Below are 144,179 nucleotides of genomic sequence, written 5' to 3' on the forward strand. Positions count from 1 at the left end.
ACTAGATCTATACAGAAAATAAAGAAAAGTACTGTTTAAAAATAAACATTGTCCGAGGAAAGTCAGAACACACTAAGATTATTTTTTTGTCATTTTCTCAAAAACTTTATTGGTACTATTCCTGCTACAAATTAAGTTTATATGGTATCCCTCATCATACTACTATTTAAGTAACCCAAGAAATTGAAATTATTGGCTATATTTTTCCAGTGGTCTGTACAGTTTTAAGCCTTGTGTTAGCTAGTATTATGTCAATTAGAAACAAGTCAAAATTATCTGAAAGGAGGGACAATTGATTGATGAGAGGGGCACACCCATTTTAGGTGGTGTCACACAGGGCTAATGGTTCTGGGTTTTACAGAAAAACAGGTTGAGCAAGCAGGCCAGTCAGCAGCACCCTTCCATAGCCTCTGCATAACCTTCTGTATCTGCCTTTAGGTTTCTGCCCTTTTGATTGAGTTCCTGTCCTGTTTTCCTTCAATAGTGGATCAAAATATGGAATCATAAACCAAATAATACCTTTCCTCCCAACATGCTTTTGGTCCTGATGTTTTATCACAGCAATAGAAACCCTAACTATAACAAGATGTTTGTGAAATATTTATGAATATTGTTATTTTTTAAACCTTGTTTTATATATTTTAAGTCTTAAATCAAGTCTATCCAATTTATTTTTTGTTTTCAAGATGATGTAACATGCATTTATATTATGTTTATTTTTATTCCTTCTAGCTTGCTCATGAGAAAAGAATACAAAACATTGATTATTACATTATCTATAATTCATATCATCTTTATCAGAAAGGCAAAATATGTGTGACAAATGTCAAGCTAAGTTGAAGTTGAGTTGTTCCCACTCTGCAATATTGGTGTTTATTATATAAATACATACATACAGGAAAAACATGGGTAAACAGATGAACTTAACACAACTAGTGCAATTATTTATGAAATAGAATTTATTTTATTTTTATCATTGTATTATTTCAATGCTGTAATGTGGCACTCTGAAGCATAACTTCTAGTATAAATTTCCAGTCAGTTATTTATATATATATATATATATATATATATATATATATATATATATATACACACTGTTACATTGAAACATTTAAATTCAAGCTTGTAAAAATGTCGAAGTTTGCAAAAATTAAACCATGGAGCAGTTCAAACATTTGAAAGAAGTCTTAAAGTTTCCAGAAAACAAGACTATCCTCTTTCACACATATTTCTATTGGAATTAACCTTTATATTTTTATTAACTAGATTATCGGGGGAACCAAGAAAATACAGCTTTATTTTGTGTTTTTGTTCATAGAGCATGCATTTAAAAATTTGGAGGAAAATATTAGCCACTTTATGTCCATCTTCAAACACTCCTGCTATGCCTATATCCCGTCCTGCTTTTGTCTTGCTGTGCTGTAGACTGAAACTATTTTCTCAGAATGACAATTTCATCATCATAACCTTCTATTCAATAATATTCTACCAATGGTCTGTAAGGGAGCATATCTAAATACTTTTAAAAATTATTGATATTATAAATGATGAGTTCAAATAGAAGAGTATACACATAACCTCTCAAATCTTTTACCAACATTAGATAAAATTACTCAATAAATTAATTTATTCTTTTAAATGAGTTGACTAAGTCATTGCTTACTGCAACCCTCACTAATTAATTAAAACAGGTTACTCCCTAAGTCCTTATTGCTACAGAATGATTTATTTATATGTGAATGGATATGAACGTTTATAAATGCTTAATCCATCCTAAGGGCATGGGATATCCTTGTTTCATTTTAGGAAATCCTATAAAGTGGGCAGTGCAGATCATTTATACATATTTAAACTTCAAGAAGCTTTATTTCTCACAATATCTAAAATAATTTTTCTTTCAAGACCTTTGATACTTAATATATTTAAAAGGCAAAATTGGCTAGCAGGGCTCTTTGATTGGTTCATAAAAATATGAAAATTATGAAATTAAATGTTAAATTAATAATAATAACACTGTTAAACAAAAAATATCTTTCAATATCCTCAAAGGCTTTTATCTGAAGAGAAGATTACAGTAATTTGTTAGTTTCTAAATAAAATAATGTTAAAAAATGAATTGTGAATCTTACTCTTGTAAGTACTTTATATTCCAAATTGATGGGCAGCTTTTCTGTCTTACAGGTGATATGCTGGGATGAATTCTGTAAGCATCTTGTCATGTCATTATCTTCAACATGTGGCCTTGAAACTATTACATTTTATGAATAAGCCACGCTAGAACACTGTCCATGAATTGAGTCATGTGAGAATATTTCTATGTGTTTGTGAGAAAGCTCCAATAAACCAAGACAAGAAACTCATGAACAGCATTATCAAAAGAATAGAAGTGTTTTGGAATTTCTCGAGGAATGTACTCTTGTGGTCCTCCCAGATGTAGCTGGTAGGAGTGAGTTTACTTCAGGTTAGTCTTTAAAACTGCTGCAACAACTTCAGCAAAGTGGCTGGGTATAAAATTAACTCAAATAAATCAGTTGCCTTCCTCTATACAAAAGAGAAACAAGCCGAGAAAGAAATTAGGGAAACGACACCCTTCATAATAGACCCAAATAATATTAAGTACCTCGGTGTGACTTTAACCAAGCAAGTAAAAGATCTGTACAATAAGAACTTCAAGACACTGAGGAAAGAAATTGAAGAAGACCTCAGAAGATGGAAAGATCTCCCATGCTCATGGATTGGCAGGATTAATATGGTAAAAATGGCCATTTTACCAAAAGCAATCTACAGATTCAATGCAATCCCCATCAAAATACCAATCCAATTCTTCAAAGAGTTAGACAGAACAATTTGCAAATTCATCTGGAATAACAAAAAACCCAGGATAGCTAAAGCTATCCTCAACAATAAAAGGACTTCAGGGGGAATCACTATCCCTGAACTCAAGCAGGATTACAGAGCAATAGTGATAAAAACTGCATGGTATTGGTACAGAGACAGACAGATAGACCAATGGAATAGAATTGAAGACCCAGAAATGAACCCACACACCTATGGTCACTTGATTTTTGACAAAGGAGCCAAAACCATCCAATGGAAAAAAGATAGCATTTTCAGCAAATGGTGCTGGTTCAACTGGAGGGCAACATGTAGAAGAATGCAGATCAATCCATCCTTATCACCCTGTACAAAGCTTAAGTCCAAGTGGATCAAGGACCTCCACATCAAACCAGACACACTCAAACTAATAGAAGAAAAACTAGGGAAGCATCTGGAACACATGGGCACTGGAAAAAATTTCCTGAACAAAACACCAATGGCTTATGCTCTAAGATCAAGAATCGACAAATGGGATCTCATAAAACTGCAAAGCTTCTGTAAGGCAAAGGACACTGTGGTTAGGACAAAACGGCAACCAACAGATTGGGAAAAGATCTTTACCAATCCTACAACAGATAGAGGCCTTATTTCCAAAATATACAAAGAACTCAAGAAGTTAGACCGCAGGGAAACAAATAACCCTATTAAAAAATGGGGTTCAGAGCTAAACAAAGAATTCACAGCTGAGGAATGCCGAATGGCAGAGAAACACCTAAAGAAATGTTCAACATCTTTAGTCATAAGGGAAATGCAAATCAAAACAACCCTGAGATTTCACCTCACACAAGTGCGATTGGCTAAGATCAAAAACTCAGGTGACAGCAGATGCTGGCGAGGATGTGGAGAAAGAGGAACACTCCTCCATTGTTGGTGGGATTGCAGACTGGTAAAACCATTCTGGAAATCAGTGTGGAGGTTCCTCAGAAAATTGGACATTGAACTGCCTGAGGATCCAGCTATACCTCTCTTGGGCATATACCCAAAAGATGCCTCAACATATAAAAGAGACACGTGCTCCACTATGTTCATCGCAGCCTTATTTATAATAGCCAGAAACTGGAAAGAACCCAGATGCCCTTCAACAGAGGAATGGATACAGAAAATGTGGTACATCTACACAATGGAATATTACTCAGCTATCAAAAACAACGAGTTTATGAAATTCGTAGGCAAATGGATGGAACTGGAAAATATCATCCTGAGTGAGCTAACCCAATCACAGAAAGACATACATGGTATGCACTCATTGATAAGTGGCTATTAGCCCAAATGCTTGAATTACCCTAGATCCCTAGAACAAACGAAACTCAAGACGGATGATCAAAATGTGAATGCTTCACTCCTTCTTTAAATGAGGAAAAAGAATACCCTTGGCAGGGAAGGGAGAGGCAAAGATTAAAACAGAGACTGAAGGAACACCCATTCAGAGCCTGCCCCACATGTGGCCCATACATATACAGCCACCCAATTAGACAAGATGGATGAAGCAAAGAAGTGCAGACCGACAGGAGCCGGATGTAGATCGCTCCTGAGAGACACAGCCAGAATACAGCAAATATAGAGGCGAATGCCAGCAGCAAACCACTGAACTGAGAATAGGTCCCCTATTGAAGGAATCAGAGAAAGAACTGGAAGAGCTTGAAGGGGCTCGAGACCCCAAAAGTACAACAATGGCAAGCAACCAGAGCTTCCAGGGACTAAGCCACTACCTAAAGACTATACATGGACTGACCCTGGACTCTGACCCCATAGGTAGCAATGAATTTCCTAGTAAGAGCACCAGTGGAAGGGGAAGCCCTGGGTCCTGCTAAGACTGAACCCCCAGTGAACTAGTCTATGGGGGGAGGGCGGCAATGGGGGGAGGGTTGGGAGGGGAACACCCATAAGGAAGGGGAGGGGGGAGGGGGATGCTTGCCCGGAAACCGGGAAAGGGAATAACACTCGAAATGTATATAAGAAATACTCAAGTTAATAAAAAAAAATAAATAAAAAAAAATAAAAAAAAAACTGCTGATTGTTATTTGTTTATATACTTGTATTATAAAACATGTTTTTGTCACATGCAGCTTGACCTTGTAATTGTACAATTTACTCATGTGACTCACCTTAACCTTCAGAGTATATGTTTGACTCTCTGAAAAAGTTGGTTATTACATGAGAATTTAGTCCACCTCATTTATGGTCTTCATTCCCTATCAACTAGAGTGGTAAACAATACACCCTTTGGAGAAGAGATGTTATTAAGTGCTGGTATGGTAGGTATGTTCAGTATAAGCCAACAAATCTATTGTTTCCATTTACACTTTATTGGTGATAACTCAATCTGTTATCTATAAAGGATGCTGTGAGATGGAGATGTGCACCAGGAAAAATAAGAAATAGATTTGCTTGATAGTTATTCACTATTCTGGAAGTGATAGTTATTCACTATTCTATAGTGGAGAATGTGCACTCCACTAGACTAAATCCTCACAAAATACAATCAAATAAAAATCAAATTACTACTTGGTGAGTTAAAGGAATGCATTTTTAATAAATTAAAATATTTTGTCTTTATTTGTCTCTAACTGATTATTATAACTATTTTAGTATTTAAATTTTGAGTTGAGCTCTTCCAGAGGTTCTGAGTTCCAATCCAGAAACCACCGGATGGCTCACAACCATCTGCAGTGAAATTTGATGCCCTCTTCTGGTGTGTCTGAAGAATGCTACAGTACAGTATTATAAATAAATATTTAAAAAATTGAGTTCAATTATATTATCTATATTTATATCTAAATATAACCTTATCCTATTTTAAATGAAAATCCCAATAGTTTGTGTGCATGTGTGCATGTGTGTGTTAGTGTGTTATATGCAAGATTGCATGATGTGCATGTGTGCATGTGTGTGTTAGTGTGTTATATGCAAGATTGCATAATGTGCATGTGTGTGAATATGTAATGTGCATGTTTGTGCATCAATGTGTGTATGAGTGTGTGATATACATGTGGGTGTGTGAGTGTGTGTGAATGTAGTTAAAACTATCTGTAACCTTATGCTTTTCTACTCACCCAGTTTGTTTTCAGAATAACTCCACTGAGACTTCTTATACATAAATAAATGCTTAGTTCCATGGATCTGGCTCTTTTACCTGAGTGTCACATATCTCAATAAATCCATGTTTGTCACCTGCTTGATTACCTTCTCAGTTTCACTAGTCTTTCTTCTCTTCAATACTTGCCATGCCTGAGTCAAACCCAGAATCCTCTCTCTCTCTTAGAACTTTTACCTCCCTCTTTCCTGTGTAAGCTAATCAGTCAACAGTATTTATTGACAGGTGATATTTCTATACAAACAAAGGATTCTCTCTCTCTTTCTCTCTCTCTCTCTCTCTCTCTCTCTCTCTCTGTGTGTGTGTGTGTGTGTGCGTGTGTGTGTTTGAGAGAAAGTGTGTGAGAGTATGTGTGTATTATTTGTATGGGTGAGATTATGTGTGTCTTAGTGTCTTAGTGTCTGTTATCCTGTGCACATGTGTGTGAATATATGTGTGAGTATGTATATGAGAGACTGTGTGTGTGTATCTGTGTGTGATATGATGTGTGTTTTGCATATGAATATGTGTGTCTGTGGTGGGCATATATTTGTGTGAATGTGTGTGACAGAGTGTATATGAGTGTGTATGTCATGTGCATATTTTGTGTATGTGAGTGTGCATGATGTGCATGTGTGTGTTTGCATGATTATGTGTGCGTAATATCTATGATATACATATGTGTGGGTGTTTGAGTGTGTGTGTCTATGATATACACATGTGTCTTATTGTGTGTGTGTGTGTGTGTGTGTGTGTGATGTGCACATGCGTATGCACATGCAGAGGTATATCAGAAGAAAATGTTTGTAGAATCAGTTCTTTCTCCCTGACTTGGGTGCTAGGGAATGATCTTCAGCAATCATTAGACTTGCCCAGCAAGCAACTTTACCCACTGAGTCTTTCTATCTGCTGACCTAGGTTCAATTTTTATTGTGTGAGAAAACATGAATAGATAAGCCCTTCCAGAGAACATGCTAGTTTCTGGACATTCCTGTAAGTGCTTCACTGGGTTTAGCTAATTTAACTTTTATAATAATCTGATATTGAGACTACAATTGCCTTTAGAATACAGATGAGGCTAAAGCAAATAGAAACCTTAAGCAATACTATTAAATGGAAAATCTTAGATAATGAGTAAGGAGTGTTTTTCTCCAGAGTCTCTAGCTTTAAAATTCTTACTATAAATTTTACAAATGAACATTTATTTTCTTTGTGTTGTTCTTCCCAAAGCTAATAATTACCCATAAGATGTAAAGAAATAGCCATAGTGGCTGTTAAAGTGGTAAATGTTGTAGAGAGTAAATACATTTTAAGCACTATCAATTGTTAAATACATCAGTAGTGAATATGTTTAAATTGATTACCAGCTTTTCTTATTGACTTATGTAACTAAATACAAACTTTATTTTAAGACAATTCTATGACTTCATTCAGTAGCATATTTTCTTATCTTTATCTATAGCACATTATTAACATGGCTGTATTATCCTGGGTGTCAGCATGGAAATTTTTAAGAGGCTATATCAATATTTGCTGGACAATAAACATGTGGGAGACTCATAAACATGTGGGAGACTCCAGCACTGGGAACCCATACTTAACTGTGATCAGGACCCTCTTTCTACTGTGCAGTCTTTTGTTAATGTTTCCGTATCACGTCCAAACACACTTTCTTTTTCTCTCTCTCTTTCTTTCTTTCTTTTTTTTCTTTCTTTCTTTCTTTCTTTCTTTCTTTCTTTCTTTCTTTCTTTCCTTCTTCTCCTTCTCTCTCCCTCTCTCTCCTTCTCTCTCTCTCTCTCTCTCTCTCTCTCTCTCTCTATGTATATATATATATATATATATATCTGTGTGTGTGTCAGTGACAAACCTAATTATTAGTGAACATATTAGTTCAAATATCTATAGAAAGTTTTTTTGATGATGCCTATGAAGTTTATATTATCATAGTTGTTTCAAATTTTGCACTTTTACGTGAAACACCAGGACATTCTTTTAGTGACAATCCTGAGAAAGAGGACCAGGGATTCAGAAAAAAGAAAATGGACAAGTTTAGGATGGCAAGATCTTACATTTGCAGGTGATCAGAGCTGAAGATGAATGAATCTTTAGGCTGGGATCCCTCAGGCATTCAGACCAAGTGCCCTGCAAGAATCTAGTGGAGTACCCCCCCATCCCACCCTCTCCCAGATAAAAGCATTTTTTATCTCTGAGACTATCGCAGGTCCTGGCCATGAAGGAAAAGAACCCAGTAGCGACCAACAAGTCTGTAAAGAACATCTTCCAGGCCTCTTCCACAGCAGATCTGCTGCTGATGGATCTTCCACCCACTTACCCCCCACACCATGGTTCCAACAGCCCCTCCTCAAGAATCACCCCCTCTGCAGAGATCTTCCTTGAGCCCTTTATGTCCCTTTAACTCCTTTTCCTTCATCCCCAGCAAGTGGGGAGGGTGGGGAGGTACGCTCAGAACCAGGACTGACCATGGGGACCTGAGCAAAAGGGCCACCTCAACTGATACTACAATGGTCCTCCCCCTCCGAGCCTACAGGCCTATAGATGAGAATGGCAATCAGGCCATGCAATATTGACCACCCCCCTCTTCAGCTGACTTGTGCAACTGGAAGTCTCAAGACCCCTCATTTTCATATAGCCCCAGGGGGCTGATTAATCTCTTTGATACTGTCTTATTTACTCAGCCCACCTGGGATGATATCCAACAACTCATGAGTGCTCTTCACAATCAAAGAGCAAGAGAGGATAATGCAGGAAGCCAGAAATTATGTCCCCGCAGACACAGGGGCACCACTGATTGACCAGGCTGTCATCCACAGCAGGTTTCCCCTGCTCATACCTGGTTAGGACTTGAATACAACAGAAGATAATGATCACATGAAGCTCTACCAGGCTCTGATGGCGGGTCTCAAGAGGAGCACATAACGACCTACCGATTTGACCAAAGTATGTGAGGTTAAGCAGGAACCAGATGAATAGACCTCAGCCTTCCTAAGGAGACTCATAGAGGCATCCTGCCAATATACACCCTATGACCTCAGAGTGAGGAGCACAAAGCTACTGTGACTATGGCTTTTATAGACCAGCCTATTAGAGATATCAAGAAAAAGCTTCAGAGACTAGAGGGACTACAGGATAAGTTATTGAGGGATTTAGTGGAGGTTGCTGAGAAAAATCTACCATAATAACAAAACAGAGGAGGAGGAGGAATAGAGAAAGAAAAAGGAAAAATATTAAAGGGAGATGAAAAAAGAAAGGTGACGTACAACCATACATACACACAAGCAATGTATACATACAAATGGATATGACTGTGTATAACTTAAAGTAAATATATATCAAAATTCCTTGAGGCATTATCAATCACAGTTAGTGTTATTTCTTTCTCCACATTATTTCATTTTGAATTGACTTCCTTCCTCCCTCTCTTGTTGAAGCTTTGTGCTATACTTGTATATTTTCTGTTCTATTTCACCTGTATCCTTCTATTTCCATCTGGGCTAATAAACCCACAATTGATTTATACTTTCTTGGATTCTGTTTAACAAGGTTATACTTACATTTACAGATTTGAAGCTAGAAAATGAAGATGAGAGAAAATGAATAATATCTGTATTTCTAGGTCTTGGTTACCTCACTCAACGTAATATTTTCTAGTGTGCATTTTTGTATAAATGTCAGGATTTCCTTTTTCTTTTCAGCAGACTAACTATGCCTTTGTATATATGCACCACACTTTCAATATCTATTCATCTCTGAAGGACAGTTGGGTTTTTGTTTCATTCCTTACCTATCATGAATAAAACAGCAGTGAACATTCCTGAGCAAGTGGAATTGGAGCAGCATGTTGAATCATTTAGCATATGCCAAGGAGTAAATAGACGGATTGTTAGGGAGAATTATTTGTGAGTTTTCATTGATTCCCCAAGCTGATTTCCAGAGTGGTGAGACAAATTTAAAAGATCTCCAAAAGTTAATGAACAAACTCATTCTTCCACATGCACTTAGCATTGCTCAGAGTTTTTTTTTTAACTTTGACTATATTTTGAGTTACTTTGATTTACATTTCCATAATCATAAGGGATATGGATGTTTTCTGCTCCACTAATCAGTTTTATTGCTTCTCTTTTCAACTCTCTGTTTTAATTCCAAGCCTCTTCTTCAAATGGGTCACTTATTTGCTTGTTTGTTTGTTTGTTTGTTTTGGAGGGAGGAGTGGTTCTTTTGTCGTTGTCTGTTTTTAGAACTCTTGAGTTTTTCAGTTCTTTGTATAATCCTAATATTAATCATATATTAGATATATTGCTGATGTAGATTATTCCCATTTTGTGAGTTGACATTTTATTCAACTGGTTGTCTCATTAATGATATTTGAATGCTTTAGTTTCATGAAGTTCTACTTATCAGTTGCTGGTGATTGAAATTCTATTCTAATACTCCTTTTCTAAGTCTACACTTAGTAAAGTACTTGCTTATGTTTTTTTCTAGCAATTTAAAATTAAATTTCAAAATTTAGATTTAAGATTGAGGTCTTTGATGTTCCTCCTAACTTTTGTACATGGAGATAGATGATAAATAGTTGGCTAAAAAATAGATAATAGGTAAATAAATGATAGACATACAATAGGTAGATCGTAAATACATAGATCTTTTACATGTGTATACATCCATATTTTTAACACTGCAAAGTAGAGAACAGAATTCAGATTATCTGAAGTGGACATAACATGAAAACCTACATCCTGTAGTATCATTTAAATTATATTAGAAAACACTATAAAAGTTGACAAAGTAGATTTAAAGAAATTAATTGTATAAACTAGTCATTACATGTATGAACGAAAACAATCACTAGCAGGCCAATGTATCTGTGAACACATGGTTTGTAGTGCACATATATTGGTGGTAACAAACAGTCAGGAGCCATGTAGGAATGGCCAAAAGCTTGCAGGTGATCTTGCTGAGGTGGTTACACCAGGGACTGTGAATCACAATGGATGATCCCTTCTAGGCAAGTCTGAAGGGACAGCATTTTCAAGATTTGATTCTTGCTATTGATTTGCCTTTCTTGTCATTGTCATTATTAATCTAAATTAATATATAATCCATGAGTATTAGCTTACCCTACTGGGCAGATTTTCTGTAGATCAACAAAAATGTCCTTTTTTGTAGTGATGCTATACAGACAGATAATTTCTTTATTGCAAATGATGACGCTATAAGGATTCCTAAAATTATAGTAATAATTATTAAGCCTTTTATAATAGCAGTGCTATTAAAGCACTCTCTGATATGAAAACAGCAATTAGAACTCTACCAGCTTTCACATGTCATGAGTTAATTGCTTCTGAGATATAAAGCAGGCATTTTAACTTAGAATACAACCTTTAGAGATGTAAAACAATTTATAAAAAAAGGGACCAAAGTAAGCCGGAGAGATGGCTCAGTGGTTAAGAGCACTGACTTCTCGTCCAGAATTCATGAGTTCAATTCTCAGCAACCACATGGTGGCTCACAGACATCTGTGATGGGATCTGATGCACTCTTCTCATGTGTCTGAAGACAGCGACAGTATACGTACATAAATTACTTAAATAAATAAAAAGAAAAAGAACACAGGTGCTGGAGAGATGGCTCAGTGGTTAAGAGTACCGATTGCTCTTCCCGAGGTCCTGAGTTCAAATCCCAGCAACCACATGGTGGCTCACAACCATTTGTAATGAGATCTGATGCCTCCTATGGTGTATCTGAAGACAGCTACAGTGTATTTATATATAATAAATAAATAAATAAAATATTAAAAAAGAAAAAGAACACAGTATTATAGGTTCAAGGACAGAAGATAAAATATTGGGTTTATCTCTCCAAAATTCCAATTCTAACTTAACCCAAAGATTATAGTGTTAGACTCTCTATGAACCTGTAGAGCTACTGACAGATCATGAACGTGTACCTAGATAACTAGTGTTGATGGAAACACATGCAAACACATCTCTCTATTGTAAACTTCTTAGTCGATTTATGATTTGAACTCGTTTGAACTTTTAGTGAACTTTAAAAAAGATGAATGCTTGGAAAAAACATGCAATCTGTTCTAGAAAAGGTACAAAGAACTAGGAATGAGCACATTTAGCAGAAGAGAGCAAAATTCAGAGGAAGAAAAAGATGGCGGGGTAGAGTAGCCTAGAAATTAAGAAAGCATAGTAACTTAAACAGAGCATATATTCTGATAGGTTTCCTCCCCATTTCCTTTCCCTTAGAATTAGACTTTTTTTAAAAAAGTCTCTCCATTTTTCTCTTCCTGTGAACAATTTTCCCTAGCTGACTAGGAGTTAAGTAAAATTTCACCCTTAGGGCCTGGCATATGGAGGGCCTGTGGAAAAAAGAGCAAAGGATCTCTTTACTTTTATTTAATCCCTCTGCTGTGGAGCAGGAAGAATCAATAGATCAAGGGATATGCGGCTTCTGACCTCAAAGGTAACTTAAAGTCAAGATTGGTAAATGTTCTACTAATGAGCAACCATGATCTCTTGAAAGACCAAGACTTGCCCTTGCCAAAGCTCTTTTCACTCAGATACCTTCAAGGGAAAATCAGAGCTCCAGAGCTGGCATTCATCTGGCAAAAGAAAATTGTTTAACTGCAGTTAAGGTCCTTAAACAAGACAGAAACCAAATCTGTTATTAAAAATTTAGGCAACTTCCTAGGGCTAGTGAGGTCACGTATCATAGAAAATATCTACAACAATCATTCTGCTAGACCAGCATATAAATTCTAACATTCTAAGTCTTATCCCTATAGTATTTCTTAGTTAATTTTCAAATTTCTGATTTATAATATTATGACCAAAGCAAACGATGAAGAAAAGAATTTAATTTGTGGCTCACAAATCACGGTAGTTAGATTCTATAACCTTCATAGAGGCAAGAATGGCAGCAAGCAGTCATGAATGGTACTGAAACTGGAGTGGTTGCTGAGAGTTCCGTTGTGATCCATAATCATGACATAAAGAGATTTAACTCCGAATACCATGAGCTCTATAACCTCAAAGACTTTCTGCTACATACTTCCTCCAACTGTAGGAGGAACTTAGCCAAACAGGCCCAGACACAATGCTGGCACATGCATCGCTGACACTTCCTTCCTGAGACAACCTGGAATCTGTTGGCATGGCTAGAGAACTCAGAAGCTGGATCAAGAAATGGAGCAAGCTAGGAAGCACAAGCCCCTGGGTTCGGTACCCAGCTCCAAAAAAAAAAAAAAAAAAAAAAAGAAAGAAAAATAAGAAATGGAGCAAGCAGCGCAAGTGACCTGCCTGGTGAACTCAAGACACAGGCCCACAGGAACAGCTGAAGACCTGTAGAGAAAGCAGAACACTCTGTCCCCATAACTGGCTGAAAGAAAACAGGAAAACAGGTCTACAGCACTCCTGACACACAGGCTTATAGGACAGTCTAGCCACTGTCAGAAATAGCAGAACAAAGTAACACTAGAGATAATCTGATGGCGAGAGGCAAGCACAGGAACCCAAGCAACAGAAACCAAGACTACATGGCACCATCGGAGCCCAATTCTCCCATCAAAACAAACATGGAATATCCAAACACACCAGAAAAGCAAGATCTAGTTTCAAAATCATGTTTGATCATGATGCTGGAGGACTTCAAGAAAGACGTGAAGAACTCCCTTAGAGAACAAGTAGAAGCCTACAGAGAGGAATTGCAAAAATCCCTGAAAGAATTCCAGGAAATCATAAATAAACAAGTAGAAGCCCATAGAGAGGAGTCACAAAAATCCCTGAAAGAATTCCAGGAAAACATAAACAAGTAGAAGCCCATAGAGAGGAGTCACAAAAATGCCTGAAAGAATTCCAGGAAGACATAAATAAATAAATAGAAGCCCATAGAGAGGAGACAAAAAATCCCTGAAAGAATTCCAGGAAAACACAATCAAACAGTTGAAGGAATTAAAAATGGAAATAGAAGCAATCAAGAAAGAACACATGGAAACAACCCTGGATATAGAAAACCAAAAGAAGAGACAAGGAGCTTTAGATACGAGCTTCACCAACAGAATACAAGAGATGGAAGAGAGAATCTCAGGAGCAGAAGATTCCATAGAAATCATTGACTCAACTGTCAAAGATAATGTAAAGCGGAAAAAGCTACTGGTCCAAAACATACAGGAAATCCAGGACTCAATGAGAAGATCAAACCTAAGGATAATATGTATAGAAGAGAGTGAAGACTCCCAGCTCAAAGGACCAGTAAATATCTTCAACAAAGTCATAGAAGAAAAGTTCCCTAACCTAAAAAAAGAGATACCCATAGGCATACAAGAAGCCTACAGAACTCCAAATAGATTGGACCAGAAAAGAAACACCTCCCGTCACATAATAGTCAAAACACCAAACACACAAAAACTGCATGGTATTGGTACAGAGACAGACAGATAGACCAATGGAATAGAATTGAAGACCCAGAAATGAACCCACACACCTATGGTCACTTGATTTTTGACAAAGGAGCCAAAACCATCCAATGGAAAAAAGATAGCATTTTCAGCAAATGGTGCTGGTTCAACTGGAGGGCAACATGTAGAAGAATGCAGATCGATCCATGCTTATCACCCTGTACAAAGCTTAAGTCCAAGTGGATCAAGGACCTCCACATCAAACCAGACACACTCAAACTAATAGAAGAAAAACTAGGGAAGCATCTGGAACACATGGGCACTGGAAAAAATTTCCTGAACAAAACACCAATGGCTTATGCTCTAAGATCAAGAATCGACAAATGGGATCTCATAAAACTGCAAAGCTTCTGTAAGGCAAAGGACACTGTGGTTAGGACAAAACGGCAACCAACAGATTGGGAAAAGATCTTTACCAATCCTACAACAGATAGAGGCCTTATATCCAAAATATACAAAGAACTCAAGAAGTTAGACCGCAGGGAGACAAATAACCCTATTAAAAATGGGGTTCAGAGCTAAACAAACAATGCACAGCCAAGGAATGCCAAATGGCTGAGAAACACCTAAAGAAGTGTTCAACATCTTTAGTCATAAGGGAAATGCAAATCAAAACAACCCTGAGATTTCACCTCCCACCAGTGAGAATGGCTAAGATCAAAAACTCAGGTGACAGCAAATGCTGGCGAGGATGTGGAGAAAAAGGAACACTCCTCCGTTGTTGGTGGGATTGCGGACTGGTACAACCATTCTGGAAATCAGTCTGGAGGTTCCTCAGAAAATTGGACATTGAACTGCCTGAGGATCCAGCTATACCTCTCTTGGGCATATACCCAAAAGATGCCCCAACATATAAAAAAGACACGTGCTCCACTATGTTCATCGCAGCCTTATTTATAATAGCCAGAAGCTGGAAAGAACCCAGATGCCCTTCAACAGAGGAATGGATACAGAAAACGTGGTACATCTACACAATGGAATATTACTCAGCTACCAAAAACAATGACTTTATGAAATTCGTAGGCAAATGGTTGGAACTGGAAAATATCATCCTGAGTGAGCTAACCCAATCACAGAAAGACATACATGGTATGCGCTCATTGATAAGTGGCTATAAGCCCAAATGCTTGAATTACCCTAGATGCCTAGAACAAATGAAATTCAAGACGGATAATCAAAATGTGAATGCTGCACTCCTTCTTTAAAAGGGGAAAAAGAATACCCTTGGCAGGGAAGAGAGAGGCAAAGATTAAAACAGAGGCTGAAGGAACACCGATTCAGAGCCTACCCCACATGTGGCCCATACATATACAGCCACCCAATTAGACATGTTGGATGAAGCAAAGAAGTGCAGGGTGACAGTAGCCGGATGTAGATCGCTCCTGAGAGACACAGCCAGAATACAGCAAATACAGAGGCGAATGCCAGCAGCAAACCACTGAACTGAGAACAGGACCCCCGTTGAAGGAATCAGAGAAAGAACTGGAAGAGCTTGAAGGGACTCGACACCCCATATGTACAAAAATGCCAAGCAACCAGAGCTTCCAGGGACTAAGCCACTACCTAATTACTATACATGGACTGACCCTGGACTCTGACCTCACAGGTAGCAATGAATTTCCTAGTAAGAGCACCAGTGGAAGGGGAAGCCCTGGGTCCTGCTAAGACTGAACCCCCAGTGAACTAGACTGGTGGGGGGAGGGCGGCAATGGGGGGAGGGTTGGGAGGGCAACACCCATAAGGAAGGGGAGGGGGGAGGGGGATGTTTGCCCGGAAACCGGGAAAGGGAATAACACTCGAAATGTATATAAGAAATACTCAAGTTAATAAAAAGAAAGAAAAAAAGAAAGAAAGAAAAGAAAGAAAGAAGGAAAGAAAGAAAGAAAGAAAGAAAGAAAGAAAGAAAGAAAGAAAGAAAGAAAGAAAGAAAGAAAGAAAGAAAGAAAGAAACGGAGCAAGCCAATAAGAAAGAAAGAGTGCCACATCTGGCTACTTGAGAGCCAATGAGATACTGGTAGAGGGATTTAATGTTTGCCCAATTCCTGCAATAAAGGAATCTACTTTGGCAATTTTGCCTGATTCCTGGAGTCTGTGCTGTAGTCTCTGAATTTTCTTACTCTGGCATCCAAGAATCTTGGTCAGAGTTGCAAACAACATTTCAAATTCCTAATCCTCCCCAAATAGTTCCATAAACTAGAGACCAAATAATCAAATATTTTTGAGCCTACAGGGACAAATTTTATCCAAACCACCACGTACTCACAGATCATTGTAGCTATAAGTAAAGAAGCACCTTTTTTTTTTTTTTTGCAAATGGAGACCATAGCAAAATATCACAGCTGGACACAAGGCAAACGACTTGGATCTTGGGGATTCAAACACAATGGACAGGTCAATATCATAGTTTCTGAATCTATGGTTCAGGAAATAGCACATGAAAAGGAATAGAAAGATTTAAGTACAAATAAGAATAATAACAATATCAATAGATATGCTAACACAAGAGAGAAATCTCACAGGGTCACATCTGTGGACCAGAAACTACAGGCAACTGATAATTGCTGATAAAGGAAGAATTATTACCTTCCCATGGACGAGGAACTTCATAGATTGTTTGTGATCCTCCCTGAGGCCACTGGGGGATCATCAGCTGATACCAGTCTAGCTGGGGACTTCGAAGCCTCGCGAGTACATATGATAACTATGACTTTGGGACAAGCTGCAGAGTTGGCAGTGGGCAATGTCATTGGCTGAAGGCTTAAGGCATAACAGATGCTTCATTAGCATAGGGAGGCATTCCAGAAACCTCAGGTGCTAGGTGAACAAGTTCTTATCTGGAGAAAGGAAAGTGAACCTGTAATCTTAACCAAGTCTATGTGATATTCTGCAGTTAGAGGTCTACAAGAGTTTTGATATCCACAGACAATGTCAGAAAAGGAAAGGCCCTGCTGGTAAAGGGTGTCTGACATTTTGCAGTGAGCACAGAAAGAAAATGGTAGATTTCAACCTTAATTAGCAAGGTAATGATTGTTCAATGAAAAGTGGTAAGCCCTGAGACTATGTAAAGATAGAAAACAAAAGTGAACACACACACACACACACACACACACACACAAACACACACACACACACACACATATATATATATATATATTTCTACTAGGAGATATGTGTGTCTGTATATATATTCATTAACAATAATAATCATTAATTATGGGAGATTCTTGGTGCTTGGAATATATATATAAAATTCTTATGGCTTTCTCATGCATTATTCATATAAATAATTTGAAGAAGATTGGTTCTGCCATACTATTCTATTAATTAGATATATATTTGTTTATTCTTCTTATGAAGGAAAATAGAATCCAGTGTCACCACATGGAAAGGGGTTATATAACTATATATATATAACTATATATATATATATATAACTATATATATATTTAAAGATCAGTAGATAAATGTATGTCTGTGTGTATATATTTCTTTAACAATAATAGTCAGGGAAGAAGATTTATATCAATTTGCATATGTAGGTAGTATGCAATAGTTGGAAGGGCTGTAGGAAGGAAAAGAAAATTATGTAATTATATTTTAATTAAAGTACTGAAGTACCAATAATTTTATAACAAAAAATAAAAAATAAATATTTCTAGTGTTTTAAGACAACAAACAATTTAGAATAAAGTTTAAATATGTTCAACTTTTTGATAATTTAGGATAGGTTTCATTTTTTTTGTCACCTATATTAAACCACAGGAAATTTTCATACATAGCCCATCATTAAGTAATGTATAAGTTTAGATTTAAAATTTGCATTTTCTTGAATCTGGTAAATCACAAGTAGAAAGATAAACATAGCTTAAAATTTGAAACAAAGCATATTACTTTAAATAATGAAAGCATATTAAATATAATGCATTATGTAAATAAACTCATATACACAACTGAACCAATAATCGACAGTGGAAATCTGAGGGTAAATGATCAACTCAAATCATTTAGTTTTAGGCATGAAAGAAGGTGTTAAAAGAGTTGGTAGAAAGGAAAATGCCATGAGAATTACACCGAATAATACAGTCTTCACATATTTTCAGAATTTAGCTATAACAAGACTATTTATATAAATATAGGGCTTTCACTTAATCATTCCATACAACTGAGTCATTCATAATAAATTTGAGAGCCGAGGATAGATTTTCACATGGCTTCCGAAGAACTCCTTTTGTTCTTTAGAAGTCCCCAAAGGCAGAGAAGCATCTTTTATTGAATGTGCCCCAACAACATTTATGTTTTTTATCACAAATGAGTAAATGTAAAGATAAAATTCTATATAAGCATTAAAATGCTAGACATTGAGACTCAACATGTTTTTATGAGAGGGGACTCTGTGATCACTGCTTCTAAATTCAAACAGTTTGAACATAAGAATCGTGATTACAAATCACAGACTTCAGGTCCGAAAGGCAGGGAGGAATACATAGGCATCTTATGTCAATGTTTCTTTCAAAGTCTTTACTAGAAATGTTTGAAAAACTGAGTTTTATCAGGTAAAATCAAATCTCAATTTGGCTTCATCATATCTTCATAGAAAACGGGTGTCAGTTTATTATTCTTTAGATGTAAGGTAACATTTCAAATACGCACCACAGATTGAATAAAAATAAATAAAAATATTTATGATATACTAAATTTTCAATAAATAATTCTTGATATTAGTATTTCAGATAAGATCGGGCATGTTCAGGGTGGTATGACCATAGACAATATTATTATTTCATTGATATATATAATATATGAAAATTCCAGCTTTCAAGCTTGAAAAAAGTTAATATAAAGGAAGAAATTATCAAACTAGCATCTTCCGATGTATAATGAATTTTGACTAAAATAATTATTAAAACAAACTCTCTTACTAATACAAAATTATTTCAGCTTTTATTCCAGAAAAATTAATTTAGTAAATCCTGGAGGCAGTATTTTGACAGTCAATATATTTCAACATCTTATTATTCCTATCTTTTAGTCATGAATGACACTTATAAACTTACATTCTGACTCATAAGTCTATTGATGGCTCTGTCGGAGTGTTCTTGTATGAAATGTACAGACTCTGTCCTCAACATGACAAAGTAATAAAGTAAATAAACAAAAATATATCTAACTACAATTAATATATTTCAATGTATATATGTATTTATATATGTGTGTGTGTGTGTGTGTGTGTAATTTATCTATTTACCTACATTCACAATTTAGTAACTATGATATCATTAAAAGTTCTAGTTTATGTTCCTTATCTATTCGTTATAACTTAAATGAATTTTATTAAAACAGGTACTTCTTCATTGAGTTGAATACTGTCTCTTCTACTCTCTCAGCATTTCATGGTTGTTTAATAATTATCTTTGAGACACTTCGAGATCTTCTCCTTTCACATCAGTGTTACAACTGCTGTTCTGATTCAAGCCTTTGTTTAAGCAACCATGCTGATGAAACTTCGTAGGTATAACTTTTCTCACATTTCTAAGACTTCAAATCTTAGAGAAAATGTCCTGCTTCTCTGGCTAGTGCAATCTTTTTATACCTCCTTTCTGCTATGATACCTGAGGCTTAGGTGCCAGAGTGGGGTTATAGGTGTACAATTAGCTATCACATAGTTTATAATGTCTGGAGAATTAATTTCGGGCAATCCTACCATTAAGTCAAAACAAGTCTTCTTGTGGCCCCTATGTGAATGTTTGCTAGTCTTTGGCTGTGGTGGAGAATACTGTCAGGCAAGATAGGAAATTTCCATTCAAACTATATAAGTGTATATACGTACAGAAAGGGGTTTCTGTCATGTTGAGAGATAATTTTCTCTAATACTATTTTCTCTAAGTCTCTTATCATGAAGACGTTTTGGCATTTGTCAATGTTATTTTGTACCTATTGAGATTTTTTTTAATCTTTATGTCTGTTTGTATGGTTTATTTTATTTATTAATGAATCCTCCCTACATCTCCATCTCTCTGATGAATCCACTGTGGTCATGGTTGAAAATCATCGTAATATATGTCTGTATTTAGTTTGCAGGAATTTTCATTTCAACTTAGCTTCAAAATACTTTTATTTATTTGTCTTCTTCTTTGACCACCCAATAAAGATTTCTAAATCTCTGTGAATTTTGTACTTCCTAGTATTTGTTTGTGATAGATCTTAACTAATCTTAAGTTGTTTTAGCCAGATATTAGGAGAGCAGTATCTGATATTTTTTTTTTTTTTTGGTTTTGTTTGGTTGGAATACCTTTTATCCATTCTATCATCTAACATGGTGCCTATCCTTAAAGCCTAAATATATTCCTTGTAGACAACAGAAAGATAGATTTTCTTTCTTGATCTATTATTCTACCCTGTGTCCTTTGATTGGAGGATTGATGCAAGTATATTTAAAGTTATATAGAAACGTATATGCTTATCAAGCCATTGATTGCTGATTTTGTTTTTTTTTTCTTTTTTGTATTCTTAGTGGCACTTTATCTTCAGTAATTGAAGATTCCTGAGTTCCTGTGTTATCTTTCTCTTGACTTTGATCATTTTCCTTCATCCTGATAATTGTTTCTACTACATATTTTAGATTTGCTCTATTGGATATGAATTTATGTAGGATATTTATATCAAGGAAGTTTTTTCCCTTTGCTTTCAATGGTGGCAAATAATTTTTCTTGATGGATTAGTCTAAGTTGGTAGTCATAATCTATTCCCAGTTGGAATGCATTGCTCTAAGGTCTTCTGGATATCAAAATTTGTGGTGAGAGCTATTAGTATGATGAAATATTTTTACATTTGACTTATAAATTTAATCTTGCAGCTTTTAATGTTCTTTTATCATTCTGTATGCCTAATATTTTAACTATGACATTCTATAGAATATTATTTGGCAGTTTTATTTAGTGACCATTATGCTTCATGTACCTTAATGGATTTGTCATTTTTTGGTTCGGGAAAGGTTTTTGTTATAATATTTTTGAAGAGGAGGTTTATGACATTTACCTGGGATTCTTTTCCCTTATTCATTCTTCTAACTTAAAGATTGGGTCTTGTTTGGAACACATTTTTCAAAAGTATTTATCTTTTAGTTTTCTTTATATACATTACTTATTTGTACTAGATAATATTGCTTCAAGTATTAATATTCTATGTTCTCTATTTCCATTCTCTTGAGTTTTATTTGAGTTGCTTGGCTATCAGTTCTGTTTCCATTTCAAATTGATTCTGTTTCAATATTTCCTTTAATTCCATTTTAAAGCCTTCTATTGTCTTCATAATTTCTATCAGCATTAGCTTTCTTTTAATTTCTTTTACTCTGTTTGGACATCATTCAGTCATTTATTCTATTTAAGTTCATTCAAGTGTTTATTTGTGTCCTCCTGAAAGTCTAAAGATTTTTTTCTAATTCCACATTTTCTTTTTACTAAGTGTTCAGTGAGATTAACTATATTATCAACAAAAACTTGACTGAAATATTCACAAATAAAGTCCTGATAAAGCATACAAATGGCATGCTTCTATTGTAGAAACTGCGATTTCCATTAAATGTTGATTAATCTGAAGCTATTACTAAATACATAAGCAAGCTCTCTAACTTGGAGAGCTAAGTTACAATATACTTGGGCTAGCTGTTATCAGAAAGTTAGCCACAGCAAGTTGTGTGGGAAAATGATGTGATTTGTAATTAATCATTCTTTTTTGCAAGGAATAACAGTTTTTTTCTTCTGCATTGAGAATTAATCTTTTCAAGAGTTATAAATAGTAAAATATGACACATTAAACCTTAGTATACTTCTATGCCCCAGAAAGCATTTATGTGTTTTTTTTAATAAGGCAACCTGTTTTTTTCTTTACAGAATTTAATATGATATAACTTTAGATTGGTGGTGACTCTTTTTCTCGAAAAATTACCTTTTTACTCAAATATCATTAATATCATAATAGTGTGATCCTAGATGAATAAAATTGCCTGATGCTAAATTCAGTAAATTGTTTGAAATGAAGATTGCCATGCTTTGATATAATTTGCAAATTATTTTAAGACATTTCATCTGTTACATACTTAACAATCTCTGTCACTTTCCACAGTAGGAAGCCCTGCTACCCGAAGCACAGAGGTTCTGATCGTTCCTTTGGATAATGTTGGTCTCTATAGTGACCTAAAACTAGACTGTGCTTGACAAAGGAAAGAGTAAATGAGCCAATTTGAACCAGCTCTCTAGGAATAAAATGTCCTTGTGCTATCATAAAAAGATTCATTAGTGTCTGAGCAGTGGGAAAACGTTCAAAGATTTAAATTGAAAAGCAGAAGATAAAAATGTGATTTTTCTATGTAGGAGGAATAGAGAATACTCCGTGAAATGTGTGCTACTTCTACTACAAACCATATTAAAACTGCTAGCAGTTAAAAAGAAAAGATAAAAAAAAAACGAGCACAGAAGAAAAAATAAAAATTGATACTGTTGCTTTTCATAAAAACAATCAGCACAAATGGACAAATCTCAGTAGAGAAAACCTCCTCTAATCATCTAAAATGAATTTATTCGAATTTATCCCATGCTTATGACACTCAGCAGGCAGAGGAAGGAGGATCGTTACAAGTTCAAGGCCAGCCTAGTTACACAGTAAGGGTCAGCCTAGTCAGGACTCCATAGCCAGATCCTGTCTCACTTCTCTCCTTACTCAGGTGAAGATCTGTGGTTATATTAGAAAGTAATTTTCTTCAGTGTACTCAGCTGTTTATAAACTGAAATACTTTGTGAAAAACCGAAGATAGTTTTGGAGAAGGACATACTATATTAATTGTGGTTCATTCCAAATTACAAAGTATTCAGTGTACTATACAATAGAATACACATGAAGTATTTTTTACATTAAACACAGATCTCAAGATTTTTTTATGAATATTATACTTGTTCTTTTAAAATCTGTGCCCTGGGATTCAACTTGGTAATTCTCATTGTCAACCATATTTTTTTCCTTTCCTTTTCTTTTTTATCACTATTTGATTTGGAAGGAGGGTTATGCCTTCTTCTTTCATATTTGTATTTATTGTGAGAATAAATTTGTATTTATTCTGTGCAAATGAAATTATTTTGTTAAATCTGTATCTGTTATTGAAGGGTAGATGGTATCAGAAGTCAGGAGGTTTGTTATAAATTTTTATGATTGTTATGAAGGTATATCCCTTCATTTAAATATGTACTTACAGAGAAAGTTAGGGTGGAAAAACTTGTGTGGTCCCTGGTGAAGAATATTTAAGGCCTGCTAGGCAGAGTTCTTATATCTATTTCAAAACATCAGAGATATTAATCATGTTGACATGTATTTTTTTTCTCTTGGACTAATAGTTTTCCAAGTGTGGACTTTTATTCAGTTTACAATAAAGTAAATTTTATACATTTTAAAAAGTTTTTGAGAATTTCATACAAGTTACTATATTACATATATTCTACCCTTCCCACTTCACCCCCAACTCTTTTTATGACACTTCTTACTTCCTCTTAAACTTAAAACATTTCCTTTAGTTATTATTACTATACACACACACACACACACACACACACACACACACACAGAGAGAGAGAGAGAGAGAGAGAGAGAGAGAGAGAGAGAGGGAGAGAGAGAGAGATCAATAATAAAAATTTATTTTAAAGGAAATGTGTTTAGTTAGAAAATAACATGCTTTTGAGGAACGTTGAACAAATTTCATAGAGATGCATAATGTATGCCATTCTGTACATCAAATCATGAGACAACTTATAATTACTGAGTGTCTGGAATGAATATTGAGAAAACAGATATTGACTTTTAAACTTTAAACATAATTTGATACAGGTAATTAATAAGCAGCATTATTTATATAAAATTAATTCTGAGACTGGAAATAGGTGTCATGGGACAGAGAATATTGCTATTAAGCCTGATGACATAAGTTTGATTCCTGGAACATACATGGTAGGACAGAACAGACATATACATATAGTCATCTGATTTCTACATATGTGTTTTATTGTTTGTTCATATGCTCATATCTACATACCCGTCAAGAGAGAGACTCAGCATAAATAATTATAATTTAAAAAATAAAGAAAACAGTTTAAATAAAAACAATGTATCTGTATATCTTGAAAGCAAATCTATGTCACAGAGTTTGTGGCTTGGTGATATTAATGACTTCTATTCTCCCTGGTAGTATTCAGAGTTCTTCCACAAACATATGAAAGCATTTCAATAGAGGTAAAGCTTCTAGTGGTACACCACCTTGATTTCCCATGTTCTACGTCATAAGTAATGGCACAATGTTTTGGGAGTAATCAGTTCCTTTTGCTGTAGATTAAGGCTCACTTTTTGATATAGAACCTACCTAAAAGTGCTATAGTGGTCAATATTCTGAGATTAAGTTGGTCATGTGCTTTGGGGAACCTATAATACTAATATTTTCCTGAAGGAATATAGCACGAAAATAATTCCAAATGGCATATTACTTTACCAACTGAGTACTTGTAGGATGATGTCCTTATACAGGGGAAGGCAGGAACAGGATAGAATGAGGCCTGTTATTGGACCAGAAAGAAGGATGGGTTGGAGGAATGAGAGGAGGAGGAGACGTGGGGAGAGAGGGGAGCACAGCTGAGAGAACATGGAGGGAGATGTTAAGATTCTTCTCTGCACATTTACAGGTTGTTATTAATCCTTTTGATGGATGGAGGTGTACAGGCAACAAGTAGTGCCTCAAGGAGTCTGTATCAGAAGATAATCTTCCTGAAATGGATATAAATTAACACAGTGTCACAACTTGACAATGTACATAGCGACAGAGACTTTTTTTTAGCCATAAATGGGTTGTCATCCTAAAGCCCACCACTGAACCACAGGGATCTATTTATGAGTGGGCAGGAAGTTTGTGTGAGCCAAAGGTGGCATATATATATATATATATATATATATATATATATATATATATATATATATATATATATGGAAATAGTCTCCTTAAGATACAACAGCACTGATAAACAGATGAAAACACAGACACTGCGAATGTGAGAACAAAATCTGTACAGGTTCAAACTAAGAAAAATCCCATTTCTGAGAGTAGGAAATGGACAGAAAATTACATCCATAAACACAAAGTTATTAGAAATTTGTATCTCTTGAGAAAGAAATGAAATTAGATTTTCCAATAGAGTGCAACTGAGTATGTCATCCTCTACTGTTATTTGCCAAGCCTCAAACCCAGAAATAGTCAAATACAAAATGAGCTCCAAAGGTTTTTGTTGGTGGGTAGTTTTAGTATTTTTTGCTTGTTTGCTTGATTGTTTGATTGTTTGCTTTTGATTTTTACTGTGTCGGGTTTTGTTTTGTTTTGATTTGACATTTTTCTTATTGTTTTCTTCTAATTTTCATTAGTGGTTTAATTTTCTTTCTTGTTTTTGTATGTGAAAGAGAGTGGGGAAGAGAGAGAGAGAGAGAGAAGTTGGGTTGTAGGGTGGTGTGGAGGATCTAGAAGAACTCGAGTAAAGGGAAGACATGGTCAAAATATATTGAATAAACATGCATTTAAATACAAGTTTAAAAAATATATGTATACTTACCATATTATTTTCTTTGTCCAGAACCTCTGGATATATTTTAGCACATACAGAATTGTTTATGGTAGTTTAGATGTGATTGTCAGTCTAATGTTTTATTATGGATATATAGATGAATACTCGACATGCAGAATCACTTGAGGAATTAATTGTTTTCCATATTTTTAGCAGTTAGGAAAGTACATTTGAAAGTTAATGCCAATGACTGTCAGAGGTGAAGTACTCATAAATTAGCCTCTAAAAGGGACATGACATTTCTGGGTGTTTAGGTAAAGGCTTTGTAAATGTGCTGGTGTGCACTTTGTACTTATGAATATCATTAAAAACTCCTAACATTTAAATTCTTTGGCTAAATAAGCAATTTATACAAGGTTCTAATTGAGTATTTCAAATTGGTGAACAAGTTTTTCTCTACTCTTGCTACTTATTGATTATAATAATAACTATAAAGGTAGCAGCCTGGCTGAGGAAGAGCAAAACTGACAGTTATTTAAAAACTCCTATAATTTTATGCCTATGTCAAGGTCAAACTCAAATTTGTTAATGCATAATATAGTTTCATGGACATTAAAATGTACCAGATTAACGTTGAGATCATAGTTTATAGACTACAGTTTGCAATTCAAAATAATATGTTATCATAAAGATATTTATACTTTCTATAGAATCATCTGTGTATGAATATAATGTGAGTATTTCATTAAACTTATACCTGAACATCAGGTTTCTCATGATAAAATAATATAAGTCATCTACCAAATAGGAATTGAACATTATTTGATTAGTATTTGTACCACAGTGGTATTTTAAAAGATTTTCCACATTTTATTCACAATAGAGCATATAGTAACTATTATGCATGTACCCCTTGGCCCTGATATTATTAACTCCCTATACTAATATCACACATTTAATGAAATTAACATGTTAATTATTAACTTAAGTCCATTCTTTATTCAAGTTTCCTTAGTTTTTACATAATTTCTTAGCAATATAGTTTTTCTATTTCACACTACCACAAAGATCATATCATTGTAATGCCAAAATCTTCTCTAAATTTGGTTAAGTTCTCTGCTATCTTTTGCTTTGCATCTCTTCTGCAGTATTAAGTTTTTTTACCAAAAGCTTTATGAAATGACTAATTCCTAGGTTCCTAATTAGCAGAGAGTAGGTAGTACCTGGTGTTACAATTATGTATTGCATAAACAATAAAGTCATGATGACAATTTGTCAATTTCACGTCCTCTCTAAAGCTCACATAATTACTGCTGACATATCATATATTGTGTTGATCTTAGTAGTTGATGGAGAAGGCTTTAGAGTTTTTTTTCTTCACAAGGTTATTCTTTCTATACTCTTCATTTCAAAATGTTCTGTTTGAAGAGTGTCTGTCACCTTTGTGTAATCCATATTTAAGAGCTTGAGAGATACTTACACATGTTGGACATGATGTTAGGATAATTCTTACTTTTCTTTTATAATTTGGCAATGATTCATGCTTTTCCAGATTTGATCTGAAGGTTGTTTATATATTATTTTATACATTATTTTGTGTTTATACAATTTATAATTATAAACACATATGTTTATAAAGTTATGTATCATTCATACATATATGCATATATATATATGGTCTTTTCCATTAATCTATTTGTTTGACTATTTGTTATCAGCATGGACACCTACATATTGATTATAACTGAAGTAGGATGTTTTTAGTATTTAAATTTCTTCCTCTTGTTATGAAATTTGTTTCTTTTAATATTTGTCCTTTGAATATATGTGCTATGATGGTTCAGATAAGAATGTGTCCCATAGGCTCAGATGTTTGAATACTTCAATTTTAATTCCTGTCATTTTGTGGGTAGGTTTGAGAGTAGAGCCTAGCTGTAGAAAGTGTATCACTGAGGAAGGATTATGTGATTTCAAAACCACATCCATTGAGTTTACTCTCAGTGTTTCCTAGTAAGAATTCAAGATGTGTGCCCTCAGCCTCCAGTTCCTTATCATGCCTGCACTCTCCCATCAAACACACTTATCCCACTGGAACAAGAATGCCAAACTTTGTATTCAATAAACTCCTTTGTTAATGATGTTTTATCATAACGATAGAGAAGTAATAATAATGTATTACTAATGATGTATGTTCCTTTTGAAAAAGTAGTACTTCCTTGTTTTCTGAAATTTTCAAAAACTTCAAATTCATTTTATGTATCTCTACCACATGTTCAGGATGAGTCACTTCTGTTTTCCTCAAGTTGGCCTGGATTTTCAGAATAAAGGACAGCATTTAAAGTCCAGTTCGAGCTGATGAGTGTGTTTCTTTTTTCTGAAATGTAGTTGTGTCTAAGATCTCTCAAAACTAGAGCAATGAGACATTCCTTTATTATTTTGGTTAATTGTAATCATAAAGCTACTTATTTGTGTCTCTAAATATTATCTACTACTACATGATTCATTTTATACTTTTTTTTATACTTTTCTGTTACCAACCCTTCTGTAATCAATCACTATCAATGAAAAAATTGACATTGATAATCTTCCACCTATATCTCTCATTTTTGTACCAGGACACAGGAATATTGTGTTGGTTCTCCTAACTCAAATCACATGATTGGAAATTTAACTAATGATATTTTAGTACGTGCATTACTTGTCCCATCGATCTTGTTTTTCTCCAATGATTTCCATTCTTGTAGATCACCAATCTTTTCCTAAACTCTATTTAGTAAGGTTATTATGCTTGTATCACAATAAGATTGTCATGGCCCAATTTACATGTAGGTATACTCTGGCATTTTAAATAATATTTGATGTTTACATATATTTTTTCACTTTTCATGCTTTGAAGTTTTATGGGTTTTGACAAATATAGAATAATATATGGCTATATTTATAGCTTACATAAATCACATTGCATAATTTTATATATATGTATATTATAAAATCCTATATTTAGAGAACATACATCTTTTCAGAGTAGAAAGTAGTTGAGTTATAAATTTTACTGTATTAATACATTTACCATGCAACTCCTGCTCCTAAGTCTTATAGAAAACTATGAAATAGGAGTAAGTAAATATGAAAAAGCCTGAAGCCAGAATAGTAGCTGGAAGATAATATCTCCTACACATGATAGGGACACCTTCTGCAAGAAATATCAGTATCTAAAGAAGACCTACATGGTAACAACACAATTTGGCATAGTGAAATTGGAAGAATTTTCATATGAGCCTACAAATAGAATATCTACAGGCAGTTACCGGCTCTTGAGAAAAAGATAATCTGTTTACTTCAGTGGTGAGTTCTATAATAAATTATATAATCCAAACTGGCCAGCTCTAAACACATGAACACACACACACACACACACACACACACACACACACACACACACACAAAATCACGTCCCGCCATACATTCAAAGGAAACTCAGTAATTGTGTGTGTGCGTGTGTGTGTGTGTGTGTGTGTGTGTGTGTGTAGTGATATGATTATAACCATTTATCCACCATGCAGAACATATGGAATACAGAGGATAATTTTCCACTATTAAATTAAGGTTATGTCAGTCTTGAGTACTAGTACCTTTAACGACTGAGCCAACCTGCTGGCTTTACGTATAGCTTTTTGTTTGTTTTATTTTTTGTTGTTGTTTTTCGTATTCCTTACTTATGTTAATTATTTACTATGTTTTTTTAAGATTACAATATCTTTAAATCAGTCAGCCAATTTTTTTCTCCTCACAAACCCTCCCATATTCTCATTTTTGTTGTTTTACCAAATTGATTTTTCTTTGTTATTATATACATGTATTTCTACATATATTAGTATATTTGGCTTATTCTGTTTTCATACAATATACTTTGAACAATTTTATTCATATTCCTTAACTCCTTGCAGCTCCTTACCACCTCATCTATCTAAGGAATAATTCACAGGATTAAATATCTATTATATAATAGATATATCATATATATAACATATATTATATATATGTATATGTGTGTGTGTGTGTGTAAACTCAATATTTGTGGCATCAATATATTGTCATGATATTTTCTTCCCAGTTTTAGAATAAATAAGCTATGGAAAGGAGTTGTACACTGTGCAATACATTTAAAATTAAGGTTCAGAATTTATAAATGTGCTAACCATATTAGTTTTATTTGAATAAATCAAACACAATTACACAAAAATACCTTGAGAAAGGGGAAAGTATCAAATTTGAACTCCTGCCATACACAGGATTATAGCCTGCAGAAGAATATAGCATAATATAGTCCTCTTGTTTAGGTAACTATTGGTCACACTTTTCAAAGACTTGAGATTCTTATTTTTCATATTTCTTCCCTGTCCTCCATTATGTAGGGAAAAGGAGAAAAAATATCTAGTACCTTCAATTGAGTATTGTGTTCTCTAGTCTAAATAGGGGTGTTAGGGATGTTTCTGGAAGCTATAAATATGCAAGCTGGGATCCTTTTCTCTAGAATTACAAGTGAAGACAATATTTAGCATTGTCTGAGGTAGAATTTTAAAACATATTGGTAGTCCTTAGTGACACCTTATACTAAGCTGGTTAAACTTCATAGCACAAACCTTCCAGAGTTACTGCATGTTTACATGCTGACAGACATAACTCATAACTACCAACAGGGATGAATAGGCAACACAGTTGTGCTTACTCAACATGAAGAAATCCTTCCCAAAAATTGCAGCATTGGGATTATAATAGAGTTTAATTTGATTAATTTATTATCACCTTTACATTTCTAATGTCTTCATTTTTTAGACATTGAAGTATTATGTACTTTTTTCTTCTTCTCCTTTTGGTTTCTAAAACCAATAACTGACAGAATGCTAAAAGTGGAATTAAGTCATATCATTGCCAGTCCGCTTTTGGAAATACCAAAAAACTCTGCAAGTAAAGCATATGACACAAAGCCACAAATGCAAACACATGATACCATTTTCTCAATCTGTGCACTCAAAAGTACCTTTTGCCAAATTTGCTCCCAGTATTTGCACATTTTTTACTTATACCTTTATATATGTGTAAAAGTTATTGATTCTAAGACGTATAAGGGATGCACACATTCCAGAGAGTAGTTATCTACAAAGGTAAAGTTGACCACAATAATTAGAAACAATTAAAACCAAAAAAGTACTTGGAAGATTACCAAAGCAAATAGTGAAATGTTAATTATTATGGCAGTCACCTAAGAAATTCATTCATGTGTATCTCAGGACATATGGATGATGTAAGTTCTTTATTTTCCTATTGTTTTAGTCATACACTGACTTAGAAAATATCTTCATAACTTATTAATTTATCATTTAACAAGAAAATTACATTTATGAATGCTTAAAATGAATACAGAAAAAATTAAAACATGTTGATAGGCTTAGAAACCTAACTTTGAACATTCATGAATTCAAACCTAAAAACTTGCAAACTACTTCAACATTATATATGAAAATTTTATTGAAATAGTTTTTTTTAACACACAAAGAAAGAATGCACAGGAAAAACTCACTAACAGTGAGGAGCAAGGCTCAGTGTTATACCAGGACAGGAAGAAATGAGAAAGAACAAGGCAAATGAGAACCTCTAGAGCAGAGCCTCAGATCCTGAGCTCTATGTTTGGGCATTACTATTGTATCAATTTGAAAACAGTGATACTAGCACTGATGACATAAAATCAGGACAACAGGAAATGGAAATACAATCTCAAGTTTTCCATCTCATATTCCTTTAGATGAAGAGTAACTTGGCACATGATGAGGCATTAGTGAGTCTGATACTTGGACCAAACAGAAAGCACGAGCCCTCCATTGACTGCTTTCAGACTTTACTATATAATGATATACCTTTAAATTTCCATTCTGTCTGCTCTCAAAGACTATGGGTACCTCCCTGAAGAACATAGTCTGCTCCCTTTTCTTTTTTTTTAACTTTTTTTCTTTTATTGAATTTTTAAAATTTACATTTTTTATGGTCATCAAAAACAGTTTTAATGTGTTACAAATCTATGTCATGTGCTTTTCTCATATAAAGTACACAGTTCATTAGCTTTCAGTACATTCACAGGGTTGTTGAATCATTACTACAATCTGATTTTAGAGCATTTTTATCATCATCAAAAGAAACTCCATATCCATCCTCTTCCTGTCCATACCCCCATTCCTAGACCAAGACAGACACTAATTAGTCTACACTTGACTCTAAGTTTGCCAATTGGAAAAATTCATGAGATGACATGATATAGGATCTTCTGTATGGTTTCTTTAACTTAGCAATGTGTTTTCACAGTCCATCCATCTGTAGCTCCTACCAAAATTAGTTGGTGTGTGGTATCAAATAGTATTTCTGATAGGGGAATGCTACCTTTTATGTATTCACTATAAGAACTTGGGTTGTTTCTGGGTCAGCAGTATTGTGACTAATGTTGTTCTGAACATTTTAAACACTTTAATTTTCCTAGTTTATATTTGTCTTGTGCATTATCCTGAGAATAGAATTCCCAAGTCATGTGATGACTCTATTTAATTTCTTAAGGATTTAGAATGCTGAACTGTTTTCATAGTGGCTGAACTGTTATACATTATTACCAGCACGGAAAATATGAGGAGTCTAGTTTCTCCAAATATTATTTTCATCCATCTTGTTTCCATCGTCGTGATATTACATAGCATGTCATGTTTTAATTTTCATTTCTTTGATGGCAGTGATGCTTTGGTTAATTCTTTAAAGAAATGTTTGCTGCATATTCCTTCATGCTTGTTTTAAAAATAGGTTGTTTATCATTTACTTGTTGAGTTTTAATGGTCCTTTGTATATTCTGGTCATATATTTGATTTACAAATATTTTTTTCCAATTTTGTGGATAGTTTCCTATTTCAAAAAATTATTTTTTAATTATGTATGTATGTATGTATGTATGTATGTATGTATGCATGTATATTATGTGTGTGAAGGTTTGTGCACATGAATACAGGTGTTTGCAGTGGTCAGAAAAGGGTGTCTGATCCCCTGGTGCTGGAGATACAGGCAGTCTTAAACTGACTGACATGGGTTCTGGAAACTGAATTTTTGGTTCTCTAGAAGAGCCTTTCTTCAGCTCAATTCTTTCTTCCTTTTTGTTTGTTTGTTTTTTATTGTTGTTGTTTTTTTGTTTGTTTGTTTTTCCAAACAAAGACATCTTATTTTATTTTTTATAGTACTTTTCATAAGAGAGAATTGTTGTAGATGTCTGCCATCATTTAACAGCACTTTATATGATGTGTTTTTTTTCTCTTTTGTTTTTATTTTTTTCTCCATCTTTACTAAATTGGGTATTTTTTATTTATGTTTCAATTGTTATTCCCTTTCCCTGTTTCCAAGCCAACATCCCCCTTACTCCTCACCCTCCCCTTCTATATTGGTGTTCCCATCCTCATCTTCCCCCCATTACCTCCCTCCCCACAACAATCACGTTCACTGGGGGTTCATTCTTGGCAGGACCAAGGGCTTCCCCTTCCACTGGTGCCCTTACTAGACTATCCATTGCTACCTATGAGGTTGGAGCCCAGGGTCAGTCCATGTATAGTCTTTGGGTAGTGGCTTAGTCCCTGGAAGCTCTGGTTGGTTGGCATTGCTGTTCATAAGGGGTCTCAAGCCCCATCAACTTCTTTCAGTCCTTTCTCTGAATCCTTCAACGGGGGTCCCGTTCTCAGTTCCATGGTTTGCTGTTGGCATTACATTTTAAATCTTATTAAATCTTATTTCCTTTCCTGGTTTCCCATCTAAAAACCCACTATCCCACCACATTCCCCTTGCTTCTATGAGGGTGCTCCCTGACCCAGCCTTCTATTCCCTCCCACCTACCTGCCCTGACATCCCCCTACACTGGGGTATTGAGCCTTCACAGGTCCAAGGGACTCTCCTCCCATTGATGCCCTAAAAGGCCATCTCTGATACATATGCAAATGGAGCCATAGGTCCAACCCCGTGTTTCTTGAAATGGGAGTTTAGTTCCAGGGAGCTCCGAGGTGTCTGGTTGGTTGAAATTGTTGTTCTTAATATGGAGTTGCAAACGCCTTCAGTTACCTCAGTTCTTTCTTTAACTCCTCCATTGGGGACCCAGTTCTCAGTTTAATGGTTGGTTGCAGGCATCCCCCTCTATATTTGTCAACCTCTGGCCGTTTCTCAGGAGACAGCTATTATCAAATTTCTGTCAGCATGTACTTCTTGGCATCCACAATATTGTCTGGATTTGGTGACTGTATATGGGATTGGTCCCCCAGGTGGGACAGTCTCTGGATTGCCTTTCCTTAGTCCCTGCTCCACATGTTGTCTGCATATTTCCTCCACTGAGTGTTTTGTCTTCCTTCTTCTTGAGCTTCATGTGGTTTACGAACTATATCTTGGGTATTCTGAGTTTTGTGCTAATATCCACTAATCAGTGAGTACATACCATGTATCTTCTTTTGTGATTAGGTTACCTCACTCTGGATGATATTTTCTAGTTCCATCCATTTGCCTAAAATTTCATAAAGTCGTTGTTTTTAAGAGTTCAGTATTATTCCATTGTGTAAATGTACCACATTTTCTGTATCCGCTCCTCTATTGAAAGACATCTGGGTTCTTTCCAGCTTCTGGCTATTATAAATAAAGCTGCTGTGAGCATAGTGGAGCTTGTGTCCTTGTTATATGTGAGAGCATCTTTCAGGTATATGTCCAGGAGTGGAATAGCTGGATCCTCGGGTAGTACTATGTCCAGTTTTGTGAGGAACCGCCAGACTGATTTCCATTATTTTTGGGAGAGCTAGCACTGCCACCAACACTGGGGGAATGTTCCTCTTTCTCCACATCCTTGCCAGAACGTGAGTTTTTGACCAGTCAGCCATTCTGACTGGTGTGGAATCTCAGAGGGTTTGTTTGTTTGTTTGTTGTTTTGATTCACATTTCCCTTATGACCAAGGATGTTGAACATTTCCTTAGGTGTTTTGAAGTCATTCAATATTCCTAGTTGAGAATTCTTTGTTTAGTTCTGTAGTCAATTTTAAAAAGGTTATTTGATTCTCAGGAGTCTTAACTTTTTGAGTACTTTTTGTAAATTGGATTATAGCCCTCTATTGGATGTAGGATTGGTAAAGATTTTTTCTAATCTGTTTTTTGTTTTGTTTTGTTTTGTTTTGCCATTATGTCCTATTGACAGTGTTCTTTGCCTTATAGAAGCTTTGTAATTTTATGAGGTCCCATTTGTCAATTCTTGATTTTAGAGCATAAGCCATTGGTGTTCTGTTCAGGAAAAGATCCCCTGTGCCCATGTGTTTGAGATTCTTCCCCACTTTTTCTTCTATTACTTTCAGTGTATCTAGTTTGATGTGGAGGTCCTTGATCCTCTTGGACTTAAGATTTGTATTGGGTGATAAGAATGGATCCATTTGCATTCTTCCACATGCCGACCTCCAGTTAAACCAGCACCATTTGTTGAAAATGCTGTTTTTGAACCACTGAATGGTTTAGCTCGTTTGTCAAAGATCAAGTGAGCATAGGTTTTTGGGTTCATTTCTGGGTCTTCAGTTCTATTCCTCTAATCTACCTGCCTGTGTCTGTACCAATACCATACATTTTTTATTACTATTGCTCTATAATGCAGCTGAAGGTTAGGGATAGTGATTTCCCCCCAGAATTTCGTTTCTTGTTGAGAATAGTTTTGACTCTCCTGGATATTTGCTATTCAAAATGAATTTGAAAATTGTTCTTTATATTCTGTGAAGAATTGCCTTGGAATTTTGATGGGGATTACATTGAATCTGTAGATTACTTTTGGCAAGTTGGCTGTTTTTACTATATTAATCCTGCCAATCTATGAGCATGGGAGGTCTTTCCATCTTCTGAGATCTCTTTGTCTTCAGATACTTGCAGTTCTTGTCACACAGATCTTTCAGCTGCTGGATTAGAGTCATCCAAAGTTATTTTATATTATTTGAGACTATTTAGAAGGGTGTGATTTCCCTAATTTCTTTCTCAGTTGATTTATTATTTGAGTAGAAAAAGCTACTTTTTGTTTGAGTTAGTTTTATATCCAGCTAGTTTATTCAAGTTTATAAGTTGTAGGAGTTCTCTGGTAGAATTTTTGGGGTCACTTAAATACATCTATTCTATCTTGTCATCTGGAAATAGTGATATTTTGAGTTTTCCAATTTGTAACCCTTTGGCCTCTTTTTGTTGTCTAATCTCTCTGGCTAGGATTTCAAATATTATAGGGAATAGGTAGCTTCAATCATATTCTGAATACTATTTCAATACAACTAATGAGTCCTTCTGCTAATACATCTGCACTTCTGTACTGTTATTCTTCCCATTCATTTTTTCATAGACAGAAATTGCATAACTTTCATATGAAAAGAGCATATGTAAAACTTCTGTTTTCTAAAGTTACTCTTTTCTATTGTACTAAGACACTCAATGTGAACTTCATTATTTAATATATTATAGTATATTGCTTATTTCCATTGCTTTCTCAAGGACTGCTATTCTGGCTAAATCTTTGTATAAATTCCATTCTTTATTCTTTGGTATCAGTTCACAGAGTCCATTTTTTCCACATTAAGGTCTTTAAAAACCATAGCTTACTTTCAGCAAGCTCCCACATTATACACACTGATATTAAAAATATGATATCCTCTATAAAATTTACATATTAATTAAAAATTTTTGATTTAAGATGTGTACAGATTATAAACTAGATATGTAGGTGATATACCTAAAGTCCTAGTACCTTTGTGAAGTATTTCAGTTTTAAAATTATGTACACTAATCATGTAACAGTAAAAAAAATGACATAAATACCTATTTTCCTTCTTAATTTTTAAGATGAGAAATGGGTACGATGTTAATTTTACTTTTTAGTAATTGATATATGGAATATTTGCTTTGAGATTTGAATATAAACAATGTAATAATTACTTATAAACCTATGTCTAAGCTAAGATTTCTGGGAATTGAAATTGATTTTGCTTTTTTTTTTTCTTTTTAAAATGTTTTCTTAACTAGTTGTTTCATTTATTTACATCCCAAATGTTGCCCAATTTCTGGTCCCCACTTGAAGAGCTCTTCCCCTACCCCCTCTCCCTTTTCTCTTTGAGAGCGTGACCCTCTGGGTATCCCCCCACCCTGGCGCATCAAGTCTCTATAGGTCTAGGCACATCCTCTCCCACCGAGGCCAGATAAAGCAGACCTCTGCTACATATGTACCTGGGGGCTCAGGTATGATCTATGGTTGGTAGCTCAGTCTCTGGGAGCTCCCAGAGAAACAGATTATTGAAACTGTTGGTCTTCCTATAGGGTTGTCTTCTTCATTTCCTTCAATCATTCCCCTAACTCTTTCATATGGGTCTCAGACTGGGCCAACAGACAATGTGTAGGTGTGAGTATCTGTCTCAGTCAGCTACTGATAGAGCCACTCAGAGGACAGCCATTCTCTAGGCTTCAGTATACAAACACAACATGGCATCAGTAATAATATCAGGGTTAGTGTCTGTCCATGGGGTATGCCTATCACTAATCAGCTATTCTTTTAGTCTCTGCTCTATTTTTGTCTCTGCATTTGTTTTAGACAGGAGCAATAGTGTAGATAAGTTGGTGTCTCCATCACTCCACTGGTGTCTGGTCTGACTACTGGATGTAGTGTCTTCAGGTTCCATATACCTACCATAAAGCATTTCAGCTAAAGTTACCCACAGTGAGTCCTGGGAGCCTATTCCATCCCAGGTCTCTAGGACTTCTTAAAGAATTCCCCATCCCTGATCCCTGACAGCTAGATATTTCCATTCATTCTCTTAGCCCTCTGGGCCTCTCTACTTGCCCTGAACTTGCCTTCCTATTCTCCTCTTCCCTTTTCCACCCAGGTCCCTCCCTCCCTCTGTCTCCCTTGACTATTTTGTTCTTCCTTCTAAGTGGGATTTATGCATCCTCACTTGGGCCTCTCTTCTTGTTTAATTTCTTAAGCTTTGTGGTTTGTATCATGGGTATTCTGTACTTTTAGGCTAATATCCACTTAAAAGTTAGACTCCTCAAAACCAAATAAACCAATTTAAAAAATGGGGAACACAGCAAACTAGAGAATCTTCAATAGAGGAATATCAAATGGCAGGGAAGCATCTAAAGCAATGTTCAACATTTTTAGTCATCAGGGAAATGCAAATCAAATGGCCCTGAGATACCTTAAGTCAAACAGAATGGCTAATATAAAAATCTCAAGCAACAGGACATGCTGGCTCAGATGTGAAGAGGGAACACTCCTCCATTGTTGGTGGTATTGTAAACAGGTTCAACCTCTCTGGAAATCAATCTTGTAGTTCCACAGAAAATTAGAAGACCAAGCTATACCGATTCTGGGCATATACCCGAAAGATGTTCTACCACATTACCAGGGTACATGCTCCACTATGCGCATAGCAGCCTTATTTGCAACACCCAGAAACTGGAAGCAACCTAGATGTCCCTCAATGAATCAATAAACACAGAAAATATGGTTCAGTTACACAATGGAATATTATTCAGCCATCAAAAAACAAGGACACCATGAATTTTTCAGGCAAATGAATGGAACTGGAAAACATCATCCTGAGTGAAGCTACCCAGACCCCCAAAGGACATACATAGTATACTTTCTTTTTCTTAATAACAAGCAAAGCCTTTAATGAATTATCACCAGTGATTGTGCAAATATTAACTATAGAAGATTTTGAGATAACAATTTTCTGATATTAAATTCTCAAAAGACCTTTAAATGTAAAATTTTATAACTTGCCCTCAACTAAAACAAAATTTGCTATAGAACATCTTTAAATTTTTTAAGCTACTTGAATGCATATTTTCTGTAACTGTTTAAATTAGCTTATTGATATTGTAGTAATAGTAACAGTGTATTATCTTATATGGTGTTTCTTATACTAAATGCTTTTAAAATACCTTATAAAACTGATACTATGAGCATTTTATTCCCTCAATCAGCATTTAAAATAAAATTTATCACTGTAATTTATAAACTGGAATTATTCTATTTCCAATTTAATAATGGATTCTACTTGACATGATATATGCCAAGCCAATTTATACATTTCACTGACTTATAATAGAAGCTCTATGACAGTCTTAAAATGTTAGTTCTTGATGCTTCATTTGAAAAATTATTCAATCAATTGCTTTATTCCTTGCATGACCAATGAGCAGGAGCTAGACATTTGCCTCCAACATTTCTTTTACAAATATGATGGGTTGATTTTTTTTCAAAATGAATTATGCCTTCATAGATGAGATCTACTGTCAAACTGTCTTGTCATTTAAGCTAGAATTTTATTAAACAGAAGATTCTTTGCCCTGCTTGTGACTAATTGAATGCTCTATAATGATATTGAGATTTTACACTTACACATATGTAAATGGTACTTGTTGGTCTCCAGGATTGTGAATGACAGATCTCAAATGGCATATGAAGAACACATGCTGAGCCTGGTACTCTTTCCTAAAGAACAATATAAGAATCCAGTGCCCCTTTCTCATCCTCTCCCACATGATAGAAAATATATTACTCCTTGCAGAAGTTCTTTCTGCGAAGACAGAGAGAAATGTTGAAGTTAGGAGCCAATAAAATTGATACCATTGTGATCTCTAGACTCCACTCCCACTTACACACACACACACACACACACACACACACACACAGACACACAAACACACACACAGAGACACACACACAGAGGGGCGGGGGGAGGGATAGAGAGAGAGAGAAGGTAATGCAATGAAAGGGCATTAAGAATAAAGTCTATTGGGGTTGGGGATTTAGCTCAGTGGTAGAGTGCTTGCCTAGCAAGCGCAAGACACTGGGTTTGGTCCCCAGCTCCGGGAGAAAAAAAAAAAGAAAAAAAAAAGAAAAAAAAAGAATAAAGTCTATTGTTTCCAGTGTCAACTTTACGGATATTAATTTTATATGAAATATAAATTAATTGTTGTAAATATTATAGTAGATATTATGGAATATAACTTCTTCAAGTACTTTTTCTGGTTTATTTTATTTTTGATTAATTTCTATTATACTTGTCTGAGGAGCTTTTGAATTTATTCTAAAACATTCTATTCATTTTGTTTACCTTTTAAACGTTGTTTTTATACAAAGTAACACATACTATTGCCATATCCCAAAAAGAGCATAAATTCCAATTACATTCTAAATACTTATTCTTACATTTACAGCTAAGTCTAGCTCCCACACCTCATCAAAGAAGCATTGTTTTGTAGCATATAGCCACCATCACAGAAATCCACAGCTGGTCAAAATGCGGAGAAAAATGACTGGGGAGCCAAGCCCATTTAAGCTATTTACAGCATAATCCTTTACAGCTTGGAGAAGATTTTGGAAGAGGGTTCTGTAAGAGCCCAGGGACAACGAAGTCTGCTGGGTAATACTGCCCTCTGTCCGTGGCAGGTAGTTGTAGTCATCAAATCTCATAGTGAGATTTCCTTAAACAATCCCAACATTAGGACAGCATCATTTGACATTCCAATGTAGATGGGGAAACTATTAAATTCCCACTTCCAAAGTAAGAGCTATTTCCAATAGCTGAGAGTAGTTTTAAATGTAGTTGACAGTTATATTTGTATGAGAGAGTGTGTGTGTGTGTGTGTGTGTGTGTGTGTGTGTGTGTGTGTGTGTATATATATATATATATATATATATATATATATATATATATATAGAGAGAGAGAGAGAGAGAGAGAGAGAGAAATATGTATTAATTGAAGACAGGATTACAATTAGAGAGAGTAGGGGAACACAGAAAGAGTTAGAAGCAAAAGACGGTAAGTTAAATGGGATAAGAATGATGCTCATATACAAGTTTACCAAATAAAATGAATGTAAAGCTAAAATAAAACAAACAAAAATAAATAAATTTATGTCTGTGCATGGTTTATTGCTCTAAGTTACAGATCATCTTTCCCTTCAATACTTCCTCAGCACACAACTCTCTTTGTCAGACTTCCTCTGTAACCACTGTTGTGTTGTACTCTACAAATGTGACCTTGACATTTCTTTGTACCTTATTTATTTTTGAAAATATGTTCAGTTTATCACATAATTTTTGAACTGATAGAATTCTCTTATCTTGCCTGTTAGAATGTTCACTTCATTGCATTTTTCTACGTAAGTTTGGGGTTGGTTTAATGTATTATTTTTATCTTCCTTTTTAGAGCTGATTTTATTTATTTCCCCCTCCCCCAGCCCCATTCTCTTAACTCATGTCACTGGTGGCAGGTTTGGACATTTTTTTTCAGTGGGGATGTATTGAGCTTTGTTCTAGAATGTTAGTAGATTATTGGGAAACTGTAACATTACTTGTTTTCTCAGGTGAAAGTGAAGGGAAATTTGTCTAAGGTTTATTAATTTTAACTACAAGCCAAATCCCTTGTGAAGAGGTTGCTTAATATCCTGTGAATAATGTGGTGATCTGGTTAGAACTTGAGAACGAGAGTTTACGAACTATTCAATGGGTTTCCCACATGTTGTTTCTGTAGCCTTAGTAGTTTTCTCAACTCTATGCTCATTCTCAATTCAGTGATTATCCTGAGGAACCAGGTCATCTGCAGACCCAAGAGTCCTCTCTTACTCTATCTCTATGGTACACCATCAGAGAGCTTGGCACTTGTGTTTACCCTTGCTATACCATGCCTTGGAAATTCTCACACTAGTACGAAAAAGCAATTGTAAGCCTCATCTCAGGAACTTTTCACCTTCTAGAAATGTCCAGTCTTCATGGACTAGCAGCATGTCTTGAAAATCATTTGTTCAGATATATTAATCCAGTTTTCAATCAGATTTGTTGATCATATTTTCTAAAGTCCACCTGCTTACAAAACTTTTACCTAATTTTTATGTTTATGAGAAGTATGTGATAAAGTATTTCAGGATAATCTTTGTGTATTAGTTTTTATTAAAAATTTCAGTTTAATAACTGAAGGCAAAACCTCCTTCTTATTGTCAGTTGCTATGAATATAAATTGGGATAAGCTTTCAAAGTAAAACAAGAGAACTGCAAACCCTTGGTATACTTTAAGCCACATGTTTACTATTTGACAATAAATATATACTATATGGTCTGGAATATAGAGAAACAATTGAAAACATAAATTTTAAAATTCAAAACAAAGCATTATATAAAAGTAGAACAGTTGGGAAGCTCTTTAATTTCCTGTGGTCATAAAAATATGTCATTAATATTAGCTATACCTAACTCACAGTGCACATGTTCTAATTCACACTGGAGTAAAATTGAAGTAATCATAAAATTACATGCTGTTTCCAAGATAACAGGGAACTAAAACATGCTATTAGTCCAAAAGCTCAGATAACCCAAAATATAATCCACAGACACATGAAATTCAAGAAGAAGGATGACCAGCATGAGGATGCTTCATACCTCCTTAGAAGGGGGAACAAACATATTCATAGGAGAAGATATGGTGACAATATTTGGAGCAAAGACTGCAGGAATGGCCATTCAGAGTCTGTCCCATAGGGGGATCTAGCCTATATACATATACATATACATATACATATACATATACATATACATATACATATACATATACATATACATATACATATACATATACATATACATGTATATACATATATATACATGTATATACATATATGTACACGTATATACATATATATACACGTATATACATATATATACATATATATACATATACATATATACAGCCACCAAAACCACACAGTATTGTTGATGCTAGGAAGTGCATGCTGACAGGAACCTAATATAGCTGTCTCCTGAGAGGCTCTGCCAGAGCACGACAAATACAGAGGCAGATGCCAGAAACCAACCATTGAACTGAGAACAGGGTCCCCATTGGAGTGAGAGAAAGGATTGAAGGAGCTGAAGGGGATTGCAACCCCACAAGAACAACAATATCATCCAATCAGAGCTCCTAGGGACTAAACCATCAACCAAATAGTACACATGGACAGACCCATGGCTCCAGCTGCATATGTAGCAGAGGATGGCCTTGTTGGGCACCAGTGGAAGGAGAAACCGTTGGTCCTGCCAAGGCTGGACCCCTCCCAGTGTAGGGGAATATAACGGCAAGGAGGCCAGAAGGTTGTGGATAGCAAGGTAGGGGAACAGCCTCATACAAGAAGGGGGAAGGGAGATTGGATAGAGGGTTTATGGATGGTATACCAGGAATGGGGATAACATTTGAAATGTATAAAAAAATACAATAAAAGTGTTAAAAAATAAATTAATTAATTAAAGCTAGAAAAAAAAGAAACGCTGTCAGTTTAAAATAGGCTAAAATCTAAGTAAAGATAAGGAAGTATAGACAGTATATATACTAGTGCATACCTATTATAATACTTTTGAGAGTGAAATATGTGTTATTTATAATTACATTAGCACTGTATTCAGAAGTGTACAAAAGTATGTGATCTTAGTAGTTATCTAAAACTTGATTATCAGATGGATTAAATATTTTGAAAAGTAGATATAACCTGAAAATATGAACAAAAATGTATTATACAGCCATAGCAAATTTTAATACTGTTTTTTTTTTGTTATGGGCATATGTGTGATGTGCTGGTGTGTATAGCTATGCCATGGCATATATATGGATGTGAGTAGAAAACTCTGTGAGATCTGTTCTCCCCTCCCATCTGCACATGTGTTACCAAGACTGAATTTAGACCACCAGGCTTCTCTAGCCAATGATTTCTTCCACTGAGTGATCTCACTGGCCCTAGCATAGTCAAAATGCCAAAATAACACATGCATACCTAAATAATATCAAGGGGTGTTTCACCATGATCAAGTTCACAAAGCAGAAGAGAATCACAATAAGTATATACCTTTCCTCATATGGATTTCTGCATAAGCAACAGATATTAAAAAAGCAGAAATGTGTCTGTTTTGTTTGTTGAACTGCAAAAGCTTTTTTAATATATTTTAATTCATTATTTTATTTGTTTACATTTCAAATGTTATCACTCATCTTTTTTCTCCTCTGTAAGCCCCCCATCCAATTCCCCCTCCCCTGCTTCTATGAGGGTTCTCACAACATCTACCCACCAACTTACACCTCACTGCCCTAGCATCCCCCTATGCTTGGGCATTGAGACTCCACAGGACCAAGGGCCTCCCCTCCTACTGATGCCAGATAAGGCAATTCTTTGTGATGTCTGAAGCAGGAGGAACAGATCCCTCCATGTATACTCATTGGTTGGTAGTTTAGACCCTGGGAGCTCTGGTGGGAGGGTTTCCAGGTACATTATATTGTATCTCTCTCTCTCTCTCTCTCTCTCTCTCTCTCTCTCTCTCTCTCTCTCTCTCTTTCAGTTCAGATTGGCCTTCATTGACCCCAGAGCCCATGTCAATGCTAATGGTCTGTGGTCTGAGCTTCTTCCAAGAACATTGTCTGGATCCTACTGCAGCCAGGGGCAATGTTTATGTATTGTGCTTTCACCAGAAACCTTGTGGAGTTCTATGATTTGCACTTACACTGACTGTGAAGAACAAAGTGGCTATTTTTGCTGTATATGACTCACTGCAGATGCAAAGTTGAGAGGAAGAGACATCAAAGGCTTCTGATACAATACCTAAATTCACCTCAACTACCACTCCCCCCAAAAAGTAACACCCTAAAATAGAAGCCACCAAAGAGAACTCTTTAAAAGTGTGCTGAAGTACAAATCTCACAAATTTATAGTTTCTGTTTGGTGACTGGAAGAGGAAAGACTCGATTCTATTTTGTGGGCAAGCCACTAAGAATCATGCTTTAGGGAGTATATAGACAACACAAGTTGGAAGTTTTTTATTCTTATTTTTACTTTACTTTTTCTTAGTGGGGAGAGTTCACAAGGATAGACATGGAAGGACTGGGAAGTAAGTGTGATAGGGATATATAATGTGAAAGTCTCAGAAAATCAAAAATGTTAGTTAAAATAAAGTTGGTAATGGAAAATGAGAAAACCGAAAAAAATCATTAGAATCTCATATTTGGACATGGTGTTGAATGGCAAAATTTTAAAATATTTAATATAGTAGACTTTTAAAATATTTGTTTGTTGTATCTACATTTCTTTAATATACATATACTTTCAATCTAATTAGTGCTATAAATATGACTTCTTTTCTTTTCCTGTTTGATTTTTATTTGTATGTGGACTACATAGCCTAAGGTCTTCTAAAGCTCATTACACTTCTACTTCAGGGGCCACTTTTATTCCTAGTGTTACAATAGCAGGCATGTGCCATCCAGCACTCTCATTCCTGGAGTCTCCTAATCTTTCCTTGCTACATTAAAAAAGTGTAAAATTCTGTCTACAGTCACATATTTTATTGATAATGTGGAAAATGGACATGTTAATCTGTATATTATTGATAACAAACCCACAAGATTTATGATTCTTATAAAGCAATGTAGATGATTTTATGAATGTCCAGTTTCCCAATTTAACTTATGTGAATTAATTTATTAAATGAATAATGAATATTAAAATTTTGTATGGTTTTCATTTTTATGATTCTGTTTTAAAACTTGAGACTATGTTAAAACATTTTTTAAACTAAATGCAGTTACTAATACCTATCACATGATTTGAATTGTATATACACTATTATAGTGTAAGCTGTAGTCTTATAAATGACTTATTTTTATTTTACTACATTTTAATGTTCAATCTGTATAACATTCATTATAAAAGTGCATTGGTTTTGCTTAGCCATTTATGGCTGATACATTTGATACTAAATAGGGACATTTATTCTGTCCCTCAGTTCTTCCCAGATTCTCTCCACCTCTCTATACAGCCAATACTATTCCCTTTGTCTGTCTTTTAATCTTTAACAAAAGAAAGAAAACCCAAAATCAAACAAATAAGACACAAACAAGAAACAGAAACACACAAAAGAGAAAAAACATAAAAGGGGATTCAAAACATACAAGCAAAAGACCAATAAGACAAAACAATTCCAGAAACAAAATAGGGGGGCAGTTTATATTAACACCATTAAGTTGCTTTTGTGTTAGGTAACTACTCTTGTGTGTGTGGTCTACCTTCAAGTATGATTATTATACTGAGTGTGGTTCCATTAGAGAAAACTAATTTCACCTTTCCCTATGGGTATCAATTTTATATTTTGTTTTAGGAGTGAAACCTTATGACCACTTTACTAAATTCTGGGAATCCATCTGGCTTGAACCTGTCCTGGCCCTTTGTGTGCTATGGCAGTCACAGTTCATATCTATATCAGTCCTGTTATGTCTGGAAGGGACAGATTCCTTGGTATTTTCAATTCATCTACCGCCTCTGCTTTTAAAACTCTTTCAGCCTACTCTTTCATGAACATACTCAGCCTTGGGACAGGAGAGTGGCTTGATGAAGACATCCCCATTTAACACTAAATTTTAACTTCCAAAGACCTTCAATCGATATATTGTCTAGATGTCAGTCACTGTGTTCTTGTCATAGTTACAGTTCTATTGAAGTGAAAAGACACTATGACCAAAGCAATTCATAAAATAGACCACTTAACTAGGAGATGGCTAATAGTTTCAGAGAGTTAGTTGATGATCATAACTGGGAGAAGCAAAAAGACATCATGTTGCAATAAAAATAAAAAGGTAGTGGTACCAGTTCCAAAAGGACATTTGAACTAGCACTAATTTATCTCAGATTAGTATCTCTTCTGGAGACTCTCTGACAGTCACAAACTCTCTGGTTCCAGCTACCTGATAAAATCAAGACTCAGTAAACTGGAACCTAACAATCAGATTTACATATTAAATTCTATGTCCACATTACATCCACACAGTAAACTTACAACCAATTGATAAAGATATAAACTTCCCATCTAGATAAGATAAATTTCCCTACAGAAATCCATCCCAGCTACCTTGGTAATTCAAGACCACCTGGATCTGGGTCATTCTTCCCTATTTTCATCTTGATTCTCCCACTTCTCCTCCTCCTCTTCTCTCTCTCCTATCTCTTCTAGACTTTTTCCATGCCTACCCTTTCTTCTCATTCAATCATAGGCTTCACCTTATCCTGGACCTGCCTTGCTGCATAACGATATCATCCTACAACATGGTGCTGAAACAGTAGTTGAAAACTTTGTATCCTTATACACAGACAGCAGGCAGAGAGAGAGAAAGGGGGGGGGGAGAGAGAGAGAGAGAAAGAGAGAGAGAGAGAGAGGAGGGAGATTAGTCCTATCATGAGCTTTGTAAATCACAAAGCCCCATCCCAAAGACACACTTTCTCTAACAAAGTCATGCCATATAAGCATTCCTAAACAATTCACTAACTGAGAATTAAGAATCCAAATATATGAGTTTGTGACTCCATTCTCATTCAACGAACCACATTCCAGCCCCAAGCTCCCATAGGCTGATAGCCATTTCATATGCAAAATGCATTTAGTCCAACTTTAGAAGTCCCCTGTCTTTCACAGTCTCAAGACTTCTAAAAACTCCAAAGTCTCTTCTGAGACTCAAGGAGTTTTTTGAACTTTAATCTACTAAAAAATAAAAATTGAAACATATCACATATTTCCAAGGAAAGGAAGTATAATGAGGAATTAGTGAAGCAAATACTCCATATACTTTATCTGGATTGCTAATGTCAGAACTCCAACTAATTCCACCATTGTTAAGTGAAACACACCTCTCTTGTGCTGGTTTTGTCTCCTTCCCAAATAACCCTTATCTGTCTTTTCCAAAGTCTAGAGGTCTCCAAATCAAGTTTCCTCTAAACAGCTTCATTGAAATGGCCTTTCTTAGCTGCTATACATGGAAAGCTTTGCCAAACTTCTGGCCTAAGAGATTTTCTATAATTGTGGAGGAAGCTTTCATAATCTCTTTTCTGTATTTTTGTGACTTTAAAGCCAGAATACCATGGCCAGCACTAGCAAGTTCTTCCCCTTGACAGTGCTCGATCCTTGACCCCTCTTTTACTTTAATTTGAGTAAGATTTATTTTCTTGATAGTTTCTTATGCTTCTTAAACGTTACTTTCTTCTCACAAACTGGAAGCCTTTGCATAAACCACCTCCTTTATTCCATTTAACACCAGGACTTTCTTTAAACTTTTTATTTCCTTAAGCTCCAACATTACATTTCTTGGTATTCCTTTTCTGTTATAACTCTCATTATGTGCTTTTGTTTGCTTGTTTGTTTGTTGTTTGTTATTCCTGTTTGCTCCCTTTTATTGTACACCTGCATTAGAGTGATCACTCGTATTCATGTGACATCATCAATACCAGGCTGTCTTCAAGTATCTGACACTCAGACAAATCCAAAATTCTTCTATTTAGCCTAAAGCAGATTTTTAGGACTGAATGCAAAAAAAAAAATTAAAAAAAGAGAGTCATGATTGATCCTGGGTATGGTAGAAGATAATGTTTACTGTACATAAAATGGAAAACATAGCCCAAGAGAGGGACAGCTAATCCCTTGGCAGGAAACCCAGGAATCCCTTAATACTCTAGTCTCAGGATTTGAAATCCTACCAACCCTCAAGTTGGAAATCTCTGCCCTGAAAAGCTCTGCCCCTTTGTCCTATATAAGAACTGCCTCTTTGCCTAGTTCCTGGCGGTCCACTCACAGAAGCAGGATAGCTGTTCCTGGTTTTGTCCCACCACACCCTGGACTCTCCAATAAATCTTTTTCTGGAGATTTTTCTGCCTGGATTGACTCATTGGAAGAAGCCAAAAAGAAGAGAAGCAATGAAGGGAAGAAACGAAGAAGTGGAGTGAGGGCTGAGTCTCCTGAGCTCATCGCTCAGCTGGCAATAACCTGCCCTGGGAGCTGCAAGACCACTGCTGAGGAGTCTTTCTCTTAGAATTATGTGGTTCCTGCGCTCCCATGTCTCAGGATGCCCTTCCCCTGGGACACGGCCTCACTCCGAACTGTAAGGTACCTGGGCTCCCATGTTTCAGGATGCCCTTGCACACTATAACTTTTTTCCCTCAGAGTTGTATGGTTCCTGGTCTTCAGAGTGCCAGGACACTCACTCTTTCATCTAAGCAGAAACACAATGTGGTAAAATGGGCCACAGAAATCTACAAAGATTCCCAGTGCTGCAAGGTCACAGACTCAGACATGCCCCTCGGTAGCAGCATGGGTGAGGACTTCACTGGCTGGCATTACAGCCTACTCACACAAGCTGTTCCTCACTAACCTTCCATCCCCAGTTGTATCGCTCTTCATCACGCACATACTATTCTGCTTTTCTTTCTTTTCATCTCCCCATCACATACTCGCTCATTTTAGTGGCTCCTGGGACTCTAAGTACCTTCTTCTATTCACACGCTGGATGGTGGCAGGGGGGAATTATCTGGGTGTTCTCTACTCTTACAGGTATTCAATATTCTGTCACAACTGTTAGAAGTTCATGTGTACAACTGTCCTGCTGCATTCATAAGACACTGTTTTTGTGAAGTCACCCTGTACCTCTGGCTATAACAACCTTCCTGACACACTGTGACACACCCCATCTTCCATATAAAGATGAGTTGCTTATTGATTTATTTATTAATTTTTTATTTTATTTTATTTTATTTTGTTCTCTTTCGGGGGTTAGATTGTAAGGATAGAGGAAGAATGTGGAGAAATACAAAGATGAGTGAGATTTGGATGGATGATATAAAAAGCATGAAGAGTTAATAAAAAGTTAAAAAAATACTTGTGAAATTAACAGCATAGCAGAGGGAGAAAGACTCAATTCTCACTCGTAATCAAGGAAATAATAGCAATTGATAGCTCCTGCAAGAGGTATCAGGATTATTTACGGGTTTAACCTCTGGTGAGCTTATCATGCTCAGGTGGAAGGTCAAAATTCAAGAACAGAGGAGCGGGGTGTACTATATTTGATATGTTTAAATAAGAAAAAGAGGGGTTGGGGATTTAGCTCAGTGGTAGAGCGCTTGCCTAGCAAGCGCAAGGCCCTGGGTTCGGTCCCCAGCTCCGAAAAAAAGAAAAAAGAAAAAAGAAAAAGAAAAAGAAAGGACACAAAATTAGGAGGGTAGGGAAGATGGTAGATTCAAAGGGTTAGGAAAGAATGAATATGATCAAAGTAATTGTATAAATTTCTTAAAGAAATAAGAACGAGAAAAAGGAATTTGGGAAAACAATTAGTAGAAATGATTCCATGTTAAAGTCAGCAACATTTTAAAATTATTTATTTTATTTAATAGTATTAATATTACGTTTCCCCTTTTCATTTCTTCTTTTATATTTCCCACATCACATCTCTCTACATTGTTCTTTCACATTCATGACATTCTGGCATCTTAGGAACAATGGTGAAATGGAAATAATTGGCTTCTTTAAGGGAAATTTAGTGGCACAGTCTTCTACATACCATTGCCTCTAAAAATAAGTTAATAGATGGGGCACATTCAGTAGATATATAAAGATACTATTATTGAAAAAATAAGGGAGGGTGGCTCAGCAGTTAAGTGTTTCCTGCTTTTGTAGAGGATCAGTTTGTTCCAAGCATTCATGTGTGGAAGCTCACAAGGTCAATAACTCCACTCTAGGCAATGTCCTCAAAGGACATTGACCTCAAAGGCTTGACCTCAAAGGAACCTATATTCATACTGATATTCATACACATACACACATACACAAACAAACACACTAACTAAATAAATAAGTTGATAGACATTGATAGACTAGATTTTGAAATATACATTTTTAATTATTAATGTAAAATTTTGTACAGTTTTAAGAAAATTTACATCTAATAGAAAAGTTACATCTAATAGAGAGCTATCTACTAAAGACAATATTTTCTATTTTCTTCAAAAATTATGACACTAGAAAGATGGTAATAATAGAATAGAACTGTGACTATATGTTTTGCTAAAAAGCATAGCTGATGCTAAAAGCTATTCTGCATTCTCATTGTCTCGCAGTTCCATTGCAGAGACAAAGCATCATACAAAGGAACATAAAATAATGGCTGAAGATTTTATTTTATAATTAGTTTTGTTTCATTATCTCCATACCACTGATGATACATGCCAATGATTTAGTGTTTATTTGGAAGTCAATGTCTATAACAGCTTGAAAAACATACTATATACTATAACAAGAGTGTTTCTAAGCATACTAATGTCAGGGAATACTGACAACCATGCTGTGCTGTGGTATTTACAGTTATATATGGAAGGGTCCTACTTTCTAACATTAAAATGCAATGCTACTCATTTGTGTACCTTCAAACTGAGGGTCTGTCCGTCAGTGGAGAGAGGAAGGAATAACTTTGAATTCTGTTTCTCTAACATGGTCATACTTCTTTCCTTAACAAGTGAATCATAAGTTGTCAATATCTTTTGAAACTCCTTGGGATGGTATTTTATTTCTAATCATATTTTAATCTGACAAGAATCATTTTGGTTGTGAGCATTAGAGGTCTCCCCCAATTTGTCTAGGTTATGCTTTAAGGAAAGTATTTATTTTGTTCTCATTCCTTTTTATGTTTCATGAGTTTTGAGCTTATGATGAGTAACTTGAATTTTGAAATTTCATTACTCCTGATATGAAACCGCAATAGTTGTAACTTGGCATTGGCTATAAATTACTCTCATGGGTCAAATGATGAAACATTATGTAAGATCACCTATGTGAACCTTGGATCATCCCTATGAACATGGAAAATATCATTCCTCCAATTTCTTGTATACCTCCATTTCATAGTTCAAAGAATGCAAGTCTTCCAAGAAGGTCTTTCAGTTCTCAATGACACTATGCTTGAATCTATTTGCTTCTTATGAAAAACACCAGAAACATCTCTATCCTAACATAACAAAAAAATAAGATAGTTCCTAAAGGAATATTATATAATTTTGGCAAGGGAACAAATGTTGTGGAAAGAAACGGTAAGTAAAATGTCTTACAAGTTTTGGACTGTGCACATGCTTTAAGAAAACAACGTAATCACTATTGGTTTTTTTAAAATTATTGTGAAATATCTAGGTCAATGCTAATTTGATTTCCAGAAAGAAAAGCTGCTTTGATGCAGCTTACCATTTTGCAAACCAGTATCACTTTTTTTTGTCATGCTTCTCTGGGAGGAATTACTGTTACTAATTTCTCGCTATTTAAATCTAATCCTTGGTGATTTTCAGGAACAAACATAAAGAGACATAAGTAAGAATATTTACATGAAATAATAGGCAAATATTTATGTTTGTGGTGTGAGAATGCAGTGTTGAACAACACAAGGTCTCAAGAATAGCTTAAGGTGTGAGTAGAGTAAATTGAACTCAAGCTAGATTAGTGAGAATATTGTGTAACCACCCAGTGCTAGATTGCTTTCTTCCCAATTTGAATGTGTAACTCTGCAACTCTATCTAAAGGATGTGTTTCTATTTTGTATGTATTTTTCTCACACACAGCATTTCCAAGGCTTATTGTTCTGATAATTGCTTCCATTAAACCAATTTAGATACCATATATTTTATGTCCATATAAGAAAAGAAGCAAATTAGATTCAAATGCACACCATGCTTAGCTCTCTGGCTACATGTGGAAATTAAAGCCAATTGAGAAACGTTATAGTCTATTGAATGTCATTGTCAATTGCATGGCTTTGCTGGAAAAATATAAGAGTGGGAATAATCAGTTTTAGCCCCCTGAGTAGCAGCAGTCCTTTATAGAAAAGAATTACAGTAAAAACAGTGAATGCCCTTTTTCTGAAACCACCACATTTTTCCCACTGAAACATATTTGTAGCTTTTCTAAAAAGACAAGTTGTAATGCTGGAAGAATGTCGAGTTCAATGTTTACATTGACGGTGAATGACAATAATGTAAATGTGATTTTTACGCTGGCTAAACTGTTTAACATTTTAAAAACTGTGTACAGACTTTGTTCAGGAATTTTTCAATTATTTATTTTTTCATTAGTCCTTAACTTAGTTTCTCAATTGTTCTACTTTCATTATTCTTTAAATAAAAAATTGTTAATAGAGTTATATGTACTTTCTTTCTAAAAGGCATTTTGTATAAAATACTTTAACTTGATTTTAAGGAAACTGCTATTTAAGTCAAAGATTTTGTTTGTATATTTTTCTTAAGTTAGAGATTGTGGAAATAAAGAAAAGATGGTATTCAGGGAAACTCAGGAACAATTAGACACAATATCAGTGATGTATGACTGATGACCTATGTGATTACTCCAAAGACCTAAAATATTATCAATTTTTCTATGATTCTCGTATTGAGACATTCTTGAGATTCTATGAGCCAATAGTTATATTTCTCTTGAACTACTTTCAATTGATTTTGTTTCTTTTGAACAAAATATTTAAGAGTAGATAAAAAGAATTGTTTTATATCAAAACCATTAATACTTTGTTATTGAAGCATTTGACTTAAGAGGAGTCTAGGATAGTTTTTAGATCTGTGATCAAATCACATGGTGAGAGGAAGAACTTAAGATAATTTTTAAGCACAATAATCAGTATTGTTATCCCTTGGTTTTACAATATATATCAAATTTCCAGAATTAGGTTCAGAATTATATTGTGAAATTAGGATTTTATATATTTATTTTAGGATGAATTCCTGATCTTTCGAAGACTTTTACCACATAGGGGTGTTGAACTTTGTCAAATGCTTTCTCAGTATCTAATGAGATAATTGATAATTGTATATGTTTTGTGCTCCTGAAACCATGAAGTATATCACACTATATGTCTTCCATCATTATGGTTGATTATCCTTATATTGACCCCATCATGATACATCTCTGTTTTACAAGAATATTAGCATGCATGGCATATGCTTTAAAGATGTGCTGATTTACAACAAGGAAACAAAATTATTTTGTATAGGTTGATAATGAAAATGAATACCAGGAAGCATAAGTGTTTAAAAATTTTAATTTCTTAGATATGGTGCTTTAAAGATGTGAAAAACATAAAACAAATCTAAAATATGCCTTAATAAGGGTAGTGTAGGAAAATAATAACACAACATTGAAAAACAGCAACAGGTAATAAACAGCTGCAGTGCTTTTCCCATCTATAAATTAGGTTGCGCAATAAGACAGACATAGAAAAACAAAAATAAAGACAAAATATCTCAGTTATTTACATAAGGGATTTAAGAGAGACAAACTAATACAAGCAAAACTTGATTAGTTGATTTGATTGGTAGGGGTTGGAAACAAGAAAAATAATGGCAGAAACTTTCATAGTTTTGATCTGACAGTCAGTGTTTTATCTAACACTCTCTTTTATATATAAACTTTGCCAAGATGTTACATCTCTTATTAGGCTCTTCTCATAACCAATAATTAAAATAATAGTAGTCACTAAAGTCAGGACAGTATTTGGAGGAATTAATGGAATATATCTGTAGACTACATGGTGCTGTTCATTTTACGGATATAAAGTTATCAATACCTTAGAGTTTTGTATATTAAAATAATACAAATCTTTGCACATTAGATATTTAAATGAAATAGTAAAGAACTTTGTAATAGTTTAGGACATAAGCATGCACAATATTTTGGACAATAAACTAGTAATAATTTAACTTTCTTTTAAAAAGTAGAACTATGGCGTTTTTGAGAATTAAATAATATCTTAGAAAATCTGAAAATAGAATTTCATGTTAAGAAATGAGGAGAGACTGGAACGGAAAGGAAGAGGGGAGAGAAGGAGAGAAGCCTTGACAGGACAATATTAACTATCAGCTCATGGTTAACTGACTTCATGTTTCACATCTTGATGTCCTTAAAACACTCTTGGAAAGTTGATGAACAAACTGTAACCCACTCCTAAAATGAAATGAGAATCTGATTTAACCAAACTCTACTAAGCCCTGACTCACACGTCAACCTGGATCATCACAAAGAAGGTGAATCTCTAAAACGGAAACTGCTGGGCCAGCATCCAAGAAAATCTTTTGACAGTTATTTTCCCATTGTAACTCATGGGTTCCCCATTTATGGCAAAACAATAATGAAAGCTTGAGTTTGAAGACACTTATGATCTAAGTTCTCTGCTGTCGATTGCAGATAACTGACTGAATCGGATTATGCTATAGACACATCTGTAGACAAGACACCATTTCTCTTGCCATTGATCTGTTTTGGGTTTTGGCTATACTTTATATTATATTTATCTCCTAAAGAAACTTAATAGTATAGACACCGCCATAATCTGAAGGGACCTACCGGATAAACAGTTCTCTGCACCAAAATCCCATGGGAGGGAGAGCTAAACCTTCAGAGGGGCAGACACGCCTGGGAAAGCAGAAGAGACTGCACTCTGCACACATTACTGATTCCAGAGGAAAACACGAAACGCCATCTGGAACCCTGGTGCACTGAAGCTCCCGGAAACGGCAGCGCAGATCTTCCTGGTTGCTGCCGCGCGGAGAGCTCATAGACAGCACCCCACGAGCAAACTTGAGCCTCGGGACCACAGGTAAGACCAACTTTTCTGCTGCAAGAGACCTGCCTGGTGAACTCAGGACACACAGAGACAAAATTCCTCTAGGACCAGGAACTTCCTGTGTTTACCGGGAGTCCCAAACCCGCGGATCCAGGCCCGCAGAAGCTCTCTGCTCCCAAACCCCGTGGGAGAGAGACCTCACCGCCTGGTCAGGTGGGCACTGCTGAGGCTGCAGAGCAGAAGAGACCACCAACAGTGCCCACCCCTGCCCACATCTCTGCCCCAAGAGGAAACTGTATACGGGCTCTGAGTTCCCGTAGAGGAAGGCCAAGGAGCAGCAGGACCACTGCGCCTGAGACACCGCCAGAACCTGAAGGGACCTACCGGATAAACAGTTCTCTGCACCCAAATCCCGTGGGAGGGAGAGCTAAACCTTCAGAGAGGCAGATACGCCTGGGAAACCAGAAGAGACTGCTCTCTGCACACATCTCTGACGCCAGAGGAAAACACCCCACGAGCAAAATTGAGCCTCGGGACCACAGGTAAGACTAACTTTTCTGCTGCAAGTGACCTACCTGGTGAACTCCAGACACAGGCCCACAGGAACAGCTGAAGACCTGTAGATAGGAAAAACTACACGCCCAAAAGCAGAACACTCTGTCCCCATAACTGGCTGAAAGAAAACAGGAAAACAGGTCTACAGCACTCCTGACACACAGGCTTATAGGACAGTCTAGCCACTGTCAGAAATAGCAGAACAAAGTAACACTAGAGATAATCTGATGGCGAGAGGCAAGCACAGGAACCCAAGCAAGAGAAACCAAGACTACATGGCATCATCGGAGCCCAATTCTCCCACCAAAGCAAACACGGAATATCCAAACACACCAGAAAAGAAAGATGTGGTTTCGTAATCATATTTGATCATGATGCTGGAGGACTTCAAGAAAGAGGTGAAGAACTCCCTTAGAGAACAAGTAGAAGCCTACAGAGAGGAATCGCAAAAATACCTGAAAGAATTCCAGGAAAACACAATCAAACAGTTGAAGGAATTAAAAATGGAAATAGAAGCAATCAAGAAAAAACCCTGGATATAGAAAACCAAAAGAAGAGACAAGGAGCTGTAGGTACGAGCTTCACCAACAGAATACAAGAGATGGAAGAGAGAATCTCGGGAGCAGAAGATTCCATAGAAATCATTGACTCAACTGTCAAAGATAATGTAAAGCAGAAAAGGCTACTGGTCCAAAACATACAGGAAATCCAGGACTCGATGAGAAGATCAAACCTAAGGATAAAAGGTATAGAAGAGAGTGAAGACTCCTAGCTCAAAGGACCAGTAAATATCTTCAACAAAATCATAGAAGAAAAGTTCCCTAACCTAAAAAAAGAGATACCCATAGGCATACAAGAAGCCTACAGAACTCCAAATAGATTGGAAAAGAAAAGAAACACCTCCAGTCCCATAATAGTCAAAACACCAAACGCACAAAATAAAGAAAGAATATTAAAAGCAGTAAGGGAAAAAGGTCAAGTAACATATAAAGGCAGACCTATCAGAATCACACCAGACTTTTCGCCAACAACTATAAAAGCCAGAAGATCCTGGACAGATGTCATACAGACCCTAAGAGAACACAAATGCCATCCCAGGTTACTGTATCCTGCAAAACTCTCAATTAACATAGATGGAGAAACCAAGATATTCCATGACAAAACCAAATTTACACAATATCTTTCTACAAATCCAGTACTACAAAGGATAATAAATGGTAAAGCCCAACATAAGGAGGCAAGCTATACCCTAGAAGAAGCAAGAAACTAATCGTCTTCGCAACAAAACAAAGAGAAGAAAAGCACACAAACATAACCTCACATCCAAATATGAATATAACAGGAAGCAATAATCACTATTCCTTAATATCTCTCAACATCAATGGCCTCAACTCCCCAATAAAAAGAAATAGATTAACAAACTGGATATGCAACGAGGACACTGCATTCTGCTGCCTACAGGAAACACACCTCAGAGACAGAGACAGACACTACCTCAGAGTGAAAGACTAGAAAACAACTTTCCAAGTAAATGGTCTGAAGAAGCAAGCTGGAGTAGCCATTCTAATATCAAATAAAATCAATTTTCAACTAAAATTCATCAAAAAAGATGAGGAAGGACACTTCATATTCATCAAAGGAAAAATCCACCAAGATGAACACTCAATCCTAAATATCTATGCCCCAAATACAAGGGCACCTACATACATAAAAGAAACCTTACTAAAGCTCAAAACACACATTGCACCTCACACAATAATAGTAGGAGATTCCAACACCCCACTCTCATCAATGGACAGATCATGGAAACAGAAATTAAACAGAGACATAGACAGACTAAGAGAAGTCATGAGCCAAATGGACTTAACAGATATTTATAGAACATTCTATCCTAAAGCAAAAGGATATACCTTCTTCTCAGCTCCTCATGGTACTTTCTCCAAAATTGACCATATAATTGGTCAAAAAACGGGCCTCAACAGGTACAGAAAGATAGAAATAATCCATGCGTGCTATCGGACAACCACAGCCTAAAACTGTTCTTCAATAACAATAAGGGAAGAATGCCCACATATACGTGGAAATTGAACAATGCTCTACTGAATGATAACCTGGTCAAGGAAGAAATAAAGAAAGAAATTAAAGACTTTTTAGAATTTAATGAAAATGAAGGTACAACATACCCAAACTTATGGGAGACAATGAAAGCTGTGCTAAAAGGAAAACTCATAGCACTGAGTGCCTGCAGAAAGAAACAGGAGAGAGCATATGTCAGCAGCTTGACAGCACACCTAAAAGCTCTAGAACAAAAAGAAGCAAATACACCCAGGAGGAGTAGAAGGCAGGAAAATACAAACTCAGAGCTACAATCAACCAAGTAAAAACAAAAAGGACCATATAAAGAATCAACAGAACCAAAAGTTGGTTCTTTGAGAAAATCAACAATATAGATAAACCCTTAGCCAGACTAACGAGAGGACACAGAGAGTGTGTCCAAATTAACAAAATCAGAAAGGAAAAGGGAGACATAACTACAGATTCAGAGGAAATTCAAAAAATCATCAGATCTTACTATAAAAGCCTATATTCAACAAAACTTGAAAATATGCAGGAAATGGGCAATTTCCTAGACAGATACCAGGTACCGAAGTTAAATCAGGAACAGATAAACCAGTTAAACAACCCCATAACTCCTAAGGAAATAGAAGCAGTCATTAAAGGTCTCCCAACCAAAAACAGCCCAGGTCCAGACGGGTTTAGTGCAGAATTCTATCAGACCTTCATAGAAAACCTCATACCAATACTATGCAAACTATTCCACAAAATTGAAACAGATGGAGCACTACCGAATTCCTTCTATGAAGCCACAGTTACTCTTATACCTAAACCACACAAAGACCCAACAAAGAAAGAGAACTTCAGACCAATTTCCCTTATGAATATCGACGCAAAAATACTCAATAAAATTCTGGCAAACCGAATCCAAGAGCACATCAAAACAATCATCCACCATGATCAAGTAGGCTTCATCCCAGGCATGCAGGGATGGTTTAATAGACGGAAAACAATCAATGTGATCTATTATATAAACAAACTGAAAGATCAAAACCACATGATCATTTCATTAGATGCTGAGAAATCATTTGACAAAATTCAACACCCCTTCATGATAAAAGTCCTGGAAAGAATAGGAATTCAAGGCCCATACCTGAACATAGTAAAAGCCATATACAGCAAACCAGTTGCTAACATTAAACTAAATGGAGAGATACTTGAAGCAATCCCACTAAAATCAGGGACTAGACAAGGCTGCCCACTCTCTCCCTACTTATTCAATATAGTTCTTGAAGTTCTAGCCAGAGCATTCAGACAACAAAAGGAGGTCAAGGGGATACAGATCTGAAAAGAAGAAGTCAAAATATCACTATTTGCAGATGATATGATAGTATATTTAAGTGATCCCAAAAGTTCCACCAGAGAACTACTAAAGCTGATAAACAACTTCAGCAAAGTGGCTGGGTATAAAATTAACTCAAATAAATCAGTAGCCTTCCTCTACACAAAAGAGAAACACGCCGAGAAAGAAATTAGGGAAACGACACCCTTCATAATAGACCCAAATAATACAAAGTACCTCGGTGTACTCAAGTTAATTAAAAAAAAAGAAGGAAATGAGGAATCATAAATACCTGTAATGATGCTGGGACGCATACACGTGTTCCAAGAATACCTAAAATGTACTCTGACACTGACTGCATCCTCAGCCAAAGAAGTCTCCCAATACCAGGAATATGTGATTCAGGTTTATTTAAGAGTTTCTCAATGCAGTCCCCACCTAGAGACAGCTTGACACCCAGGAGTTTGGACACATCCAGGATCATATGTAATCCCCCAACCCCTACTCCAATACCTACCCTAACTGGGACCCCCACTACCACCAGGACACAGAGAACCCAGCAACCCTGATCAGACAGAGACAGACATTCTTTCTAGTTTGGACATGTACCTGAGAGCAGCATCTCTGGATCACCACAACTCAGCCCACACCCAGAGGCAGCTTGACCCCAGAAATTCTGATACATCCAGGATCATGGGATCATCAGTTTGCAGGAGAGACAGGCTATAGTCAGAGAAAGCAAGGCCAGTTAGCATTAGAGAGACCAAATGGTGAGATGCAAGCACAAGAACATAAACAACATAAACCAATACAACTTGGCAATATCTGAGCCCAGTTCTCTTACCACAGAAATTCTGGATACTCTAAAACACCTGAAAAGCAGGATTGAGATGTAAATTATCATCTCACAATGATAAGAGAGGACTTTTAGAAGGAAATAATAGCATTCTTAAAAAAAATAGAGGAAAACGTGTAAAGAAGTATTAGCTCTTAAAGATAAAACATATAAATCCCATAAATAAATACAGGAAAACAATCAAACAGGTGTAGGAATTGAACAAAGCCATCCAGGATCTAAAAATAGAAATAGAAACATTAAAAAACAAACAAGCAAACAAACAAACAAAAACACACAAACAGAGAAAACCCTGGTGATGGAAAAACTAGAAAAGAGAACAGGAGTAACAGATGCATCACTAAGAGAATACAAGAAGTAGAATAGAGAATCTCAGGCATAGAAGATACAATAGAAGGCAACTAAAGAAATTAAGAAAAGCAAAATGCTCCTAACTCAAATTATTCAAAAAATCTAGGACAAAAATGAAAAGCCCAAACCTAAGAATAATAAATATAGAAGACTGTGAAGATTCCCAACCCAAAGGGTTAGTAAACATCTTCACTAAAATTATAGAAGAAAACTTCCCTATTCTAAAGAAAGAAATGTCCACAAGTGTACAAGAAGCCTCCACAACACCAAATAGATTGGGTCAGATAAGAAACTCCCCTGTCACATAATAATCAAAACACCAAATGCACAGAACAAAGAAAGAATATTAAAATCAGTAAGGGAAAAAGGTCAAGTAACATATAAAGGCAGACCTATCGAAATTAGAACAGACTTCTCATAAGAGACTCTAAAAGCCAAAATATCTTGGGCAGATGTCACTCACACTCTGAAAGAACAAAAGTAGCAGCCCAGTCTACTATTTCCTTCAAAACTCTCATATACCGTAGATAGAGAAACCAAGATATTCCATGACAAATTCGAATTTACACAATATCTTGCTAATAACCCATCACTACAGATGAAAAGTAGAGGAAAAAATCCAACACAAGGAGGATAACTGCATGTAAAAAAAAAGCAAAAAAAATTAATCTTCTTACAATAAATCAAAAAACTAAGAGAACCACACAAACATAACTCCAACCCTAACAACAAAATCTACAGATTGCAATAATCATTGGTCCTTAATATATCTCAACATCAATGGACTCAATTCCCCAATCAAATAGAGATAAGCTAACAGGTTAGATACATAAACAGACCCAACATTGTGTTGCCTAAAGGAAAAACACCTCAGTGACAAAGACAGACACTACTTCATAAGTAAATGACTGGAAAAAAATGTCCAAAGAAATGGTCCCAGAAAACAAGTTTGAGTAGCAATTCTAATATTGAATAAAACAAACATTCAACCAAAAGTTATCCAAACAGATGGAGAATGACACTTCATTCACCTCAAAGAAAAAAATCAACCAAGATGAATTCTCACTTTTGAATATCAATGTCCCAAATGAAAGGCCACACACATTTGTAAAAGAACTGTTACTAAAGCTAAAGTACACATTACACCTCACACATTAATGATAGGAGACTTCAACACCCCACTCTCACCAATCATGGAAACAGAAACTAAACAGAGAAACAGTGAAACTAACAGAAGTTATGAAGCAAATGGATTTTACATATATCTACAGATATTTCACCCTAAAACAAAATAATATACCTTCATCTCAGTATCTCATGGTCGCTTCTGCAAAACTGACAATATAGTCAGACCAAAAAAGGTTCATCAGATACAAGAAATTGAATAATCCCACGCATTCTATTTGACAACCACAGGCTAAGGCTGGTCTTCAATAACAACAAAAGCAAGAGAAAGCCAAGATACATGGAAACCGAACAATTCTTCACTCAAATGATAACTTTGTCAGAGAAGAAAAAAGAAAGAAATTTAAGTGTTTTTAGAAATTATTGAAAATGAAGCCACAACATATTGAAACATATGAGACACAATGAAAGCAGTACTAAGAGGAAAACTCAAAGCTCTGAGTACCTCCAAAAGAAAACTGGAGAGGTCACCTTAACAGCACATTTGCAAACTCTAGAATAAAAAGGGGCATGAGTATGATTATTTCCTGCCTTCTATTTCTCATGGCTGGAATCAACCAAGTAGACACACAGAAAATAGACAAAGAATCAAGAAACTAGGAGCTGCTTCTTTGAGAAAATTAACAAGATAGATAAACCCTTAGCCAAACTAACTAGAGGGCACAGAGACAGTATCCAAATAAGAAAGATCAGAAATTGAAAGGGAGAGATAACAATAGAAACTAAGGAAATTCAAAAAATCATCAGATCTTCTACAATAGCTTATACACAACAAAACTGGAAAATCTCGATGATCACTTTGTTATTCCTTCTTCTTGAGGTTCATATCATCTGGGAATTTTTTCTTAAGTATTCCAAGCTTTTGGGATAATATCTGCTTATCAGGGAGTGAATACCATGTGTGTTCTTTTGTGAATGGGTTACCTTACACAGGTTGATATTTTCTAGTTCCATCCATTTGCCTAAGAATTTCATTTACTCATTGATTTTAATAGCTGAATAGTATTCTATTGTGTAAATGTTCCACATTTTCTGTATTCATTCCTCCATTGAAAGACATCTGGTTTCTTTTCAGTTTCTGGCTATTATAAATAAGAATGCTATGAACATGGTTTAGCACGTGTCCTTGTTATATGTTGGAGCATATTTCAGTTGTATGCCCAGCAGTGGTATATCTATGTCCAATTTTCTAAGGAACCACTTGACTGATATCCAGAGAGGTTGTACCAGCTTTCAATCCCACCAATAATGAAGGAGTATTCCTGTTTCTTCACATCCTGGCCAAAATATACTGTTGCTTGAGTCTTTGATCTTAGCTGTTCTGACTGGTGTTAGGTGGTATCTAAGGGTTGTTTTGATTTGAATTTCCCTGATGATTAAGGGTGTTGAACATTCCTTTAGGTACTTCTCAGCCATTTGGTATTCCTCAGTTGAGAATTCTTTGTTTAGCTCTGCATCCCATTTTTAATAGGATTATTTGATTCTCTAGAGTCTACCTTCTTGAGTTCTTTGTATGTATTAGAAAAGAACCCTCTATTGGATGTAGGATTGGTAAAGATCTTTTTCCAATCTGTTCATTGCAATTTTGTTCTATTCACAATGTCCTTTGCCTTACAAAAGCCTTCCTATTTTATGAGGTCCCATTTGTTGATTCTTGTTCTTAGAACAGAAGCCATTTGTGTTATGTTCTGGAAAATTTCCCCTGTACCTATGTGTTCGAGGCTCTTTCCCACTTTCTCTCATATTATTTTCAGTGTATCTGGTTTTATGTGTAAGTCCTTGATCCACTTTTTCTTCAGCTTTTGATCTTATACATGCTACAGAAAGAAATGCAGCTTTGGATCTGGCCAAGATACACCTCTTAATCTATCCCCAAAAGTTGAATGTTTCAAGTTTAACTACCACTCAACCACTGGTGTTTATGGTACTTTAACTTCAAAGAGAGTAGAAATAATGTTGAGAAAAAGTAGATTTATCATCTCAAGGATTCATTGGACATCCAGGTATAGTTAATGGGGCTAGCATGGAAGAAATTAAAATCCTGGCTCGTGTGAAAAAGGAGAAGGAAATTAATGCAGAGGATAGAATTGCTAAGCTCTTCTTGTTTTCTTACACCAGGGGAAGTCCACTACAGTAGAAAGAACAAGGGCTGGGGGACTACTGGAAAATGTGTGTTCTAGCAAACAGTGGTTAGTGTTCAGAGACACAGATTAATCATACAAATGAAGGCTGTTAAAAATAGAAGGTCTGGTGGATAGAGGAGCCAATGCTAGTCTACTTCCTTAAAAGATTTGGGATCTAGATTGCCAACTTCAAAAGGTTTACACACACTTAGGAATTGACAAATCATCACAAATGAGACAGAGTGGCTGATGGATTACCTATGTTGGACTAGAAAGGCAAAGAGGGAAATTGTGACTTTATGTGGCTGACATACTGATAAATTTATGGGGTAGGGATTCTTTACAAGTGTTACTCACATGAATATCCCTGCAATAGTGGGGAAAGCAAATAGGGAAATTCAGAGTGATATAGTAGATGCTCCTTAGGAAGGTATTGACATGGGTGATCTAGAAAAAATCACAAGCTATGCCCATTATCCAAAAAAGGACATCATAAGGATTGAGTTTCCAATTTTATAAAAGGGCCATTACTGACATTAATAGCCTTGCCCCCAAAATGATTATTAAATAGACCTATGTGGCAAGTACAGTGGCCCATAGCAATAGAAAATTTGTTGGCACCTGGACAACTGATAGAACAGCTAGAGTCTCATCTTATAGAAACTATCTGCCAGCCATAGATTTACCCAGTGTTTGGTATAAAAAACGAATAAGGAAAATGGAGGATAACGGATTTAATAGAACCGAATAAAGTAATTAAACCAACGGGTCCTATATAGTCTGAACTTCATTTATTTTCTTCGTTACCTAGGTCCAGGCTTATAATAATAATTGACCTGAAAGATTACTTTTACACCATATCCTTGCATGAGTAGAATAGGGAAAATTGCTTTCTTTGTTCCTACCCTGAGCGATAGTGGTTCAATAAAAAGATACCATTAGAAAGTACATTCACAGGGGATGTTAAGTAGCCCAACTTTATGTCAATATTTTGTGGAACAATCTTTGAAAATAATTCATAGACAATTTTCTTATTCTATCATTCATCATTACATGGATGACATTTTGTTGTCTGATTCTGACAAGGATACTTTAGAGAGAATGTTTAAAGAAATACAATACCATTTGTTTTTATGCCAAAACAAAGCAGTTTCTATTATTACTGCCCTGTATTACAGCTTCTAACCATGGGTGGCGATACCTCGAGATGTTCTTTTATAGTACAGGATTGTTTTAGGAATCTCGACTTTTTTGTACTTCCATAAGAAGTTTAAAATTGTTCTTTCCAGGTAAGTAAAGAATTGTGTTGGAATTTTGACAGGAATTGCATTGAATATGTAGATTGATTTTGGCTCGATAGTCATTTTTACTCTGTTAATCTATTTATCCACGAACATAAGAGATCTTCACATCTCCTGATATCTTCTTCAATTTCTTTCTTCAGAGAATTGAAGTTCTTGTCATATAGACCTTTCAATTGTTTAGTTGAGCTTCACCAAGATGTTTTATATTATTTATGGCTATTTGTGAAGAGTGTTATTACACTAATTACTTTATCAGCCAGTTTCTCATTTATAAAAAGGAAAGCTACTGATTAATTTGAGTTAACTTCATATCTAAGCACTTTGATGAAAGTATTTATCAGCTGTGTAAGTTTTCCGGTAGAATTTTTAGTATCATGAATGTACACTGTTACAGCTTCTCCAAGAATCATATGCTTTGATTCCTTCCTTACCAATTTGTGCCCCTTGATCTCCAGTAGGCATCTCATTGCTCTAGCTAGAAATTCAGTTAACCTGCTGAATACACAGAGAAAGACAAAACAGTCTACATGTAGAAGAATGCAAATAGATCTGTATTTACCACCCTGCACAAAACTCAAATCCAAGTTTATCCAAGACCTTAACATAAAACAGAATATATTAAATCAAATTGAAGAGAAAGTGGGAAATAGTCTTAAATGGCTTGGTACAGGAAACATGTTCCTTAACAGTACATCAATAGCAGAGGGGCTAATATCAACATTTAATAAATGGGACTATATATGATTGAAAGCTTTTTAAGGCAAAGGTCACCATCAATGGGACAAAAAAGCAACTTTCAGAATGGGAAAAGATGTCCACTAACCCTACATCCAACAGAGGACTCATATCCAAAATATAAAAAGAACTCAGGAAAATAGACAACAACAAATCAAATAATCCAATAAAAAAATAGGGAACATAGAATGAGAATTCTCAACATAGTATTCTTGAATGTCCATGAAACACTTAAAGAAATATTCAACCTCCATAGTAATCAAGGAAAGGCAAATAAAAACTACTTTGTGATTCTCTCTTACACCCATCAGAATAACTTAGATCAAAAACTCAATTGATTGCACATGCTTCTGTGCAAGTTCAAGGGAAACACTATTCCATTGCTGGAGTGATTGCAAACTTGTACAACTACTCTGGAAATCAGTCTAAGAGTTTCTCAAAAAAAAATTGTGAGTAGTTATAACTCAATACTGAGCTATCCCACTCTTGGGTGTATACCTCAAAAATGTTCTACCATACCACAAGGACACTGACTTACTCAACTATGTTAATAGCTGCTTTATTGGAAATAGAAACAACCTAAATGTCCCTCAACTGAAGAGTGTATGATGAAAATGTGGTTTTTATACAATGGAATACTACTCAGTTATTAAAATAAGAGGATTAGGGAATTTGGTGGCAAATAGATGGAATTAGAAAATATGATCCTAAATGCAGTAACCCTGACCCAGAAAGACACACATGGTGTATACTCACTTATGATAGGAATTAGCCATAAATTACAGCATAAGCATTCTAAGATCCACAGACCAAAAGAAGCTAAGTAACAAGAAGGTCCCAAGGGAAGATGATTGAATCTCACTCTAAAGGAGAAATAAAGTATATCTAAGGTGGATTGAGGGAGAGAACTGCAAGGGAGAGGCAGTTGGGAAGAGAATCATGAGGATTAGGTGATCAACTATGGGGGAAATGGAGAAAGAGGGTTGGGATAGAAAAGGGAAATAAGTGTCCGGAGAAGGGGCATCTGTGGGATATACTAGAGATCAGGAATGGGAAGGCTCCAGGAAGTCTGATGGAGGGGCAGCCCTATCTGTGATTCCTAGCAGTGCGGGAGGAGATGGAGCAAGAAGAGGCAATCTCCTGAGGTTGGACTTCCAGTGGAGAGATAAGTACACCAACCCACCCTCAAAACCTTCCACCTAAATTCACATTCCCTATTAGATGTGCAGGCATAAAGATTGATCAGAGACTCAGGGAATAGCCAACCATTAACTGACCCACCCATGGGAGAAATCCAACACTTGACAGTATTAATGATACTTTGCTGTGCTTGTAGACAAAAGTCTAGCATAACTGTCCTTGTAAATACTTCACCTAGCAGCTGATGGAAACAGACTCAGAGATCCACAGTCAAATATTAGGTGAAGGTTGGGGAGTGCTGTAGAAAAGGGTGGGTGAAGATTGAGAGAGCTGAAGATGTCAAGGAAACCGGAAAAAGACCTACAGAGTCAACTAACCCTGTTCCCTTGGGGGTTCACAGAAACTGAACCACCAACAGTATGTTGTGGTATAATATGAAAATGGTTTCTTTTATCCAGCACTAGTGCTGGCACTGTAGGGCCACATGGAATCTGCGGGATATTATCAACTCAGTCAACAAAATGTTTCACCTGCTAAGCTCCATCACATAACACACTGTACCTGAGTCCAGCAACAATCTCTCTACCCATCTAGCCCCCAAGGCAGGCTGCCACCATGCCAGACATATACATACCAATTCTGTCTTGGCCCAGTATGTCCCGCCACCACACAGTCTCTTGAACTCAATTAAATCACCACATGAAAGAACACACAACACAATAACATCTGATCCAATTGATAAGATAAAATTGTTCATCTGAACAGCACAAAATCCTGTACACATCCATCCCTTAAGAATAGGCACAATAAGCTATAAATGCGCAGTGAGAAATCTTAACATCCACCTCCATGTTCTCTCAGCTGCTCCCTTCCTTCCCTCTCACTGTGGTCTCCTCTTCTCAAAAACTTTTCAACCGCCCATCCTTTCTTCTCTCTCAATGACAAGCCTCGTTCTATCTTGTATGAGCCCTCACCTGCATAATGACATCAACCTCCAGCAGTATGCAGAGGCTGCATCTAGGTTCCTTGCACATGTGTAGCAGATATGTCGTTTAGTCTTAATGAGGACCCACTAACAGCTGGAGGGGGCCCTATACCCGACTCTGTGTGCTTGCCTTTGGATACACTTCTTCTAGCTGGGCTGCCTTAGGGAAGGAGATGTGAGAGGAGTAGTTTGAGAAGAAGACTGCCAGGAGAGGAGGGTGTGGGCTGTGATCAGAATGTAAGGTGAATAAATGAATGAATAAATGAAAAATAAATGAATAAATGTATAATAAATAAATGCAAAATAAAATCCCGGATAGAAGCTTTACTTAGAAATGATCACCTTCATAAAATAAAGTATAGAATGGTCATTGGTGTGTGATGTGAAGTAAAGGAAATGGGAAGCTGTCAACAGTTAATATTTCAGTTATTTGAATTAGATCATTCCTCTGATCCCCTATGCAGTACTGTGGCTGTAAAGGACAATACTACATTGTTTAAGTTAACTGTTTTAAAAAAAAATCGGAAAGTAAATTTCATGCTATGTCAGTCTCTCTCTCTCTCTCTCTCTCTCTCTCTCTCTCTCTCTCCCCCTCCCTCCCTCTCCCTCTCTCTCTCTCTCTCTCTCTCTCTCTCTCTCTCTCTCTCTCTCTCTCTCACACACACACACACACACACACACACACACACACACACACAGAGGCAACCCAAATCCCACTTAAAATTCTTAGAGGTGAACCTCTGTTACTATGAAGTCTTTTACATCCAAAATGTCTGCATGTTTGTTTTTTATAAAATAAAACCAATTTGAACATTGAAAAAGATCTGAAACTAATACAAACCCTTACAAATTATCATAACCTTTTGAGACTTTTAATGTGCCAGACATTTTGTGAATCCTTAACCCCATGATGATGTGTTATTTTGTTGTTGTGGACTAACATTTATTAGAAAAACCTCTTCTTGGAAGTTCTCACATCTATCACAAATACATGAGTAATTTTCTTGTGTTTTTCCTGCAAGCATTAGTTTTTAAGGTCACTTGAAGCATCCCCCCGGCCCTGAAATAACAATAATGTTTTTCATTTAGGTGGTACTATGATATTTGGTTTATTATTTTGAAAAACAAATAAATCCTTTCATAATTCACAGAGTTTGAATTTAAAATGCTACACAGAGTGATGAGCAATAAAGGTTAATTGTTAAAATAATTGAAAAAAGTCTTACTTTAAAACCAGTTTTAAGAGATATGTTATGAATGCAACCAATTTGTTTTAATGTCTTGATTTTGGTTCTTTTGGCTTTTCCTTTGCTAGGTGTTTCCTTTTTTATATATGTTACATTTATGTTTGTTTGTTTATTTATTTATTTATTTATTTATTTATTTATTTATTTTTCAGAAAATAAATGTTTTCACCTGAATGTAAATTTGTGTACCACTTCCTTGCCTAGTACTGTGGAGGTTGGAAAAATGAATTAATTGGTTACCCTAAAACCTGACTTCTGTGTGACTGTCAGTCCTCACGGATGTGCTAGGAACTGACTGAGGTCAGTGCTCTCTCTATAAGAGCAACAAGTGTTCTTGTCTGCTGAGCTATGTCTTCAGCCTGTGTTTTCATGAAACATGCTTAGTTTTCAATACAGCTATAAAGATCTGAGCAACTGTCGCTATAAGTATTTATTTTCCCTTTCAATTTACCTTTTACTTTATGTACTGATCATTACTAACCACATCAAGCACGTGTGTGTGTGTGTGTGTGTGTGTGTGTGTGTGTGTGTGTGTGCGCGTTAGGATTAGCTCATGTGTGCACCTATAGAGTTATGTTCTCTTTCTTTTTCTATGTTTCTGTTTTATTTATTTTTAAAGCAGAAGCTTGCTGTTGCAATAAAATGGTTAGTCAATGACTCCTAGGATTCACCTATCTTCCTCCACCCACGAGGTTAGAGTCATCAGGTTTTCCATGGTTTGTAGGAATTCAAACTTAAGTCCTCATATGCAGGATGTACTTCACATATTGAGGCATCTCTTATCTCTCCTTTGTAACTTTTCATGGAAGAAAACCACTATCTTTCTAGCTTGTTTTGAACACATATATTCACTTACTTTTACTAAACTACTAATAAAATTAGAATGTAGTTTGTAAGTGATAGCCTTCTTACAGATTTTCACTTAGTTTAATATGGACTAAATTAATAAATATCAATGCAAACTTAGTATTTCCTTGTTCTATATCATTGTATTAACTGTCACAAATATAAAGTGAAATAACAGAACTCTCTGTGAGACTTAATAAAAAAAATAACTAAGGAAAGAATGGCAAAAGACAGGTAAGCCAAACAGTTTTCACATATGTAGGAGAAATCAGTTAATTAGAATATGGAGGATGAACATACTTTAAAGCTTTATTTATCTATTGGGTTGTGTTTTAAGGTAGAATTTCCCATAACCCTAGGCTAATCTCAAATTTGAGCACATTCTTTCTCTGTCTCCTGAGTGCTGAATATTTTAATTTTAATCTTAAATTTTATTAGACATTTACAAGAGAGGAGAAATCAAGAAGTTAGCAGACAAACAAATCTATGTTGTTAATATAATTAGATGTTCTATAAAGTTAGAATTGACTTTCGTAGATAATGTAAACACTCCCAAATATGAAAGCACCCATCTTTATTTGGTCTCTGCACATCTATTTGATATAAAAGCCCCATCTGATGTGCTGTGATTAGTTTTAAAAGATTTGAACTACATAAAAGGGGTGATTACTTATCTCATGCCCTTCAACTTCTTAAGTGTCAAAGTGATGGCCTGTATATAGTTCTGGTAAGTGTTCAGATCAGTATTCTCAAGATAGTCTGCTTAGCTTTGTTTATTTTTTTATTTATTTTTCTCTCATACTATACACACTGACCTAAACTCCCCATCCCTTCATTCCTTCCAGTCCTCTAAAACCATCCCTCTTTACCGGATCCATGGTTCCTCCCCTTACACCCCCCCCAACAAAGTATCCTCCCAGGATATTAACTGAAATAGCTATGAGTTTTTGCTACACTGCTTTCAAATCTTGCTGATTGAATACATGCACCCACCCCAAACTTATCTTTGGATCCATAAATGAAAGACACACATCCATTAGCTTATTTTAAAATGCCTTGGCTATCTCAAAGCCAGGGCACTAGACCCGCCCCTGCTACCTCATGTTCCAGAGGCCCCATACCTGAAATCTCACATGTCCATTTTTGCTTTACCTCCTGCTGCTTCTGCATCCTATTGTTCTTCCCTAGGTCATTGATTCTTTCTCCTTCTAACCTGAGCAACTCTAAGATTCCTGTCTTGAGTCCAGCCATTGGTCCTTGGCATGTTTATTGATCAATCAAAAACCAATAGGGGACAAGGATCTTTAGATTTTGGACATGCGGATTCCAGATTGAATTAGAACCAATATCCAACAACCAAATATGGCATAACAAGTTACAATAAGACTAGGCACAAAACCTCACATGGAGGCTGGGTAAGACAATCTAATAGGAGGAAATGTATCCCAAGAGCAGGTAAAAGGGTCAAAGAAACTGCCACTCCTACTGTCAGAAATTCCCCCAAAACACCAACCCGAAAGTCCTAATGTATTCAGAAGATTTAGTGCAGACCAGTGCAGGCTCTGCAATTGCTGCTCTAGTTTTTGTGAGCCTCCATGAGCTTAATTAATTTAGAAGGCCATGGTCTTCTGGTTTTCTCTTCCACAAACATTTCTCCTTCTCATCTGCTGGGTTACCAAATTGCAAAGGAAGGGCTCCAATGAAGATCTCCAACCTGAGCTCTCTCTCTCTCTGCTTCTTACTTGACTGTGAGCCTCTGCATCTGCTCCCATTAGCTGCCAGAGATAATCTCTCTAATGATGACTGAACTTTTTTGATCTATGACTATAGCAGAATGTCATTAGGAATCACTTCGTTGATTTGTTTGTTTGTTTTGTCATCCATTCTTGGTTTTCCCTAGGTCTCTGGAATATCCAGTGTCTGGTTCCTGGTCATGTAGGCGGTCTCTTGAATGGACATCTTGCGACATGGGCCTCGAATTAGACCTGTCATTGCTTGGATATTCAGTTTTTAAACATTGTTATTTCTCAAACTCATGACAATGGGCTAGTTGACCTGCCTGTTACCATACCAAATCAGACTCTGGCCTCCACTCTTAACATCCAAAGTACTTGTTACCAGGTCTTCCTGGGTGGTATACCCAGTTCCCTTCCCTCAACCTCTCCATCCCCTGACCTCTACTGTCCTTCCTCCAAGCTCCTCTGGTCCCTAAGTAACCCAGCTATTTTTGGCTACTTGGTCCTATGTCTGTTTGTCCTCTTGTATCTTAGCCCCTCATTCTCCTCAAATGAGCATGTTTAGTTTGCTGGCCGTGTTCACTCTAGACTCTACCAGGGGCTTCTGTCTCAACCTATGCTGGACTCTCCATTAAATTTTTTATTAAAAATCCTCAACCTCTTAGGAACAATCATGTTCTCTTTTTATATTGCTTTTTTCATTTAATGGAGAAAGTAAAAGACTATGAAGTTTGGAGACAAGGCATTTGAAGCAGAGAAAACAAAAAGGGCATACTGGAACAGTAAATGTGATCTTTAACAATACTGAGCTAAAATGCTGAAGACTGAGGCAAATGAAGGTAACTAATTTGTCACTCAAAATCTGACACCATAGGATAGACATCTAAGAAAAAATAGAATTGGATGTGTTTTAATATATCTCTTCACTAAATTGTTTGGCCTTTATTAAATACTTGGCATCCATGAAGTTAAGATGAGATATGTTAGTGTGAGGTATGAGTTAATGTGTTTGTTAAATAGTCATTAATGGAACTCTTCGAAAAGACAAAATGAAAAAAATCAGGTTGTAAAATGGAATGCTCAGCTTTCCCTTCTTTGGGTCCCTAATAGGTGCCCAAATATCTACTCAGTGAATTATTATTTTTTCTCCAGTTGAATATTCAAATATTTTCGCAAGTTCTAGTAAAATGGAAGTAGAAAAATATTTATTCATTGTAATCAAATTAGATAAAATTTGTTAAATTAATGCATAGCAAGTCTGGTCAGATTTAGAAAGGAAACTGATAGTATAATATAATGAAAATATCTCTTCAATTCTAAAAGATTGGAATTTTGCCAGACTTCACATTCAGAGTTAGTGATACACCCTGAGGTCACATGAAACTTAAAATGGCTAGCCTACTATGTTCTCAACCTGTTTATTTAACCCTCTTTCAGAGAACAATGTAACAATCAATTTAATTGCTTTGATTTCTTATGTAATCAGCTTCTACAACCTAATCTAATATATACCTATAATCATAAATTATGTATTCTTCTATGCACCTGACCCAGAAAATGCATGTCTTTCATTCACTAAAAGAAGAAATATAGGGGTCGAAAAGAATATTACAAAATAAATATCTAGAATACTTGTTGAATGCACCATTTGGGTATTGGTTGATAGAAGATGTTGATATTTGTTGTATGAAACAGATGAAGTCAATTGTAGCCAGGACTTGTATCCCTTATAAGACTTTATTAATAATTTATAAAAAATATTACATTCCTTCCTTGTAAAATATGTCCTGTGCTCTCTTTAACGAAGACACTTAAAAAAACCAGACACGTACACAGACACAGATACTGGAATAAACACAGACACTGAGATAGGCTCAAAAGATAGCCTTTAGACAGGCGAAGATTAATATTCAGAAAACAGCAGAGGATGGAATTGGCAGTAGGGAACTTGAATCAGGACTCACTCTTGAGTAAGTGATTCCAAGTGGGAAGTACTTTTATTCTTTCCTTACTGTTAGGTCAATGCATTATTCAATTAATACCCATTCGATTATACAATTGATCACCAATGCATTTAATACAAGTGTTTTAACACCCCATATGAGGAACACATGAGGAGCACATGAGGATAAATGTGAAACAGCAAAGAAAAGACAGGAAACATGAAATCAGTTCAAAGTATAGGCTCCATGCTCTGTAATAACAACCTACAGATTCCAAGCTCTTTTGGCCATCATCTTGTCAGTGTGACTGCCATCCATGTTTAGCACAGTTGTCCTAGCCATAGGCTAAGATCTGTGCCCTGTGAGTTGCAAGCAGTAAGAAACACTTTTTTAATATAGAAACTTTCCCTTAGACCCATGTGGGAAAAGGCAGCAAAATAGAAATGTATTACTTATTTATTTGTTATTATTGAGTCTAGCAATTTCCTAAAATCTTTGAGTAAAAGGCATTTAACATGCATCTGTTTTCCAAAATAAAATTTCAAATGTAGCTTTCACCCTTCTGCAATTTATTGCTTTTGCAGGTATATAAAATAGGTGTACAAGTCAAATACTTATTGATAGAAATTTCAAAAGATATTTGCTTAAAATATTCATTTAGTATTTATTTTTTCACTACTTACTAAAAATCAAAGTAAAATTGTTATCAATAAGAGGATTTTTTTAAAAAATAGATTAAACTTTCAGATTATTTAGTAATTCAGGTTATTGAACATCTTTAAAGATGTTCAGAGCAGAGCAAGGCTTTGATTTTAGAATCAGTGATACCCAGTTACTTTACATAAATACACAGTGCATTATGGCTGAAGCAAATGTAGCGTTTTTATACACTTGTTTTGAAATTCTGTCCTTGTCACAAGCCAAAATACATCTAATATTTTTTAATTTAAGTCATAAATTCAAACAGCAACATTTAAAATGCAATATTTAATACAATAGAATTTAACTACATACTAATGGAATGCTTACATGTTGAGGAATATGAGTAGGAGAATAAGCAGGGCAGTTACGGCATGCATCTTTTTTTCCAGCACTCAGGAGGCAGAGCCAAGCAGATCTCTGAATTTTGAAGCAAGCCTGGTCTACAGAGTGAGATCCAAGATAGCCAGGACTACACAGAGAAACTGTCTCAAAAGAAACAAATGAACAAATGAGGATATTCAAGTATTTGTTTTCCATAATTAAAGATTATATTTCTGTAAGAGCAGAAGAGATACATAGTAATGGCGCAGAAATTCATAATACAGTATTCATGGAAATCTGAGCTCAGGCACTTCAGGTTCTGTGCATTGAAATTGCCTGGGTTGGTACCATGTACACTGTGAATGCACGTTGAATGTGTACATGTTCAGTGTTCAGAACTAAGGTTGCAGGAAGCCATTGAAGTGATGCTGTGCAGGTAAATGCCATCAGAAACATCTCGAATGCATATGTCTTCTATTTAACTAATTGTAATTTGTTTGAGACTGGATATTTAGTTATGTGATGGTGTTGTGACCATAGCTTAATAAGATAGGCCCTAAGATAATAGGCTAACTAAGGGAATTTTTCCCACATCAGCCTAGTAAGCTGCTGAGTCTCCAGAGCCTGGTGTACAAATTTTAGGGCAAGGAGCAGATTTGTTGCTGTGAAACTAAGGGGTTGATCAGATCTCTCATGAGGAACAGAGCCTCTTTGGTGGATGCTGGTGGAATGGACAGGTACTGGTAAAGAAAGAAGATGCACATTTGTCACCTGTGAAAGCTGGCATCCTAATTTAGGTCCTAATGCCTATGCAAGAGAAACTTCACCTACGGAACCATCTCTGTAAACTCTAGATATTATTCTAAAATTATTTAAACTACAAATCCTATCTTTTTATTCTCGTATTCATTAGATGAATTGAGTTATGGTAAGGAGTTTATGACTATTAATATCTGTAAAAATTGTGAGACAAGATTTACTATAATCATTGCCAAAGACAAGTCATGACTTGAACAATGTATTCTGAGAGAAGGGGAGTCTGTGAGCAGTGAAAACACACAACTCTATGTCAATCATGGGTCCAAGCTTGTGGTTTACGTTCTTCTGAGGACCGCTCTCTACTCTGCTTTCTCTCTGTTTTGCTTTCTTTCTCTCCCTATGTTCTGCTAGAAAAAGTTCTCCAAGTAGTTCTCTCTTGATATTCCATAAATAGACAGACAGACAGACAGACAGACAGACAGACAGACAGACAGACAAATTCTGGATAACTCATCTCCTGCAATTCATAAGCCCAGTCATTTATTTTACATATCAACCCAGTCATTTACTTCAGGTTTGCTTTTCATTATCCTATTAATCAAATTCCATTGACCCCAGTCCTTAATTCTTAGGGGAGAGGAAGCACACATTGTATTTTAACATTACAAAAGAATTTAGAGATGCCCGCCTCCGTTAAGCATAGACCTTAACATCACTGTGTGGGACCTGCTCCGGAAGTGACCATTTCTACTGCACCTGAGCCTAGACTCCATGTGTCCCAGGCTTTATCTCAGGAATCTACCTGCTGCCTCATTAATGCAGCTGCCTTTGTTCATTTAGATCCACGAACCCCCTATAATTCATAGTTCATCCTTATTTTTGCACAGTTGATAAGTTATATATTTCAAAACTCATACATTTAGAGTTATTTTCCGTGACCTTAATGGCAGTCCTAAAGGGCTCACCATTTACCATTTTGCTGAGACATTAGCCATACCTTTGCCTCCTGGTTTCCTGCTGTCTGTGATTATCACGAAGTCATTAACATTAACAGAGAGTCAATTCCTTGTAGGAATGTGAAAATATGTACACTATTATACCAAAATGCCTTCCATGGCATCTATCAACACTCTTGGAGGCCTACATCTTCTGTCCCTGTCTCTGGGACAGGAACCATGGCATTCTGTTCCAACCAAGTTCATGCCAGACCTGCAAATCATTGTCTGTTAAGTATCAATTGCACCTTGAATAAAGTATTCACCCTAGAGCTAAGCAAGTATACTATAATGAACCAAATCTTTTGAAACCAGGGAATAAAAATTGATCTGGGAGGTATACTTACAATCTTGACAGTAAAATACTAAGTTTAGAAGAAGTATATAAGATATAGTATAATATACATTGTAGATTGTAAGGATGTTAGTGTTTTAGGCAGTATATTTTTATACAAAAATCAATAATCAGTACCTTTCTGGAATGTGTCTTAGCAATTTCCTTGTGAAGCAGCACTACTGCAAACTGTCATTCATTCTCGCCTAAGGGGCAAGCCATTCTGCTTAAGAAGTCAGATTATTTCCTTGAAGCGGCGTGGGAGGCTACCGACAGAGCTAGCTCACTCCTTTGGCTTGCACTGTGCTTTACTCACCGAGCTGAGATTGCCCTTAGCAATTATTTTAGAATACAGGCTATGGACCAAGTAAATGAGAATCACCAGGGATGAGTTTTAAAATTGCATGCTCCTGTGCCCACTCCAGGCCTGAGGATGTAAATTGTTAATAATATTTCTACATGAAAGTTTAAGAAGTGGGACCACGCTGTGGAGCAACTTCTCAGCACACAATGGAGCAGCCAATAAATGTTATTTTCATTCTAAACTGTAGACATGTGTACATTCTGAGCCTGAGTAGAGAACAGAATTTAAACTGTGGTTAGGAAGTTCCTTTATTCTAATAGAAAGAGGCAACTATTTTAAAACTCCCCTTTAAACATTTGCAACAAATATGCAACTTGGTCTTAAGGTGGGTCCCCTAACAATTGGAGCAGGGTCTGTCTCAGACTTTGTTCTCTGCTATTGCATACCTGGACTGCCTGGTTGGGCCTCAGTGGTAGAGGATGTGCCTAATCCTGCTCGAACTAAATGTCGCAGAGTCTGGTGGTACAAAGGGGTAGATTCCTTTCTCTAAGGAAAAGGGGAGGGAATAAAGGAGGAGCGACTTGTAATGGCAAGACTGCAAGGAGTGGAGGGATGGGTCTGCAATCTGGGTATAAAGTGAATAAGAATATATTTTTGACTAGATAAAAATAAAGCTCCTTTTAGGCAGAGTATCCTAAAGTCAAGTGGAATTTATTCCTCTCCAATTTACTTCCTGGAACTAGCAAAGAAGTAAAAAGGAAAAATAAACGCTTGAAGCATGTAATATTTATGGAAACTCAGAAATAACCAAGAACCCTGTCCGCAAAATCATCAGAAACAGCTGTGACAAAATCTTAGTACGTGAGAAGGAAATGTCCTAATATGAGCCACCTAGCCGATGATGGAAGACCTGTCATTCCAAGTATGAGAAAAGTAGCGAGGCAACCTTGCACCTGTACTTGGATGCTCATTCACAGTTCCTAAGAGCATCAGTTTTGGGATGGTTGCCCACTCATGAAGATCCATAGTAAGAATCTGACTCCAAAGCCAGTTTGTTGGTACAGAAGAAAAGTGGCTATATGGAGGAGTATCAAAACAGATGTAACACAACTTAAATTTGCTATATCCTGAAGTTTTCTCCCTTCATCCAGGGAGCTTACTAGTAACACTAGTGAGAAAGGTCTGTAAGTAGAGAAGATTCCTTGCATTCAACAGAGGAAACACGTTACATTTGACGCTGAAAGTTATGCATAATGTAATTTACTAGTGACTCTAAAAACTAATGTCTCTGCAGGTGTCTAATAATGGTCACAAAGTGACAGGGCACCTCCGAGAAATGCAAATGATCCTAAAAAAATAATTCACAATGAAATTATTTGAAACATGAATCGAAAGAAATTAAGAATAAGAAATCAAAATATACATGATAAATACTCTTACAGATAGTAGAAATTGGAATGATTATAAACTAAGCAGAGATAGATCTAGATAGATATAGATATAGGTATATGGTTGAATATAAAGGTATTAGAATGTATATTAAAGATTTTCTTGTAACTTTAAAACATCAACAAATATCCTATTTCAAAATTAACTTATATTAATAAAGGGATGAAAAACATGAAAACAATAAGGTTTACTAGCAAAGTTCTAGGCACCTATAATCTAGAAGCATTTTCAAAAATGCTTAAATTTTGTTCTAAACTTCAATAGCAACACTATCAGGTGTATGGAAACTTCAATTTGCATACAATGACTCTCTCTAATTGCTTTCTTCAACCATGAAATGAAATTAAAACAAAATCCAAATGCAATAAATAAATATGGAAATCAATATAGGGAAACTATTCTCTAGCAGGAATGTCATTTGCTTTTTAAGAAAATCCTATATTAATTTTTCTTTTTCTTTTCTTTCTGCATTAATTTCTCTTTTCACTGTGTCTTTGAAACTTCACAAACTCTTCTCCACGATTTTGGCATAGCATGACCTATTTTATCCAAAGGCTGTAAAAGGTGCAGTAAGCCTGTGCTCTCAGCACAGGAATTTGCTGCGTGGGAATTTGACACCAATTGCTAGACACTGAAAGACCAAGATGTGTGTCTTAGGGTTTTATTGCTTTGAACAGGCACCATGATCAATGCAGGTTTTATAAAGGACAAGGTTTAATTGGGGCTGGCTTACAGGTTCAGAGGTTCAGTCCATTATCATTAAGGCAGGAGCATGACAACATCCAGGCAGGCCTGGTGCAGGGGGAGGTGAGAGTTTACATCTTCATCCAAAGGAATCGCTGAACAGCCTCAGCATCCTAGGAGGAGCTAGGACAGAAGGGTCTCCAAGCCCACCCCACAGTGACACAAATCCTCCAACAAGGCCACACCTTCTAATAGTGCCACTCCCTGGGCCAAGCATATGCAAACCATCACATTCCACTCCCTGGGCTAAGGATGTGCAAAACATCACAGCTTGTCACCCAGCTTTGAATGAAACAGCCCTTGAACCAACCCAAATTTTCATTGTTTGAATTCCATGACTTTCATAAATTTGATGGCTTTTATTTCAATGAAAAGTCATGTCAGAATGATTTACCATAGATTATCCTCATAATTCTCAACTACTCTTCAATGGCAAGTTTTAAATTCATTTGAATCATTCAAATAGAAATATAAATGACAAGTTTCTGTCTAAGCCTTAGATGCTTCTCTTAATTAAAGCTGTCAGTTTGTTTGAAATGGGTCACTGCATTTCAGACCTAGTTTCCCTTGTAAAACTATTTATACTGATTCAGTCTTTTGTTTTAAAGTATCTCCGACATATATACACATGCACATACTGGTTTGTCTTTTCTTCAAAGTTTAATTCATATAAAATTTCTTGAATGCTCTTAAATATTGCAATGAAATAAACATGTGAACATTGGAAATAGAAAGAATAATATTTTAAAAAGTGTGTTTTCAGACACTGGTTCTCAATCTGTGGACAATAACCCCTTTGGGTCATTGGGTCTTCACACGAGAAGTTAGATTAAAGTGTTAAAGCATTAGGAAGATTAAGAAACACTGCTTTATGGTACATGTCCACTTTTCTTTCTTTTTTTATTTTTTATTTTATTTTTTCCATCTTTTTTTATGGGTATTTGTAATTTAGATTTCAAATGTTACTCCCTTTCCTGGTTTACAGGCCAACATCCCCCAAGCCCCTCCCCCTCTCCTTCTACATGGGTGTTCCCCTCCCCATCCTCCCCCCACTCTTCCCCCAAGAATCCCATTCATTGGGGGTCCAGCCTTGGCAGGACTCCCCTTCCACTGGTGCCCTTACTAGGCTATTCATTGCTACCTATGCAGTTGGAGCCCAGGGTTTGTCCATGTATAGTCTTTGGGTAGTGGCTTAGTCCTTGGAAGCTCTGGTTGGTTGGCATTGTTCATATGGGGTCTCAAGCCACTTCAGCTTTTTCAGTCCTTTCTCTGATTCCTTCAACAGGGATCTCATTCTCAGTTCAGTGGTTTGCTGCTGGCATTTGCCTATGAATTTACAGTATTCTGGCTGTGTCTCTCAGGAGGGATCTATATCCGGTTCCTGTCAACCTGCACTTCTTTGCTTCATCCATCTTATCTAGTTTGGTGGCTGTATATGTATGGACAACATGTGGGGCAGACTCTGAATGGGTGTTCCTTCAGTCTCTGCTCTAAACTTTGCCTCCCTATGCTCTCCTAAGAGTATTCTTATTCCCCTTTTAAAGAAGGAGTGAAGCATCCACATTTTGGTCGTCCTTCTTGCGTTTCATGTGTTCTGTGCATCTAGGGTAATTTGACCATTTAGGCTAATATCCATTATCAATGAGTGCATACCATGTGTGTTTTTCTGTGATTGGGTTACCTCACTCAGGATGATATTTTCCAGTTCCATCCATTTGCCTATGAATTTCTTAAGGTCATTGTTTTTGATAGCTGAGTAGTATTCCATTGTATAGATGTACCACATTTTCTGTATCCATTCCTCTGTTGAAGGGCATCTGGGTTCTTTCCAGCTTCTGGCTATTATAAAAAGGCTACTATGAACATAGTGGGGCATATGTCTTTGTCATATGTTGGAGCATCGTTTGGGTATATGACCAAGAGAGGTATAGCTGTGTCCTCAGGTAGTGCAATGTCCAGTTTTCTGCGGAACCTCCAGACACGTCCACTTTTCTAATATTAGGTTTTACATACTTTTCAAGAAAAGTGAATTACTGTAGAATCCCCCTAGAACAATTGATAAAAGATGCTGACCTAAAAACTTGACATCTTGGAGGAGCAACCAAACAATGAGCTAAATTTCTAATTTATAACACAAATTCTCATAATATTTTACTCTAAATTTGATTTATTTACTGAGAAAAAACAACATACTAGGGCTACAACTAGCTTAATCCCGATAACCCCTCAGAAAGAAATGGGATTTGGGATTAGTGTGACACGGACAGAAAGACACTTCCTCAGGTCTTACGTAGGAATCGGGAGAACATTTGGTCTTAAGGTCTTGCCATAAACTAAGTAAGGTCTTCTGTTTTCATAGCATTTTCTAAAACACATCAAGCAAGTCTAATGTATTCTAATGAGCCTTTAATTGTGTCTGAAATTGCCATTACATTTAAAAAATTATGTATTTACCAAATTATCTGTGGTGCTATAGTACCTTTGACTTGACTAGTAAACCAAGTCTGATTTTGGGACATCTCTCAAAGATTCTACAGCACAGAATCACCTTATGTAAATGTAGACTGAAAATCTTTATCTTGTTTTTATTTTTTAAGCTTATTCACTTTAAATTGAATTTTTATTTCTAAGTGTTATCGTCTTCTTTTGGAAAATTACCTATATTTATTTAAAACACAAAATTTGAAGGAATAAGTAGGACATTTTCTGTATTGCTTTTGTTTAAAAATGATAGGTAAAATGAAGGCTTATTTAATAGTAGTATTAACATATAAGAACAATATTAAATTTAACCACAGAACATTTTTATAAAAGATAAAAAATATCTAAATTGATTTTCAAACTGTACATTTAAAATATTTGTATTTATTCTTTAGAATTTTTATCAATATGTATTAAAGGACCCTAGTTCTTACTGAAGTATAAGTGCTATTAAGAGGCTTGGCCTGGTAGAAAGTAGTTATGGAGTTCCTGTGAAGGACTCTAAGGTCTTTCTTCAGCTTTATATCCACTGCCTCAAATCAAGATTAGGCCAAGTACCAGCTTCCTGCCCCGGGTCAAGGCTAGGCCACCCACAGTTTCAGGGAGGAACAGGGACATTCTTGAAAAACTGCAGATTGTACTGACTGATACTCACCTGACCCTCTGGCCCCAGATAAAGTTCAGTGCATGTCATATGCTTGCTAGCCAACAGATTCAAAGGTCAATATGCTTAGCCAATAAATTTAAACTGTAACCTTGCTCATGTAACATCTAAAAAGTATAAAAACTGCTTGTTATAGCCATTCGGGTTGCCTTCCAGTCACTTGCCACAAGGGGCTGATTGAAGGTGTACCCGGATGCACCATAAAATAAACCTCTTTCGTTTGCATTCTTGTGTCTCACTTCGGGGGATCTCCCAGTAGTTAAGACTCACTTTGAAGCATTCCCATTTTGGTCATCCTTCTTGAATTTCATGTGTTCTGTGCTTCTAGGGTAATTCAAGCATTTGGGCTAATACCAAAATGCGAATGCTTCACTCCATTTTTAAAAGAGGAACAAGAATACCCTTGGGAGGGAATAGGGAGGCAAAGTGTAGAACAGAGGCAGAAGGAACACCCATTCAGAGCCTGCCCCACATGTGGCCCATACATATACAGCCACCAAACTAGATAATATGGATGAAGCAAAAAAGTGCAGGCAGACAGGAGCCGGATGTAGATCGCTCCTGAGAGACACAGCCAGAATACAGCAAATACAGAGGCGAATGCCAGCAGCAAACCACTGAACTGAGAACAGGTCTGACTGAGAACTTCATTCCCGTTGAAGGAATCAGAGAAAGGACTGGAAGAGCTTGAAGGGGCTCGAGACCCCTTATGAACAACAATGCCAAGCAACCAGAGCTTCCAGGGACTAAGCCACTACCCAAAGACTATACATGGACTGACCCTTGGCTCCAACCCCATAGGTAGCAATGAATATCCTAGTAAGAGCACAGGTGAAAGGGGAAGCCCTTGGTCCTGCCAAGACTGTGAATGTGATTGTTGGAGGGAGGGCGGTAATGGGGGGAGGATGGGGAGTGGAACACCCATATAGAAGGGGAAGGGGAAGGGCTAGGGGGATGTTAGCCTGGAAACCAGGAAAGGGAATAACAATCAAAATGTAAATAAGAAATACCCATGTTAATAAAGATGGAGAGAAAGAAAAGACTCACTTTGAGCCTTACAACATAATGTATTTTTTGACCATATTTACAACCCAATATCCACTTAAGACCCACACATATGCACATGGATATGGGGCCATAAAGAAGGTTTGGGCAACTTCATGTTATTCACACTACAAATAAAACTAACTCTTCATTCCCCAACAGCCACAACTAATAGATCTCCATATTCAGGAGGAACCTGTGGAGGCCTTCCTTGTCTACATTACAGTGATCTTGTGTAGAACTTCTATGACTATCAGAGATGCTGTGATTTATTATTTGCAAAGGAGATGCTGTATCCAGAATGAAGAGATATAACGCTTTTCTATGCATTACATACTGTCCACTGCAAAAAGAAACTTCTCTGGTCAAGGTTAAAAGTAGCACAAATGTATGGGGATAAACATAAATATTTCAAATTGAGTTTAACAGCAGGGTCATTAACCTAAACAGGAACAGTAAGTTCCTAGTGACTTAACTACAACAGCTATAAGAATGCTCTCAATGATATTTTGTGACTACATCTATCAAATTGTGTGTGTGTGTGTGTGTGTGTATAACACACACACATACGCATGCTCACACACACACACACACACACACACACACATATATATATATATATATAAAGTGATAAAAGCTAGGAGTAAAAATCTTTACATAAATCTCTGTGAGCTTGTATGTGTCTGTGTGTGTCTGTGTATATGTGTATGTTCAGGCCTCAGTTCCTGTGTGTGAAGAGGAGGCCAGAGGAGATTATTGGGTGCTGTGTTCTCTTGATCTCTGTCTTACTCCCTTGAGATAAGGCTTTCTCACTGTATTTTCCTTAGGGTTTTTATTGCTGTGAAGACACACCATGATCATGACAGCCCTTATCAAGAACAAAACAAAACAAAAACAAAAAAACAATTTCAATGAAACGTTTACAATTTCAGCTCTTGTCCATTTTCTTCTCGGTGAGAAGCACAGCAGTGCACAGGAAGACATAGTGGTAGAGAAGGATCTGAGATTCTATATCTAGATTGGCAGGTAACAGAAGACTGAGCTATATTTGGCCTGGCTTGAACATGGCACCTCAAAGCCTGCCCCTAGTGGTATACTTCATCCAACTAAGCCATACCTACCCCAAAAGTCATGTTACCTAATAGTGCCATTTTTATGGACCTCTTGGGGTTAGTATTATTATTTTAACCAGTAATCAACAGACTTGGAATTAGGCTGGTGACAAGCCCAGTGAGTGACTTGTCTCTTGCTCCTTTACCCCAAAGCACTGGACTTCTAGAAATGTGTGCCAATGCCTTAATTTTAAAAATGTGTTGGGAATTTGAACTCATGTCCTCCTACTGGTCTAGCCAGTATCCCCACACAATTAACCAATCTCCTCAGGTGAATTTTGAAGACAACAACAAAAATGTTTAGATTTTCTAAATAACAGAATCATTATTAGACATTAGGATACAAGATTTCTTTCAGAAATATTTCTTTTTTTACTTTCTCTCCTTCCTTTTTCCTTTTTCTCTTTCCTTTCTTCCTTTCTTTCTTTCTTTCTTTCCTTTTTGATGTTGTTGTTATTGATTTTTTCAGACATTATTTCTCTGTGTAATAGCCCTGGCTTTCCATTAGAGACTAGACTGGCCTCAAATTCACAGAGATCTACCTGCCTCTACCTATCAAGTACTGTGACCAAAGGCATGGGCCACCATGCTCATCTCAGAAAGAATCTAATCCCTTTAACTGTTGTACTGATATTTCAAAGAATTTTTTCTATTGACTAGCATATTTAATAAGAATTGAAGGAAAACATATAGCATGAGAACTCCTTAACTATGATGATACAAAGAATATATAAAAGTTTGTTTTTATCTGCTTAATATAAATTGTTCCAAGATAATAAGTACATAAATGTGTACATTGCAATAGTTACAAAGTAACTAATTATTTTAAAAAATATGTTATATATTTATAGGTATAAACATTAAAATACTTTACTGACTTACAATTTTCTAAATACTTAAAATGTATATGTCTAATTATATGAACATATTCAGTTAATATTGGTTGATAAAGACATCATTTTCAATTATTTGAGGAAATCAATACTCTAAGAAAAATATTCATAACATCAATTTCTCATGACATTCTTTAATACCAAATTTAAAGTTAATATAATTTTTAATGAACATAATAATGCTGACTTTGCTTTTTACTCTGTGAATATAAATAAAATTGTAAATATAATTCTAAAGAAAATTTTATACTTGTTTAGAATTACATTGAAAAATTTATACTTGTAAACATCTTTTGTTAGTGAAAAGGTATTTTGAAAGATTAAAAAAGGTGAGAAGTTTTTTCAGAGGAATAATTATTTTATTTTTTTTAGTTTTCTTTTTTTTTTCTTTTCCTCTTTTTTACAAACCCTTGTGTCGAGGGCTGACTTTCAATAGATCGCAGCGAGGGAGCTGCTCTGCTACGTACGAAGAATAATAATTTATAATCTATGTTTCATGTCACACTCTTTGTCATTAGTATTATGCGTAATTGAATTATAACATAGTGCGGGAATATCAAATAAATGTACATCTATATCTATATCTATATATACTAATATATATTTAGCACTTGACTTAATTACTATCATAAATTAAGCTTGATGATAAAGCATCCCATGGCTTCATTGTTTTGTCATTTAACCAAACAAATGATGAACTACAGATTAATGGAAAGGACAATTTTCTTTGTGATTTTTGTGGGTTTTTTGTTTGTTTGTTTATTTGTTCTGTCCTCTGAGACAGGGTTTCTCTGAGTGGATCACACTGGCTCTGTACTCAGAGACCTACCTGCCTCTAAGTCAGGAGTTCTGGAGTTAAAGATGTGCACAATTTGTTTAAAAATCTTCTGTAAAACTCACGGGCTTCTATTATGAGAACCTGGCAAAATGTTTTTTATGTGTTTGTTTTTTTTGTTTTTCAAAAAAACTTGTTAATAATCTGAGAAAAGTTACCCAAACTATTAATATTAAAATAATGCACATTTTGGTAGTTGAACTCAAATCTGATTTATTTATCTTAAATAAGGAGTAAGTTTGCTGGTGTTTGATCTACTGGTTTCATTAATTGCTCAATTGGTTAAACAAACATTGTCATTAACAAAAAACAATACTCATGGGGGAAGCCCTTTTTTGAAGTATTATACCTCTGACAGCAATTAAACCCTCATGATTTTAAAGAAATGAAAGCATAGAAACTTTGAAAGAAGCTAAATTTAAAAAGCCACTGATAAAAATAAACAGTACTTTTTATTATTCATATTCATACTAAAAACATATGTCATAAGTACATATGTGGAATATCAGAACTTTATCTTACTGAGTAATGTCCATAAAAGTTTATTATATAAAGACTTGCAATACATGTTTGTGATGGCATTGTCACACAACACTGAGAAACTTAAAGTTTTCATTTTAAAACCTTTCATTTTCATAGCTCTTGTTTTTGTTATTTTTCTTAAAATTTATTTATTAAAGAAGAATTTTATTGAATATACAAATAAGTATGCAACTGTATGCATGTTAAATATTTATTACTTGCTAAATAAAGTAATTGCATATTTTCAACTGATATGAAAATATATATTTATATCAAAGGTCTTTGAAAATAAATGGTTTTGTGAAGAAGTTATGTAATATGTTTCATATTATCATAAACAAACATCCTAGGAAATTTTGGTGAAATTTCTGAATCACAGGGATCCAAAATTCACAGTAAAGGCAAGAATTCTGTATCTCTTCATCCTGTCCAATAGCTAGTACTTCTGGCTCTCAAAACTAGCCTTTTGAATCAGTTATATCATTACTTAATGATCCAATCCAGACTAAGTGTGAAACACGGATCTTAATATTTCCAATTATATTTATGCTTATTGCCAGAGAACTCTCGTTATTAGTTTGAATCTTTCATGTGTACTACATCAATATTATTCTGCAAATGGTGACACAGGAAGCAAACCGTTATTATTTAAAGTTTCAGAAATAATCTGGGTTCTGTATAATTTTCGAATAATGTTATTTTGAATTGTATGATTAAATATAGTGGCATGAAAGAAAGGTATATTTTTTGAAAACATATTATCTTTAGAATAAAAAAAGATTCATAAAATACTACATTTAAGTTGTAAAATTTGCAGGGCATTTATGATGAATATATTTCTTATTAAAAAGAAAATCTCATAAGCAGAAAGTGAAGAAATGCAGGCATAGTTAACATAAACTGTTCTTCATAAAATTATTTTTAAAATATAATTACACTAGGAATATGTAAAAAATATTTGTAGACTTTTTATAATTAAGATTAAATCTCTGTGCTCTACTTCAATTTTTGATATATTTTAGCTTTACTAGGAATAATTTTTGGCATTTCTCTTTCAAAGAAATTTTAATTTAAAAAGAAGCCTGATTTTAATGTTATCATCTACTTCATTGTCATGTTACACAAAAACCCCATTTAATCCTCAATATTAAGCTGTTTTCTACCTTGAAAGGAACTTCACCATATGTTACACTTCAGCTTCACACAGTGTGAGGTTTGTAAGTTTCATTTTCATTACGACTTACATGGGAAAAAAAAAAAGAAGAGACTTTTGGAATCCTGTGATTTTTCTTTGTGAAGTATCTGATGACCTCATTTAAAACATCATCTTACAACTCATTGTTTCAAATGTAATAATGAATAATTTGCCTGTTGTGGTAAACAGTATAAGATCCAATCAACTATTACATTAGAAAGTATGTTTAATAATTTAGAAATAGTATTTGATGTAAAGGAAAGCCATTCTTCTTTTATAGATTTTTAGAACATCTAATATATAACTAATTATTGTTATGTGTAGTCTTCACTAAAATGGAAAATAATAGTTTGCAGCGATTTTGTTTATTTTATTGGTTTCCTTATTTTTTAAGAGAAAGATTGGTTCTCTGATGTTTTATAGCATTGCTATAATATTAATTACCTACAAAATGTATTTATTTAAGCATTAAATATAAATTATTTTAAATTCTAAAATATTTACACATTATTTGTGAATACCATATCTGTTTGAATATTGGTTTAAAAACACAAAAATATGTTTCGGTCTCCATCTGCTCCCATAGCTAAGGCTGTCCCAAAGCCATTCTTACACAAATCCTGCCCTGAGAGACCTGGTTTCCCAGGAATGTTCTCAATCTTAAGCCCACAGGTGAGACCACCACTTCCACACCAATAACTTTGTCCAAAGAGCAACAACCCACCAGGAGCATACAGGTCACAGGAACCTTGAAGCAGCCTGAGACAGGATCCTTCAGGTCTCCATCTGCACCCAGAGCTGAGGCTGTCCCACAACTCTTCGAACCCAAATCCCACCCAATCAGAGCCGGTCTCCCAGAAGTGCTCTCACTTCTAAGATAACAGGCTTGAAAGTGCACAGGTGGGATAAGCTCCACTCAGAGATGCAAGACCAACTAACATCAGAGATAACCAGATGGCACGAGGCAAATCCAAGAATCTAAGCATCAGAAACCAAGACTACTTGGCACCATAAGAATTGAGTTCACCCACCACAGCAAGCCCTGGATAGCCGAACACACCAGAGAAGCAAGACTTAGATTTCAATCACATCTCATGATGATGAGAGGGGGTTTAAAGAAAGACATAAATAACTCCGTTAAAGAAATGCAGGATAAAACAGGTAAAAAAAAAAAGTAGAAGCCCTTAAAAAGGAAACACAAACATCCCTTAAAGATTTACAGGAAAACACAACCAACCAGGAGAAGGAATTGAGCAAAACCATCCAAGATCTAAAAATGGAAATAGAAACAATAAAGAAATCACAAAAAGAGACAATACTGGAGATAGAAAACTAAGAAAGATATCAGGAGTCACAGGTGCAAGTATCACCAATAGAATACAAGATATAGGAGAGAAACTGAGGGGCAGAAGATATCATAGAAAATACTGATACAATTTGTAGTCAAAGAAAATGCAAAATGCAAAAAGCACTTAACCCAAAACATCCAGGAAATTCAGGACACAATGAGAAAAAACCAAAGGATAATAGGTTTAGAAAAGAGTGAAGATTTCCAACTCAAAGGGCCAGTAAATATCTTCAACAAAATTATACACAACAGCTTCACTAACCTAAAGAAAAAGATGCCTATGAACATATAAGAAACCTACAGAAATTCCTCCTGTCACATGATAGTTAAAACACCAAATGCACAAAACAGAGAAAGAATATTAAGAGCAGTAAGGGGGAAAGGTCAATTAACATATAAAGACAGATTTATCAGAATTACAACAGACTTCTCAACAGAGACTAAGGAAGCAAGAAGATCCTTGCCAGATGTCATATAAGACCCTAAGAGATCACTAATGCCAGCCCAGGCTACTATATCAATCAAAACTCTCAATTAACATAGATGGAGAAACTAAGATATTCCATGACAAAACCAAACTTGCAAAATATCTTTCCACAAATCCAGCCCTACAAAGGATAATAGATGGAAAAATCCAAAACTAGGAGGGAAACCACCCTTTAGAACAAGGAAAGAAATAATCTTCTTTCAACAAACCCAAAAGAACATAGCCATACAAACATAATTCCACTTCTAACAACAAAAATAACAGGAAGCAACAATCATGATTCCTTAATATACCTTAAAATCAATGGACTATTTCCCCAATTTAAAAACAAAACAAAGACTAACAGACTCAAACTGGATATGAAAAGAGGATGCAGCATTCTGAGTCTGAGGTATCATTTTTTGGAGTCATGGATCTTTACATTTACATTTAGGAGTGCTTGTTCAGGATTCGCTGGGGACACCTCGACCCAAATAGTAGAATCCAGATTCAAATAGTGGAGTCCAGTAAGTCCAGGTGCCTGGATGTCTTTTGTCTTGCCCATCTCTGTGTTTCAGTTTTGGATTTAATCTGTTTCTCTGTAGATTGCTGTCTGTAACAGATGAGGGCAGGTGAAAAACAAGGCTAGAACCTGTTTGGACAATAGAAAAGGAGAGTGGAAGGAGAGTGTTTGAGAGACCTGAGAGATAGGAGGGGAGAGAAAAGAAGATGGAGGAAGAGAAAGATGATCCAGATGCAGTATGGTTTTAAATAGCCACAGGTAGCTATGAATATCTTATAAGGGATGGATAATTACAGGACAATTTGTCTTATCTAGGTGGATAGTTTATATCAATATCACTTGGCTCTGAGTTTATCGTGTGGGCATTTGTAGGGTGACAATTTATTGATAAAAATCTGATCAATAGATTGCAAGCCTCTCGGGTTTTGATTTTACTGGGTTACTAGGATTTGTGAATGCTAAGCAGAGAGTGGCTGGATGGGAATATGAGCCAGATTTGCTCAACAGAATTGAAAAATGAGCAGTCTGTGCATGGGCCTAGCCATGGAAGCAACCAGGCCATTGAACAGCCAGCATTCGTATGGTATGGTTTATGTTTTAGTATTTCCTGCACCTGTCTCTGTTTCAGGTTTAATCTGGAGGCAGAAAGGGACAGAGCAGACACATATTTTGTCACCCAGTCAGAGGAAATGGAGGACACTCCCAACTCCCTACCAGAAGCAGGATAGCATGTTATTTCTCATCCAAGTTCTTAATTGACTGTGAGTCTATGGGCTTCCGTGCCGGGTGGAAGACCATCTGAGACAGTCTTTTGGGTTTGTTTTAGTTTTCCCTGGGAATGTCCTGTGTCAGTTTGTGTGTGTTCCGTTTGTGCTTTTTGTCCTCTTGTACAATACTGCTCTGATACCTAGGACAGGGCAGGCACAACATGCCCTTTTGGGCTTGGTCCTGAACCATTTTAAGGCTATTTGCAGAATTGCAGAAGACTCTGGTCTGATTGTTCTTTTGCAGGAATGAATGGCTTATCTATAAAGTAGTATGTCATGAGAAGGGAACTTTCCATCTCTCCATCATTCACAGGGTAAGAGTTTATTTTATGAGACCTAGGGCTACTATAACCAACTGCCATAGGTCACCATGTGGCAATGCCTTGTGGAAAAGCAACCTGTTTGTATGATACCTTTTTGTTATGGGTCTTGCCTCTCCCAATCCTTCTTCCTCTAAATCAGTGTTAGCCTCAGCCCCCTGCCTTCTTCCTCTTTCTCCTCCCAAGCAGGATCTTTGTCCTCCTTCCTTATATTCCTGGTCCTGCCACTGCTGCCCCTGCTGGGTCAGCACAGGCAGAAGGGAGGAGCAGCCCCTGACTCTCCTGACCCCACTTTGAGTCCCACTCACACTGAAGCCTGTACTGCCCACATGCCAACTCTATGACAGCCTTACCCCTCTAGGCTACAGTTCCCCCAGGTGCTCAGGGGAGATGGTTTATGACATATTTGCTATTTTCCAGTAATGATCTTTACAATTGAGACGTTTGATTTTTAGAAAGACCATCAGCCCTCACAGGTCTAGATTCAATCATGCTGACTCACTTGCCCTTCTGGTTGTCAGCAGCAATGGCTTCAGGTCCTCTTCACAACAAAGGAGAGGGAGAGAGAGAGAGAGAGAGAGAGAGAGAGAGAGAGAGAGAGAGAGAGAGAGAGAGAGAGAGAGATCCTAGCTAGAAGCCATTGGAAATTGGTTTCAGGAACAAATGGGCTGCCCACACAAGTCCAGCTCTGACATGGATGTAGCCTTTCCTTTGACTGGACCTGACTGGGATTATATGTTCACACAGGTGAATGTAAGGAGAGACTTTAGATCTACCAACAAATTCTGATGGGAGGCCTCCAAGAGGTACCAAATGCCCACAAATTTATCTAAAGTGAGTCATGTGATGCAGGTAAAGAATGAGAGCCCCAGAGAATATATAGAAAGACGTTTTGAAGCCTATAGGACGTACATTCCTTTTGACGTAGGTGCCAGAGAGCACCAGTCAGCTGTGAACATGGCTTTTGTCAACCAAGCTGCTCCTAACATCCATTGCATCTATTATCATTCACAAAGCCTTGTAATTTTTATCATGGAATATTAGGGCTGAGGACCCTATAGCAGCTCCTGCCAGCACTATGCCAAGGAGAGAACCTATTAAGACAGCAGAAATGGCCACCCTTTTAACCCAAAGTTTGAAGGTGCTAGTTGGTTTCCTCCACAGAGAAATAATTCACTCTGGGTACAAGCTGTACCAAAACCTAAAAATCTTCAGTAGTATCCGCAACTTGGCCAAATATGCATGAGTAACCCCAAGGTACAATCCCACCAAGCATTTTCTGGGATCAGCATGTATCCCACACCAGTAGGGGTTATAGTGTGGTTTCAGAGGTTGGAATAGGTTGGGGATATCTTATTTCCAATGCAGAGTCCCTGTCCAATAACCAATACTTCTGTATTAAGTACGGAGTGAGAGGAGTTTAGAACTGGAAGTCCAATCGGCCTTCTTGCCAGTAACTGTGGACTTGATGGCAAGGTTATTGCATCACTCCCTGAGGGTACCCAGATAGTAAGGGGGCTACTGGCTGGTGTAGGAAAGTGTGAGAAGCAAGCAAGCAGGATCAGAAGCACCTAAGTCACAGTTTCAGTGGATTGACAGTGTGTGGGGTGACATTGTTCTTGTGTTTAGCCTGGAAGTCTCCTCTGCTGGGACTTCAACTACTGGATCATTTCTTTCCAGAAGACTTAATGTGGGCATGGTATATCCATGACCTGATCTCTTTCACCTTAACAGACATAAGCATGATCAAGACCATGGGGTGAGGTCCTGTCCAGTGAAGTTACAGAGTCTTTTGGTTACGTCTCTTAATCTAGTCTTCCTCACCTGGTTTAAAGTAATGCAGGATAGGGGGAGGAACACACTCATAAACCTCACAGATGGCAGGCAGGAATTGCTTCTGTACCTTATGGAGGGCTTCCAAGGACATTAAAAACTTATTCTGGTCACATTCAGCTAAGATATCAGACTGGCAGTTAGGCAGAATGTGAAAAGTATAGGGGATGTTCCTAGCCTTATGTAAGGCATAAGATAGGAAGGATACCCAGTCACTGCTGGTTTTAAGGGATAATTCAAGGCCTCCTAGAGGGGTCAATTCATCCTCTCTACTTGCCCCCAACTCTTGGGTCTTTATGCCCAATGGGTCCCCAGAACCTGTACTACAGATTGAGTTACCTGAGAGATGAATGCTGGTTCAATGTCAGATCAAAGTAGAGTAGGCAAACCATACCAGAGTATGATGTCTTCCAGAAGCTTCTTTGCCACAACATTGGCAGTCTCCTTCTTTGAAGTGTAGGATTCTAACTCTGGGTTGAAAGGTGGCATGGTCCCTAGTTAGAAGCCCTGGAGACCCTGGAGGGATGGTAGGTGCTTTGCCTGCCCCTGGGCATCAGGTCCTTGTCACCAGCCACAGCCCCTCATAAATTTGTGAGCATCAGCCATGTAAGGGCAATACTCCAAGACCCTCCACATGTAGAGGATATGACATGTGGTCATGTAGGCTCAAGACAGATCCCCATTTTAATGATGTACCTAAAGGCCTGGAGGGCTTAGCTGATAAGATTTCCTTCCCAGACATTCCTTCCTGCAAAAGGTTATTTGATCTTAGGTCCACTCTGAGAAATAGGGCATGGTTTAACACATCTTAAGTCCGCAATGACAATAAATGCCTTAAAACCATGGACTTATTCTTTTCAATGGGATCTCCGATTGGGAGCTATGGAGAAGACCTTCACTTATAGAGCCACTGTCAGGTCTCCTGTAGAAGTTCTCTCTGTGCTCCCATCTATGTTCACCACCAAGCCAAGTCTATCAACTTCAAGCCAAGGACTCTTTCCAAGAAACCAGCCTCAATGCCTCCTTTTTCGCTAGCCTATCCCTGGGCTAGATTGAACCAGCAGGCCTCCATGCCATTCTAAGCTCTTCAGTGGCTCCAAGAGGCACTTGGATGTCCAAGATCCTGAAAATCAGATGGCCCCAGCCTCGTCACAGGCCCCCGGACTCCCAAGCCAGCTCCAGCTGTCCTGAGGCCCAGAGTGTGGTTTCCCACCCAGGATTGGTAAGTGTGGTCAACTCCTGCATTCTACCTCTCTGAGCTGCTGTACCCTGTGATAGAGCTGACATGGGACCCCATAACCCTACATCTACCCATTCTGAAAATGTATCTAAAAAAACTAGCAAATACTTATATCTATATGTTCCTGGTTTTATTTGTCTATAATCTATTTCCTCATTAGCCCCTGGCCACTGACCCCTGACTCTGGTTCCTGGAGCAGTTAACCTGAAAGGGACTGAGGTGTTCACAGCCTAGCAGGTGGCATAGTCTGAAATTACTTGATCAGCTAAACGTCCTAAGTAAAATATTCTGTGCCTTGCCCCTACACAATAATTCCTTCAGTTTGCAGTGACCCAGGTATGAGACTTGATTAAGCTGATGAATGAGTTGCTTAACAAACTCATTATGTAGGATAGTGAAGCCTTCACAGGTCATCAACCATTCATCTCTTCTGTAAACACCTTGGCATTTCAACTGATATCATGGAACTGTACTGCTTACATTTGGGTAGATTTTTCTACCTCAGTTAATATTGATTATTCATCACAGATATATGGAGAATTATCAGTCTGAGGTGATTCCAAATCTTACCAAGTTTTCAAGCAAGATTAATTATCACTAGATCTTCCTGTATTACCTGCACTGACCCAAGCTTATAGAGTTGTGTATAGAAGAATATGAACTACTGGTGCATTTAATTGTGACAATCTAAACTACTTTTTATTTTCCTTTTCAAAATTGAGATTATAGTATAATTATAATATTTAACTCTTTCCTTTATCCCAACTCTCCATAAACTCCGTGTTTTCTTTCAAATTCATTGATCCTTTATTAATTGATTCTTATTGCATATAATATATTGTGTTATATATTATTAATAATTTATTATTGATTATTATTAATATAATTATTATATATTATATTGCATATATTATGTATATGATTCTCTAAAATATTGCCTTTATATATCTTTTCTGGACTGAAATTTAATACAACTCTTTTAAATTGTAAATATTTTAAAATGTTGCATTAATGTATTGGGTCATGGACATCCTATGTATTTTTCTTAATTTATTATTCTCTATAAATTAAATTTAAGATTACTTTGTCAGTACTATGATGCATGTGAAAGCATAGACTAAAATATAAAGAAGAGTTTCTAATTTCCAAATACCAGTCAGAAGACAAAGCTACAAAATAAGCCTTGGCAGTTTTAAAGGCATAGTGGTTAAAATAACGGCCAGTCTGACAAACTCACAGTGAATCCTTAAGTATCTGACATACAAGTCTCTTACTACTAGTTTGTATACTATGAAAGCCTGCAATCTTAACTATATGTTGTCTTCTCATAGACCACTCTACTAACAGAAATATTTCCTTTCTTCAAATCAAACTTTCATTGGGATGTGCATTTTTTTGACAATTGATTTGCATGGAATCAATTTGAAAAAGCAAATCAACCTAAAGCTTCTAAAAGTGCATGTAATTTGCTCTTTGATTTTTTGCTAGCAATTACATAATCAGTTACATTGATCACTATGACATCAAATTCCTCATGTATTATACTCATGCAAAAATGGCTCATATTTCTGCAATTTAAGAGATATAATTCATGATAAAAATTTCATGAATGCATTTTACTGCTCAAAGACATTTGATCATTTGTTGGCTTTTTAAAAGTGATATTCTTCATTGTCATTAATGAAGTACCTGATACTTTCTCCTCAGAAAGTATACTAAAAAACATTGACACTTTTTTTCTCAGAATATTTCAGGTAGTTGCAAAAGTAATCAGGTGATAGGTTAGGTAATTGTTCTCTGGCCTACCGAGATGCATGTGCGTGACTATAGCCTAAACCACTGTTTTCAGAAGCAAGAAGATAAATTAAGAGCAATATTAATAAGTATTCACTTTCTTTTCCATTATATAATCAGTTGCTTATACTAGTAGATTCAATTTGTTGATTAGGAACACTTAATATTTAATAGAAAATAATTTTACTGTCTTTTCACAAGTAAAAGTATTCTAAGATTATTTTCCCTTTTGAAATGGAATATTTAATGTTATATTATTTGAGTTTCTTTTCCTCTTCATAATATGACACACTCATTTTCTTCAAAACCAGTACTAAACAAAATATTGCAGCACATATAAATTAATTTCATGTACAAGTCCTTAGACAATAATCATTCTCAAATCGTATTCACTTATTCTGATGTTTTAAAGTTTATTTGTATTTATTCTTTGAAAATTTCATATCCAATCCTTACTTCCCAATACCTTGTCCTCCCATGATCCCCATCATCTTTCTCTCTTTACTGAAATGTTGTCTTTTCATAAATTTTATGTTTACTCATTTTAAAGCAAATGAGTCCAATTAGTATGTGAAGTGGGAATGGCTTCTCAGCTTTCACAGCAGGTGGGAATTACAATGAACTAAGCTTTCCCTAGCATCAGCTTTACTGCTTTACTGCTGCTGTTCTACAAGTGTGCAGAAAGTTCCATTTCATCAGGGGAAACCAGATATTATGTTATTTGGATCGTAATTGTTATTGACAAATATATATGTCTTCCTCATTAATTAATTGTTTTAATACACACACATTTTATTTTACACTGACTTGTTTAGGAATTATCATGGACAAAGAGGAAACAAAAAAATTCAAGATCATTTATGTAATTTATAAAGAATAATGTTAAACCAAGAGTTGACATATTAGAGTAATTTTGCTCAATTTCATACTCTGTGAACCTCATGGAGCACAAAAGTGTAAAGCCAAAGAGCCCAGGTCCAGACGGGTTTAGTGCAGAATTCTATCAAACCTTCATAGAAGACCTCATACCAATATTATCCAAACCATTCCACAAAATTGAAACAGATTGATCACTACCGAATACCTTCTACGAAGCCACAATTACTCTTATACCTAAACCACACAAAGACACAACAAAGAAAGAGAACTTCAGACCAATTTCCCTTATGAATATCGACGCAAAAATACTCAACAAAATTCTGGCAAACCGAATCCAAGAGCACATCAAAACAATCATCCACCATGACCAAGTAGGCTTCATCCCAGGCATGCAGGGATGGTTTAATATACGGAAAACCATCAACGTGATCCTTTATATAAACAAACTGAAAGAACAAAACCACATGATCATTTCATTAGATGCTGAGAAAGCATTTGACAAAATTCAACACCCCTTCATGATAAAAGTCCTGGAAAGAATAGGAATTCAAGGCCCATACCTGAACATAGTAAAAGCCATATACAGCAAATCAGTTGCTAACATTAAACTAAATGGAGAGATACTTGAAGCAATCCCACTAAAATCAGGGACTAGACAAGGCTGCCCACTCTCTCCCTACTTATTCAATATAGTTCTTGAAGTTCTAGCCAGAGCAATCAGACAACAAAAGGAGGTCAAGGGGATACAGATCGGAAAAGAAGAAGTCAAAATATCACTATTTGCAGATGATATGATAGTATATTTAAGTGATCCCAAAAGTTCCACCAGAGAACTACTAAAGCTGATAGACAACTTCAGCAAAGTGGCTGGGTATAAAATTAACTCAAATAAATCAGTTGCCTTCCTCTATACAAAAGAGAAACAAGCCGAGAAAGAAATTAGGGAAACGACACCCTTCATAATAGACCCAAATAATATAAAGTACCTCGGTGTGACTTTAACAAAGCAAGTAAAAGATCTGTACAATAAGAACTTCAAGACACTGAAGAAGGAAATTGAAGAAGACCTCAGAAGATGGAAAGATCTCCCATGCTCATGGATTGGCAGGATTAATATAGTAAATATGGCCATTTTACCAAAAGCAATCTACAGATTCAATGCAATCCCCATCAAAATACCAATCCAATTCTTCAAAGAGTTAGACAGAACAATTTGCAAATTCATCTGGAATAACAAAAAACCCAGGATAGCTAAAGCTATCCTCAACAATAAAAGGACTTCAGGGGGAATCACTATCCCTGAACTCAAGCAGTATTACAGAGCAATAGTGATAAAAACTGCATGGTATTGGTACAGAGACAGACAGATAGACCAATGGAATAGAATTGAAGACCCAGAAATGAACCCACACACCTATGGTCACTTGATTTTTGACAAAGGAGCCAAAACCATCCAATGGAAAAAAGATAGCATTTTCAGCAAATGGTGCTGGTTCAACTGGAGGGCAACATATAGAAGAATGCAGATCGATCCATGCTTATCACCCTGTACAAAGCTTAAGTCCAAGTGGATCAAGGACCTCCACATCAAACCAGACACACTCAAACTAATAGAAGAAATACTAGGGAAGCATCTGGAACACATGGGCACTGGAAAAAATTTCCTAAACAAAACACCAATGGCTTAACGCTCTAAAATCAAGAATCGACAAATGGGATCTCATAAAACTGCAAAGCTTCTGTAAGGCAAAGGACACTGTGCTTAGGACAAAACGGCAACCAACAGATTGGGAAAAGATCTTTACCAATCCTACAACAGATAGAGGCCTTATATCCAAAATATACAAAGAACTCAAGAAGTTAGACCGCAGGGAAACAAATAACCCTATTAAAAAATGGGGTTAAGATTTCTGCCTCTTATTGGGAATCTGCTCAAGGATTTGAGAGGGACTTGAAGGGACCTAGGAAAAAATGCTAGGCCTTCTGCTTCAGGCCCTCGCTCACTGTCACCTGGTGACGAAGGACAAACTTGCAATGTTCAAATGGCAATTTTCCGAAAAGACTCTATTCTGGCTTTAGGGACACTGTTAGTCACCACTGTTTTTTATAGAAATACTAGTAACTTATTTTTTATAATCTCACTGAGATTTCCTGCCTGGGTCATCAGCTTTTCATGAGCCCACCTAACTCCCCACATACTATAGGAGTTTCAATGAAAATTGCTCATGGGGGTGACATTATTTAAAAGGGTTAGGATAGGTGGTCTTGTTGGAGTAGGTATGCCCTTGTTGGAGGAAATGTGTCATTTACATGAGCTTTGAGGCTTCAGAAAATCAAGTGGGTCACAATGGCTTACTGCTGTCTGCCAATCCGTATATAGAACTCTTGGCTCCTTCTCTAGCACCATATTTGCACCTGGGCCATCATGCTTGTCACCATGATGAAAATGGACTATATTTCTAAATCAGCAAGCCAGCTTCATTTAATGATTTCCTGTTATCAGTTTTTACAGTCATAGTGCTCCCTCACAGCAATAGAAACTCTAAGACAGCCCTCTTTGTCTCTTAAAAAAGCTGTTAATTCCTTGTTCCTTATTAAACACTGATGGACTGGATCCCTGGAAAACAAGATATGTGAGAGCAAGAGTAGACCAGAAGCTGAGGTCCTTGCCTGCAAGACAAGGCAATTCTTGTTTTAAAAGAATGGCTTATATCAGACATCTTTCCTATTATTATGTGTTACATATCTCTTTTTGGTCCACTTCATTAAAATAGGTAAGTTAATTTTAGAAGAGCAGAAAATAGGGTTAGCTCATGTTACTGGCATCATAGTTAAACTTAAAAAAATCATTTTGCTGTCTAAAATAGCAAGACTAATAATAAACAAAATGGCGCGGAGCTATTGAAATTCCATCTGGTATGTTTTTGTTTTGAAGTTGAGAAACAGCACTGACAACAATAGCACTATATATAGTATAGGCTGCCATTCTCATACCTAAATCAGGTTCTAATTCAGTCTCTAATTGAAGTTAATTGTTTTCAATTTTTCTCTCAGGGTAAACATTTTGTACAACCATTATTCATTCGTAAATATGCATAAATACCAAAAGCCATGTAGGATTATTTATCATCAAACAATTGTGATATTAATTTATACCTTATAAATAACTAACAATAAAATCTATTGTCTTTCAAGGATTACTACTATTAATAGTGATGTCAATTGGCCAGACTTCTACTAGTACTATTAAAAAAAACTTGATTAAAAACAACACAACTTTTAAAAATGAAAACAGCACTAGCTACAATATCCCACACCCCCTTCCCCTACTTCTATGAGAGTGTTCCCCCTCTCCAACCACAAAACCTTCCCACCTCCCCACACTGACATTGCCTTACACTGTGGAGTCCAGCCCTGGCAGAACAAAGTGAGTCTCCCATTTGTGCCCAATAAGGCCATCCTCTGCTACATATGCAGCTAGAGCCATGGGTCTGTCCATGTGTACACTTTTAGTCCCTGGGAGCTCTGGTTGGTTGGTATTGTTTTTCTTATGGGGTTGCAAACCACTTATCTCCTTCAATCCTTTCTCTAAGTCCTCCAATTGGGACCCTGTTCTCAGTTCAATGGTTTGCTGCTAGCACTCATGGCTGTATTTGTCACGCTATTGCTGAGACTCTAGGAGACAGCTATATCAGGCAACTGTCAACATGCACTTTTTGGCTTCATGAATATTATCTAGGTTTGGGGGCAGTATATATATGGGCTGGTTACCCAAGTGAGGCAGGCTCTGAATGGCTATTCAGTCTCTGCTCCAACCTTTGTCTCCATATCTCCTCCTATGAATATTTTTATTCCCCATTCTAAGAAGGACTGAAGCATCCACACTTTGATTGTCTTTCATCTTTAGCTTCATGTGGTTTGTGGATTGTATATTGGGTAACTTGAGCTTATGGGCTAATATCCACTGGTCAGTGAGTACATACCATGGGCATTTTTTGTGTGTGTGATTGAGTTACCTCACTCAGGATGATATTTTCTAGTTCCATTCATTTGTCTATGAATTTCAAGAAGTCATTGTTTTTAGTACCTCAGTAGTACTCCATTGTGTAGATCAACCACAATTTTTGTATCCATTCTTCTGTTGAACAGCATCTGGCTTCTCTCCAACTTCTGACTATTATAAATAAGACTGCATTATTTGGGCATATGCCAAGTAGTGATAGAGTTGGGTCCTTGGGTAGTACTATATCCAGTTTTCTGAGGAAACTTCAGACTGATTTCCAGAGTGATTGCAATCCCACCAACAATAGAGGAGTGTTCCTCTTTCTCCACATCCTCACTAACATCACCTGAGGTTTTGATCTTAGCTATTCTGACTGGAGTGAGGTGAAATACTCTGATTATTTTGATTTATATTTCCCTGATGACTAAGGATGTTGAACATTTCTTTAGGTAATTCTCAGCCACTTGATATTCCTCAGCTGAGAATTCTTTGTTTAGCTCTGTACCCCATTTTAACCTGGTTATTTGATTTCTGGAGTCTATCTTCTTGAGTTCTATGTACATATTGGATAGTAGGCCTCTATTGGATTCAGGACTGGTAACAATCTTTTCCTAATCTGTTGGTTGCTGTTTTGTCCTAATGACAGTGTCCTTTGCCTTACAGTATCTTTGCAATTTTATGAGTTCCCATTTGTCTATTCTTGATTTTAGACATAAGCATTGGTGTTTTATTCAGGAAATTTTCTCCAGTACCCATGTGTTTGAGGCTCTTCCCTACTTTTTCTTTTATTAGTTTGAGTGTATCTGGTTTGATGCAGAAGTCTTTGATCCACTTGGACTTAAGCTTTGTATGGGGTGATAAAAATAGATTGATTTGCATTCTACTACATGTAGACATTCAGTTGAACCAGCACCATTTATTGAAAATGCTATCTTTTTTCCATTGGATGGTTTTTAGCTCCTTTGTCAAAGATCAAGTGACCATAACTGTGTGGGTTCATTTTTGAGTCTTCAATTCTATTTCATTGACCTATATGTACCTGTCTCTGTACCATAAAGTTTTTAGCACTATTGTTCTATAATACAGCTTGAGGTCAGGGATGGTGATTTCCCCAGAAGTTCTTTTATTTTTAATGATATTTTTGATATCCGGGGTTTTTGTATTCCAAATCAATTTGTGAATTTCTCTTTCTAACTCTATGAAGAATTGAGCTGATGGGGATTCCAATGAATCTGTAGATTGTTTTTGGCAAAATGACCATTTTTACTATATTAATCCTGCTAATCCTTAAGTATGGGAGGTCTTTCCATCTTCTGAGATCTTCTTAAATTTGTTTCTTCAGAGACTTGAAGTTCTTGTCCTACAGATTTTTCATCTACTTGGTTAGAGCCACATAGTGGTATTTTATGTTATTTGTGACTATTGTCAAGGGTGTCCTCTCACTAATTTCTTTCTTAGCCTGTTAATCCTTTGAGTAGAGAAAGGCTATTTATTTGTTTGAGTTACTTTTTTACCCACCTACTTTGCTGAAGTTGTTTATCAGGTTTAGTAGTTCTCTGGTAGAAATTTTGGGTATACTATCATATCATCTGCAGATTGTGATATTTTGACTTATTCCTTTCCAATTTGTATCCCTTTGACATACTTTTGTTGTCTAATTGCTCTGGCTAGGACTTTGAGTACTACGTTGAATAAGTAAGAAAAGAGTGAGCAGCAGTGTCAGGTCCCTGACTTTAGTGGGATTTCTTCAAGTTTCTCTCCATTTTGTTTGCTGTGGGCTATGGTTTGCAGTACTTTGCTTTTACTATGTTTAGGTATGGGCCTTGAATTCCTGATCTTTCCAAGACTTTTCCCACTAAGGGGTGTTCAATTTTGTCAAATGCTTTCTCAGCATCTAATGAAATGATCGTGTCATTTTTTTTTATTTTAGTTTGTTTACATAGTGGATTATATTGATGGATTTTCACATATTGAACCATCCACGCATCCCTGGGATGAATCCTACTTGATCATGAAGGATGGTCATTCTGATGTGTTATTGGATTCAGTCTGTGAGAATTTTATTGAGTATTTTTGCATTGATTTTCATAAGCAGCATTGGTTTGAAATTCTTTTTCTTTGTTGAGCTTGTGTGTCATTTAGGTATAAGTGTAATTGTTGCTTTGTAGAAGAATTGGGCGGCATTCCTCCAGTTTCTATTTTATGGAATATTTTGGACAGTATTGGTATTAGGTCTTCTGTGAAGTCCTGAATGAATTCTGTACTAAACAAATCTGGTCCTGGGCTTTGTTTGGTTGGAAGCCTTTAAAAGCTGCTTCTATTACTCTAGGAGTTATGGGACTCTTTAGATGGTTTATCTGAACCTGATTTAATTTTGGTACCTGAAATCTGTTTAGAAAATTGTCCATTTCATCCAGAATTTCTAGTTTTGTTGAATATAGCCTTTTATAGTAGGAGCTGATAATTTTTGAATTTCTTTTTTTATGTGTCCCTTTTCATTTCTGATATTTTTAATTTGAATATAATCTACGTGCCCTCTGGTTAGTCTGGCTAAGGGTTTATCTATCTCGTTGATTTTCTCAAGAACAAGCTCCTGGTGTTGTTGATTCTTTATATAGTCCTTTTTGTTTTTACTTGGTTGATTTCAGCCCTGAATTTGATTATTTTATCAGCCTACTCCTTTTGGGTGTATTTGTTTCTTTCTTTTCTACAGCTTTTAGGTGTGCTGTCAAGCTGCTAATGTATTCTCTTCCTAGTTTCTTTGTGGAGGCATACAGAGAGAAGAGTTTTCCTCTTAGTACTGCTATCATTGTGTCCCAGAAGTTTGCCTATGTTGTGCCTTCATTTTCACTACATTCTAAAAAGTCTTTAATTTCTGTATTTTTTCCTTTACCAAGTTATCCTTGAGTAGAGCACTGTTCATCTGCCATATGTGGGTCTTTCTGTCCTAATTTTACTTTATTTTAATTTGTTATTGAAGACCAGCCTTAGTCTGTGGTGATCTGATAGGATGCATGGGATTATTTCTATCTTTTTGTATCTATTGTGGCCTGTTTTATAACTGACTATATAGTCAGTTTTGGGGAAGGTACCATGAGGTTCTGAGAAGAATGTATACTCTTCTGTTTTAGGAAGATATATTCTATAAATATTTATTAAATCCATGACTTCTCTTAGTTTCTTTTTTTGTCTCTGTTTAGTTTCTGTTTCAATGATCTGTGCATTGATGAGAGTAGACTTTTGAAATCTCTCACTATTATTTTATGAGGTTCAATGTGTGCTTTAAACTTTAGTAAGGTTTCTTTTATTAATGTAGTTGCCCTGCATTTGGAGCAGAGATATTCAGGATATCAGGATTAAGAGTTCATCTTGGTGGATTATTTTTATAAATATAAAGTGTTCTTCCTTATCTGTTTTTATAACTTTTGCTTGAAAGTCAACTTTATTTGATATAGAATGGCTACTCCGTTTTATTTCTTGGGACCATTTGCTTGGAAAATTGTCTTCCAGCCTTCTACTCTGAGGTAGGTCCGTCTTTGTCACTGAGGTGTGTTTCCTGTATGCAGAGAAATGATGAGTCCTCTATACGTATCCAGTCTGTTAGTCTGTTTCTTTTTATTGGGGAATTGAGTCCATTGAGGTTAAGAGATATTAAGGAGTAGTGATTGTTCAGGACACCGTTTTAAATACTTTGAACAGTTGCATCATTGAGCTTTAACAGGCAGGCCTCTCAGTTATTGAAGATAAAGAAACGGGCTTAGAAAGTATAAGCCATTCTCTGAGTGACTGAGTAGGTGGCCCAGCTGAATTCCCACAGGGGCCTCTGCTGTGCTTTCTAAATTGCCCCAGTACAGGAGGCAGCAGGATCCAGAAGCCTGTTGTGTTCTGCCAATGCTGTGTTTTCTGGACTTCTCCCAGTTTGTTCTGGAAGATGATCAAGGAATAGATTCAAGCACTCCTCACAAGCCTGCCTTTCCAGCTTGTTTTCTGAAGGCTGTAGAAGGGAGTCAATTCTTTTTTTTTTATTTTTAAATTTTTTTTATTAGATATATTTCTTTACTTACATTTCAAAGATTATTCCCCTTCCCGATTTCCTGTCCATAAGCCCTCATTCCCTTCCCTCCCCTCCCCCATATGGGTATTCCCCCTATACATTCCCCTTATTGCCCCCCATATTTCCTTGCACTGGGTGTCCAAACTTGGCAGGAGCAAGGGTTTCCCCTTCCCCTGATGCCCACGGTAAAGAGAGCTATGTCTTGTTTACAAGTGTCAGTTATTTTTAGAGTCAATTCTTAAAGGGAAAGGACTGAGGCCAGCAGGACCATGGGCTTAGCTGCCTAGACTGGTTCCCAACCTTGCATGCTAGAATCACCCGGGGTGCGCAGAAAGTGCCCGGGGCCAACTAAAGCTCATCAGGGTGGCTTGTGGGCCTCAGCAAACCTTGAAGGTTGTGGGTAGCTCCAACAGAGCAAAGCAGGTGAAGCTTAAAGAGAGACATGGGGTTAAGTCTGCTGGTCTCTCTGCCATCACATGTTGACCAAGGCTGCTCTAATGGATGACTGGGTCCTTATGCTTCTTCAGTCTCTGGGCCCATGGGCACTGGGCCTCAACGCTAGCTTGTGCAATTACACAGGAAAGTGTAATTTTGCATGAGTGTCACCATGACTCTGAAAAATGTATCCAGGCTTGGTCTGTGCTTCTCCACTAATGTATAGACTTGAGCTCCCCAACAATATACTGAATCACTGTGTTTATAAGAACATCTAGCTGTGGTGTCTACAGCCAGGAGATTGAGATTTAAAAATTCTCATTTAATATAGTTTTCCATTGCTTATATGCATGCTTATCTCTAGTTATTGTAAACATCTTTTTCCTGTATAAAAGAATTTTTCAAGGTAGAAAGTTCTCAGGTATTTCCTCCATGAAAAAGAGAAAATAGCTAATTCAGTACAAAATTCGCCACAAACTGAGTAAAATCTGAGATTAAGGAAAAAAAAGAGTAAATAAAAAAACAATGTAGATAATTAAGAAAAAAAGATTCAAATAGCAAAGTCATGGCTCTGAGTTTGTGAGAGAACTTTCAAGATATTATTAAGATATAAAGACAACAGTCCAGATTGTCTTATATAGATAGGTTGTTTTCAAAAACGTCAGAAATCCACAAGACATGAGATTTAAAGTTATTTATCTTTTGTTGAGACATATCTGCTCCTAACAGTTACCCTTTGGTGGATTTAATGAAGAATGTGAACATCTCTACCCCTAGGTGAGGCAATACTTTGTGGCTAGGCAGCCACTAGACAAAACTGCCTGTTTCATCTGCAGACTAATACTGTCCAGAAAAGGACAAATTATGCAGTATAGTTGACTGATAAACTCTGACAAGACAGGGTGATCAGCCCTTCAAAATCTGCATTTCTAGAGTCTGTCAGTTGATTTTGGGCCAGAAGGCTGAAGACTTGTGCTCACATGTTGCTAACAGGGGACTGTGCTAGTGGAGATTTGTCTCTACAACCTCTCAGTTCTGGAAACTGGAGGCTTCCTATGTATATAGATATTTGGTCATTCTCAGATTTCTGATGGGGTTGAAGACATTATAGTCTCATAGCCTATCAGGCTGTTTAACTCCAAATATACATATTTTATTGGATAGTTATCAGGTTGTATACAAGCTAGCCAAGATATAATACAGATTATAAGCCTTTCTCAAGCTGGAATGGATAACTAAATGTTCTGTTTAACTGATATAGTGTTGGACTGGGTGTTAGATATATTTTGTGCTCTTAATTACAAAATGATAGTAGTTGTGCTCAGCTTATATTTGAGAGAAAAGTTTTTTTCAATTAGACAAAAAGGGTGAAATGTAGGATGATGTCACAGGTGAGGCAGGTACAGGATAGAAGGAGGCCTGTCATTGGAGGAGAAGGAAGGATGGGCGGGAGAGAAGTTTGAAGGAAGAGGAGGAGACTAAGGGAGAGAGGAGAGACAGAGAGAGGGGAGAAGCCATGGCAGGTGATGTTGAGATTCTGTTCTGTGTATTTACAGGTTGTTATTAATGTTCTCAAGGGATGGATGATACTGGGCTTTGTATGTTTAAGTGGGCAACTATATCTTACCAATTGGATCAAAAAAAAGAGCAGTGATTGTTTATTACTGTTATTTTTGCTGTTAGAGGTGGAATTATGTCTGTGTGGCTCTCTCATTTTGGGTTTGTTGCAAAGAGATTACTTTCTTGCTTTTTCTAGGGTGTAGTTCCCCTCCTTGTTTTGGAGTTTTCCATCTAATATCCTTTGTAGAGTTGGATTGTAGAAAGGTATTATGTAAATTTGATTTTGTCATGGAATATCTTGGTTTCTCCATTTATGTTAATTGAGAATTTGCTGGATATAATAGCCTGGGCTGGCATTTATGTTCTCTTTGGGTCTGTATGACATCTGCCCAGGATCTTCTAGCTTTCATAGTCTTCGGTGAGAAGTCTGGTGTAATTCTAATATTTCTGCCTTTATATGTTACTTGACCTTTTTCTCCTACTGCTTTTCATATTCTTTCTTTTTTCTGTGCATTTGATGTTTTGACTATTATGTGATATGAGGAATTTCTTTTCTGGTCCAATCTATTTGGAGTCCTGTAGGCCTCTTCTATGATTATAGGTATCTCTTTCTTTAGGGTAAGGAAGTTTTTCTATAAGTTTGTTGAAGATATTTACTGGCCTTTTAAGTTGGGAGTCTTCACTCTCCTCTATACCTATTATCCTTAGGTTTGATCTTCTCATTGTGTTCTGGATTTCCTGGGTGTTTTGTGTTAGGAGCTTTTTGTGTTTTACATTTTATTTGATGGTTGTGTCAATGTTTTCTATGGTATCTTCTCCTTCTGAAATTCTCCTATGTCTTGTATTCTGTTGGTTATGCTTGTGTCTATGACTGCTGATCTCTTTCCTAGATTTTCTATCTCCAGGGTTGTTGCCATTTGTGATTTATTTATTGTTTCTATTTCTATTTTTAAATCCTGGATGGTTTTGTTCAATTTCTGTTGGGTTGTGTTTTCCTATAATTCTTTAAGAGATTTTTGTGTTTCCTCTTTAAGTGCTTCTACTTCTTTACCTGTGTTGTCCTATATTTCTTTAAGTGAGGTATTTTTGTCTTTCCTAAAGTCCTCTATTATCATCATGGGATGTTGTTGTAAAATTATATTAAATAATGTCTTTTTCCCTCACTAGATCCAATATTGCAGTGCCCCAAGATATCTGGTAGTTATCTTGCCAAAACACACATCTTAACCCTGTGGTGGCCCAGTGTCCCTGCTGCCACACACTTGCCCAAACTCAATTCTCCACAAGAAAGAACACACAACATAATAACCTCTGATCCAATTGATAAGATATAATTGTCCACCTAAACATATAAAGCCCTATACACATCCATCCCTTAAGAATATTCATAACAACCTGTAAATACACAGGGTAGAATCTTAATGTCAGTCTCCGTATTCTTTCCATGGCTTCTCTCCTGTCTCGTTCAAGTCTCCTCCTCTTCCCTCAAACTTTTTCTTCCACCCATCCTTCCTTCTTGTCCAATGACAGGCCTCATTTTATCTTGTACCTGACTACACCACTACACCTGCATGAAAACATGATCCCACAATGAAATGTGGTTTTAAAGCCAAATCTTTCTTCTCCAGTGTGTTTTGATACCCAATGCTTGCTTTGGTGAGAGAACTGGGCTCTAATGAGGCCAAATAGTCTTGATTTCTGTTTCTTAGGTTCCTGCACTTACTGCTTGCTATCAGGTTGCCTCTAGTGTTAGCTTCTCTTGCTGTCTCTGACGGTACCTTGAGCCTCCTGTAAACCTTTGTGTCAGCACTCCTATAGACCTTTCAGCTGGATCTGGGTACAGAGAGCTATGGAGACAGTTCAGCTCTGGGTGCAGGCAGAAACTGGAAGGTCCTGCCCCTGACTATTCCTAGGTTCCTGTGCCAAAGGGCACTAGCACTAGTCGGGTTCCTTTCGGCCCTGGAAGGTCAGCAGAATTGATGGTCTCCCCTGAGCTCTCAAGATTGTCTGCACTTCTGAGAGTCCAGGTCTCTCCCCCACAGGATTAGGGTACTGAGGGCTGTGGAACTGGTTCACATCCGGGTGAAGGCAGAAACCGAATAGGTTCTGTCCCAGAGTGATTTTGGGTTTGTTGGGTAGCTCGAAGCAGAAGAGTTAACCTTACCTCTACTCTCAGGGGTGTCAGCACTCCTGGTGAATCTAGATTAACATTTCTTAAAATATATAAATAATTACTCCATACTATACAATATTTTGAGTTTTGTGATAAAATTGCAAAATGTTAGTCTCAGCACTATCTGTAATATATTCAAATGTCAGAAAACATGCTTTCAAGTTCAGGTTCTATTCCTTCTAGAGTTTCTATACCAATGAACATCTACGTTTGGGGCCCATTGATATAGAAAATCAGAACCAATTCACTTACATAAAACTGTATGTCATTTAAAAACAGGTTATATATCATTTGGGAATTATCAGAGTTCTTTGGTCAATTTAAGTAATAAAATAACATGCAGTAAATATTCTGTAGTCATAACAGTTTACATTAAAATACAAAAAGTTTGTTATGACCATTTGCCCATAACAGCCAGATTAAAAATTTGCAGGATAGAAATTAAACAAATTAATATAGAAAATTATTTCAAAATATGTAACAAAAAGGAATGGAGAGATCTCTCAGTGGTAAAGAATGGTGATGATATAGCAAGTAAGGCCAGAGTTCATATCTCAAAATTAAAATAATATTTGAATGTTTCTCAAACACCTGTAACTCCAGCTCTGAGAGCTATATTGCTTGCTTCTGGCTGCTATCTGTGTACAGCAGGTATTCTGTACACATGTAATAATAGACTCCCATAGATGACCACAGAAGCAGATAGAAAGTAGAAAAACAGACAGATATGTACACACACAGACACACATAGACATAGACACACACAGACACAGACACAGACACACACACACACACACACACACACACACACACTGGCCTCACACATATGAGCATTTGGACAACAATTTCTTACTGAATTTATGAATTATTTTATAATGTAGAGATAAACCTATCACATAATGTTTTCCAATAAACAGACAAATATATTTAGTATATAGCATAAAATATTGTATCTTTTGTAGTCAGCCAGTGAGAAGAGGCCTGCTTTCAGTGCTACAAAATCTGCTTGTTATATTTCTGTAGCATGCCACATTATTTTTACCATGTTCCTAAACATCTATTCTGCAAGGCCATAAAATAAATAATCCCTTTTTCATTAAGCCAAACACACAAACAAACAAAAACAAGTTTGTTACATGATTGTACATTTCAAAGAGCTGTCATCCTCTTAAATTATATTACATGTTGCTAGAGTTAAGGATAGCAGAAGATGGGTATGGTCAACTAAGCAAAATTTACATAAGAAAGCTAATTTAATTACTATCTTATACATATTTTATAATATATAATATCTTAATTGCATATCCTATACATTATGTATTGTTATATAATACATATTATTATATAATCATGTAATTGTGCATCTCATACATAACTTTAATTGATGCATCTTAATTTTGGAAACCATGAGCTAATGGGCTAAACTTGTCCGACTTACAGTATTACTTCACTGTGCCTCATTCACAATTGAATTAAAGTTTTACTTTTGTTCACATTGACCCACTTAGGAATGATCCTGAGTAAATTGTCAAATTAAAATTTCAGCACCATTTGAAAATGCTGTTTGCCAGAAATAGTGTAAAGTTGAAACCTAACAAAACGAGATCTATTCCTTTTCAAACTTCTTCTCTATCATCCAAAACTAAATAAAGCAAATAAAACATCTAATTCCTCCTTCAATGTCATAACTTTGGTTGGAGATTAATATTTTTGGTCTCTTTAGAAATTGAATCTTCTTTTCAGTTCTGGTGGGCAGCCACAGACCATTAAAATAGCCTATGTATAGACAACTGTTATATTTTTTTTCATCTCTTTCTACTGGGATTCCTAAAGGACTCTATTACTTTCATATATATTTTCTTTTTTCCTTTTATGAAAGATAGATTATTTTCTCATACAATATATTCTGATTATAGTTTTTACTTCTAATCCTCCCAGGTCCTCCCTTCTTTCCCCTCTGGATCTATTCGTAATCCTTAATAGAATATAGTTCTATTCCAAATCATCACCATTATTGGCATCATTCCCATTCTGACCTGATGATCCCTTGCAAATACCCACAGGCCTTCAAGACACAATAGGACTCCTTTTCCAACCCTATATGGGAACCCCGATTTTCTCTTAGGAGCTTCTCTGTGTACCTCCTCTTCCTGCTTATCCCCTTCCTAGGCAATATCTCAGTTTCATCCAGTAACCAAATCATGATTTTCATCCTTCTAATAATTTAATTTTCAGAAGTTTCTTTAGGAGAGAATGATGGCAATTACACAATCCTCTACAACTCATCAACTTAAAATTCTTCTGTTACATGAAGTCAACAGGACCTATGCCTCCTTAGATTCTGTGACAGATCCTGGCTTCCCACCATTGTCCTCTTCCACAAGAAGCAGCCAATGAGAAAATCCATTCTCCCTCTACTTTTAATCTGTCCTCAAGGTTGATGATTAAATGAAAATGACCTAAACACCTCAAGTGGACTGAGAAACTCCAGACAGAAAGTTGACTTGCCTGATAGCACCTTTGGAATCTTCTGATCAGTAGAGCCACATGCAACTACACTCCTATCTATCTACCATTTTGCACATGAACTTTTCCATGTCTGAAGTTCACCCTTTTACATTCTATAAAACCTCAAGCCCCATATGACATATTCATAATCTCTACTTCTCAGAGTATTTCAGTTCTGATTAAAAGCAAAGGGGTTGGGGATTTAGCTAAGTGGTAGAGCGCTGGCCTAGCAAGCGCAAGGCCCTGGGTTCGGTCCTCAGCTCCAAGAAAAGAAAAATAAAATAAAATAAAATAAAAGCATAAATTTTGCTTTTGAAAAAAAAAACTTACTCTGCATGAAGACACCATATATAGTGTAATAAACGAATAATTTGAATTGATATTTTAGCTTAAATGAAAAAGTTGTATACAACCATTTTTTTAGAAAAAGCAATGTGGATATCATTAAGAGCCTGTATTATATTTAAATTTAAACATAACATGAAAATAGTTTTAATTTATCGAAAGAGGACATATTCATGAAAAAGAAGGAAAATAATCATATATTTAGAAAAAAAGATATACATAGTTGACTTAAACTTAGATCTGTTATGTCTACATTCAAAAACAAGATGATATGAGTATTAAAAGGTATAATTGACCAGTTTTTATAAAGACAATGCACTTTGTAGCTATTATTAATAGATTCAAACATTTCAAAGCAGGCAGGAGAAATGTTTCTACTCTAAAGAGCTCTTGGTGCTTTTTCCAAGAATCTACTCTGGGCTGTTCCTCCAGAGCAAGGAGATTTAACAGCCCTTTCCTGGCCTGTATGTGTATTTGCATAGTTGAGCACTGTCCCAAATGCAGATAAGCAAATGCACACATAGCTAAAATTTTAAATAAATCTAAAAATAATAATCACCTGACCTACTGAATTGAGTAGATTAATTAACAAGTATGTGAATTTCCTCATTTTTATCATTAGGACAAATATCTTAGTAGTTCATGATAATTTGTAGAACATTAATTCCAAATTGAAACAAAATAGTTTTAAATCACTGACAAGTTTTCTACAAACACACACACACACACACACACACACACACACACACACACACACACTATCATGCCATGCCATTTATTTTAGACCATTGAGTTAAATATACATACATTAAACATTACAAAATATCCAACATATATTTCAGCATCTCTAACTGAAACAGTCAAATGCCATTGATTGCAAGGACATGTCCTTCTTAGAGAATAAACTACTCTTTACCCACCTTGTACTGATTTATATGTTCCTAATGTCATTCAGAAACTGTAGTCTAAGTAAAGACTGTGAAAACATTTGGGGATCATATAGACAGTTCTGTTCAAGTACTTTTTCACATCATTGACTTTTCCCCATTTTTTTATTATAAAAATATCTATCAGGTATGTATTTTGGAGAATCATAGTACTTAAGAAAAAACTCAAATTCAAGGTATTTCAAAGTGGCTTTTAATTGATCTTTAGTAAATGTGAAGTGAAACAACTTTACGTTGTCTTAGGTATTTTAGAATGCTATTTTTTAAAACTTTTCCCTAACAGTCAAGTATTGTTATTTTTTATCTAATGCAGACAATTTTACTAAAAATAAAATAAGCTAATAACCTTCAAACTCAATTGAAAGAAAATTCCAAATTCCTATTCATACTGAAAAAAAGTGTTATTTTAGTTGTTACATGAAATACAAATATTCATTTGCTTTTCTTTTGTATAATTGAGCCTCTTAATTCAAGTGTTCCCCTAGTAGTTAACTTACCTTAGTCAGTATTTTGTAGACCTCTTTACAGAGTGAGTGGATTTTGTTTGTTTTATATTTTAAAATTTGTCATTTTTAAGAGATAAATAGAAAAAGATTACCACACAATATTCCTGAAATATTATATAATTATTTTCACTTATTTATATCATCAGTGTGTGTGTGTGTGTGTGTGTGTGTGTGTGTGTGCGCGCGCGCGCGCGCATGAGCACACATGTGCACACACACATAGGCAGATGCACGTGAGTACAGAATCACATATGCATAAATGCATGTGTGTGATTCAAGTGGTACGTATGGAAGTAAACAGTTAAATTCAGGTGTCTTCTCAACCACTATTCCTTGTTTTCTGACAAATTCTGTCATTGAACTGAACCCATAGTTCACATATTCATCTAGACTGTCTAGAAAGCCAGCTCCAGGGAATCTGCCATACTCTTTTTGTACTGTAGGCTCTATTTTACAGGCATTGATGTGTATGCTGTAGATTAAACTCAGGTTCAATGCTTGATTGATTCAACCCTCTCTGCATCCCTAGCATTTCCTTTGTCATCATATTGCCCTACTATAAACATAGATATTGAAAAAAATAATTCATATTTTTAGAGTGGTGCTCTTCCCCAATTGGTTTTTGAGCTATCAGTAAAGAAAGCCATGGACCAATTGCTGGGTAGAAAGACTTGGGGGATTGCAGTTGAGGTCTATATGCAGGTGAGGAGAAGCGCAAGATAAGCCAAGACCTGTGATTGGGGAGTGAAAAAAAGAAGAGAGGACAGAGTTTTTGTAAGGCAGGAGAGAGGAAAAAGAAAGAAATGATCCAAGATGGAAGCCGAGAAGAATGACCCAGATCTACGTGACCTTTCATATGGGATGGATTTTTATAGAACGATTTGTCTTATCTAGGTGGGCAGTTTGTATCATTATCAGTTGGTTGTAAGTTTATTGTGCAAACATTTTGTGGAGTTTGAATTTACTGGTATAAATATGATTGTTAAATTATAAGCTTCTTGAGTTTTGATTTTACTGAGTTACTGGGAGTTATGTCTATAACCACAGGGTGCAGATGGTTGGGAATGTGAGCAGAGTCTGCAGCAAGACAGTTGCAAGGAGGTGACTACTTCTAGGCTCAGAGAATAGCCAGTTGCAGTATAGCGTGAAGATTGGGAGTTTAGCAAGTGAGATGCTTTGCTGACTGAGATTAAAATAGCCTGCTGATGCCATGATGCCCAACTGAGCCGGCACTAGCATGGGACAGTAGAATTTCTTTTTAATATTTACTTCTACAAAGGGGGTCTTCTGAGTTCCTTAAGGAAAAAGAGACAGAAGCAAGGGAAGGGAAAGTTCTCCAGGCTTTTGATGCAGTTGACCAGACATGTGAGATCTTGAAACAGGCCATGCAGGCAGCTCCTACATGTGAGTGGTCAGAGAAGTTTAGCAATTAATGTTAAGGGCTAGAAGGTAAGCAGCTCAGAGTATTGATAAGGTCATGCTTGTCCAGGTAGGAAATAGTAGTGCCCAGAAATTATGCCAAGAAGGTACAATGAAATTGAGCAACTACATGTCTGTGTCTTTTAACCATGGATTGAAGGGAAGCTGGGTTGGAGCGTGTAGCATGGCTGGAACCTGAAGCTTAGACAAGATATTGAAAACCTACACGCAACATAAGTTTTTAACAATTTCAGAATAATCATCTCACTATAAATTACAAAAATTAGTGTGCAGGTATAAAATAGGAATATGTAATTTATTAAAAGGTCTTATTACCACTGTAAATCTCCAACAGAATGTCAGCTTCATCAGTAGCTTAGTAATTTAGTTCTTTCCTCCCTTGTTTCCACCTTCTTTCCCACTTGTGTTATACCTCCAAGTCTGTCTTCTCTTTCTATCTTGAACAAATTGAGAGCTAGGTAAAGGCTCTGTAATTAAAAGACGCAATTGTTGTTTGCTTTTAATGTTTTGCTGGATTTTTAATTATCATAAGTTGCTTAGAATAGCCAAACTAGAGAATCCCCTCCCTCAGTTTCATAGGGATAGCTGAGATTATAATATCAATGAAGCTAACCCGAGCTAGAAGATGACACTTACTGAAATTTACATATAAACCTCATCTACAAATGAAAAATATCATCATTCACTCTGATTGTCAATTTATATAAAACTAGATAGCTCCTGTTATAGGAGCAAGGTTTAGGTTATCTGAACTCTCTATATAACTGTCTTTGCATCATTCTTTAATTGCCACTACCATTGTTCATATCATTGATGTCTACATTAATGACAGAAATAGAATTGACAGAAAAAAATCTTTTCCCTTTATGACTAAAGTGCCAATTATAAGCAAAAAATGATGTTACAATGACATGCTGTTTTTTTGAGCATCAATAAATATAGAAATATAAGTCTATAGTGTTTTGAACCTATAATTCATATATACAGAGATGCAACCAAATATATAGAATGGTATCGCAAACTTGGTTGGTTGGTGGCAATATTTAATGTATAAAGTAATGTCGAATTATCTCTCTTATAAATAAAATTTGAGTTATATGAATGAGTGAATTTATCACAATTGTGTCTCACATAAATGATATCCTTTTATATGAAACACAATCAAAATCCTTTTCCATTTGAAATATACACTTCCATGTATGTCACAAGAAAAAAAAATCACAAAAGCACAAACAAAATAAATTTATTCCAATGGGGAGTTTCAGTTTATTCCTGTGATGTATTAGTTGAAATAAAAGCTTTTAGAGGGCTTTCCTAAGAAAGATTTAAAAAATGACATAATATCAGAATAAGAAAACATGAAGGTTTTTTTCTCATAAATTGTGATAGTGCTATACATCTCTTTGGAAGATTGCATTCCATGATGTCACTAATATATGCTGCCTTCAACCATTTCTTGACACTGGGCATGCAGCCTGGCTTGATTTTCTGCTTGTATTCAGGTTATAGAGAAGGAAGAGAAGGCCACGGCATACCTTCTCCACATTGCCTTAAGACACATTGTCTTTCTCTTTGTGGATAATAATCATATTTTTCCTTATACATTTTCAGAGTTTTAAAAATATATGATTACTGAATGATAGGGAAGCCCCTGTAGTGAGTTGGCCTAATGTTTGTATTTTAAGCTAATTTGGGGCACCCAAGTCTGGTTATTCCAGAGACACAAGAGTCTGAGTTTATGACATGTAGTCTGCCCCCAGTTAATTGTGATTGATAAATAAAGATGCCAACAGGCAATGGCTAGGCAGCAGAGTAGAGTTGAAGTTTCCTGGGCTTCCATGAGGAGGGAAAGAAAAGAAGCCACCATGGGGAAGGGAAAAACATGCAGGAGAAGGGAGAAGACAGTGTTCATGGGCTAGTTGAGCCATAGAAGTGGGACTCTAAGGGCTGCCCTATTTGAGCTAGGAGCTTGGGTCTTTCATCTGAGAACATAAATGGGTTAAGGCAGAAATAGGCCCAGGCTGGAATTTTTAATAATTTCGACTCCATGTGGCACCCAACATCTGACAAAATCTCACTTTGAAAAAAACAATTAATGTTTTCAGAACGGAAAACTCTGCTGTCCCTTTAAGATTTGAAGACGGGGAGAATTTTTTTTTTAACCAGAGTTGCATGGTTTTCCCCCAAGCCAGGTGGGAATTGGGACTAGGATAAAACATGTACTAAGTTGGTACACATAATACTGGGATTCATGGCATAAGATAGGACACAGCTCTATCCCTGCCACCCCATCCCCCAGCCCAACCTGAGAAGCATGATGGTTATGTGCTGGCTCAGGATTCAGTCAGAGGTTGTTCCAAAAGATTCTAAACTGCTGCAGAGAGCTTCAGCTGCAGATGATGGGAGCCCATACTGAGAAATGAGAAAGGCTGCTCAGAGAGCAGAATACAAGGATACTTGTCTCCCCAAATCAAATAAAGTATAAAAATTAATAGAAATTTAAGAAGTCAATACTGTCATAAGCAAGTGGGTTCTTTAAATATGGGCTCCATACAAATTCTGGGCATGTCTAATTTGACATTGTTGGCCTGATAATAGGCTCATACAGTGAAAAAAAGGGAATTTTATTAAAGTTATATATAAGAAAAATGTTACTTAAATTTATATAAAGAGAAAGGAATATAATTTTATATATCAACATATATATTAATCTCCCTAGAAGGGAAGAATAAATAAAAATTACTTTCATCGTTTTTAAGGATAAAAGGGAGAGATAATGCTGATTATTTTAAACGTTGCTAAGTATGATTGGACACAAGTATAGTTAAGTTTCGTGTGAAGTTGAAGCCAACCTAATTTATAAACAAATCCAGGTCAACTTGGACTACACAGAGAAACCCTATCTCAATAAGTAATAATACTTGTTTTAATTGTCAAAATGAATGTGATGGTTATAATTTTGGTGGTTATAACAGAATTACTAATCCTCTGTGAGAGAGGTCAAAGTAGAAGAGGCCTAAAGTAAAAAAAAAGTTGCTGAACCAGTCTATATTTTGATGATTTTGGGTTGCTGAACCAAGGACATACAATTTTGGGATAGAGGCTCTATATTTGTGTTAACAGGAAAGAAAAAAAAGACTTTGGATCCCTTCCAAAGTAATCTAGATCAGACATGATAGAGGAAGATTTCCTATAGATGTTGGCTACTGATAGGAAAGAAAAAATTTAAGGCGATTAAACCTGACCAATAACATGATTTACAGATGCCTCTACATGGGCACAGCCATAAAACTGGCTGAGACATAAAAATATCTCTAGCCAATACTTAATGATTAGATTACTAGTCAATAAATCCTTTCTGATTGTGAAATCCTGAAGATCCTTCATATCATCCTTTCATGTGACATTAATAAAGATTTATTACAATTTTGTTTTTGATCAAACTAACACAAAAAGATATTTTTTACCTGTTCGAAGAACAAAAATGAATACTTAACTGATCTCTACACCTTACATAACTTATACAAATATCTTTATAGAATTTAATATTGATTTTAAGGTCATGTATTACAAAATAAAACACCAAGAAAACAGTTCTGACTAGTTTCACCCTCAGAGATGCTGAAATGACCTGCTGTCCCAGCTCCCTGCTTTAACCTTCCTTCCTCATTGGGTACTATTTCCGAAGAATTGCTTCCAGAACAGTTTCAATAATGTTCACTCATACCCAATGACCTTGGTTCATCCAGCCTTTCAGATAGTTCCAGTCAGGATTTCAGTTAAGCCCTGAACTTACTTTCTTAACATATAGAGTTTAGGCAACAAATACTACAGTTAGCTTTCTCAAGACTATCCATTTTTTTCTAATGTTCTATCCCACCACCACACAAAATAAGATGAATTCTTCACTGGGTGAGGTATGCCCTACCTTCATCTATAGACAAAATGCTGTCCAAAATGAGAAAACAGACACAAGATAGTTGAGTGCTAAACTTTGCCAAAACAACATAATCTAGTCCTTCATAATCTCTGTTTCACTTAAGGTCTGTCAGATGTTCTGGGCACAAAGCCTAATGATTAGTCAAACATTATAAAAACTATTGGAGACTGTACAGACAGTCAATTGTCCCTAACAATCATTTACATTTTATTTAAGTTTCCAAAATACTCAAGAAATATTTAATTCCTTCTCAAACTTCTGATGGGGTTAAAGACTCGTTGTAGTGTGCAGTCTTTCACCCCACATTAGACCTGGCACTGTAGTAGATCTGGTAGACATCTTCCTCTCAGTCAGCAAAGCCTCTCACCCGCTTTGCTCTATCCCACATCACACTGCTGATGGCTTCTCTCTGAGCCTGGCAAAATCTCTCTACCCATCTAGTTCCTAAAGCAGATTGCCACCATGTCAGACATACACATCCCAATTCGGTGGTGGCCCAGTGTCTCTAGCCACCACATACTCTCTTGAACTGAAATTGCTACATGAAAGAACACACAACACAATAACCTGTTCCAATTAAAAAGATGTAATTGCTCACCTAAACACACACATCCATGTACACATCCATCCCTTAAGAATATTCAAAATAACCTGTGAATGTGCAGAGAGGAATCTTAGCATCAGCCTCCATGTTCTCTCCACTGCTTCTTTCTCTCACTACAGTCTCCTCCTCTCTCTAAGAGTTTTCTCCCACCCATCCTTCCTTCTCATCCAATGACAGGCCTTGTTCTATCTTTTACCTGCCTTCAGCTGTATGACATCATCCTACATTTCACCCTTTTTGTCTATTTAAAAAAAAACTTTTCTCTCAAATATAAGCTGAGCACAACTATTATCATTTTGTAATTAGAAGCCCAAAATATATCTAACACCCAATCCAACACTTTATCAGTTAAACAGAACATTTAGCTAACATTCCAGCTTAAGAAAGGCTTAAAAATCTATGTTATATTCTGGAAAGCTTGTACACTATCTGATAACTATATAATAAAATATGTATTTTCAGAGTTAAACAGCCTGATAGACTATGAGACTATTATCAGTCTTCAACCCCGTCAGAAATCTGAGAATGACCATTTATCTATAAACATAGGAATCCTAATACGGCTTCCAGAACTTAGAGGTTGTAGAGACAAATCTCTACTAATTAGCACAGTCCTCTGTTAGCAACATGTGAGCACAAGTCTTCAGCCTTCTGGCCCAAAATCAACTGACAGACTCTTGAAATGCAGAAACCTTGAAGGGCTGATAATTCTGGTCCAATAGAGATTATCAGTCAACAACTATTCTGCATAAAGTGTCCCTTTTTGGACAGTATTAGTCTGTAGATGAAATGGACAGTTTCTGCCCAGTGGCTGCCTAGCCACTAAGTATTCCCTCACCTGAAGGTAAAGATGCTCAATTTCTTCATTAAATCTGCCAAAGGGGAACTTTTAGGAACAAACATGTCTCAACAAAAGATAATAACTTTATATCTCATATTCTGTGGATTTCTGATATTTTTGAAAAGCATCTATTTATATAAGGTAATCTAGACTGCTGTCCGTTAACTTATTATATTATCTTGAAAGCACTCTAACAAACTCAGAGCTATGAATTTGCTATTTGGCCCTTAACTCACATGTGTAATCAACTCAGAAGTTTGTAATGGCATCAATAGAAGGAATGGCTCTAAACCTTGTACCTTTAAACTTTTTAACAAGAATTCTATACCAAAGCAAAGATATGATTTTTAGCTTAGTTGCCAAATGAGATTATGGCTATACAATTCAATCTAGCTAATTCCTCCCTGTTAAATTATGACCAATTCTAAATTCCCCATAAAACAACCTTAGAAGAACCAGTTTCAGCACCCCAAAAGTCCAGGGATTTGGGACGACGACCCTTCAATAACTTCTTCAAGCTATATGTGGGCATTGAGATATCTTTGGGGGCTGAAGGGGTACGGAAAAAGGGAGAAAATGTTGTAGCCTCCTGTGACTGTCTTGACTGGTCCCAGCTGAAAGTCCTTGAGATCAGATGTTATAGACTCAAAAAGAGTTTTTTTCAGATTATAATACAAGTTAAAATCTAACATGATTGAGGTACAAAATTCTAAACTCATTAAGTTATGTTTGATAATAATATACTTTATCTAAATTGCCAAATATAATAGACTAGATGGTATAAGTGTATATGATACCTTATAATTTACGTAATTGTCATAATTGTGTTCAACTTCTAAGAAAAAAGGTGTCTTTTTGATTGAACAGAAATGGGGAAATGTAGTGGATTGTCCTAGAACTGCTTGTATTTTAATGCTAATTGGGGTCACCAAGACATGTTATCTGAGAGATAAGAGTCCACATGTAAGAGATTGAGTGAACCTGCCCCAAGTTCATTGTGATTGGTAAATCATAATGCCAACAGCCAATATCTGAGCAGAAGCAACATACATCGGGTTGAGGTTTTGAGAACTTGTAGATAGAGGAGCACAAGGAGGGGAGGAGGAGAAGTCAACATGGGAAAAGGCAGTGTAGGAGAGGAAAGAGAATATTGGTCGTGGAAAAATGCAGAATCTTTTCTTTCACACCATACTCATTACAACATGAGAAGTTATATCAAGAAAATGTGATTTGCCTTTACATAGACAGAAGTTAGATCATAAGCCATCACAATTTTATACTTAATATATCTACTATTTTCCAAGGAAAACCTTAATGGTAGCAACTGCATTTACCAAGTATAATGTGTACTCTTTTGATTATTTCCAAACAAGTATTAAGATGTTATTATTGGACATATATGCACATCATATTTAAGATGAAGAATTATTTTCATACCCAGAGCACTAACCATGACCCTACAAGAAAAAGAAATAAACAAATGACATGACAGGAAAAAGCTTTAATTATATATGTGCCTTAAGTCATATTACTAACACACTCAAATTTTAATACTTGATGTAATATGTAATAAATATACTGATTTATTTTTAAAGATGAAATGATCTTTAATTTTTTAAAGATGAAGTAATCACAAGAAACTCAATCTAAAGCTACATTGCTAGCAGAAAACCTCATATTTAAAAATCAATAGTTGCAATACAATTTAGAAACCCACATTCCTTAATGTGATTTTTTTCCTTATTTTATATATTACAAAGTCTTAATAGAGATAAATAACTGCTTTGTAACTGAAAATTTAAAGTTAACAAGCATACCATGAATGATTCAAAAGTTCATACAGCATAACCTATGATTATTTCAACAAACAGACTGGCAATACTAATAATAAAATTTATTGATTCTTCAAAAAGGCAAAGTAATGGGCAAAAAACTAACATGAAAAATGGGTCTAAGAGTCAATGTAATATTTAGTTAATTTTTCCTATATTCTTTGTTTTTCTTACTTCTTACATTCAGTTACTGTTTTTGCACAAGAAAACAAAATAATTACAGTTGCAAATATACTGCACTAAACATATATAAGCATTTATCATAGTAAGAATATTTTTTCATTTCAGATAAATTGCTGTGTTTATTGCTCCAAAATGTTAATTTTTAATATTTTATGATTTACAAAAACAGATACTGATTAATTAAATGATTGTATTGCCAAATAAATTAATATCTACTCTAGGTTTACCCATATAATAATATGTCATTTTTTTATGCAGAGTAAAATATTTCTATTATTTTAATATATTTTACTATGATATAAATAAAATATAAAACCATTGGTCATGATATTAATTAAAAGTATAAAACTATAATTACAAAACCTAAATGGCACAAAATTTTGAAGTGTCCAAAATAGCACGTATTTAATTCTCCCCTGTAAGATGTCAAAAATATAGTCAATAACATTAGAAAGCACATTTTGAAAATTAGAAGGAAATTCTTTTCTTCTGTTCACTATTCAACTAAATATGTAATTTTTGAAATTGAAAGCATACTTATTCTTTATATGTGAAAATAGGCACAGTATTAATATTATTACAAACCTGATATTTTTAAAATTTTTGTTGATAATTTTATTTATTTATCTTTTAAATGTTATCCCCATTCCTGATTTTCCCTCAGTAAATCCTGCTACAAGCCCTTTCCCTCTGCATCTATGAGGGTGCTTCCAACCCATCCATCCACTCCCTCCTCACTGCTCCAACATTCCCCTACTCTGGGGTATCAAGTCTTCACAGGACCAAGGCTTCCCCTCCCACTGATACCAGATAAGGTCATCCTCTACTACATAAGCAGATAGAGCCATGGGTTCCTCTGTGTGTACTCTTTGGTTGGTAGTTTAGTTCCTGGAAGTTTTGGGGGGCTCTGGTTGGTTGATATTGTTGTTCTTCCTATGGGGATGGAAATCTTTTCAGTTTCTTAGGTCTTTCCCTTAACTTCTCCAATGGGGTCCCTATGTTCAACCCAATGGTGAGCTGCTAACATCTTAATCTGTATCAGTAAGACTCTGGCAGAGCCTCTCAAGAGACATCCTTATCAGGCTCCTGTCAGCAAGTACATCTTGGCATCAGCAGTAGTGCCTAGGTTTGGGAGCTGCATATGAAATGGATACCCAGGTGGGACACTCTGTGAATGGACTTTCCTTCAGTCTCTGCTCTACTCTTTGTCCCTATATTTCCTGTGTATAGTAACAATTTGGAGTTAAAATTTTGAGAAGAGCTGAGGCCTCATCTTTCAAACAAGTGCTGTGCCTAACCTCTGGATATGGTCTCTAAAGATTTTCTCTCCCTTTCGTTAGGTATTTAAATTAATGTCATCCCCTTTGACTCCTGGATGCCTGTTGTTTTCTGGGTGTCTGGGACTTTCTGTTGGCAACCCCCAGTTCCCCATCCCCCATTGCTACATACCTCTGTTCAATTGCCAGATCCTCTGTACATTTCTCCCAACTCATCTGACACCTAAACCTGCCCCCCAAGTTTTCCTCTCCTTCTTTATTCTTCCCAATTCCCTCCCACCTTCAATCTCTCATGATTATTTTGTTCCCTATTTTAAGTAGGACTGAAGCATCTACATTTTGGTCTTCCTTCTTCATGAGCTTCATATTGTCTGTAAGTTGTATCATGGGTATTTTGAGACTATTTCCTAATATCCACTTATCAGTGAGTACATACCATGTGTGTTCTTTTATGACTAGATTATCTCACTTAGGATGATATTTTCTAGTTCTATCCATTTGCTCCGCAAATTTCATAAGGTCATTGTTTTTAATAGCTGAGTAGTACTCCATTTTAGAAATGTACAACATTTTCTGTATCCATTCCCAGATGTTGAAGGACATTTGGGTAATTTTCAGCTTCTGGATCTTATAAATAAGCCTGCTATGAACATAGTGGAGCATGTGTCCTTGTAATATGCTGAAGCATCTTTTGGTTATATGCCCAGGAGTGGTATAACTGGGTCCTCACATAGTACTATGTCCAATTTTAAGAGTAATTGCCACACTGATTTCACAGTGTTTGTACCAGCTTACAATTCCACCAAAAGTAAAAGTGTTCCTATTTCTCCACATCCTTGCCAGCATGTGTTGTCACAAGAGTTATTGATCTTAGCCATTCTGATTGGTGTAAGGTGGAATCTCAGGGTTGTTTTGATTGGCATACAGCAAAGCAGTAGCCAACATCAAACTTAATACAGAGAAAATTGAAGTAATCCCACTAAAACCAGGGACTAGACAAAGCTGCCCACTCTCTCTCTCTACCTTTTCAATATAGTCCTTGAAACCCTACCCAGAGCAATTAGGCAACAGAAAGAGGGAAAAGGGATAAAATTGGAAAGGAAGAAGTCAAAATAGCACTATTTACAGACTATATGGTAGTATAATTAAGTGACCCCAAAAAGTCCACCAGAAAACTCCTATAGTGGGAAACAACTTCAGCAAAGTGGTTGGATATAAAATTACCACAAACAAATTAGTAGCTTTCTTCTACTCAAAGGATAAACAAGCTGAGAAAGAAATTAAGGAAACAACACGCTTCACAATAGTCACAAACAATATAAAATACCTTGGTGTGGCTCTAACCAAGCAATTAAAAGATTTGTATGACAAAAACTTCAAGTCTCTGAAGAAAGAAATCGCAGATCTCAGCAGAAGGAAAGATCTCCCATGCTCATAGATTGGCAAGATTAATATAGTAAAAAATGGCCCTTTTCCTAAAAGCAATCTACAGATTCAATGCAATCCCTATCAAAATTTCAACTCAATTCTTCACAGAGTTAGAAAGAGCAATTTGCAAATACATTTGGAGTAATGAAAACCCAGGATAGCAAAAATGAAAACTATCCTCAACAATAAAAGAATTTCTGGGGGAATCACCATCCCTGACCTTAAGCAGTATTACAGAGCAGTAGTGATAAAAAGTGTATGGTATTGGTACAGAGACAGGCACATAGATCAATGAAATATAATTGAAGACCCAGAAATGAACCAATACCCCTCTGGTCACCTGATCATTGACAAAGGAGCTAAAACCATCCAGTGGAAAAAAAGACAGCATTTTCAAAAAATCGTGCTGGTTCAAATGGCAGTCAGCATGTAGAAGGCGGCAAGTCAATTATTATCACCTTGTAAAAGATCAAGTCCAAGTGGATCAAGGATCTCCACATAAAATCTAAAATACTGAAACTAATAGTAGAGGAAGTGGAGAAGAGCCTTGAATACATAGTCACAGGGGAAATTTTCCTGAACAGAACACCACTGGCATATGCTCTAAGATCAAGAGTCGACAAATGGAACCTCATAAAACTGCAGTTACTCTAGGTCAAAGAACATTGTCAATAGGTCAAAGGGGCAAGCAACAGTTTGGGAAAAGATCTTTACTGATCTTACAACCAATAGAGGACCAATATCCAATAGATACAAGAATCTCAAGAAGGTAGATTCCAGAGAATAAAACAACCCTATTTAAAATTGACTACAGAGCTAAAAAAAGAATTCTGAACTGAAAAATGTCAAATGTCTGAGAAGCACCTAAAGAAATGTTCAACATCCTTATCTATTTATTAAAAGAAATCAAACAGATATACACTGCAAATAAAGGAGACAAAAATATCATTATTTGTAAATGATATGAAAAATACATAATCAATCCCTAAATTATTAGGAAACTGCGACAGTTGATAAATTTCATTAGTGAAATGAATGTATAAACTATTAACTAAAAAACAATAAGTATCCTTCTGATATAAAAGTGACAAATCAGCTAAAATCGAAATAAAAGAAGCAATATCCTTTAAAATAACCACAAACCTCTTGGTGTAACCCTAACAAAAAAAGTGAAAAACTTGTATGACAACAACTCTATGTCTTTGAATAAAGAAACTGAAGAAAATATCAGAAGATGGGAAGATCTCTCAAGCTCATGGATCAGTAGGATTAATGTAGTAAATACGGCCTTCCTTTAAATCATGCTATACAGTCAACACAATCTCCACCAAAATTCCAACACAATTCTTGAAAGGACAAAAACAAACAAACAAACAAACAAACAAACAAACAGAATAGGATAGCTAAAGTAATTCCATACAGTATGCAATATCACCACACCTATTTCAAGCTGCACTACAGAGCAACAGGTAAAACCAAAATAAACACACAAACAAACAAAAAAAAAAAACCCAACCAATCAACAAACAAAAAGCCACATAGCATAAACAGGTTGAACAATAGAATTGAAATGAAGATTTAGACAGAAATATACACACCTATTGACCCCTAGTTTTTGTAAATAAACCAGATACAAAGAATCTTCAACAAATGCTGATGATCTAGCTGGGTGAAAGCATGTTGAAGATTCAAAATAGATATCTATCACCTGCACAAAACTCAATTCCTTTGTGTCAAAGACCTCAATACAAAACCAGATACACTGAACATTATGAAAGAGAAATTGGGGAATAGTCTTTGATGCCTTAGCATAGGAAACAACATTCTGAACAGAATAACAATAATACAGGCACTAAGATTAAAATTAATAAACAGAAGCTCGTGAAACAGAATAGCTTCTAGAAGGCAAATTATAGTGGCAATAAGACAAAACAACAGCAACAAGATAGACTTTCTCCAACTCCACATCTGTCAGGACTAATATCAAAAATATATAAAGAACTCACAAAAACTAAACATCAACATTCCAAGCAATCCAATTGAAAGTGAAGTACAAAACAAAACAGAGAATTTACAACAAAGGAATCTGCAATAGCGGGCAAAGACATAAAAAAATATTCAACATCCTTAGCCACTAGTGAAACATAGATATAAACTACTTAGAGATTCTATCTTACAGCTATCAAAAAGGCCCAGTTCATAAACAAAAGTGATAGTTCATGCTGGCAAGGATATAGAGCCATGGAAACATTCCTCCAAAGCCAGTGGAAGTGCAATGTAGCCACTACGGCAATCAATATGATGGTTACTCAGAAAACTGGGAATTAAATTAGCTCAAGACTCAGCTATACTACTCCTTTCATAGTCCCACAAAACAGTCCATCCTCCCAAAAGAATGCATGCTCACCTATGTTCATAAGAGCTTGATTCATAATAGCCAGACATTGGAAACAAGCTAGATCTCCCTCAACTGAAGAAAGATAAAGAAAATGTGTTACATTTACACATGTATGTTACTCTGATTTTTTAAATGGAATCATGAAATTTTCAGGCAAATGGATTAAACTAGGAAAGATCATCCTGAGTAGACATTAGATGTTAAGTGAAGGATAGCTTTGTCTCAGAAAGAGTAAATAACAAAGAAAATGCGAGCTAGAATTCATGGATCTCTTGTGAAAGGGAAATAGAGTAGATTTTGCAGGAGGACTGGGGGCAGGTGGAATGGGAAAAGGAGACATCATGCTAGGGAAGGAATGGAGGGAGAAAGTAATGAGAGGGAGGATTGGAATTTGGGCTCAGTTGGGGGACAATGGTAGAAACATTGTGCAATGGAAACTCCCTGGAATCTATGAGGGTGGCTAGTGACGACTCTTATTAATAGGAAATATGGAACTTGAACCAGTCTTTTATTGTAACTAGGCACGGTTTCCAGTGGTGGGACTGGAATATCAACTCTGTCACCAAAAACTTAGACATACAATTTGTCCTGCCTTGAAGATGTACTACAGTTAAAGTGGTACTGAACTTGTGACAGTGGCTGATGAATAACTGGTCAATCTTGAGGTCCATGCTTAGAGAAGGAAATCAATATTGATAGTTCCTGGATGGCCAGGAATCAGGGGCTAGATAGCCAAGAGGCATAGGATAGAATGGCCAAAAAAAATGAAATTATTATTAAAGACATTATGCTATTCTGCTAGATGGGTGTAGGCTTAGATTTTCCACAATCTACTTTAATAAGCGTTCTCAACACTCTGATTCCCCCTTTCTAGACCACCATTGAAAGTTAGGAAAGAAAAACGGTAAATAGGACAAAGGGTTGAGGCTCTGTTATAATTATTTCTTTGGGACAATTCCTATCACAATTGTCAGGATAGCAGCAGTTCAGTTCAGTAGTGTCAGGATATCAACATTCCAGTTCAAAGAGTGTCACTAAACATGAATCAGCAGCTGTGGCACAATCCAGCAGAAACAACCATGCCTCAGTTGAATTGGCAGGAGTCAGCAAGAGTGACCAGAACAAGCTGGAAAGCCAAGAGAAGTTCTCTCCTATGCCTCTCTCAATGTAGTGAAGATCAGACTAAAGTCTCAAGACCAATAAAGCATTGGTCTTTGGCTAGCTATGCAAGTGCCTTGTTACTGTCTTTTGGAAACTACCTTTATACCCCAAACATCATGTGTCCTTTCACGGGTCTTACTTTAACATAACATCACATGAGTCTTCATCACAGGACATATCCTGAAACTTCTCCTTCAGAATGGAGCCTATCCCAAAGCTTATCACAGATGCTTCATATAGCAACTGATAGGAGCAGTTGCAGACACACACTACCAAACATTGGGAAGAACTTCAGAGCCCTGCAAAAAAGAAAGATTGTGGGAGCCAGAGGTGTGGAGGCCACCACAAGAAGTGGAAATATTTATGCTCAAAATAAATGTAGACAAATAATTATACCGTTCTTTTGTAACTATTGTGACAAGTACATGGAAAAATTCCATGCACACATTCCATGACAGCCAGTCAAGCTCTAACTAGACAAAGCAGAGCATATTAATTTTATAATATGATAGTGTGTATATGAATATAGCTGTTTGTGCGCATGCATTCTGTGCTCATCTGAGCACATGAGCACAGATGAGACAACACGATGTTTCATTTTCCAGTAGGTTTCCCTGTCACTCTTCACTGTATATTTTTAAAGTAGAGTCTTCCTGATTCTGGAGCTCAGTGATTTAGATAGATTGAATGTATGGAAGGACAAATACTCTTCCTTCCTCTGTCTCTTGCACATAAATCATAGGGTTTGTTTTGCCACTGTAGATTTTATTGTGGGTAGTAGGGATTTAGTGTAATAAAATATGATGAACAGAAAGAAAATTACTGAGGAATGGTTCGTTTATGTCCTTAATGAAAAGGAAGTCAGGGAAGATGCTTAAGCAGGAATCTAAAGGCAGGAACAGGAGCAGAAACCAGAGAAGAAAGATTTTTTTTCTTTTTTTTCGGAGCTGGGGGAGAAGAAAGATTTATACTGGCTTCCTGTTCAGGTACACTCAGTTTGCTTTCTTCTCTGACTTGGAACAGCAGACTCAGGTCTGGCAATGCTGACAGTGAGCTGGTTCCTCCCACATAAAACATCAATCAAGATATGCTCCAGAGGATTACTTGCAGGCAGGATACTCTGGTGAGGGAAAATATGAGTTTCACTCTTCATTGATGAATCTGGCTTGTGTCAAATTCATATAAAACTGGGCAAGACGTCAAAAAATTTGTCTAATGAGCCATCTCTGAGACTCAATATTTTCTTAACAAAAGTTAAAAGACTACAGTGGAATTTATTGATATCATACTGAAGAACTTGAGGATCCTGAATTGGAATATGACTTGTATAGATAATAATATATATTTTCAAATATACATTATTAGACATTCATATCTATAACTATGTAAATACATATATGTATACATATTTAGTAATGCAATGTTATCACACATATAACAGACACATTTCTATTATATAAGCTCATTATTTGATGAAAGAATGGTCTTGACTGAAGAAAGAATTCTGCTCTTTTTTTCTCCATGTTAGCTCCATGTTAGCTTCAAAATATACTATTGCATCTACTGACCCTAAATATAGCTAAGCCTCATAGGACTAATAAGTTGGCTTGTCCCTCTTCAGTGCCATTTGTCAAAAAGTAGAGGCTCTCAGCTCCAGAGACCAGCTGATTTCTGGCTTGTTACCTGACTTTCAGTAGAAGCTATAAATAGTGATTTTCTGTCCTCAGTGGCCTGTGGTGTTGCCATATGTTGGTGTTCTAACAGAAGCCAAAATCCCTGCAGCTCCACCATTGTTTATTAACACCCAAATGGTATAAGACTGAAGAAAGAGTAACCTGTAGTCACACAATAGATTTTTCAGGATAATTTATTTTTCTATGTAGCTATTTTTTCTACCTACAAATGTCATTTAATTAATGAAACTATTTCAGAATTTGAACAGCATATATACACGCAATGCTAGTTGACTAATTAATTGCCTGCTTTCTACCTATATTAGTGAAATACAAAAGTTTAGAGGTAATTATCCATGAATGACTCAGATTCTACTGCAGAGATAAATTCTTATTGCTGAAGTCTATCCTGGCAGTTGATTCCTGTCATCAATGATTGTTTTAGCCATTGCAGAGTAACAAGATCCCATGAATGCAATCAAAGAGGTGACCTGACGGGTGTTTCTGAAAGGTTTCCAGACACATAAAAAGATACACACACACACACACACACACACACACACACACACACACACACACACACACACACTGGAAGACATAGTTTAGTTTCAAGAAATGAGTACTATAGATTTATAGTGCCTGCAAACCATGTTTAAAGGAGTGATAGGATTTTAGTACTTTAGAGAAAAGCTGGCTTGGTGTTTACTGGGGATGGAATGCAAGGTTTATATTTAAGATAAAATAGATCAGATATCAACTCAATCTCTTTGGATTGGCATGTACCTCAGGTATAACACTGGCTGAGCATTTGTGGAGACTCAGATATGATAGTCCTCAGGAACAAACAGTAAAATTAAAAAGGAAGAGGGAAAAGAAGAAGAGGAGCAGGAAGGAAGTAGCAGGAGAGTAAGTTAAAATCCAAAGGAAGAGAGGGAAAAAGGCTAATCTGTTTACTTCAAGATTTCTTTGAAGGGAGATAAATTGTCCTTGCTTGGGAGACTGAATGAAGGAAGATAAAGTTTCCTTGCATGTTGCATCTATTTTGTCTTCTTTTCTTTATCATTAGTTCCTATTAGTAAATAAAATAACATTGTTACATGGACACTTTGGTACAAGTATTATTTTATGATGATAATGTGGGAGAGTAAATTCTTGCATTCAATGTTTAAATCCTTTATAATCCATGGACTACATAGAACATTAAAAAGTATATGGTATTGGTACAGAGACAGGCAGGTAAATCAATGGAATAGAATTGTAGACTTATAACTTAATGCACACACCTATGGTCACTTGATCTTTGGCTAAGTAGCCAAAACCATACAATGGAAAAAAGACAGCATTTTCAACAAATGGTGCTGGTTCAACTGGTGGTCAGCATGTAGAAGAATGCAAATTGATCCATTCTTATTGCCTTGTCCAAAGATCAAGTCCAAGTGGAACTTGGCCCTCCTTATAAAACCAGTTACACTGAAACTAATAGAAGGGAATGTGTGGAAGATAAAAACTCAGGTGACGGTAGATGCTGGCTAGGATGTGAAGAAAGAGGAACACTCCTCCATTGTTGGTGGGATTGCAAGCTGTACAAACACTCTGGAAATCAGTCTGGTGGTTCTTCAGAAGATTTGACCTGAGGACCCAGCTATACCATTCCTGGGCATACTTGAAAGATGCTCCAACATATAAGAAGGACACATGTTTCAATACATTCATAGCAGCCTTAGTCATAATAACCAGAAGCTGGAAAGAACCCAGATGTCCTTCAACAGAGGAACGGATACAGAAAATGTGGTACATCTGCACAGTGGAATATTACTCAGCTATTATGACTTCATGAAATTCTTAGTCAAATGGATGGAACTTGAAAACATCTTGCTGAGTGAGGTAACCCAATCACAAAAAGCACACATGGTGTGCACTCAATGATAAGTGGATATTAGCCTAAAAGCTCGGAGATACAAGTCACAAACCACATGATGCTCAAGAAGAGGGAAGACCAAAGTGTGAATGCTTCAGACTTAAGAAGGGGAACAAAGTATTCATCGGAGGAAATATAGAGACAATGTGTGGAGCAGAGACTGAAGAAAAGGTCATCCAGAGACTGCCCCACATGGGGAATCCATTTCATATACAGAAACCAAACCCAGAAAATATTGTGGATGCTGAGAACTGCATTCTGACAGAGGTCTGATATAGCTGTCTCCTATATAACAGAAGTTAGAAAAAGGACTGAAGGAGCTGAAGCTGTTTGCAACCCGATAGGACGAACAACATTATCAACCAACTAGACCCCCCCAGAGCTCCCAGGGACTAAACAACCATCCCAAGAGAACATAGTGATAGACCTTCAGCTTTATCCACAGATGTAGCAGAGGATGGCTTTGCTGGGCATCAATAGGAGGAGAGGTCCTTGGTCCTGTGAAGACTCAATGCCCCATTGTAAAGGAATGTCAAGGAGAGGAGTTGGGAGAGAAGGGGTGGGTGGATGAGGGAGCACCCTCATAGAAGCATGGGGTAGATGAGATAGCAAGTTTTTTGAGGGGAAACCAGGAAAGGGGATAACATTTAAAATGTAAATATAAAGTCCAATAAAAAAGAATTTTAATATATTTCCCATCAAATATAAATGTTGAGTTGAAGCAAGTAGTATGAAAATACTAATATTACTTGCATGTATGTTTTTCAGGGCTAATCACTTGGTATAAATAACCAACTGATTTATTCTATACCAGAGAAGATTATGTTTCCCACAGTCAGCATTCCTTAGTTGCCTGTAGTTCTTTGCTGAGAGTTGAGGCCTTGTGAACTTTCTCCTATCTGTCTTCTTGTGTATTGTCTCCATTGATGTTTCATATATACATATGTGTATATTTGTGTGTAATGTACATATATACATATATACATGTACATGAATACACACATATACGCATATGTATATATTCCTTTATATATAATACTTATATGTAAGTATATATGTACAGTCTTCACAAAAAATGAAAATACATTAGAAACCACTTCCTAAATAATCAAGGATCTTCGCTAGTTTCTTTCATATTACATAGGACCATGTAATCTCTGAAATTTTTTCTTCACTCACAGAAGTTCAGGCTCGAATATCATTTGCCTTTGCTCCTCCTCTCTTTTTCAGTGCTAAGTGAGTGTGTCCTACTTCACTTGCTGAGTTCTCTGTACTAATCAGTCCACTGTTTAGTGTTTCAATCAAGGACTTGCATTTACTAATCATGGTTTTCATTTACATGCAATTACTCTTTATCTTCAACTGATTTTTCTCTATAAGTGCTTTTCCTATTTTTATGGATGCAAATCTTATATCTTTGGGAGAAAGACAAAATAGGAATTTTCTAAAAAAAGTATTTTGTTCTCCTCTATGTGTATTTCTGAAGAAAGAGATGAGAGTCAGCAGCAGGCAAGGCGATCAACTTCTCAGAAGTTGTTTTTCTGGGACACACAATATTCTTAGAATCTGTGATGGATCCTCCGCATTTTGGTTGTTTGCTCAACTTAGAAGTAGACCAAATTCTTGTTATGTGTAGGTTTTTAACCTAGCAACCTAACCTGTGAATACAATTGATAATACTTGCTACCTGTCTAGAGCTGTTTTGTGCTCATGATGTATGTAACAATGAAAATGTGCCAAACTCCTTAACCATTGATATTTAAATATCAGAGAAAAACTAACTAGACAGAACTATTTGGAAACACAGAGATAGCTTTTTTGTTTTGTTTTTATTTATTATTTTTATTCAATATTTTATTCCCCTTCCCTATTCCCCCTGCTTCTACCTAACCACTCCCATCTCAATACCCCAGCATTCCCCTACACTGGGGAAATGAGCCTTCACAGGACCTAGGGCTTCTCCTCCTATTGATGTCAGACAATGCCCTTCCTCTGCTACATATGTGGCTGGAGCCATGTGTACTCTTTCATTGGTGGTTTAGGCCCTGGGAGCTCTGGGGGGGGGGTCTATTGGTTGATATTGTTGTTCTCCCTATGGGGTTGCAAACACCTTCAGCTCCTTTAGTCCTTTCTCTAACTCCTCCACTGGGGCCCAGGTCCTCAATCCAAAGGGTAGCTGCAAGCATTCTCATCCGTATCAGTAGGAGTCTGACAAATCCTCCCAGGAGACACCCATATCTGGTTCCTGTCAGCAAGCACTTCATGGCATCAACAATATTGACTGGGTTTGGTGTCTGCTTATGGAATGGATCCCCATGTGTGGCAGTCTCTGGATAACCTTTTCTTCAGTCCCTATTCCACTCTTTGTCCCTGTATTTCCTCCAATGAGTCTTTTGTCCCCCCTTCTTGTTCATTAAGTCACATGCTTTAAATTTTATATAATATAGTTAATGAAACCAAGCCCTTATATTTTCAGTTTTATTTAAATTTAAATGTCATGTACTAAGTAGTTTATAAGTATACATACTGAGGGACAGATATAATGAGTTTCTTTTTAAAGGCAAAGATATTTGAAAGGGAGACATCTGAGAGGAAAAGTGGGTAATGAAAGTTAATATATAATGAAAGAGATGGATGGGGTACCCTTAGGTTAATAAGAAAAGTCTCTCTGAAGGGATAAAATATAAAAGGAATGTTATCAAAGAAAAGCATATGAACATTGTGTGGCCAACAATGGTTATGAAGTGGACACAGGCTAGGAAATAAATAATGAAAAATAAATAATGAAAGAAACTGTATTAACTAGTAGTGGCAAAGAAAGAGAATGCAACAGTCTGGAAAGGCCAGAGTATAAATGGTCTGGTAGATAGTCTTACACTACAGAAATTCTTTTACACAGATCAATGTTGATGCCTAAAAAAAAAGAAAGAAAGAATGAAAGAAACAAAACACAACATACTTGAAAGCACAGAGATAGGATTTGCAATAGTCTAAGAAAATCACTTGTGAGGAAATTTTTGATAGACATGTTCTAAGCAATGATATAAAAATAAAATCTCTGAGATATGAACGTAATATGAAAAAAAAGAGAACTGGGGGAACTAAATTACAGTAGAGATATATTATCTTTTAGCTACACATATCAGCTCATAATAGTTGAAACAGCAATGGTATGACTTAGGGAAATCGAACCTAGACAGAATTCCAGTGTAAAATCCCATTCCTTTCAATTGACCTATTAGAAACTTTTAGCTGATGGGAGATGGAGAGTAAGTTTTCTCTGAATGCTATCCTTGAGACATTAAAGTAGCAAACCATTGAGCCTTGAATCTTTGAACAACACAAATTATTCTTGTTAAAAGAGTAAAGAATCTAAAGTTGGGTGGGTAGAATCGGGCAGATTTGAGGAAGAAGGAGTGAATGTGATTATAACACATAAAACATTCTCAAAGAACTAAATTAGGACAAAAACTAAACTGTTTGCCAGGTTGACTAGGATATATGTGAATAAATAACCAATGTTCTCACCATAATATTGTAGGAAATTACTTTATAGTTTAGACATTATTTTCTCTTACATTCTTAACCATATACATGAAGGACTATTAGGCAGAAAAGTCATGAATTCTAGTATGTGACCATGAATACGCATTGGTCACAGTTATTTTTCTAAAAGAGGTAATAAATAATTTTACCTAATATTATTTTATTTATAAAACAGTAATGTGTAAAATTATTTAATATAATTGATAAAAGCCGAGATGAAACTCACTCAATTATTTGTATATTCAATATAGACCTTCCTAAATCAATACTGTACCAATATCCTTTCATATAATTTCTTAGTATAGAAGAAGTATTTTATAAATGCTTATGGATGATTTGATTAGTTTAGTTACAAATACAGTTTCTTGACTTGAGAGAAGGTTAATGTCATATTTTTTCTTACTTTTTTTGTGACTGTTCATATGTTTATTAACAATTACCCACATCCATTCCAAGTATAGTGAGGAACCTTAGCATTGATAATATCGACTCTTCCCTGTCGAACTAATAATTAATAAATAAGTCTGGGTGGAAGGTTTGCTACCTGCCTCGATGATTTGGGTTCCCAGATGGAAGACACGCACAGCCTTTTACATTTTGATATGCCTTAAGTGTGCAACAACAGCTGGGCTACTGCCTGACCTGTACTACTGATGGAGTCTAACCCCCACCTATAATCCCGAGCTACAATTTACTAAATTCTGTGTTCTATCTTGGCTGCTCTGAACCCAAACGGCTGCCCAACTGTGCTGCACACTGGGCTGGGTTCTTCTGTCTCCTTTGCATGCCAACCATCCCCCTCTGTCCTGTATTCATCTCAGGCATTTCAAGCCTTCTCTCCTCACTCTCCAGACATGGTGGATCTCCTCCAGCCATGAATGTGAAAGTCCTGCCTCTGCCTGCCCTGGCCAACCATTAGTTATAGGCAGCTTTATTTACCAATCAAAGCCAACTGGGGGAGTGTCCCTCCGTGTCTGACATAAGAAATGCTGGCTCTTCTCATGTAAACAATTTTGGAGACCTAAAATTAGATAAAAGATGATTGAAGAATAAGCAAGATCTTGAAACAACCATAAAAATCTTATAAATATCCAAATATATAAGGAAAGGTAATTTCATTTGAAGAAAAGAGAAATTGAACATGTACAAAATATCTAATTGTGTTCCTACAGGCCAAGAAGTAAGGTAATATGTTCAATGAAAAAATACAGCATAGGACACACAGGAAAAACACTACAGAACTTTGAGTTTACACCCACACAAAACACCACAAAAACAAGATTACGTAAAACATCTTAACATTGTAATACAAGCAGCATTAGCCCAGATTAGCTACACTTGTGAACACCACTTTTCTCTAGGAAATACCCCAAAGTTATTTTGGGCTCTTTAGAAATTTGGGGCTTTTAGCAGTTTTTATCTGGAAACCATATAAATATACTGTTGGGATCTTTTCATGTCTCCACCCAACTGTTCCCATGATCTGTGAATATAAATTTGCAAGAATCTGATTAGTCTTTCAGGTCTAAATCAAATCTGGATATAACTCTTTGTGGTGACACATCGAGTCAATGCAGGTTTGTTCAGTAGCATTTGTGCTATACCCTTGATGATATTGTACTCATGGAGGAGGGGGATGTGGTCCTCCAGTTCACCCATACAGTAGCACTGTTGCTAACTGGGGAATCTCCTTGTGCACTCTGTCCTTCTCCTTCAGATTCTGAATGTCAGAATTCAAAGACTCTGACCTCATCAGCCTGTTCAGATTTGGGAGATGGCCACAGTCATTGGAAGACCCCTTGGCAACTTCAGTTGAATTCTGACTCTGTCCTCCTGTGCCCTGGGGTCTAATGTTCCCAGGCCAGAGTGCTCTACTGCACAGGAGAGTCCAATACAGAGGCTAAATAGCTACCTCCAGTAACTAGAACTCAGCAGGAGAAAAATTGATGTCTTATTCCTATTCTTGGTACTTTTTCCTCCTATTGGGATACTAAGTAATTTTCTTTTATATTTCACTTATATGATGTTTTATGTAATCTTGTTTTTATGGTGTTTTGTGTGAGTATAAGCTCAAAGTTCTGTAGTGTTTTTCCTGTGTGTCCTATGCTGTATGTTTTCACTGAACATATTACCTTACTACTTTGACTGTAGGAACACAATTAGATATTTTGTACGTGTTCAATTTCTCTTTTCTTCAAATGAAATTACCTTTCCTTATATATTTGAATATTTATAAGATTTTTATGGTTGTTTCAAGATCTTGCTTAATCTTCTATCAGGTTTCTGAGGTTTTCTGAGGGATTTCTCCTAGTTGTTTCTTATAGATCTACAAGAAACAGTTTTGCATAGGACAACTTTATTTTGGATGCCAGCTATTAAAACTTTACATCTATGTCTACAAAGATGTGTTTTGTCTATTTCATAAATACATACATAAATGCATTTCTAGTTACTTAGAGATATATTTTATTCCGTCAAGGTTTGCTACAAGAATTTTGTTGTTAATTTTGCTGCATTTACTTCATTCCACATCTAATTTAATCTCTTTCTGAAGGTTCATTGCTAAGGCTACCACCCATTCTCCCATAAACTCAAGTTCTCTAGTGTCTGTGAATATAAACTACACTCACCCAGTTAATTGCTGAGATTTGATCACACTATTTTTTTTATTAACTTGAGTATTTCTTATATACATTTCAAGTGTTATTCCCTTTCCCGGTTTCCGGGCAAACATCCCCCTCCCCCCTCCCCTTCTTTATGGATGTTCCCCTCCCAACCCTCCCCCCATTGCCGCCCTCCCCCCAACAGTCTAGTTGACTGGGGGTTCAGTCTTAGCAGGACCCAGGGCTTCCCCTTCCACTGGTGCTCTTACTAGGATATTCATTGCTACCTATGAGGTCAGAGTCCAGGGTCAGTCCATGTATAGTCTTTAGGTAGTGGCTTAGTCCCTGGAAGTTCTGGTTGCTTGGCATTGTTGTACATATGGGGTCTCGAGCCCCTTCAAGCTCTTCCAGTTCTTTCTCTGATTCCTTCAACGGGGGTCCTATTCTCAGTTAAGTGGTTTGCTGCTGGTATTCGCCTCTGTATTTGCTGTATTCTGGCTGTGTCTCTCAGGAGCGATCTACATCCGGCTCCTGTCGGTCTGCACTTCTTTGCTTCATCCATCTTGTCTAATTGGGTGGCTGTATATGTATGGGCCACATGTGGGGCAGGCTCTGAATGGGTGTTCCTTCAGTCTCTGTTTTAATCTTTGCCTCTCTCTTCCCTGCCAAGGGTATTCTTGTTCCCCTTTTAAAGAAGGAGTGAAGCATTCACATTTTGATCATCCGTCTTGAGTTTCATTTGTTCTAGGCAACTAGGGTAATTCAAGCATTTGGGCAAATAGCTACTTATCAATGAGTGCATACCATGTATGTCTTTCTGTGATTGGGTTAGCTCACTCAGGATGATATTTTCCAGTTCCAACCATTTGCCTACGAATTTCATAAAGTCGTTGTTTTTGATAGCTGAGTAATATTCCATTGTGTAGATGTACCACATTTTCTGTATCCATTCCTCTGTTGAAGGGCATCTGGGTTCTTTCCAGCTTCTGGCTATTATAAATAAGGCTGCGATGAACATAGTGGAGCATGTGTCTTTTTTATATGTTGGGGCATCTTTTGGGTATATGCCCAAGAGAGGTATAGCTGGATCCTCAGGCAGTTCAATGTCCAATTTTCTGAGGAACCTCCAGACTGATTTCCAGAATGGTTGTACCAGTCTGCAACCCCACCAAAAATGGAGGAGTATTCCTCTTTCTCCGCATCCTCGCCAGCATTTGTTGTCACCTGAGGTTTTGATCTTAGCCATTCTCACTGGTGTGAGGTGAAATCTCAGGGTTGTTTTGATTTGCATTTCCCTTATGACTAAAGATGTTGAACATTTCTTTAGGTGTTTCTCAGCCATTTGGAATTCCTCAGCTGTGATTTGTTTGTTTAGCTCTGAACCCCATTTTTTAATAGGGTTATTTGTCTCCCTGTGGTCTAACTTCTTGAGTTCTTTGTATATTTTGGATATAAGGCCTCTATCTGTTGTAGGATTGGTGAAGATCTTTTCCCAATCTGTTGGTTGCCGTTTTGTCCTAACCACAGTGTCCTTTGCCTTACAGAAGCTTTGCAGTTTTATGAGATCCCATTTGTTGATTCTTGATCTTAGAGCATAAACCATTGGTGTTTTGTTCAGGAAATTTTGTCCAGTGCCCATGTGTTCCAGATGCTTCCCTAGTTTTTCTTCTATTAGTTTGAGTGTGTCTGATATGATGTGGAGGTCCTTGATCCACTTGGACTTAAGCTTTGTACAGGGTGATGAGCATGGATCGATCTGCATTCTTCTACATGTTGACCTCCAGTTGAACCAGCACCATTTGCTGAAAATGCTATCTTTTTTCCATTGGATGGTTTTGGGTCCTTTGTCAAAAATCAAGTGACCATAGGTGTGTGGGTTCATTTCTGGGTCTTCAATTCTATTCCATTGCTCTATCTGTCTGTCTCTGTAACAATGCCCTGCAGTTTTTATCACTATTGCTCTGTAATACTGCTTGAGTTCAGGGATAGTGATTCCCCCTGAAGTCCTTTTATTGTTGGGGATAGTTTTAGCTATCCTGGGTTTTTTGTTATCCCAGATGAATTTGCAAATTGTTCTGTCTAACTCTTTGAAGAATTGGATTGGTATTTTGATGGGGATTGCATTGAATCTGTAGATCGCTTTTGGTAAAATGGCCATTTTTTCTATATTAATCCTGCCAATCCATGAACATGGGAGATCTTTCCATCTTCTGAAATCTTCTTCTATTTATTTCTTCAGTGTCTTGAAGTTCTTATTGTACAAATCTTTTACTTGCTTGGTTAAAGTCACACCGAGGTACTTTATTTTATTTGGGTCTATTATGAAAGGTGTCGTTTCCCTGATTTCTTTCTCCGCTTGTTTCTCTTTTGTGTAGAGGAAGGCTACTGATTTATTTGAGTTAATTTTATACCCAGCCACTTTGCTGAAGTTATTTATCAGCTTTAGAAGTTCTCTGGTGGAACTTTTGGGATCACTTAAATATACTATCATATCATCTGCAAATAGTGATATTTTGACTTCTTTTTTTCTGATCTGTATCCCCTTGACCTCCTTTTGTTATCTGATTGCTCTGGCTAGAACATCAAGAACAATATTGAATAAGTAGGGAGAGAGTGAGCAGCCTTGTCTAGTCCCTGATTTTAGTGGGATTGCTTCAAATTTCTCTCCATTTACTTTAATGTTAGCAACTGGTTTGCTGTATATGGCTTTTACTATGTTTAGGTATGGGTCTTGAATTCCTATTCTTTCCAGGACTTTTATCATGAAGGGGTGTTGAATTTTGTCAAATGCTTTCTCAGCATCTAATGAAATGATCATGTGGTTTTGTTCTTTCAGTTTGTTTATATAATGGATCACGTTGATGGTTTTCCGTATAATAAACCATCCTTGCGTGCCTGGGATGAAGCCTACTTGATCATGGTGGATGATTGTTTTGATGTGCTCTTGGATTCGGTTTGCCAGAATTTTATTGAGTATTTTTGCGTCAATATTCATAAGGGAAATTGGTCTGAAGTTCTCTTTCTTTGTTGGGTCTTTGTGTGGTTTAGGTATAAGAGTAATTGTTGCTTCATAGAAGGAATTCGGTAGTGCTCCATCTGTTTCAATTTTGTGGAATAGTTTGGATAATATTGGTATGAGGTCTTCTATGAAGGTCTGATAGAATTCTGCACTAAACCCGTCTGGACCTGGGCTCTTTTTGGTTGGGAGACCTTTAATGACTGCTTCTATTTCCTTAGGAGTTATGGGGTTGTTTACCTGGTTTATCTGTTCCTGATTTAACTTTGGTACCTGGTATCTGTCTAAGAAATTGTCCATTTCCTGCAGATTTTCAAGTATTGTTGAATATAGGCTTTTATAGTAAGATCTGATGATTTTTTGAATTTCCTCTGAATCTGTAGTTATGTCTCCCTTTTCATTTCTGATTTTGTTAATTTGGACACACTCTCTGTGTCCTCTCGTTAGTCTGGCTAAGGGTTTATCTATATTGTTGATTTTCTCAAAGAACCAACTTTTGGTTCTGTTGATTCTTTCTATGGTCCTTTTTGTTTCTACTTGGTTGATTTCAGCTCTGAGTTTGATTCTTTCCTGCCTTCTACTCCTCCTGGGTGTATTTGCTTCTTTTTGTTCTAGAGCTTTTTGGTGTGCTGTCAAGCTGCTGACATATGCTCTTTCCTGTTTCTTTCTGCAGGCACTCAGTGCTATGAGTTTTCCTCTTAGCACAGCTTTCACTGTGTCCCATAAGTTTGGGTATGTTGTACCTTCATTTTCATTAAATTCTAAAAAGTCTTTAATTTCTTTCTTTATTTCTTCCTTGACCAGGTTATCATTGAGTAGAGCATTGTTCAATTTCCATGTATATGTGGGCATTCTTCCCTTATTGTTATTGAAGACCAGTTTTAGGCTGTGGTTGTCCGATAGCAGGCATGGATTATTTCTATCTTTCTGTACCTGTTGAGGCCCGTTTTTTGACCAATTATATAGTCAATTTTGGTGAAAGTACCATGAGGAGCTGAGAAGAAGGTATATCCTTTTGCTTTAGGATAGAATGTTCTACAAATATCTGTTAAGTCCATTTGGCTCATGACTTCTCTTAGTCTGTCTACATCTCTGTTTAATTTCTGTTTCCATGATCTGTCCATTGATGAGAGTGGGGTGTTGAAATCTCCTACTATTATTTTGTGAGGTGCAATGTGTGTTTTGAGCTTTAGTAAGGTTTCTTTTACGTATGTAGGTGCCCTTGTATTTGGGGCATAGATATTTAGGATTGAGAGTTCATCTTGGTGGATTTTTCCTTTGATGAATATTTTCCTTATCTTTTTTGATGACTTTTAGTTTTTTATTTGATATTAGAATGGCTACTCCAGCTTGCTTCTTCCGAACCGTTTGCTTGGAAAGTTGTTTTCCAGCCTTTCACTCTGAGGTAGTGTCTGTCTCTGTCTCTGAGGTGTGTTTCCTGTTGGCAGCAAAATGCAGGGTCTTCGTTGCGTATGTAGTTTGTTAATCTATGTCTTTTTATTGGGGAGTTGAGGCCATTGATGTTGAGAGATACTAAGGAATAGTGATTATTGCTTCCTGTTATATTCATATTTGGATGTGAGGTTATGTTTGTGTGCTTTTCTTCTCTTTGTTTTGTTGCCAAGACGATTAGTTTCTTGCTTCTTCTAGGGTATCGCTTGCCTCCTTATGTTGGGCTTTACCATTTATTATCCTTTGTAGTGCTGGATTTGTAGAAAGATATTGTGTAAATTTGGTTTTGTCATGGAATATCTTGGTTTCTCCATCTATGTTATTTGAGAGTTTTGCAGGATACAGTATCCTGGGCTGGCATTTGTATTCTCTTAGGGTCTGTATGACATCAGTCCAGGATCTTCTGGCCTGCATAGTTTCTGGCAAAAAGTCTGGTGTGATTCTGATAGGTCTGCCTTTATATGTTACTTGACCTTTTTCCCTTACTGCTTTTAATATTCTTTCTTTATTTTGTGCGTTTGGTGTTTTGACTATTATGTGACGGGAGGTGTTTCTTTTCTGGTCCAATCTATTTGGAGTTCTGTAGGCTTCTTGTATGCCTATGGGTATCTCTTTTTAGGTTAGGGAAGTTTTCTTCTATGATTTTGTTGAAGATATTTACTGGTCCTTTGAGCTGGGAGTCTTCTCTTCTATACCTATTATCCTTAGGTTTGATCTTCTCATTGAATCCTGGATTTCCTGTATGTTTTGGACCAGTAGCTTTTTCTGCTTTACATTATCTTTGACAGTTGAGTCAATGATTTCTATGGAATCTTCTGCTCCTGAGATTCTCTTCCATCTCTTGTATTCTGTTGCTGAAGCTTGTA

This window comes from Rattus norvegicus, chromosome 9 (assembly GCF_036323735.1).
Source record: "Rattus norvegicus strain BN/NHsdMcwi chromosome 9, GRCr8, whole genome shotgun sequence".
NCBI lineage: Eukaryota > Metazoa > Chordata > Mammalia > Rodentia > Muridae > Rattus > Rattus norvegicus.